Source organism: Vicia villosa, linkage group LG6 (genome assembly GCF_029867415.1).
Source record: "Vicia villosa cultivar HV-30 ecotype Madison, WI linkage group LG6, Vvil1.0, whole genome shotgun sequence".
NCBI classification, from domain to species: domain Eukaryota; kingdom Viridiplantae; phylum Streptophyta; class Magnoliopsida; order Fabales; family Fabaceae; genus Vicia; species Vicia villosa.
Window position 1 is genome coordinate 97,203,336 of NC_081185.1, and position 144,179 is coordinate 97,347,514.

Consider the following 144,179-nt stretch of genomic DNA (forward strand, 5'->3'; position numbering starts at 1 on the left):
ATAGTAAATTAAATGGAAGATATGATTTGGCTTTGATTCTAATCAATTCCAATCATCAATAAAACCTCATGATCAATATAATTTCGTGCAAAATATGATTGACTGAAAAAATATTGAAATTTGGCAAATTTGGAAAGGAAAAAATCAAGTTTTAAATCATAATTTCCAATCTTTGATCACAAAAGATTTAGCCAAGTTTTGTTAACCTAATATCCTCACATATATATTCTCAAGGATGGTAACCATTGGGAGGACAAAAATTAGGTGAAGCATAAGGGTTTCAAGGCTATAAAAAACAACAAAAACTAGGGTATAATGAAGAAACCCGATCCCTTGTGTTGCAGCCAAGAATAATCATCCCACTCAACTCTTAAAGGTCCCAAGGGTTCATCTTCATCTTCATCAAGGTCCAGAACACGTGGAGGAAGGGTATACAAGGTCACGGTTTCTATATCACTCTTTCAAATTTCAAAACCTTTCGTACATGCATTACAAATGAATCTTTTGTACTTATTTCTCTTTATGATGATGTTTAGAACTGTTTTGTATCATTACTCGTGAGCTTTGGTGTAGAATGGGGGTTCCACCATTGTTAGGGCATAACCTTGTATAGTTTCGTTTTTCCCCCTAGGTGCAGTTGCAGGTCACGAAACCATATCCATTGGATTCACAAGGATGTTATTAGGTGGAATATGGTATTCGTTTGCTTTGTTTAACATTGCTTTGCAGGTTTCAAGATCGTAAGAAAGATGAAGAAGGACCTGCGGAAAAATCCGCAGGTAAAGCTGTAACGGTTTCCAAAACAAAATGCAGGTGCATGGGAAAGAGAAGATGAATAGTGACGCTGACTAGGCTGACCACGCGTGCGAGACACTCATTGGCCGGTCCAGAATTTCCTTTTCTCTCTCTTCACGCGTACGAGTTTCAATTGGCCAGTCAATTCATTCAGTTTCTCTTCCCACGTCTGATTGGAGGACATGCATTGCAGTGGGCCCGGTTTGACTATTTCTTTGAAATTCCCTCACTAACCAATGTTTTGATATATTATATTTTTTGGTTATAGTTAATTCAAACAAAGAATGCAGACTGGATGGCAAACGTGAAACGCATGTGACCTAAAGGGTAGGGGTTCGATCCCCAGGTAACGTTCATATTTCCTTTATTTTTTGGTAACATGCTATTGTGTTTATCCCACAGATCCAGCGCTTCATCCCTACGCATGGGTACGGTGCAACCTCCAGTACCCACCGTCAGATTATTTCCTAAGCCTGATCTAACGCACAGGGACGTGCTCCACACCATGGACATGCAGTCTGTTACCACACTGGATCAGACGCAAAAAGAACGGACTTCTCTTGCTGGGCCTAATTTTTGTTCTTCACATCCTCTTTCCAGACTGCACCCCCAGGTTTATTTAAATTTATTTATTTATTTCTTTTCTTTTTATCCTTTTATTTCCTTTTAATAATTTGGCTAAAATCGTTTTTCTTTAATTAAAATCAACTATTAAAAATACAAAGAATTTATATTTAGGTATTAATTTATTATTTAGGTTTGATCAATTTAATTTTGGTTTAATTTTAATTAACTTTATTAATCTAACATCAATTTTATTAATAGTGACAATTTAGACTTAGGATTATTTTCATATATTTTTAAACTCTAAAATTTAGTTCACGATTTCTCTTCTCATCCCAAAACTCTATGAATGTCGCATGCTTGTTTTTTATTTAATTATGCCATTTATTTAATTATTTATTTTCTGTCATTTAAATTCTAGAAGGTGTATAGGTTGCTCATTCGATTTTTTATGTAATAGTAATTAGGACTTTATACTTTCTGCATTTTATTTTCCGTACACTATAACTGCTATTTTATTATCTATATATATTAACTGTGTGGTTAGTAAAATAGGGAGTGCAAGATAATTAATTGAACTTAGCTCACTAATCCAAGATTAAATATCTGAATACAACCACGTGATTGCTACACACACCCACCTCTAAGGTAACACCCTCTTATGCTGCCTTCTCGATAAAATAGTCAAGTCCCTTCGAGCGTAGGGACTCCTTAGCCTGTTACCTTCGATAAAATCATCATAGTCCCTCGATATAAAGATCATAGTCCCTTCGAGTTGCCTACGATAAATATGATCTCGCCCCTTGACGTTGCCTCGATAAATGATGATCGTCCCTTCGAATGCTAAGGAGTCTTTACATGTTGCCTAAGTGACTATTATATCCTTCCCTTAGACTACCTGCCCTCTTTATGGTAGGGATAGTCTTATGGCGAACGATATTCTCGATGACCCTTCGATGACCCGTACATCCAATTGAAAGACTTCCTGCCCTCTCATGGTATGGATAGACCCTTTCAAACGAAAGACTTAAAGAACAAGAAAGACAAACTTAGGGTAGGTAGTTCTTAATTGCTTGCTCACAATCAATTCAAAAATCAAATGCTTTTCACACCTCCTATTCCAAAAACTTTCAAACAAGGCTACGCTTATTTACAAGCTAAAGTCCTCAACGAAATCTTTTTACTATTCACACACGACATTTTTCAAATAATTCAAACAATCAAAGTGAGCTAAGCAATTAAGCGCCCATAGATAACCATGGATGCAAAGGGTGCCTTACACCTTCCCTTTGTATAACCTACCCCCGAACTCAAAGTCTTTCAAAGGTATTTCCTGTTCTTTTTGCCTTTCCAATTGGATAAAATAAAAGTCGGTGGCGACTCTTGCTATTCGCACATTTCAAATAAAAGTCAGTTCACCGTATTACAGTTTCACAATCAAGTCTATGAGAGCATTGAACTCTAGTTCTATGAAGGGAGGAAGTTCTTTCAAGTGGCAGAAGAAGGAACTGAATTCAACAGCTAGATGTTAAAACACAATGCTTTGACATTTGGTTCAACATCGGAATCTTAGTTGGTGAAGTGGCACATCAACTTAAGATAAGAAGATCTACAGAGTTGAAGATTGGATACTTCAAAAAGATCGCTCTCAATACAGTTCTTTGAAATTGTTGGGTAGAGAAGATGTTACATGTTCTTGTCTTAGAAAATCTAAGCTTGTTTCTATATAACATGTAGCTTGAAGTTCAAGTTTCACTTGAAGGGTCAGAATATCTTTGAGAGAAGTATGATAAACGTGGAGAAGTCAAAAAGCGGCATTTGACTGTTTCATATGAGGATTCATGAAGGAGGTAATCAAACAGTGGCATTTGGTTTATCTCAGAAGTGGATTCGAAGAATCAAGATTATCAACATGTGGCAGCTGATTATTCTTGAGGATTGTCTTAGACATATTACTTTTGGGCAGAAGAGTAATAAGTTGAAGACAAAAAGGAGATGTTTTATATTCATCTCTTGGAGTTTGTGGTAGAAGTTCTGAGCTATCTATGGAATATTGTATCTTGTAATGGGATGAGGATGTAGGTCTCCAAATGTGTGTGACTGATCTAGCTGGTGGTGCAGTGGTATTTGAAGATTATCAGATGGTGTTTTTTTTTTGGGTGTGCATGACAGGGGGAGATGTCAGTTGCTTTGGCAACATTTATGGCCAAACAGGGGGAGAAGTGATTGTCACCCCATATTATGTTTTTGTTGCTGTTTTTCAGAACAAGTTTTCTCTGGTATATGCATGTTATGTGATAGTGTAGTTTGTGGATCTTGTGGAACTGGTATATGATGTTGTGATGTGTATTAGCAATTCTGCATATCTGGTAGTTTGCTATAGTTGTTGTCTACTGCTATTCTCGGATATGGTGACAAGAATGTTTTAGCCAAAAATTTGCCAAAGGGGGAGATTATAGATGTTTTTAAGTTGGCTGCATTTTATGGTAAAAAATTGTGTATCTTATGGATGTCATGCTAGATGTCATGACATCAGTATTTGACAGCAGTTGTTGTTATATTTAACTGTCACACGCCTGCTGAGCTAGAATATAAAGATTCAGTAAGTACTCAACAGATGCAGAATATTCTATGGAATATTATGCAATCCTAAGTGGCGCAAGTTTAAAGGTCAGGAGAATCAAGTCAGAATATTGAAGATTATGCAGTTTATAATTATGGAGACAAATTAGGAAACTTATGATTGAAGACCTTATTTTTAGCAGAAAGTTTTATGTGATTTGTAACAGCAAATAATGTTGTGATTGTAAGCCCAAGTCCAGTTGGGAATAGGTTATAAATAGGAATTTTTGTAACCTAGTTTATCAAGCTAGCCGAGTATTGACAAGATGTAGTTTTTAGAGTTAGCCGTGTAAGTGAACCACCCGAGTTGTGGGATGGTCACTGATTTGTGCCTCGAAGCCTGTAGGCAAGAGGTTTGTTTTACTCACTCAGAAGCTGTAAAGCAATGAGTGGAGTTGTGTGCTTGGAGGAAGCTTTGAAGCAACTCTAAGATATGTTTATTTGTGTGCTTTAAATGTTGGTAATTAGGCCGTCGATATAGTGGTTGAGTTGTTGACGGCTAGACATCATTGCTATGATTGGGAGTGGAATGGAGATATTCCATATCTAGGGAGAACCTAGGTAGAGGGGTCATTGGGTAGTGATTAAGTGAGGAGTTGTAAACTGGGAGTTTAGCTATGAATTGATATTGCTAATAGTGGACTTCATCCCTGGCTTGGTATGCCCCAGAGTAGGTTGATTGAACCGAACTGGGTGAACAATTCTGTTGTGTTATTTATTTTCTGCACTGTTTTATTTTTCCTACCTTGTCTGTTTTATAATGTAAGATCAGATGTCACGACATCCATATATGACATATGAGTTCTGTCTTACCGGAATTTCAATTAACTTACAACCTCTAAGACACACTAATCTTAGACTTCTTAAGAATTCTGACCAACTACAGTTTGAAAGAAAGTTTGTTTACAATATATGCTTTTACACAAGCTGGAGTAAACAGTAAAATCAGATTATAGACTAAAGAGAATGAAAAGCTTATGAACACTCTTTCAAGAATGTATGAAGATCGTGTGAATTAGCAGCCTTTCTCTTTGAGTCTTCAAGCTATTTATAGCCAAATAAAATAATATATCCGTTGGAGAGTGTTTCTAGAATTTACGAAAAGTTGGCAGCTTGAAATAACGTGGGAGACAAGATAGTACAACGTGTCTGTCCTTTCATCGTAGTAGAGTGAAATATTCGCTTGTACTGTGTACCATGTACCACGTAACGTTATCTTCGATTCTTCTTGAACTTCATAGGCTTCTGATGAGCATGAGTTAGAAGAAAGAAAATAAGCTTGGGTTCTTCAGAACTTCAAGTTTTTAGAGTGTTTAGAACTGCGTCTTCAGAATCTTCAGCACTTAGTCTTCAGTACCCTTTATCTTCATAAACATAAGTCTTCAGCATCTGGACTATTCCTTAGAACCTTTGTCTTCATATCTTCAGAAATTGGTTTCTTTAGATAGCGTATCAGAGTGACAACTTTAGAGCCTTCTGAAGTGAGTTGTTATTGTTCAGCAGAACTTGTGTAGCGCAGAAGCGGAACTTGGTATCTTCAGATGGTTTGACAGCGCTTTTATCAAATTCAGAACCTCTTTGCTAAATACTTAAAATAATAAATTTTAGAGTACCAAAATTGTTCATACAAACATACTCATTATTATCATCAAAACTCAGATATTATTGCAGAACCAATTCTTATTCTAACCATAGAATTGTGCTAGATTTGTTCTCTTGATATACAAAGGAAATCTGTACTCTTTGAAACATGCCTATATGGTGTTACGTGGTTTGTGCCAGTAGGTTTTAGATTTTATGCCTTTACTAAGACTAGTAAGAAAGACTCTTGATCCATAGTCCATTGTTAAGATTAACTAATTTTACTTGCTTATAGTTGTTTATCCATTTCTTAACTACAAGTGATACTGCATAATAGTTTAGATTTTTTTCCCCTACAATTTTAATATCATGTTCTCTATAAATATCCAAAGACTATGTTCCTTAATTAGTAGTCTTTTATATATAACATCATTAAGTTAATATGATTATACTTGTGTGCGATGTCTAAAAGCTATAAAAAATGAAAATAAGTTGGAATTTGTTATTAAATTTATAGTTAAAAAATAAATGTCATTTTCTTTGCTCCCTTAACATTTATCTTACCAATTTTATCTTCGCCTTAAGAACTATACAAATGGGGGCAAGTATAAGATGTGATATGACATTCCAGGTGTTCTAACTTCTAAAAGTAAAATGTTTTACTATGCATGAACTAGTCAGAGACCCGTGCTTCTGCACGGGTGATTTTTTTTCTGGTGTAGTATTTTTGTAATGATATGAATAATATAAATAAAAAGAATTATAAGCAATATGCATAATTAAAAGGAATTGTTTTACTTGAATAAAGTTAGAGTTTTATTGATTGCTTTGTTATATACCCAATTCTTTGAAAACCGAATATCCATAGGAATCGTTTTGAAATTTGAAAATAAATACTTTAGTTTTCAAATAAAAGTTATTATTGTTTAAAATAAAATAGACATTGTATTGAAAGTGGCCCTTAAGATTAAACATTATTATCGTATTCATGTGCTAATTTTGTGTGTAATAAATGACCATATAAAAAAGAACATGTGAGTTGGAGAAAAAAATAAAATTTTAACAAATGCAAATGTAAAATTTTAAATATAAATGAAAAATATGAAATAATTTACTTAATTGTAAATTTAACAATAATTATATAGAAAACAATGATCCACAGAAAAATGTTTAAGATAGGTTAAGAACACAATAGCAAAATTGGGTCAGGTAATTTAATAATTGACGGTCCAACAACAATTAAAAGAAAATGTTATAGATCACTATGGTTTAGTTATAAATGAAAAATGATCATATAAATTCAATTATATTAAATAATCATATAAAAAAAATACTATAAGATGGAGATAATAAAAATGAAATATTAACATTTAAAAATAAAAATTATCACTCAATTAATAGTAATTGTTGATTAAAATAAAATAGCTACTATGTTGATAATGACCCGTGAAATAAAAAAATAATTTGATGCGATATAAAATATATTTAAAAACAAATGTAAAATAAACAATAATCATGGAAATTTAATTGTATTAAATAATGATAAAAAATCATGAGATGGAGAAAAAAATAAAAATAAAGATATTATTTCTCAAATAAAGACAATGATTGATTAAAATAAAATAGACATTATGTTGATAGTGACCCGTGAGATAATAAATAAATAAATAAATAGACAAAAAAATTAAAATGAAAGTAAGAAAGTGTGAAAAAATGTGAGAGAAATTTGAAATTTTAATTAAGATAGAGAAAATGTGTAATGATCGATTAAAAAAATTAAATATTGAGTTGATAGTGGCCCGTGAAATAATTTATTATTTTTGGGAATAATAATTAAATAATCGATTATTAATATTTTTTGCGATAATAGATAAATGTAGAAAAATTAAAATGAAAGTATGGAAAAATGAAATGTGAAAGAAATTTGAAATTTTTAGTAAGATTAAAATTTAAAAATAGATTATTAATATTTTTTGTGATAATAAATAAATTAAGAAAAATTAAAATGAAAGTAAGAAAGTGTGGCAAAATGAAATGTAAAAGAAATTTAAATATGACTTCCATCATCCATGGCTTACATGTGATGTCATCATTCATGCAATAAAGTTGTAGGGAGAATGTTATTTAATTCGGATCAATGAAAAACTAACACTTGGGGCATTCATTCAATAAAGTTGAAAGAGTGAATACTTAATTTGTTAGTTACAAAAATGACCTTTTATTAGTGCAAATAAATTTTGGTGAAAGGGTAATTTAGGCAATTTGATCAATTTATTATTAATGAATAGATAGTAGATTTGAAAATAAATATATGTATCAATTGAGTTTATTTGAAATTAGAAAATTTCTTTACCCACCTCCCTATGGATGGTCACCTCCTGCGAAAAACCAAAACTACCCCTGCTTCGGAAGTTCATTTCCGAAAGCGTGTTTTTTTAAAAAAATTGACTTACTTCGGAAGTTCATTTCCGAAACAATTATTTCGGAAGTTCACTTTCGAAATACTGCGATTTCTGCAGATTTATCAAAACACTCCCCCTCCCCCAATCATTTACCCTAAATCAAAATAAAAAGTGGCAGAGGCGAAAATTTCTGCAGATTTATCAAAACACTCCCCCTCCCCCAATGCATGTTATTTAGGGTTTTAATTGCATAAATGATATATGGCTAGGTTGTTAGTAGTATTTAGGTTGTTTAGAAGCATTTTGATTTGGTTTGAAGGTTGATTTAGGGGTCTGCCATGGAAGTTGCAGGAAATTGCATCGCAGGGGTGTTTCGGAAGTTCATTTCCGAAAACACCTTCATCCCAGTTTTCGGAAATGAACTTCCGAAATATATCAGAAGTTCAAATTTTTTTGTTTTTTATTTTGCGCATATTAATCGATTTCAATTGTTTACAGGAACATGTCTTCTAGAGACGGCGCTAAGGGAAGAAAGGATTCTTCAAAGAAAGAGGTGAAGGAGGTGAAGGAGAAGAAGAAGGTTTCGACCCGCTCTACTTCTCGTTCCCAGGGGGCCCGGGGCCCGGATGCTCAAGCTCAGTCTTCAGGCGTGAGAGTCGTGATCAACGCTGATGGTTCTGAGACTGAGTGGGATGAGGATTGGTATAATTATCTTCATTCGGAGGAGTTCGCTCGTCGGGAAGAATAACGTGTTTTTTTTTTGTTTGATGTGTATTTTGTAACGCTCGTCGGGCAGAATAACATGTTTTTGTTTTGTTTGACGTGTCTTGTTTTGTTCTGATTTCGGATTGTATCGAATAATGTTTTTGTATTGGATTTATCATCTTAGTTTTTGGAAGTGGTAACCGGGGCTGGAACATATGACGGAGGAGGTGTACCTCCGGTTATTCTTCCTCCGGACATCCACCTCCTCCGTCATATGTTCCGGCCCGGGTTACCACTTCCAAAAACTAAGATGATAATATTATCGTTGTAATCTTCACCCGATTAAATAAAGCGAATTGAAACTTTAATTTTCGTTGGAAGTCTTTTTTTCTCCCCACCACTCTCTCATCCCCACCTACCCGTGTTCAACAATATGTAACTTAAATTTTATGTAATATTATCGTTGTAATCTTCACCCGATTAAATAAAGCGAATTGTTGTTGTTTTTCATTTTATTCTGTCCAGACATATTTTCGGAAGTTCATTTCCGAATTCCCCAGGGGGGTGCGTTCGGAGATGAACTTCCGAAACACCACATTTTCTGAAAAAGTCACTTTATTTCGGAGATGAATCTCCGAAATCAATATTTTATATTAAAAAAAACACGTTTTCGGAAGTTCATTTCCGAAAACACCTTTTTCAAGAAAAAAATTACAGTTTCGAAATTGAACTTCCGAAACAAGGGGTATTGTGGTAAATTCACCGGAGGTGGCCAAGAAGGTTGGGAGGTGAGTGAAGAAATTCTCTGAAATTAACATAATAGAAATAAACAAATTTATTCATAGAACTATATATAAACTTTTTAACATGATTATCATGACAAATATAAGAAGCTAAAAAATACTTTAAATCTAGCCTTTTTTTTCCTTCAACTGCATTGCTAATTTGAATTCAAAAGTTGAGGTTCATCCTAAGTTTATACCATCCTTTCTTAAAAGAACCTACAAACATCCATCCACTTTTCACCAAAAATCTTTTACATTTAAGCCTCCTTATACTATGTACCTCCCTTTGATTATCTTTTGTCTTTGAATCAACAAAAAGAATTTTCGACATAGATTTAAATTCCTTTGTGTAATATTGTATGAAATTAAGTATGAGGGACAAATAATAAAATGTGTGGCAATAAACTTCACTTTGTTCTTTAATTTCATTTGTCTTGTGGCCCATTGAGATAGTTCATTTTAAGGTTGTAATTTTTAACTACATAATTCTAGGTAACAAGACCTTGACGACTGTTCATTGGTTGAAAATTGAGATGTTTGTTTTAAAACCGTGGAGGAATTTTGAAAATTTAATTATGGAAGATTTTGTGTTTTGTTTGTTGTAGTAGTAAACTAAAATGTATATTTAGTGAGTTTGTGGGATTTTGATTATTGACCAGTTTGTCTATTTTTTGATGAGGTGATTTTGATTAGTGTGCTATATATATCTGATGAGTGTATGCAACGTGTTACTTCCGAAATAATTCTAGCATGATTTTTAAATGTATATTGATTGGTATTTGAAAGTTACTCATCTTATTATTATAGACACATTTTTTAATCTAGGTTGTTGAGAAATTTTTTAATATAGATTGTTGAGAAATCTACATGTCACCCTTCAGATTAAATATGGCACCCCTTAAATTAAATATGGCATCTCTTAAATTTATGAAAAGATTAAAATGTCCAACCAAATATTATTATCATATTTTTACAAATTCACGTGGTCCACTGAATTTTTCTAATTTTTAAAGCATACCGGATATTTCGTTCCTATACCGGAAATTTTGCGAAATCAAGTGAGTTTTACAGTATTTTTTTTTAAAATTTTGGTATATTCTAGCGTAAATTTCAAATTTTCTGGTAGAATATATCGAAAATTTCTAAATATCTGGTATATTCATTTATTAATATTCATACCGGATTTTTAAAATTTCCGGTACCCATAATAATAGAAAATTTCTTTGCCAACCTCCCTACCTTCTAGTCCACCTCTGGTGAAAACCCCATACTACCCCTGACTTCGGAAATGCATTTCCGAAAATGCAAGAAAAAGGTGTTTTCGGAGATGCATCTCCGAAAACGCCTTTTTTCTTGAAAAAATTGTCTTATTTCGGAAGTACATTTCCGAAAACAGTATTTCAGAAGTTCATTTCCGAAATGCTGCGCGTTATGCAGATTTATCAAAACACTCCCCCTCCCCCATTCATTTACCCTAACTCAAATAAAAAACAAGCAAAGGCGAAAATTTGTGCAAACACACTTCCAAGGCTGCATCAAGGCTCCAATCACATTGCTATACAACATTCAAAAGCCCACAAATCACTCAATTTGTAAGTTTTAAATTTGTTAGATTCATTATTCAAATGCATGTTATTTAGGGTTTCAATTGCATAAATGATATATGGGCTGGTTGTTAGTAGTATTTAGGTTGTTTAGAAGCTTTTTGAATTGGTTTTATGTTTGATTTTGGGGTCTGTCATGGAAGTTGCAGAAAACACCTCCATCCCAGTTTTCGAAAATGAACTTCCGAATTGTATCAGAAGTTCAAATTTTTTAGTTTTTTATGTTGTCTCGCATATTAATCGATTTCAATTGTTTACAGGAACATGTCAGACAACCAACCAGCACGCATCAGACAGGGTAGGGAGACCCAGACTGCGTCGGCTAGAGAGGGTAGGGAGTGTCCGTTTTAATTTGCAAGTACTTTATTTTTAACGCCTTTGTTTATTGTTTCTGTTTCTTTGAAGTTTGTGTGCATGCGTTCTGACTTCTTTGACGGCGTGTCGCTGGTTTCCAACGTCTTTGTTCTTTAATGACTTGTCTGTTTCCCAAGCGTTTTTGTCCCCTTTCTTCTTTTATAAAAGGAGGTCTCATGGACCTTTCTTACTTCATTTTTACGCAGGAATGGGTGGCGCTAAGGGAAGAAAGGATTCTTCAACCTCGTGCTCTCGCAGAGTGAAGGAGGTGAAGGAGAAGAAGAAGGTTTTGACTGGTTCTGCTTCTCGTCCCCTGGGGGTCCATGGCTCGGACGTGCAGGCTCAGTCTTCAGGCGTGAGAGTCATGATCAACGTTGATGGTTCTGAGACTGAGTGGGATGAGGATTGGTATAATTATCTTCATTCGGAGGAGTTCGCTCGTCGGGCAGAATAACGTGTTTTTGTTTTGTTTGATGTGTATTTTGTAACACTCGTCGGGCAGAATAACGTGTTTTTGTTTTGTTTGACGTGTTTTGTTTTGTTTTGTTTTGATTTCGGATTGTATCTTTCGCACAGTGTTTTTGGATTGGATTTATCATCTTAGTATTTTCAGTTTATCTGTTACTTATTTTTATTTGGCGTTTACGTTTAATTAAAATGCGAGACAGTTTAAGAAAAAACATAAAAAAAAACACAGTTTCTGCATAATTCGAAAGTTCATTTCCGAATTCACCCCCATGAGGTGTTTTCAGAAGTTCATCTACGAAGACACCCCCATGAGGTGTTTTCGGAGATGCACTTCCGAATTGTGGAAAATTTTTTTAAAAAAAAGCGCTTCGGAAGTTCATTTCCGAAGCAGGGGTATTTTGGGATTTTCGCTGGGGGTGACCCCCATAGGGAGGGGGCTAAAGAAATTTTCTAATAATACCAAAAATTTCGAAATTTCCGGTATTTCTATTTTTTTTTAAATTGTTAATTTCTTGATATTTTTAAATTTTCGTAGTGAGGACTGGAGGCAAGGATGGTTCTATTGCGAGACGGGCCACAGATAGAGTCGGTGCTCTTGCTAGAGTTGCTGATGAGGCACCCGCCTAAGAGTTACGAGCTAGACGCCTTCCTCCAACCAGTTCTAATCGGAAATGGATGGCGGAGCAGCAGGCGGTGAGGGGGTTCCGCGCACCTCGCCACCGTAGTGATAGAGCATTCACTGTTGTGGAGGAGCAGGTGGTTCAGGGTGGGGTTGCTGAGATTGAGGATGCGGTGCCTGAGGTTGGGGAGCATGTGGTAGTGGTTCGGGAGCCGCTGACAAAGGTAAAGGAGTCGGTAGCTGTGGTTCGGGAGCCGGTGATTGAGGTAGAGGAGTCGGTAGCTGTGGTTCGGGAGCCGGTGACTGAGGTAGAGGATCCGATAGCTGAGGTTGAGGTTAAGGTGGCTGGTGACTAGATAGGTCAGGAGCGGGTGGTGGAGGAGGCTAACACCACCACCGGTGCGTCTACGGAGCCATCAGTACACACTGATGGAGCTTTCCCCGGAGGACCTTCTTATAGCAGAGCGAGGTATGTAACATTGCTTAAATGCTTAATTTTTTTACGCAATTTGACTTATAATAATTTATTTTAACTGTAATTTTTTGTCAAGAGCGACCAGTGTTGAAGGTCGCTTCTCACAGGTCGAAATACACAGATACTTTAATCAAATACTGAGGAAGAGGCATTTTGTTGAGATGTGTTACCCAATAATCCTAAGACCCCTATTTATACAAATGGTGGTGCATTCCAAACCACACATATGTGTCAGTGCAACCAAGACCCTCCAAAAGTGTCAACCGTTAAAAAAAATCTAATATTGAAACATACCAATGAACTTTCCAGTACTCCCTAAAAATTTGAAATATACTGTATACTGGAAATTTTATTATAACTGAAATTTTCGGTATGTTTCACCGAAAATTTTAGTATAACTGAAAAAATCCGATATCTTATACCTGAAATTTTGCAAGTTTTACCGGAAATTTCATCTAAAAATTACTTGTATCTTAAATTGGAATAAAAGAAAATGGGGATGCCATATATAAAAATATCCGTAAAAACATAATATCATTGAAAATTAAAAGTAACACAAATATTTTTTTTTTTTTTGAAATCAAGAAATATATTGATGCTCCAAAGAGTCAAAGATACAGCCTTACAAACCAAAAAAGAGAAAATTACAGACCGATTGAAACCTAACTTAAGTAAAACAATGGGTTATTGTTAAACTCAAAGAAGTTATAATTGGAATGAGTAATTTTCCCGATGTAAGACCACCGCCAGACGAGCGCTTTGCAGCTCCAAACGACATCCCGAGAATTCCATGATCCGTTGTTAAAGACCATGTCATTCCTTCGCAACCAAAGGCTCCAAACGACATCCCGAGAATTCCATGATCCGTTGTAACACAAATATTATTAAATGTATAGTGATTAAACATGATATGAAAACCAAGAGAAATAGTTCATTTTGTTTCATATACATAATTGTTACTTTGAACTTCATATACAAACTCAACTAGGAAACATATCAATCTACTCAGATAAATATCTCAATCTGCTGCTACATCTCAAAATTAGTTTACATTTAATTCAAGGGGTCTTTCTGATGTTGTGCTCTTTCTTCGCCTTCCACTCTCTTCTTTCTCCACCGAGTAAATTTTAATGACCAGAGGGGTAAGCAAAAAGTATAGTATACACTGAGCTACTCAACAGCTATAGAATGGTCCAATGCCCAATCTCGGGTGTTCTGTGATAGGTCTTGGGATTTTGTCAAGAGATAATTGCATCACCATGACAGGTAATATCAGAACTCATAGAAGGAACAAGACAACGTGGAAAACTTAAAATGTCCTATCCTGATTCCCTGTTCTCAGGAGACTTTGGCCAACTAGCCTGTCCCTTGAACAAAATTCCCAACAAGACAAGATCACCGCCATCTTCGCAGGTATAAGTATGTCAGTGCTCACTTATTGGCTTTCCGAGCAAGAAATCGTTCTCTGGCAGCTTGGATTCTACTTTCATTATCATCTGCAGCAGCAGAAACTTCAACATTCTTCTTGGGCAAATCTGGAATCCCAGATTCTTCCTCAACACGATCCATACCACCACCACTACAGACAAAGGAATTAGAGTCAGCATTGATCCCAACCCCCTTCCACCACCAAAAAAGAAGAGAAAAAATATGACATGCAGCATTTTATATATATATATATATATATATATATATATATATATATATATATATATATATATATATATATATATATATATATATATATATATATATATATATATATATATATATATATATATATACTGAAGGAACATGAACTGTTTGAACGCAAGACTTTGTCTGCCATATGTTTCATAATAAGTTTCTAATGCCAAGAGAGTTTACCTTAATTTGTACACATTTAATGTATTAAGCTTGTTAATGATGGGTATAACCCATTTCATCTCAACAGAACACAAATTTCTCATGAACGGCCGTGGTGTGGCAATTAGCTCATGGTACACAACATAGTCAGGAAACTTCCCCAGATCATCAGAACTCAATGCAGATGACGGATGCACCTAGTACAGAAGATTCAGGTAATTAGGTGCCAGGAAAAAAAGCATTTAGTTGTAATGGTTCCACACAATAAGTGACTTTAAAACTTCAATTACCTGGACTATTTGGCCTCGGAAACCCAGAGTTCGATAACCATTATGATGCATCTTTCTTTCGGCCAGTTGATTTGCATAGCCTACACATAAAGCCTTCCTCAAATTTCGATAATCCCGACGGAACTCTTCCCCTTTCCTATTTGCCTTTATATCCAATGGTTCTGTTGCAATGTTAAGAAAATATGTGAGTGGGAGAGGAACCACCCTGTATAATAACTAGATGGAGGACTCAATAATTTGAATGGAAAAAATAAGAAAAGAAATGGTAAAAGAGAAAGCAATTTTTCTCAGTCTAATTCTAAATTTTATTCCCTTTTTTGGATATTGTTAGCTCTAACTTTGTCAAACGATACACTCTTGCAACTTCCTGATAAAGCACAATGACTTGTACTGTTACAAGTTAAAACTGAATACTACTGTGGAGATTATTTGATCATGAGAGCATTAAACCATAATTCAAATACACAAAATAATGAAGTTGTTCTCATGGTGGCAAGGCTTTATTGTCAAATCATACAACTAATTCTTACAAATTACTTTTTGATGCATATTATCACACATCGAGCTCAATCTGCTAAAGGTAACAATTTCTTGTCAACTTGTCTAAACCACAACATATCCAACACAAGAACGATTCATGGTTAATTTCATACCTTGTGTTGATTTCATGGCTCACTTTAATTCTAAACTTTGATTTTAAAAAAATAGAGAATTTCAATCGTTTACTCTTACTTCTATTTTATTAAACTGAAGAAAAAAGGATTAATAAGCATATGAATGTGCAAAAAATAAGATGCTGGTTCTTTTTTCTACTAGCATTGCCACTGCATCTGAAAGCACATTCTTAATTTCGTAATGAAAATACTTCAAGAAAGATGTAAATACAAACCCTTAGCAATTTTCTGCAGTATCTGTGATAACTGCTTACGAACATCTCTGGCAAATGTCATTCCCCGCACCTACAATCAGTTGATTTCAGAATAATTACATATTATGCATTGAATGTATACAAAGTATATGTGTGTGTCCTTGCGTGCTCATATCACTTCGTATTTTAGTACGGTGTGAAGAATAGAAATCTTAGATAACTAAATAAAAATGCAAGTACGCAGTACCATCCAAGAATAAAAAAAGGAATATGCCTTTCCCAATGAACCGAGTGATGTTTCCTTTAAAGGATATAATATCTGAATTGAGTGTGAAAATAAGTATTCCACAAGGATATCACTAGCCTTCTAACCTAGGTTGTCAATATAAGGTAACGGCAGGCCCCAAAACTAGAATAGCAGAATAGGTAATAGCACATTGCAGAATGTAGCTCGCTAACTACAAAAGGTGCACCCCTGATGGCTCAGATCCTGGCAGCAAGCCGAGATGGCAGCAATGGTGGTTTAAATGGTCATCGCAGGGAGAGGTAGCTGGTTGCAGAACTTCAGACGTTGAAGGTGGGAGGAAAGTGTGTACAGGATTGTTTGAAGTCCAAAAAAACAGAGGGAACAGATCAAATTTAAGGGCGAAAACTAGCTATTTTAAGGTGAAATGACAATCCAAAAAGTATACATAGAATTTTACAAAAGTTTTAATGTAGTCGCAACTGCATCCACTATTTGGCTTCTATTTGTGGAGATATAGCCATTACTCCAAACCACAATGCAATGAGGTTTTGCGTAGTGCCTACCTAGGGCCCTCAACAACACTATACCTCAACGCCAACCGCTACAGAGTACTGACTACATAGCTATAATGTCCCTTAAGGGTCTATTGTCTCTCAATATGAATTCTATGGCCACACCTCCAATATGTGATGCCAAGGATGGAGAATAGTGTCCACCAGCCACTTCACACCCCTATGCCACAACAGCGTCACATTTGACAACATACCTTACAAAAAATTTTAACAAGCTTCAATGCAAGAGTTAAGTCACAAATTTATACATTTGATGATTGAAATACCAGAATACATTAAAATACCTACCTGCAAGCCATGGTCTTTGCACCAACCAATGTCATAATCAGTTTGATACCAACGCTCATATATCTGCAGTAATTGAATATGGTCACCCAAGCCAAAGCCATCAGGAAGGTTAGATAATGGACGTTTCCTCTTTTTCTCAGTCTTGCTGCATATATAAAAGGGGTGTAACCACTCAGTGTTGTCAATCTATAGATCTACAAACCTCAAGGAAAAAAAAAAAAGATACATGGCAATTGGATATTCTGGGATATTTTATTTCGTTTGGTTGAGAAGTAGTAGCTATATTCAAAAGAATAGAAATCGTAATAAATTTTATTAGAATGGAGTCAAAAAATAAAAATTGGGTGCTTATTTATAGGGAATGCTAACCCGGCTCACTTTAGAGTGGAAGTTAGCATGTACACTTATAATTGGACCAAGTAACCTGTCCCTTTCCTTTCAAGAGTACACAAGACTTGAGGGTATTCAATCAAGTCATCTCAAAAAAATTCAATTAATATGTTTTATTGCTTTCTTGATTCTTCTATGATAATAGAACCCATTTGGCCATTTCTTTTTCCGGAAAATAGGTTCTTTCCCTATAATATTGCAAGGGAAAACCAATTTGATTTTGACTTAGGCGTTACTACCAATAAATGTAAAATTATTCAGCATGCTTAACCTAATGTTATTATGTGTGACTATATGAGCATAAAAGATATTGTAACCACTTGATTTTTGATAAACAAAAAACTTGTTCAGTCTAATTTGTGACGTAAACAACTGTTTTGGTCCTTGAATCTGTAAGGTGTTGTCACTACTCATTATATTCCCCTAATGTATCAAAAAATGCAATCCACTATAGTCCCTCGAATCTAGTTTTCATTCAATTTAGTTCTCGAATGTGTTTTTCATTAGTCAATTTAATACATAAAATTACTAACAAAAGAAGCACTAGGGATGTATTTGCAATTTTAATTCATTTAGGGATTACAGTGACAGCACACACACATTCAAGGGCTAAAATGGCTATTTGCTCGTCTAGTTTGAAAATGCAAAGAACACTCAGAAGACCAACCTCTGCCCTGGTAGCAATGCAGTTTCAGTGGATAACATGGCAGCAACAGTCAAAGCCTCGGTTATGCAGCCATAATTGTTTGCTTCCATTAAAGTTCTTGACAGGGACGGTTCTAATGGAAGCTCTGCATAGAATCGAGAAGAAACTCAGGGAACCAAGAAAAGTACGCATCCTTAAATTCCAATTAGGAAAATGAATGGAAAAGAAAAGAACGAGTTTTATGTTCAAACCGAGAATGACATCCATTGTCAAGCGTGGCAGAAACACACTTCCATGAACATAGTAATAATCAGGAAAAAAGTATATCCAGTAAAGGCTCTTATCAAAACTGGTGGAAAGACAGGCATCACTGTGCCTGTATGTCCATTGTTTTAAATTATGTTTTCTTTTATATGGTATATATATTTGAATTTAATTTATATACATTGCCAGTGTAAAAAAAGTTTTATGCATCCAATGATTGTTGTCACGTCATTTAATGAACATGACAAATCATGTGTTTTTAACTCGTTAAATAATATGGTAACATATCATTAGATTAATGTGTAAAATCGATTTACACCGCCCGTGTATTGTGTATGACTGAAACTCTAAATTTTTCTATGTTTTATTGTATAAATTTGTTTTAGTTTAGTCAATCCTATATGAATTATTATCTAAATTTTTCAATTTCAATATTTATGTTATTTGTTTTTAAATTTATAATTTGGAAAGGAATAGAGTTGTTAAGGAAAAGTTTATACATGAACGAGTCAGCTCAATTTGTAAACATCAGTAATCATTTAAGTACCCAAATTTACACCTTGAATTCTCAACCAAAACTAGAAATTCCAATGAGCTAATTGAAGGTTTGTGTCTAAGTTGTGAACTTGTGACAAACTATGACAAATGTCAATGTGACTTGTGAGGAAACCACAATGACCAAAATAGTCAACATATATCCATAATCCGGCCAAAATTGGTAGTTACTTTTGGGATTCCCTCTAATCATATGTATAGATTTAGATTTAAATTTCAATTTGGAAAAGGTTGTGTTGTTAAGGAAAAATGTGTACATAAAAAAGGCTAACCAAAACTGGTAGTTACTAATAGTTATTATTGAAATTTCCGTTATAGTTTATATGATATGATGGTATAGATCATGAAAACAATAATATTGCACTATTTATGATTTCACCACCCCAATATTTAAAACTCAACACTAAAATATAACGAAACAGTACCAGCCATTTTTCGTCCAATACTTGTAATTGCACCATTTTCATCAATAGCATCAATCAGATATAATTGCTTCAAGGCATCTTGTAAAGACTCAGCTGCAGAAAACATGGTTACAATGTCAGGAATGAAGAACGTTAAAAAGCACAAGAATAAATCACATAAATCAATATAAGCAAAGTACTAGCTCGCACCCTACCCCAAAAAATAAAGAAATAATGAATGAAAAGATAGAGGGGAAAAAGAGCCAAAATTGAAACTTCTAAAATAACATAAAATTAACTTCACAGGATTAACAAGAATCAAGTTTTGTCACTTCAAAGGTGCAATTTACATTTAAGCTATAAAAAAGATCTTACATGAAGGAGAATCAAGAAAGTCAAATTTGAGGATGTCAATATCAGGAAGGTCCAATGACTTCAAGTAAAGAACACTGCCGGCAAGAGAAGATCTCTGAATTTCAGGAACTGTAACATCCAAAAACTCATCTTGGTAGAGTTGCGAAGGATAAAGGCGGTAGCATTTCCCTGGTCGTGTTCGTCCAGCTCTGCCAGCCCGCTGATTAGCTTGCACTCTGCAATGTCAGGATACACTCATTTTAAAGCTTGTGAATTGATTATTCCAAAAACATTAAAACTATTGAGATAGTTGTTAATGCAACAAGAATCCTTTTAACCAATACTTATTATTCTTTTGTTTAAAGTAAGAAAAAATTACTCCAGATCCATTCAGTTAGTAGTATGACCACTATTGACTGAAATAGAACTTCATATATGATTTGTTTGTGTTAAAGAAAAGGGGAAAAAAGTATTGCATCAGTGAATCTAAGTTTCATACCACAATAAGATATTACATTATTCATTGCTTACTTGCTAATTTGAACAACCTCAAGAGAATACATCCTACTAGATGGATTGTACTGTCTTTGCTTTACATACCCAGAGTCAATAACATACCTACATTCATAAAATTTAAAAAAAAAAAATACATATCAGAAAGTGTTAGTAGACAAATCGATATGCTTTATCTTAAAGTACAAAATCATTGTCAAGATAGATCAAAACAAAGCAAAAAAACAAACACTCCAAATTACAAAGAGAAAATTCAAATGGCAAGAAGGATGTGTTTGTTATTGCACCTCAAAATGTGAGATGATAAATCATGTCTTACTGTTTCCATTTTAATCATTACAAAAAAAGGCATCATACATTGAAAATTTGTTACACATCTCAAATCATATGCAGTCTAAAAGAAAAGCAATCACACATCCTATTGCATGTGGTTTTTCAAATCAAGCCAAACCGAAATATCATAGATTACTGGCTACAGTATATACAGAACACCTGTATTCTTGTTTTGCCAACAATATTTTCGCCATCTAATGGGTGTAACCCTAACCAATATTCACATCACTGATTCAGTCATGTAAATTGTCCACACATGTTCAATAAATGAAGTTTGGGGATTCAAGTTTTACGAAACATTTTTGATCTCATTTCTGGCTAAAGAGCCTGAGACAAAATTAAACAAGCTACATAAATAAGAAGCATTTGATATTTAGATTTGCTAAAATGAGTAATATCAGCAACAACAAAACCCATAATGTATAATAATTTGTGTTCATGAGATGATACATAAATAGTATCTATATATTAAGTTTAAATTGAAATTAGTAATATTTAACTGAATATCAGTATCCTTACACTACACCGTCAACAGTCAAAGAAGTTTCAGCAATATTTGTAGCAACAATAATTCGTCTGCAATTTGGAGGTGGAGGATTAAATACACGCACCTGTAAGATTATATAGAACGTGCATATCAGTTTCAAATGCACATAAAAAAATCATGCCTCAATTTTTCTTTAATGATATAATACATCAAAAATCAACAATTTTTTATTTTGCGCGTTTCCTAGATGCATTATATGTTTTCAAGAGTTCATTGCAAGCTAACGAGATTTGACATATGATTATGAAGCAAACAAAGCAAGTATAAGGAAGATCCTAAAGTCCCACATTGGTTGGAGACAGAGCATTAAAATAGTATATATAGAGGGACACTCATCTTACCAACCGGTTTTGTAAGGATGAGTTAGGTCAAACTCTAATAGCAAGTAACAAGTCGAAAAGGGAAAGAACTAGGATAGGATCCCAACTCCTTGTCAATCAAGGAAGTTCAAAGACAAATTACCTATTTATCCTAAGAAAATTTTCTCCTAATGACGGGTCAAGATCTTCTGAACATCTTACTCTCTCCATTTTTCCATTACCGATGTTATGGTCATATAAATACAGTTATGTAACATTTAATGTGTCCACTTATTTAATATAAACTTCAAATCTCTTTAAAACTATAGTAATCGAAAGAGAAATGGAGAAGATCCCAACTCGCTGATGACATGAGAAGGTATTTCACACCTTTGTCATTTTCCCCCAAATGTGTAAGAGCACAGGATCTTTATTGGTTTCCAAGAACCCTCTACAGACTACATGCGATAGCTAGTCGAGTTCACTATGGACAAAAGTAAAAATGAAAAGTAAGAATTATGTGTGGTATTGAAAAATACAGGACACGGCACAACTATAATACTACATATAAAACTAATGTAAAATAAATACAAAAATACAAATTTCAAAAAATTGAAATTCTGAAAATTAGAATGAGTCATTTTAAAAATACTAAAACATGAAACGTTATCTAGTTATTGTGACATACCCGTTCATACTTGGTATTTGCATAACTATTTGAAAATAGAAGTAAAATATATATATAGTACAATTACAAGTGTCCATCATGGATATGACACAATACGAATACTAATTCAAAGTAGCTACTCTGTGCTTCCTTATTTCACTGATAAAAAATATTTGGGCTTCCTTGATTGTATTTGGAGGAATAAGCAAATATTTCAATTATGAAATTGTACAAAAACAAAAAAACTACTTGCCTGCAATTCAGGTGGCAAAGAGCCATGTAGAGGAAAGATTACGGCATCCATGCAGGAACCTTCGTCGAGAGCTCGAACTTCATCTTCCAGCTTCGTTACCAACTTTTCTATGTCATCCTAGATATGGCTCAACAAAATTTATTCAATCAGTACACCATAATCGTAACAACAAAGGATCAAGATTTACAATATGGAGTAGAAATTATCATAGTGTACATGTCTTAAACCAAAAATGATCACCTGTCCAGTCATGAATATTAAAATATCCCCTTCCGGTTGGCGTACATGTATATCTGCAAAATTGATGCCTAGTGAAAAACTTGAAGAACAAACTACATTTATAAATACAGTGGAACAGCAAAGGAGGAAGAGCAAGTGAATATAAGTGTTTGCATCGTTGTGGACAGAAGAATTTCACAGTTCAGATTGAAAATGCATCCCTCTTATATCAGCCTATTTACTTATAAGTAGCAAATTAAACCATAGCCAATTGCTTTTCAATTTCTTACACCAGTTTTCAAGAGACATTTGAATATATGTCAAATAGACACGTAAAGCATTATATTATATTAATATGTACTAGAAATTAGAAAAGGCAAATATTTGTGAAAAATTTTGTTTGTCTACCAATAAATTTTCTTTACACAAGCAGACATAATAAAATACACTATTTATTAAAACTAATTATGCTAGCATGAAGATAGGATTCAAATTTTATGTCATACCAAGAGCCGTTTTGAGAGCAGTATTGAGATAGCTCACAGGACGCTCCTTACTATACAGAACCTCAACAGGATGCATCTTCCCAGGAATATTCAACACGGGGCAATCTCCAAAGAACTTAGACACCTTGTCACCATCAAGAGTGGCCGACGTGATCAACACTTTGAGATTAGACGAACGAAGCTTCACCAAACGCTTCATGAGCCCCATCAATATATCTCTAAGCACACAATTACAAATTGTATGAAACAACATTGCACAAATGTATGAATATGAAAATTTACAGAGAAAAATAGGAGGCGCATTACGTATTCAAACTCCGTTCATGAGCTTCATCCAATATGATAACAGAATAATCATTTAGTTCTGGATCAGCTAGACTTTCTCGGAGAAGAACACCGTCAGTTAGATACCTAATTGAATTGAACCGAATTGAATCAATGAACAATGATAAGAAAGCAATAGAGAATGAGATAGAGTAAAAACGAAGTAATTACTCCGTCGTCAGTTAGGTACCTAATTGAATTGAACCGAATTGAATCAATGAACACTGATAAGAAAGCAATAGATAATGAAATAGAGTAAAGAGTAAGTAATTACTTGATGCGCGTGTTGCGAGAAGTTCTATCTTCGAATCGAATGGCGTAACCTACTTCCTCTCCGAGCTGAACACCAAGCTCTTGAGCAACTCGTCTGTGGAAGTTGAGTTAGATATATATCGTCGTTGTTGAGAAGACGTTAGGGTTTGAAGGAAAGATGAAATTGAAGGGAATACCTGGCTACTGAGACTGCTGCGACACGGCGAGGCTGAGTGACGGCGATTTTGGAGTAACCGCGGCGGTGAAGCATCTGAGAGAGTTGAGTGCTCTTGCCGGAACCGGTCTCGCCGATGATGACGATGATGGAGTTGTTTTCAACGGTTTCGATTATCTTTTCTTCGTATTGGACAATGGGAAGGGTCGCCATCCTCGATGGAAGTCGCGGAGGAAACAAGTTTCAAAATGTTAGTACTCGACTCGTTCGTCTTTGGAATCGGCGGGGAGTGAAATAAGTTTGAGAGGCGTATTGAATCGAAATTTCAAATTGTTTATAGTTACGCCTTAAAACTTCAAGTTTTCATCCCAAAATTTCATTAAGACTGTGTTTGGTAAGCCATGTTTTCGAGCTTATAGCTTATATCTTATGTCTTATAAGCTCATATGATAATTTAGACCTGTTTGGTAACGGTCTTTTCACCACGAGCTTATAGCTTATTTTACTAGCTTATAGCTTATTTTCCAGACGCTATTTCAAATAGCGTTTTAGCTTATGTCTTATAGCTTATCATTTTTTCTTCCTTTTTTATCCTTATTATTTTAATTAAAATCCATTTTTAACCCTTATGATTTATTTTAATTTAAAATAAAATAAATATATATTAAATATCTTTTATGTCATTTTACATTTATAAGTTAATTGAACCGCTAATTTTACCAAACACTTCAATTAGCTTATAAGCTATCAGTCTCAATCATCCGCTATAAGCTATAAGTCATCAGTCATCAGCCATCAGTCATAAGCTATCAGCTAGCTTATCAGTCAACCGCTATTTTTACCAAACAGACCCTAATACTAGTGTAGTGTGTATACCCGTGCCTGGGATAAAAAATTCTATGCTAAAACAATATTTTATAATTATTTATAATTTACAAATGAAGCTATGTAACATTATAAATTGTTTTTTTCTCTCTCACGATGATCAATGACGCCGTATGTGAGAATCAAGCTTTCCTGTCTTTTTAAAACAAAGATCAATAGCAAAATCATCCCGCAATCATCATGGCTAACAACAACAATCAACAAGGTAGTGATCCTTACAACATCGCTGCTTTGCTTCAGGACACCACGACTGACAGGCAGTCCCACCCTGTCGCGACACACAACCTCAGTCCACACGTGACGGGCAAACCACTGGGCGATCTCAGCCCACTCGTGAGGGGCAAACTACTGGACGGGTTCAACCCACTCGCGACGGGCAAACCACCGTGAATGGACGATCTCAACTCATGAATGATGAAGCTGACTCCAGAGACAGACGTCCCGCTTCTTCCTCCACTCACGCCTCTCCTCGTAATGACAATCAGTAGGAGCACCATTAAAATATGAATAAAGTAGTAAATAATTTTATTTTTAGTTGATCTCTTTTATTTTAAATTTTTGTTGAATAATTATTAATGTATTTATTTTTTATATAATCATAATTGTTGTGTATTAGTTATAATTTTAGTAATTATTAATATGAAATTTATTAAAAAATAATTAAATTTTTATGAGTTTTATTTTTTAATTTATAATTGAAATTAGAATAGAAATATAAACCCTATAATATTATTATTATTCATAACTTATAAATTATGTCAATTTTATAATATCTGAATTAATTAATATCCTAAATTTTTCAATTTTTTGGGATTTTTTCGGATATGCATATCCGAAAAAACCTCTGACCACTTTGGAGGTTTTTTCGGATATGCATATCCGAATTAACAAAAACTCTAATTTTTTGGGTGTTTTCGGATATGCATCTCCAAATTAACCAAAACCCCAATTTTTTTAATCTCCGAAAGGGTATTATGGGGTTTCCAACAGGGGTTTTCACCAGAAGGGGGTGGATAAAAAAATTGTCAAAAACTATTCTTATGAGAGCTGTCAATTAAGCCCAATTTTCCAAAGCCCTGTTTTTTTGGCCTCATTAAAGCCCCACTTTATTAAGCACCTAATTAATGAGAAATTTTTTAGACCCCATAATTTTAGGCCCCTTAATTAATATGTTATTTTTGGGCCCTACTGAGGGAGCCTTATTTTGTTTCAAAAATTTCATTTCTTGTTCCAATAAGGATTAGTATTCTTGTAATTTGTAAGGTTACATGGTCATTATGCATAAACTGTAACAAATCTATGTTTTACAAACTAATCATCATCCCTAAACAAAGTTCCTCCATATTTATGATAGAACCCCTAAGTCTATTAATATTGATCCCAATATGGTAGAACCCCCAAACATTATGTTGAGTCCAATTTGAAATTTTGTTTAAATTTCGTTTCTCTTTGTTGTATTTTTAAGTGAATTTGATGTGATATACGTGTGTTGCTGGATTTGAGTGACTAAAGATTGATATTGTTTGATTAAGGATTAGCTAATATGGAGAATGAAGTATATTAGTAGTATATTTCTCAGTCCTTGGTCCATCTTTGAGAACTATTACTCCCTCCGTCTCATATTAAGTGTCTTATTTGAGTTTTGCGCGGTTCTTAAGAAAATGATTAGATGTGTTGATTTTAATGATAAAATTAATATATTTTACTAAAGTACCCCTATTATTATAGGTAGTGGAGTTGTTGAAAAACGTGAAAATTAATACATAGGGGTATAATAGTGGAAAAAATAATAAATATTGTATTGATATTCTAAAGAGGCATTTATTTTGAGACATAGAAAAAATGTAAATGAGACACTTATTATAAGACGGAAGGAGTATATGCTAATAAGTTATGATAATAGTAGGAGTTAGTTGATCAAATGTACTATTATATGCTAATAAGCTATGACAATAGTAGGAGTTAGTTGATCAAATGTAAGTTGCATGTATCTTGTTTCTAATATAATTAAATTAAAGGCAAAATACCCTTTTTGGTTCCTTAATTATACGTTCTGGTTCACTTTGGTCCCTTAATTTTTTTTCGTGTCAAATACAATTAAAACAATATCTATTGATTCTTACACTAAGCCATGTAAATTGACACCTCTGATTCTTACACTAGTTTCAACACCTACACCATATTATTATACACAATATTTACTGATTTTATTATTTTAATAATTTAATTTTTTATTTCTGCGTACAAAAAAATTCCTTATTTCCTTATTGACATATACGGTGTAGCAATGAAAATATTGTAAAAATAGCACACCTCTTAAGATTTAAGCTCACAATTTTTATTATATTTTGTAATAAATTATAGAGAATTTCTTTGTACACCTATATAGGTTAATAATGTTGTTGTTGTTCTCAATATTGAGCTAACCGCGTTATGCACACTCTGCTTTATGTTATAGTTTTGATATTAAAGACTTGGTGGATGTTACTTTTTTTAACTCTGGTTTATTTAAATTAGTGCCATGATGAATTGGCCAGCTCGTTTCAACATCAAATAATTGTGGACTTTCTTGAATTTGACATGTTTCTACAAAAAATTTGTCCAAAGATATTCTAGTATAGCACCACCGCTCTCTCAACTACTCAAGAAAGATGCATTTGAATGGAGTACTGAAGCAAATGCAGCTTTTGAGGCTTGAAGCGTGCAATGTCGGAAGCTCTTATAACGACATTACCTAATTTCCAAGAGCGATTTATCTTGGAGACTGATGCTTCCAGTGCAGAAATGGGCATTGTACTGATTCAAAATGCACATCTCACCTCTTATTATAGCAATCAATTTTGCCCTAGAATGTTGAGAGCATCCATAGATTGCAAGAGTTGGGTGCCATTACGTTGGATGTTAAGAAATGTAGAACTTATCTATTAGGAAGAAGATTAAAGATTCACACAAATCAAAAAAGTTTGGGGAACTTCTGATAAAAGGTTATACAAACTCCGGAGCATCAGTTTTATTTGGAGATTTTTTAGGGTATTCCTACAAGATTGTGTACAAGTCGGGTGCTCAAAACAAAGTTGCAGACACTCTTTCTCGTGTTCATTGTACACTGCAAAAAACGTGCATGAATTACGGGAGTTATTATTCTAATTTTCTTGGTTTTTGACCTCCGCAAATTATTTTCCGAGAGTTATAAACACTGTCGCTTATACGATTCTCACAATTTATCTACGGGAGTTTTGAGCGACTGCTAGTATTGAGCAAAATAAATTGGGGCGGTTAGTTTATGGAGGTTAATAACCCCCGCAAAATGTTAAAAACATGATTAAAATAATAATCATTTTAATTAAACTTTTATATAAAAAGAACATAATAGTGATATTAATAAAATATATTCACACATAAGAAATATGAGATAGTAAATAATATAGGATTACATTCATATCAAAATACTCCACTAATAACAAAACTAACCAACTATACTAAATTATGAAAAATAAAAACTAGTTTCCATCTTCAACTATCCCATGTTAGCTTTTAATTTTCACCTACATGAAATAAAATAAAAAATAATAATAACATAATTCACAGTATAACTCAAATTCGTGATACATTTAAACTTCAAAAGATAATGGTATACTAAAAGTTTATAGACTAATAATAAAAACATAACCATTTAACAAAATATGTAATGTCATACACACTAACATTAGTAACATGCTTAAATAAAACAGATGTTTGTTTACCATTAGAGAATTGGTTAAACTTTCAACTACATATACACATCAATAAGAATCAAAGTACACTAAGAAAAGACATTGAATGAGGTTTCATAGCTTTCTGCTAAGCTCAAAGAGAAACATGTCAAAGAAATGACGACATCATGCTATCACATTGGTAATAAGAACTAAAAGAGAAATTTAAATAATTTGATGAAGAACTTAGACAATTTTGACAGAGCTGAGAATCCAAGAGACTATTTATTTCTAGGATTAAGTATGTTTTTGTCCCTATAAATATTTTAAATTTCATTTTTAGTCCATATTAAAAAAATTACATATTTTAGTCTCTATAACAATTTTATGCTTGCATTTTTAGTTCTTACTATTTTTTAAAATTTTGAAAACTGTTTAATTATCCTTAAAGTTTTAAATTTTTTAATAATATTTTTCATACGTGTTTAGAATACTATAAACTATTTCTTTACTAAATTATAAGTTTTTTTAAAATGAGAAGAATTAAATATAAATTTTTTAAATTTCAAAAAATAATGATAAAAGTAATGCAAATCTCGACTTAGAAATCAAATTTGAGTTCTTTTTTTTTTCGAGAAACTTTTTATAACGTTCTAAGCATATCTGTAAAATAATCATTTAAAAATAACATCGATTTAACAGTAGGGACTAAAACTACGTGCATAATAATTTTGTGGGGAGCAAAATATGTCATTTTTTTAATAAGGACCAAAAACAAAATTTGGTAATTTTATAGGGAACAAAAACTTATTTAACCTTTATTTCTATAGACAATTAAAATCATTCCTAAACACATTTCAATCACTATCCACAAAATGCACGATCAAAATCATGTAACTTAAGTTTTGAGTCGAAGTCCAAGTATCAGTGGTCAAACAAACTCTTCCACAATTTGACAAGAATTTTTTCAATTTCTCCTTTTCTTCAAGGTAGAGCGCCCAAATATCACGCCTCAATGTAGACCGTGATGGGATAGAAAACTGAGGTTGCAAGGTGATCAATAGCTTTCTAAACATTTCATTCTCCACAAAACAAAATGGAAGCTCAGCACAAACAAATGTTTTCACAAGTAGCGCTCGACATTCCTCTTGATCAAATTTAGAATAGCTTGGCCAACAAACTACTTACCCTTCTGAAGTGGTTTTTCTCCTTTTGTTTGGTTGAGTTTTATCATTATCATAAACAGTACATCTACCTAGATGAGTCTGCATACCACTTGTTCCATTACTATACTTAATTAAGACTCCACAATATTGACATTTAACTTTTTTCTCATCACCTTCCACTATGGTGAAGTGGTTCCATATATTAGACTGCAATTGGCGCTTTTTTCATTGGGATGTGGTGGCAACGTAGTTTCTTCATGAGGGCCAACCGAGGTTGTAAGAATTGTATTCTCTATATTCTCCGCCATCTAATAAAAAAATCAATAGAATAATTAGAAATTAAATCTAATAATTTGTGCAACAAAAAGGGGTGTCTAAGTATTCATTTGGCATCTCTATAAAATATTTAGAAGCCTATATTTTAAACCAAAACCAATGAACAATGTTGTTTTAAAAGACAACAAGATCCTACAAACAGACCCAAGAACACTCAATGCTAAAACAAAGGCAATATCCTTTTTGGTCCCTTAACTATACCCCAAGGTCATTCTGCTCCCTTATCTCTAAAAAGTGTCAAAGTGATCCTTTAATTGTTCAAAAAAGACCATGTTTGTCCTTTCTGTCATCCCCGTTAGTCAAAGTCAATGAAATGGTGTATGTGGCATACATGTGGCAGACACGTGTTTATTTAAGTTTCCATATGGGTAATTTTAATTGCCATGTGGGTTATTTTGTCTGAGGAATATAATAAAAAAGAGAATTGAAATAGAAACATCATTGTCATTGTTGGTTCTTGGAGGAAACCCTAGCGCGGTTGCCATTGACGAATCTCCAAGTTGAAGTTTCTGCAAACGAGGACGGAGACGACATTCAAGGTGAAAGCGAAGACGACCTTCATCAGAGGTAAGTTTCTGCATCTGTATTAGTAACGTAGTTAGCTCTAAAATTTCTATTTTGTTTTGAATTCCATCTTTCTAAAATCTATGTTCTCCGCGTCCATTTAAGACATAGTCTGAAATGGATGAATATCTAAACATTACAATCCACCATAGTGGTGAATTTGCTAGTGAGGCCTGAGTGTGTACGAAGGAGGTCAGATTGCTAAATTGAGAGTATATGCTAATAAGTGGGGTTATTTTGAGTTTTTAGGTAGTATTAAGGAACTACGTTATGCAGATATAGACTAGATATATTATAAGGATCCAACTGCTGGGATGAATATGTTGGTAGATGACAAAGGAGCCTTAGAGATTTCTGATTTATATAAGGTCCATCTTAGTGTTGAAGTCTTTATTAAACACACATTGTCCCAGCTCGTTTATGTTGATGAGACTAAAGTTGTGTTTGATGAGATTCCACTTAATGAGATAATAGATAAGGCAGAAGTAGAGATTGAGGAGATGATGAAGGAATTTGATGCGAGGACCAGTGATGTAAGAGAAGATGATGCGAGGACCAATAATAATGGACCATTAGAGACTGATGATAATGGAGTAGGAACTGATGTTAATTGACCTGTGGGTGGTGAGGTTGATGATGATGTAAGACTGACTGATGATGATAGTTTTGATGATAACAACTTCGAGTATGATTGTGCAATGGAGATAGTATTTGATGATGACTCTGATGAGTATGGTACTGAATTGGAATCGGAAGAGGGTAACTTACTGGACTATGAAATTGAAGATGATGAACAAGTTAAAATAAAAAGGTAAACAAAAGTGTGATGAAAACAAGGAAGATAGTAAAGGAAGTGATAATGATAGTGAGGATCTTGGAAGTGACTGTTATAGTGATGATGGTAGTAGAGCTAGGAGAAAGAAGTATCCAATTTTCAAGCTTTTAAAGGATATTATGTCTAATTACAAATGGGAAGTGGGAACCTATTTTAGTACAAAAGAAGATTTCAAGGAGGCAATTATCACTTATGCAATCCATTTTGGCAGAGATTTAAGGTTCACTGAGAATGACAAGATAAAGGTTAGGGTTAGGTGTAAGGATGGATGTGAATGGGAGTCTTATTGTGCTAAGTTGCCTACTGGGGATTCATGGCAACTAAGAAAAGTAGTAGACACTCATAGTTGCAGTAAAGTATAATGTGAAGTTGTTCAAGACAAAATGGCTGAGCAAGAGGTCACAAAATTCACTTAAAACCAACCCTAGAATGAAGCTTAAGGACATTAAGGAAAAGGTTCAGAAGAAGTGGAATGTTGGGGTCAACAAAACCAAGGCTATAAGGGCTAGGTTTGCAGCCAAAGACATGGTTGATGGGTCATTTCTAGGGGATTATGCAAGGGTGTATGACTATGCACTTGAGTTACTAAGATCTAACCTAGGGTCAACTGTTAAAGTGGGTGTTCTGTAACACCCTTCTAAACCCTGCGGAATTATTAAATACATTCAAAGTAAAACCTGTACAAGGGTATTACAACTCCAAAAGAAATAAAAAGTCAAAATAAATTTAAACACGTTTAAGTTTTATAAGTCACTGTACAAAAAATGATATTTGAATAGATATTTTGTAATTTCATGTGCTTGGGTGAGTAGAAGATTTCATCTCATTTCACGTTTAACCATATTTGTGAAAAGCTATAGTTAAAGTTTGAGGATTTTTGTAAGAAGCTATAGTTTAAGTATCACAAAGACTTATACCTATATAACAAAATATACCAATTAAAACTGATAGCATACATTTTTTTCAAAAAAAGAAAAAAACGGATGACATACATGTAATACTTTTTATCAAGCAACTAGTAGGAAACCCGTGCGATCACTTGTTAAAGTTCTTTTTATATAAATCAACCATATATATTTAACCAAAATGCAAACAAATTTTAGTCCATGTTAATCCCAAAAACATAATAGTTAACAATGAAAGAGCTAATAATACATCAAATTTTTTAGCTCTTTAAGTAAAAACAATAAACATATGGATTCATATTACACGTATCAATGACTAAATTATTAAATATGACATCATATTTTCAGTTAGGTAACATTAATATATTTATAACTTATAATCATTTATCAAAATTTAATTCATGTGTTTGGAATATCAAACATAATTCATGTGTTTGGAATATCAAACATAATTCATGTGTTTGGAATATCAAACATAATTCATGTGTTTGGAATATCAAACATAATATAACTTATTTTGCAGTTCATAAATATTCACGTAATTTCAATCAATAATATTTCATAGAAACATTCACATCTACCCGTCAATTAATTTTATAACTTCAAATATATAAAATAGTAACAAAACAAATAGTTAAAAGATAGACATTAAAACGATTCGTCAATCACTGGTATCTCATAGATACGTTCACATCTACCAGTCAATTCAGATGAGTTAAGAAACCCAGTTGAATCCAAATGAGTTAATTCCAAAAATTTATTAAACCTATTTGAGATATTAGCCCATTTTCCCAAACGTAAAATGTATGTTAAATACTTAAGAGTTTCTACATTTAATGTATATTATTATAATATAAAAAATATAATTTTATAAGTTAAAAAAATATAATATTAATTAAGAAATTAAACATAGTTAGAGAATAAAATTTATTAAACCTATTTGAGATATTAGCTCATTTTTTTCAAACCTAAAATGTATGACATCTCCCATCAAATATTAAAAGTTTCTACATTTAATGTATACTTAAAATATTTAAAAATTAAATAAATAATAAAAATATGAATATATTAAGAGAGTAATTAGATCTTGAATATGTACAATTATAAAAAAAATAGAAATTTAAAACCTATGTATGGTAAATAATATATATTTATTCTCATATATTTAAAATAGTCACATTAAGTAGTCTCCATTGGATAGTGTAATAAATATAAAATCTCAAATTTAAAATGCTTTGTAACTTATTCCCGTTTATAAAAACAATCATACTTTATTCAATTTATAAAATTTACTGTATTAATAAATTTTTATCTTTTATCATTATTTTTTATGATTACCATTTATCATTAAATTTTCATGACTACCCATTAACATATTTTTAACATGATTATAATTATGAAGTTAATTTGAAAAAATTCTGAGAAGTTTTAGTTATTTCATAAGTTTACAAAAATTACAAAATCTCAATTAATTTTGTTTTGTTTTATTAATCTTTCTATAAAAGTCTAAATAATTTCAAAATAAATTTTATTTCAAATAAGGATCTAAATAATTACAAAATAATTTTTATTCTTATATTTTTATAATGAAAAACTAAATATTTAACTTTGGAATAAAAAAAGATATAAGTTGTAGTAAAAAGTTATAAATTTTATCTCTATTGATTTAGATTTGTTTTTATTAACCTTTTTCTAATAATCTAAATGATTACAAAATATATTTTATTTCAAGTTAGAACTTTTAATTTTAATAAACAAATTAAATAAAAAAACAAATTAGAAGTATAAACAAATTACTTGTATTATAAATAAATTTTAAATTAATATTTATGAGAAATTATTTAATTTTCAATTCAATAATAATAATTTTATTCAATATTATAATTATCATTTAATTGAATTTAAGATTTAAAAAAGTATACCTTTTGAATGAAAAGGTAAAAAGATTGAGTTTCCGTATCTGCATTAAGAAATTTTTCATCTTCCCGTGTGACCTTTCAAATTAATTACATTGAACAACGAAAAATTGATTTTACGTTGAAAAGTTAAAAACATGAGTTTTAATAGCTATGATAATTAAATAGTCATTTACCCGTGTATGTCTGTGTCATTAGTCTTTAACTTCATGAATTATTGACATATTTTAAACATAATATAAATATATATATATATATATATATATATATATATATATATATATATATATATATATATATATATATATATATATATATAAATCCACTTATACTACTTTAGCATGATAAAAAACACGTAAATGAAATTTATTTCATTTTTAACTCCTAAGAATTATTTTGATGATATACATTAATAATAATAATAATAATAAATAAATATTATTTAATTTTATAATAATGGTGATTGATTTTGTAATCAATTTAAAAGGTGTAATTTTTTGTATTAAATACATAAAATATATTCCTATTTATTTGAAAATCTAATATAGTTATGCCATTACTAATTAAAAATTGACTTTTAACTATTTCATTCCTATAATTATAACACTATTCAATAAAATAAAAAATCTAATAATTATGTTTTCCACGGCATTATCAATTTTCAGGTACTTTAGTTTTTATATATTATAATAGATAATAGATTGTATAACAGTACCCGTCAGGATACTTTTTAAATAAATTCATAAAATCACTTTTAATTATGATTCTTTTTAATTATTATTTTTATATCAATAAGTTCATATTTGTCATATCATCTTCCATTTTTATTGTAGTTTAAAAGTTTTCGTAATTATAGTTAATATATTAGATATATTTTAAAAAGTGTATCACAAATAAATAAAATATATAGATATAATTATTGTATATTATTTTTTTACATTTTATTTAATAAGATGAAATTTACTATTGATGCACGGTAAAGTTTATATGTATAATCAAATTGGATAATAATTAATGAGAAAGAAATAATTTACTTTAAGTATGTCTTTCCATTTAAAAAATAATAAGTTATGATTTGATATATTTTAATGTTTAAAACAAATACATACAAAAATAAAATCGTGTGTAGGTTACCATTGAAAGCTAATTTATTTTTTTAATAAATAAATTAGCTCAATAATTAATAATAATAACTAATAATAATTACTAATTTAAAAGAAATAGATTAAATTTTGAACATTATTATTTTATGTTCTAATTTGTTGGAATTTTGAAGAGCAAGTTTGACTGTTGGTTTTAATCGTTAATATTATGTAATTAATAATTATGGTATAAATATATTTGGTATAATGTTAAGTTAAAATGAAGAAAAAAAAAACGTAATGATGATAATATTCAAGTAATTAAATATATTATGCACAATGAAGGATTATTAGGAAACAATTATTGTATCTTCCAATACCAACTAATTAAAAGAAAGAGATACATGTTTAAAGACCATATATTTGAAAAAGACCATATATTTGAAAAAGACAAACAAATTAAGTTGGAAGTTAAACTTTATTAAAAGAATTATGAAAAATAAAAAGGGTAATTATTAATGATCGATTCAAGCATATGTGTGCACCTCTCACATAGAAGGCTTCCTTACAGTTTGCCGCAACAAAAGCTCTTCCTACCGGATGATCAAGAATGGTGGAGCCTGAGTCGCCAGTACATGCATAGCCATAAAATGCAGACATCCGTAATATACAAACATCCAACTTCAAGTTTCCACTTGAATTTCAGACCCAAAAAAGGAGGAACATGAATAAAAATATATTGTACCATAAGTAGATAAATAGACATACAATCTGCACAAACATATAAATTTCACACCCAATGTGCATACATGGGATTGTTTGAAGCACTGAAAACAATCACATATGCTTACACCTAACTGCAAATCTTCCATAAATCCTTCGAATCATGAATGTCTTTGACAACTTCAATAGGTCGAGCCATAGTTTGATTTATAAGCTGTAACACAAACACGAATATAACAGAATCAGCAAATTAAAGAACAGAAAATGGATGAGTCGCAAAATAAGAAATGGTGTTCAAATTAAAGAATATGATACGCAGATAATCCGCAAATGGATGATACAGTGGAAGCAAAAAAATGAATGCCACAACATAAAGATAGAACAAAATAGAGAAAAAAAATGGAGATTGCAGCTCTAACTTTTCGGCTACCACTTGATGTTCGGAGGATAATAGATTGAGAATATGAATGGTGTTCCTTTGCCATTTTATTATCAGTTTCAGTTTCATGGAGATCAATCAGATGAAGCATACTATTTTTTATCAGGTATTTTCTCTAATTTATGCAAAGAGGTAAATATAATTCAGTAATATTCTAAACCAATTAGAAAGAAATATTCGGTCAAAAAAAATATAATAATTTTTTTTTTCAAAATTGTATCCCATAAAACCTTCAAAAACTCAAAAACATATATTAGTAATTGAAACCCGTTTTCTTCGGGAAGAAACTAAGAACATTTGTAACCATGAAGCCCATAGATTTGACCTGCATAAAAACCCATAAAACCCGTCATCTAAAAATCAAATTTTTACAATTCAAAACAACTAACAAAAACATTTGCATACCATTGTTAGTGTTAAAGGTGGTTCGATGTCAAAGGTGTACACAAACAGATGCTTCTTGTTGAATCTTTAAGGTGGGAGAAGCCATTGAAGATAAGAGGAAGAAGGTGAGTTGGAACGATTTTCTTAAACCACTGGTGGGAAAGTCTGATGATATACGCACAGATAAATTGAATATATAGGGGAAATAATTTTGGGGATAGTAGGGTTAATTGAAAGATGGTGGTATTTAATGGAGAATTGGAACATTTGGAAGAAATTCAAAAGTATCGTTTTGTATTCCTGAAGCAATTGAATGTTGGATACAAAAGCAGTGAATATACAGAATATGTTGTTTTCAAGGATATTTGAGAAGCGACGTTTCCTATTTTAAGGATAGAAGCTTAGTATTGCAATTGAAAGGTTTAGGGTTCAATTAAATGAAAATTAATAAATAAATTGAATAAGGAAAATAAAATAAAAAGTAACAAATTGCAATAAAATAAATCAAAAATATACAAATGTATTTTACCAATTAAAATGTGACACATCAGACAACATTTAATGTCAAATGAATATGGTTGATTTATTCATCAAAATGACCGATTTAGCCATGAAATTTGAACGGTTTTAGTTATTTACTCAGAGGGCTTAAAGTGTAATTATCAGGTACTTTACTTTTTATATATTATAATAGATAATAGATGAACCATTCTTTAATTGATATTCAATATCATACGAATTATACATTTGATATCTTTTGACACTAAACAATGGACAACAGAGAAATATGATTATATAAATATGATCAAATAAAGGGTAGACGTTGTTCTCACATTATTTTCAATTTTGAAAGATAAACAGCTACAAAAACCACAATGTTATGAAACCATGGAAAATAAACTAAAATGAAATAAGTAAAAATACAATTGAGTATAAGTTTGACTTAAATGGTAAGTGTACTTGAATGATGAACAACAACATCATATTGAAAGAAACAACTAACAACATTAAACATGGTATATGATTTATGATAATAACATACACGATTCTATAAAAAAACATAATTTATCGTTGTTAAATAAGCATGCAGCAAGACGATAACAGATGGAAAGAGGTGGATTCAAGCAGCTTCGAAGCATAGGTTACTGTCGTTAAACGAAATCCATGCACCTCCGTTAAACTTGCAACCAACACCTCTGGACGACTGTGACACCCTCCCTATATATACAGTAATTTTAACAATAAAAGCAAATATAATGTTTAATAATGACTATTAAGTTGCCCTGTAGAATTTAATTTAAATAATAATATAAAAATGAGAAGCTGAAAAAAGAAAGAATATAAGAGAGTAGAGATTATAGAAGAAGAGGGAAGATGTATGTGGAAAAGAAGGTGCGACAATGTTATCAGAGATTTGAGAAGATTGGGACTGAAATTATATGTGTAAGGATGAGAAAATTGTTCGTAATCATAAGGCTAATGTATAATAGGTTTAAGTTTGGGTTAAATGTGAGTTAAGGAAAATTTAGGTTGTAACATAATGCGGTTTGATTCGGTTTAGTTCGGTTTATAAAATACAAATCGCAAACCGAACCGAATCGTGCGGCTTTATTAAAAAATGACCCAAACTAATCCGAACCAAATGCGGTTTTTTGCGGTTTCGGTTTGGTTTGGTTTGGTTTGCGTTTTTCTATTGGGTTGGTTTGGTTTTGAACACCCCTAGTCATGTTGATATAATTTTATATAGCAGCTTACATGTTTGGTGATAAATGAATGAGGGAAAGGAATAAGTTGTTTGTTTTTATCATTCTAAACATTTTTTGATTTTAAACATTATTTCAATCAATGTGTGTTAAGTAGCAAGATCGTAAACTCTACCTAAGAAGCAAAATTATGTGTGTTAAGTAGCTTTGCAAGAGTAAAGTCACCTGCAAGATCTTCAAAAAGTTGTGTTCATCTTAATCTTTCTTTCTACAAATAAAACCGCAAAATCGGAAATGTATAACTGAGATTTTTTTCTGTAACAATAGAGATAAGATATAAGCATAAAAAGTAGAAAATAATCCAATGCGATAGCATAACTTTTTTACATATCAAGATCGATCTCAGTAGAATTAGTTTCCTGAACTCAATCTGAATACCATCAAACTCTATCTTGAATCTATCTTTGGAGCTTGCATAAATCATCTTGACTGCAATACACAATAAAACACCAGGATTGATAGACAGTGAAAAAGAAGATACATAGTAGACTGATGATTGCAATGAAAAAAAAGAAACGCAAGCCCAAATTGCCTTGTTTTGGGACTCATTCAACTCATATGACAACCTTTGATATGTTTCATCATCCCTAATAACATTAATCATCGGAGAAAAATAATCACAATCTTCCTCAACCTACACGAATCCATACATTCATTAGTTGTACAATTTTATTTATTACTGATATGTATAATTTCAAACACAAAATCAAATCCTTAATATAAAAACAACTTTCTTACCACATCAGTAACACATAAAATCTTCTTGATCAGCTTTGAATCTCCATTCATATGCAGAGCATTCCATGTTCCTCTATTAGGGGTTTTATTAGTCAGGAACATAATAAACAAAGACTTTTTCCCCATTTCATCAACGTCAAGGTCTTTAGAAGCAATCTTTTATGCAACATGATTATTAACTACCTTCAATTCTTCCTTCAGTGAAGCAATCTCATTTTCCAAGCCTTTTGCACTCGATTTCGCTTCATCAAGTAGTCTCTCAAATCCAACCACATGCAAAATGCTCTGTTTATGCAACATTTTGACTTTCAACAAAACCTCCCTTAAAAAATAATCTTCTTTTAGCATTTTGAACTGCAAGCAAATGCAACTCGTTACTTAAATACTACCTAGATCCCCAATAGAACATAAGTTTTGCATATAGAATATGATTTTGATTATAGAAATTCAGTTAGATCTAAGGCTTCATAATCACATATTTGAGAAATATTGGTACCTTCAATTTATGTCTTCCTTTGTTTCTTTCTTGTAAGATCTGGACTATTTTCCGGCGAGGTTTGGTGAAGCATTTGAGGCGCGCACATCGTGTGTTTTCGACGAATTAAAGGGTGCTTCACGGTGTCATAGAGCAGAGCTTTTAGGACCATCGACAACGGCGAATGAAGATAGATAGCATAGAAGGTCAAGATTTCAGAGAGAGTTTTTGACTGAGATGAAGGTGAGCTTGTTCAAAGGTTGAGACATAGTGAGAGAGTGAGGTTGAAAGAATATTAGATTTTTATTGAAAAGAAGCAGAATATAATCAAAAGAAGTAAAGCTGAGAAATAGAGTGTAGCATAGATGGTTCCCAATGTGACCTTTCACTACTCAATGCATTGAGGGGAGTGAAAGGTTCATTGAGCCAAGAAAAAGCAAGTAATGTCACGTGATTTTTCAGTTGTGTCTAGAATTATGTTTCTCACACAATATTAAAGTGTAATAGTTATTTAAATTTTAAAAAATTAAACATTTAATATAAAATGCCCGTAATAAATGAAAATGATATTTAAAAAAAGAGTGAAGACCCATTTTGGTCCCTCACAAATGTTACACGAGTCAAATTAGTCCCTCACAAAAAAATTGACCCAACTTAATCCCTAACAAAATTTAACCGGATCATATTAGTCCTTCTTATAATATTTTTCTTAAATCGGTTTTTTCCTACTTCTAAATCGGTTCTTTTCATACTTTTAAACCGTGACTGGACCGACACGTTGGATTTTATTTTTATTTTTTAAATACAAAATTAATTTTTATATTTAATTTCATTTTTAAACTGTTATCAATGAATAATATCAAAAAAGCCAAAATTGTTTCTTATAAAGTAATTTTTAAACAAGTAATTTCCATGATTTCTACTAATATTATCAAATTCTATACATAAATTTTTATCTATGAGGTCTCAAATCCAAGTCCCTTCAGATTAAATGATTTTCACTTTACAACTAGACAAATCAATTTCTATCGTTAATAAATTGACTATCATTTACAACTAGAAAAATCAATTTCTATTGTTAGTAAAGTGACTATTATTTACAACAAGACAAATCAATTTCTATTTTTAATAAAGTGACTATCATTTACAACTACACAAATCAATTTCTATTGTTAGTAAAGTGACTATCATTTACAACTAGACAAATCAATTTCTATTGTTAATAAAGTGATTATCATTTACAACTAGACAAATCAATTTCTATGGTTAGTAAATGACTATCAATAACAACTAGACAAATCAATTTCTATTGTTAGTAAAATGACTATCATTTACAAATAGACAAATCAATTTCTATTGTATTAAATTAACTGTCATTTAATCTGAAGGGACTTAGGTTCGAGACCATATTGATACAAATTTTGTATTTTGTATTTTAAATTTAGAATTGTTTAAGATTAACCACATAGGCCTGAGTTCAACTACTTATAAGAAATTTTTTTGGCTTTTCTATATTATTAATTTATACTTGTTTAAAAATGAAATTAAAAATAAAAATCAATTTAATATTTAAAAAATGAAAAATGAATAAAATTCAACGTGGCAGTCCAGTCACAGTTTAAAACTAAGAAAAAACCGGTTTGAAAAAAATATTAACAGAAGGACTAATATGATCCGGTTAAATTTTATAAAGGATTAAATTGGGTCTATTTTATTGTGAGGGACTAATTTGACTCGTGTGATATTTGTGAGGGACCAAAATGGGTCTTCACTCTTAAAAAAATAAAAATAAAATAAAATATTGAGTTATAAATGCCCGTAAGAAATGCCAAATAAATAATAGTGAGCTATTTTGCAAAAAGACAACTTTATCCATGGAATAAGATCAGATTTAGTTGTTGGAATGTAATTTTCAGACATTCTCAGTGACACATAATAAAAAAAAATTACTAAAAAATAATTTAAAGATAATTATAGTAATGTTTCTATTAGTAGTATATGTTAAAATACAGGTCCGGCCCCAACCAGGTGCAGGCAGTGCTACTGCACTGGGCCTCACAATCCTGGTGGCCCAATGTTTAATATTACTATTAAACAAATATATAAAAAAATAAAACATTAAAAGAAATGAAAAGCAAAAGTACAAGTCTCTCACCTCTTGGCTCTTTCTATGATCCTCTCTTTCTCTATCAGTATTATAACAACACAACACTTCAGCAAGCAACGATAAAAAAAATAAAGAAAATCAAACTCTGTCAACAAGAGAACAACACCGCCATCGCCGTTCATTGAAACGCCGCTGTAACAAAACTCCAAACCGTAGTGAAACACCGCACTGAAACCACCGTCTTATGAAGTTATGAGGTACATTTTTTATTTTTGTTCTTTTCTTTAATTTTTTCAAATTCTCTTCTTATGGTATTGATTTATTGTAAAACTAAATGATAAAATAAAATGAATATATGGACTATAGTCATAGAATTTTGGTTGTTTTGTATTTTGTTTCATAGAGTTTTAGTCTTTTAGACAAACCTAATTACCAAAATATGGGGTTGTTTTGTAATTTATTTCATAGAGTTTTAGAAAAACCTAATTAGTAATTACCTAAATATGGATTTGTTTTATATTGAGAAGAAGAGAGATTATTTCTTAATTGATTTTGTGTTGGTGTTGTTACTGTTATACTATGTTGGCTGAGACTTTGAGTGTTGTGATGTAAAATGTAAAGTATGTTTTAATTGAAAGTTGAATATTCTTAATTTATTTTGGCTGAGACTTGAGTGCAATGAAAGAATTTTGGTATGTTTTTTGGTATGTTTTATTTAAAACAAATTTATACTTTTTATTTTTATTTAAGTTTTGTTCTAATTTTCTTAATTTAATTTATTTTAGGAACTTAATTTCACAACGGGACTGTCAATAGACGATTGCCGGTAAATACTATGGTCTACGGAATTGATCTTCAGCTGACACATTAAACATAGTGAGAAATTTCAGGTTTTTTTACTATGCCTCCTAAGATGCCTCCTAAGAATAGAAAGTATGAATGTGGAAATGATAAGCGTAGGAAAAAGAAAATATTGAAGAGTTAGTTAAATCTCAAGCGGGAGCTCTTGATAAATTTTTAACTAAAGAACCACAAGTTTCAAATGAAAATGTTGATAATATTGAAGTTGAAATTCTTGATAGTGTGACCATTGAAAATGATAATCTTGATGGTGTGGCCATTGAAAATGATAATCTTGATAGTGTGCCTATTGAAAATGATAATCTTGATAATATTCCTATTGAAAATGATAGTCTTGATAATATGCTTATTGTCGAGGAAGTTAATAATGATGATGATGATAATCTTGAGGAAGTTAATAATGATGATGATAATATTGATTATGATATATTTGATCCAAGAAATTGGGATCGTCTTCAACCTCAACTAATTGATTTATTAGTTGTGAAAGGTCCTAAAAGAGATAATTCTATTTCAAAGGGTCCTAAAGATAGTTTGAATAGACGTTTTACGGCTAATTTGTATACTAGAGCTTTAGCAAATGGAGAGATGTGTGATAGAGATTGGCTTGTTTATTCGAAAGAGCTTGATAGATTATTTTGTTTTTGTTGTAAGGTTTTTAAAAATGGTATTGGTAAGGGACAATTAGCAAATGAGGGTTATAGTGATTGGGTACATGTTGGTGCAAGAATTAAAGAGCATGAGTTAGGCATGGAACATGTTAAAAATATGACTACTTGGTATGAGTATCGTCAAAGGCTGCAAACATTTCAAACTATTGATAAAACGACTCAAAGATTAATTGAGAAAGAAAAGGTTCATTGGAAAAATGTTTTAAAAAGAGTTATTTCAATAGTGAAATTTCTAGCTAAACATAATTTGGCCTTTCGTGGTTCTCAAGAGAAATTGTACGAAGATAGCAATGGAAACTTTTTGGGTTTGATTGAAATGTTAGCTGAATTTGACCCAATCATCCAAGAACATGTTCGACATGTTACAACTCAAAAAGTTCACGTTCATTATCTTGGGCATAAAATACAAAATGAGTTGATTGCATTGCTTGGTTCTGCAATTAAACTTGAAATCATTAGAAAAATCAAACAAGCAAAAAGTATTTCTCTGTGATACTTGATTGTACTCCTGATGTTAGTCACCAAGAGCAGATGTCTTTGATAATAAGATATGTGAATATTTCTTCAGCTTCTGTTAGCATTGAGGAATCCTTTTTAGGATTTTTGAATGTGAATGATACAACTAGTCAAGGGCTCTTTGATGTTTGAAAGATAATGTAAAAGGATTGACTCCAAAATCATTGTCTTCCACTCGTTGGGAGAGTCGTGTAGAAAGTGTCAAAGCTATAAGAACTCAAATGTTAGATTTTAGAGAAGTTTACTTGAAGTGTCTGAAAATGATCTTGATCCTTAAATACGAAATGAAGCTAAATCATTAGCAACAAATGAGCTTGGTGATTTTGAGTTTTTGATAGCTATAATAATTTGGTTTGAAATATTATCTGCAATAAATTATGTTAGCAAGATTTTACAGGAAAAAGATATGCTTATTGATGTTGCTATGAAAAAAATAAAGGAGTTGATTTCATATTTTGAGAATTATAGAGAAACCGGTTTTCATAAGGCATTGGTTAATGCTAAGGAAATTGCGGTTGAATTGAATATCACTCCTACATTTCCTCAAAGGCGTATAATTAAAAGAAAAAGACAATTTGATGAGAATTTGAATGCCCCAATAGTTGAGCTATCTGAAGAGGAATCTTTCAGGATTAATTATTTTCTTTACCTTGTTGATCAAGCTGTTGTTTCTCTTAATAAGAGATTTGAGCAATACCAAGAGTATGAAAGTATTTTTGGTTTCTTGTTTACTTCTCACAAGTTACAATCATTGGATGATGCAACTTTGAAGTCTTGTTGTAGTAACTTTGAACGGGTATTGAAACACAATGAACAATCTGATATTGATGGAAATGAATTTTTTGCAGAGTTAAAGTTACTTAGAGAAATGTTGCCTGAAGAAATCATAACACCTATTAATATATTATTATTTTCGAAAGGCTTGGATTGTTTTACTAATACAGTTATTGCATATAGAATTTTATTGACTATTCCTGAAAGAAGTTTTTCAAAATTGAAGTTGTTAAAGACTTACTTGCGGTCTACCATGTCACAAGAAAGATTTAATGGATTGACAACAATAGCAGTTGAAAATGATATTTTGGAAACTATAAAATATGAAGACTTGATCGATGAATTTGCTTCGAAAAGTGTTCGCAGGATGGCTCTTTTTAAGTAGCTACATACGTTCAGTGGTAAGAAATGATGTTTATAATTTAGATAATATTTTGAGCATTTTGGTACTTCCTTGATTAACGTATAATTTTTTTTTTCGCATCATTTTTAATATTTATTATTTTTTTTTTAATATTTAGGCCCATTTTTTGAAGTAGAACAGGGCCTCTGGCTTGATTGGACCGGCCCTATTAAAATAGTAGCAAGGCTTCTAAAAGTTTGACACTAAAAAAACTTGCCAAAATACTCATCTTTATTATATTTTATGATTGATAGTTATTTTAGGAGCTTAATTATGGGCTTAAAATTAAATTTTCACTCTATTTCATAACATTCATCACATTTAACAATTTTAAAATTGATAAACAAATAAAAAAAAAAACAATAGATTTTCTTATTCAATCCAATCAAATAGAGAATAATTTTACTATCATGAATACAAAATAAAAAACAAACGCAAGAGTGGTTCACTAACATTCCTAACTATATAATACGTTTAAGGAGTAAGAATATAAATAGCAAAGTTAATAAAATTGGAGAAATACCTAACAAGAGAATAGGAATAAGTATACTTGATAATATTTATTTTACATGAAAAGAAAAAACCGATCAATTAAAGAGAACCATCTAATTCATATTCTGGATGTCTAAAACACCAATCAAAGATTCTGCCATTTGTTTCAGGATTTGGAGGGGCAATGTATTTGTTGGATTTTGTATCCCAATTATAAACGGTGCAAGTTTTGGTGCAGCCATGACTACAAACTTGATACACAGAGTTGCTCTCATAACCCCATCTATTCGGGTTGCTCAATGCCTTACAGCTTTTCAAACAAACATAAAATAATGCAATGTCTCCCAAGGTTTCGAGTTCGACATAAGTCATGGTTGAGAAGTCTATCTTGTAAACTTTTTTATCTGGCGGAGGACCATCTTCAGAATCAGAATTTAATCGAACTAGTAAAAGTTGTTCATCACATGTAGCCAAGTTAAAGGATGATCTCTCTAACTCTAATTCAAATGGTAATTCGAATTCGGGGGTATTCACCATATTTAGATATTCAATATTTGCAGAATTGGAATTCAAACAGAGTACCCCTATCCTGGCCTCCAAAGTAAGAACATATATTATATTGTTCAAAGCCACAAAGTCAACAAAAAGGTTGATAAAACCATCATCGACATCATAAGGGACCTTGTTAGGGTCCTCATTAGGGTAGAAGCTAATGGAAGAAGTAACCCAACCATTATGTCGAGATTGATAGACATAGAAACTGTTGGAGTAATCGAAGAAAAATACCAAAACAAATTCCTCCTCAGAGGATTTGTCAAAAGCAAGTAATGCACGGTAATTATGTTGAGGGCAGAATTTAGACTTAAACGTGGAAGGACAGCTTACCTTCTTCTTTATTTGTGTAAACGGATTGATCAGCAGAATGGAAGAACTGTCAGCTATAATAACAAAATATCCACTAGAACAGGTAACATAGATAGGGAAGGAGCCATCATAAGAGTAACTCAACATTTTCAGCATCATCTTGTTCAAGGGATAAACTTTTTGATTGGGTAGGCTAGTAAAGGAATATGGTAACTTAACAGGACACTTAAAAAACTCAAGAAGCAGTGGTTCTTGGGATGTCAAGAAACTTGATTTGTCTATTGATTTATGAAAAAGTCTCCAATTGGTGCAGACACGAGAAAATTGAAAGAGGTCGTCAAAATCGAGTTTTTGGGAAATAACAGAAAGTAGATCCCAGTGAAGTTGATCCCAACAAGAAAGTGTGAGACGAAACCGAGGTGGAAGTAAGGTGTTCAACTGGCTGATTAAATAAGCATGCCCTCTAAGCAGCACCTTCAGTCTTGCCAAACAAGACCTTTTATCAATCTTCCTTCTCCTGTAATCTTCAAGAACTTGAATAAAATCTTTATAATCATCATCTTTTAAAACAACTTTTACTGCTTGAAAAAATTCGGATGCATCTTTACACTCTATTCTATGTTCGCTTCTCACAAATTTGTTGAATTCCAAAAGCAAATATTTATGGCCTTCAAACAAGCTCTTCAATTTTGCTTTGAAAACACTAAAATGAATTTTTCTATATTTCATATCTACCCAGAGTTTGCGAAATTGATCATACTTTTCGCTGTCATCGTGAAAGCCAACTTCTACTTCCTTTAAAAATTCTCTGAATGCCTGAAGAACAAGGATTCAATTCAGTTTAATTCACTCCAAATCAAAACAAAAGTAAATATAAAAATATTTATACTTAACTCATTCCAAATAAAAGCAAGCCTAAATATATATTATTCGGCACATACCATGGTTCAGACAGAGGGAGGCTGAAAATCGCTTACTAGGAGATTATTGTGGTAAAACTTATTTATATATAGGTTAGAGAAGAACGGATATGGACTCAACTTTTTTATTGGGCTTTTTAGTTTTTTGGAATTAGGATTTAGGCTCATGATTTTTATCTATAAGAAAATTATTCATTGAGAAAAAGTAACTTTTATTTAATTTTTTTGTCGCCACATCAAAATTATGACTTTTGGTCTTTGTATCATAAAATTTTTAATTTTATTATTAAAATAATATACTCTTATATTTTATTAAATTTATCAAATATTTCTCCATTCTCTATTTTTTATCTCTTTTGTCACTTTCTCACTTCTTTCTTAAAAGAAAAAAATTATTATTAGCATATATGGACTATCTGTCAATGGTATACTTTTTATACTATTATCATTAATCTAAGATAAAATAATATTATTAGATGCATACATCCCACAAAAGAAGTCTATATGAACAGTTCCTGCAAAATAATAGTAAATACATTTAAGATTTTTAAGTTTTAATTTAGAAATAGATATATGTTAAAAGAGTTTTATTATCGATACATGGAGTTTATAATTGAAAAGACGTGAATAATTTAAAATATCACATTTAATTAATATGATTTTTTCGATTAATATACTATAATAGGGGGGATAACCTAAATAGTAGATAAATATATTTGATTACAATAAATTAAATTTAAATTCATATTTAATGTGGGATGTGATTAATTTTAAAATTTATTTATGTGTGTGATCTATTTTTTTCTAAAAATTAATAAATAAATAAATAAATTTATAGTAAAAAAATTTGATTACTTTGAAAACTAAATTAGTTAAATATTAATACATATTAATATTTAACTAATTTAGTTTTCAAAGTAATCAAATATTTTAACTAATTTAGGTATCATTTACAAAAATATTTGAGTTAATATTAAATTTTTCGTATATAAAAATATTTAGATCAGTAATAGATTTTTTGAATATATTTTTCCCGTATATCATTTTAGACTAAAAAATATTTCGAACATAAATACCATTTTTCGTATATATCAATAATAGAATAGGCCAAAAAATCTATTATTGATCTAAATATTTTTATATAAGAAAAATTGATATTGATCAAAATATTTTTGTAAATGACACCTAAACAAAAATAATATTTGTATATGAAAAAAAAATCTATTATTTACGAAAAATGGTATTGATGATTGATCAGTGCATTTTGATGCACATTCTTCCATGTTTGTACTCAAGCATTTCTTCGGTTTGTTTTATTTATTTTTATGTTTTAATATGTTTTTATATTTTATTTTATTTTTGCACTTAATTGTTTTTCGTATTAATTTTTCAGCATTAGCAGTCTGCACAGAAACGATCATATCTGGAGTCCCAGGAGTCCGATTGAGGCGTTCTAATAATCCACGGAAAGCTAAGAGAAAGAGCTACAATTCTTATGTTGGAGTCGAAGTCAGAATAGGACTGTAGCAGGGCCAGAAAATTTGTTGAAGTTGCATCACTAGCTTTAGTTAAATTTCGGGTCAATTGGTTTTGGGCCTGGGTCGTATGTTTGACCCAGTTGGATTGTAAAACGGGTTGTACTCTTTCCCCTTTGGTTAGGCAGCCGCGGTTACTGTTCATACGGTCACTATTCACGAAATTTTCCAAGCTTTTGACGATCCCATGGCGAACTAATCCCTATTGAGTTAATCTGCTGTAATTCGGATTCCAAGACTTGAGGTTAATATTATTTTGCAATATAATTTCTATTCATATCAATCCTATTTTGTGTCATTCGTTTGCTTAATCCGAATTATCATAGAATAGCATTGTTAATTCGATTGATTTATGCTTCCTGAATTTATATGCGTTATATCGTCTACTTAATTCGTTATTCCGCTAATTGTTGAACCGTTTGCTTAATCCGGTGAAAGAGGAACATAATTCTTATAATTCCATTCTTGCTTGTTGAATGTTTTTGTGCTTCGAATGTGAATAAAATCCGCAGAATTATATTTATCGATGATAGTAGGAATCGAAACAGCTGATTAGCTTAACTTCATAATCACTTATTTTCAAAATAGCTTATTTCAGAATCACTTATTTTAAGCACTTTTTCTGTAATTCGACCACCAAACCAACCCCCCCCAATTTCGATTTCAGTTAGTAATAATTAAGAGTCCTTGAGAGACGATATTCAAGTTACCTTACTGTCGTACTACAGTTTTGCAGTTAACTCGTTTTTGACCCGCGCGACAGCGGATCAATGATCCAAGTATTTTTATTCCAAAATGGTATACGGGAAAATAATCTATTATTGATCTAAATATTTTTATATACGAAATTTACTATTGATCCAAATATTTTTGTAAATGATACCTAAACAAAAATGAGGTATGTATACGGAAAAAATATATATTATTGATCTAAATATTTTTATATACAAGAAATGGTATTTATGATCAAATATTTTTTATCCAAAAATAGTATACGAGAAAAAATATATTATTGATCTAAATATTTTTTTATACAAAAATTTAATATTGATCCAAATATTTTTGTAAATGATACCTAAATAAAAATAATAGTTGTATTATTATTTACGAAAAATGTTATTTATGATCCAAATATTTTTTATTCAAAAATGGTATTCGAGAAAATATCTACTATTGATGTAAATATTTTTATATACGAAATTTACTATTGGTCCAAATATTTTTGTAAATGATACCTAAACAAAAAAGCTAAATTACAGTTTTGGTCCCTCTGTTTTGAGTTTTTCACGATTTTGGTCTCCCTATTTTCTTTTTAAACAGTTTTGATCCCCCATCCCAATTTTGATGCAACTGTTCATGCACTGTTCATGGACAAAATTGGGATGGGGACCAAAAAACCTAGAACAGGGGGACCAAAACTGTAATTTAGCTAAACAAAAATGAAGTCTGTATACGGGAAAAAATATATTATTGACCTCAATATTTTTATATACGTGAAATAGTATTTATGATCAAATATTTTTGATCCAAAAATAGTATACGGGAAAAAATATATTATTGATCTAAATATTTTAATATACTAAAATTTAATAGTGATCCAAATATATTTGTAAATGATACCTAAACAAAAATAATATTTGTATACGATTTTTTTATTATTATTTACGAATAATGGTATTTATGATCCAAATATTTTTTATTAAAAAATGGTATACGGGGAAAAATTATTATTCATCTAAATATTTTTATATACGAAATTTATTATTGATCTAAATATTTTTATATACGAAATTTATTATTGATCCAAATATTTATGTAAATGATACCGAAACAAAAATGAAGTCTGTATAAGGAAAAAAAATCTATTATTGATCTAAATATTTTTATATACAAGAAATGATATTTATGATTAAATATTTTCAATTAAAAAATGGTATACGGAAACAGATTTATTATTTATCTAAATATTTTTATATACGAAATAATCAATTCTTTATCTCTTTTTTTTTCCTTTTTAACATTTTTATTTAAAATAAATGATATATCCAAATTCGCATAACCGAACAGAACCTGTGCGTATGCACGAGTTTGTTACTAGTTATATTTTGTAATACATTATAGAGAATTTCTTTGTACACCTATATAGGGTAAAAAATACCCTCTAAAAACTTCAAAATACCATTCGAAAATGCATCTCCGAAGGCACCCATATCCTAATTGTAAAGATTTCAGATATGCATCTCCCAAATCTTCCATAATCAGATTTTCAATGATTTCGGATATGCATATCTGAATTCACCATGAAGTTATTTCAGAGATGCATATCCGAAATATGGTCTGATCTGAGAGAGTCATTTTTTTCCCAAAACAACAACATAGTAGAAATAAAATTAAAACCTCCTACTATAATATGGACTGGTACTCAGACTCGACCCCGTCCCCGAGTCACTGCTTGCTGTGAAGCTCTCTCACGCCGAGTTGAGGCTGTCTGTGTCTCTCTACCCTCTCTAAGTCGAGCGACCGATGCCTAGTTGCCTGCCATTTTCTTGGAGAAAATGAAACCAGTAAGACTTTGAAAATAAAATAAAAAATAGTTCACACCATATTTCGGAAGTGCATCTTTATGAAGGGTGGATATACCTCCTAGGATTATTAATGTGTTTGTTGACTTGTGCAAGACGTTTCAATGGAGCTTTCGATCGTTTATTTTTATTGAAAAGCATTTGCATTCTGCTTCATTTATGGATTCGATTTCGCCTCCGACGCGATTGATCTTGTCTCTTATTCTGTGAGATGTATATTTGCACTGTTGTGTGTTTTGTCTGACTTGTATTTTCATACAGGAAGATTGTGTGGTTGTGTCTGATACACACTACTTGTGATTTATTTTCACATTGAGGATACTTTGACACATATGTCGTACGTTGAATTTGTGACTTGCTTTGTTGATGATGAAGTTTGCACGAAGTTTTCCGGGTTTCTCTGCTTTGCTTACTTATTACGGATTGTTATTCGTTTGATAATTTCTCATCCCTTTAACTATTCTGCATTTTACCGCTTTCCTTGCCATGAGAAGTACGGCTAGAGATGCATATCTGTGAGCTCCGTCACCAGAGGCTGGAGAATAGCTCAAATGTTCTTGGTGGATGTTTGTTGCATGTGATTTTTGTTGCATGTTCTTATTGTCTTGATCTGTAGGTGTGCTTGTGTACTTACTTTGTGATAAAGTCCTCAAAGGAGGCCATGTTTTTGTATGTTTATATTTGTGTTTTGTGGCAGGTTGCACCGTGCCATAAGACCTCAAGAAGGTAACACCGTTAAGTCCTCATGGTAGGCAAGCGGAGAGTGTTCGTAATCGACCCCCGCAACCTTCAGTAGAGTCGTTCTTATTCTAACTTTTTGCAAATAGATGCTCTGAACATGTGTCCAAGATCTAATTTGAGTCTAAGACCTGAATAAGGTTAATGGAAGGGTCTTGCAATCGGACCCCCATGTTTTGTATAGCCCGCATTGCCCGATGTTGACGATTGGTGTACGCATGCACAATTTCTTTCCCCCGATATTTTTTTCCCGATAACATGATATTGCGGTTAAGAAACTTTTATTTTCCACAGTGTGATGGCTTGGTTGCTGAGAGTGATTCGCTCCTCTTGTCTATGGCATGATCTCCCTATTGTTGTTTGGTCTGATTCTTGGTTGCTTGTCTATGGCAGGACCCCCCTTTTTTAATACTTGGCCTATGCCCCGTGGGTGCTTATTTTTTAGCGATGCTCGATTGTTTGCTTTTTCTTTTCCCTTTTCTCCAGGTCACTACTTTGGTAGTTATTTGCTTTACGAGCAGCGCTCGATTGTGTGATTTTGTTAAACTCATAAGTTTTGATTGGTTAATCTGTTTTAGGTGATATAAAAAATGGATAAAAATATTTTTTAGTTCCTATCACATGTTGGGATTTTTGTGAATATTTTTATTTATTTTTTCCACTTGTTTTGGTATTTTTTTTAAAGGCTTTTCCTTGCATGTGTTCACATTGTGTCGTGTTTTGATGCATTTTTCAAATTGTTTTAGTTGAAGGCTTTAGGGATTGAATTTTGATCTCATTTCTTGTATGCACTCAGTAGAGTCATGTATGATGTTGTGTATAAAATTTCAAGCTCAAATGTTGATATTTGGTTGGTCATTGGTGTGAGTCTTTGAGACTTCATTGCTTGTGTGTTTGTAAACATACTTGATGGTTCATGACTAGTTTTAGGCAATGCACTTGTGCAATATTTTTGGGTCATTTATGGATGTAATGAGAGTTCTTTAGGGAACTTATGCGACCTATAATTTGGTTTTTAAATCATTCTTTCTTGCCTCATTTGAATTGTTCTTTTAGCATGACAAAAGTTGGTTTTTTTAGTTGACACTTGTGACACAAACTTATTGCCTTCACTTGTAAAGTTGTGAGGTCTTTTTGGTATGATACCTTGGATGTATGAACACCTCTTATAGGTCATTCCTTTCTGTATTTGATTGATTGCTTTCATGATAAGCATGCTCCTAATTGCACTTATTTCTTCACACTTGTTTAACCTAGTTCACATGTATTTGTATGATGATTGTCTTGGTTTGAACTTGTTGATTAACATGAGTTGTCATGAGATTTAGGATCCATAATATGTGTGTTTTGGCTTCCTATACTTGATATCCTTTTGGAGGTTCATCCTTTCAAAACTTCATATCTTTTCAAGTGAGTTTAGTTAGGGAACTATTGTGTTGCATGTTCATTGTTTGTACATAGAACTTTGTGTTGGTTTCTCTAAATGCTTGAACCTTCTTTGTGAAACATAAGGGGATGTAAATAAATGCTTTTTTCTACTTACCCGTGACTTGGTTCCATGTTTTTTATGCCATATGCTTTGTCTAAATGTCACATGTTTGTCATTTGATTAAGTCTTGATGCATGTACCACTTTGACAACAACTTATGAATCTTTTTGTATGATGCCATGATACTTTTCTATTTGGGCTGAGACATTAATTCACATGATTTGATACTTCTATAGGAACATTCTCATTCATCAATATTATTTTGATACATCTTTCATGCATTGGTTGTTTGATAACATGTTAGTGATGACTAATTACTTCTTCTCCCACCTTTTATGGATGATCTTCTTTGGGTTTTATTGAGGTTTAGTCTCTATTAGAAGTAGACTTGGTTAGGGACTTGATTAAGTCAGCTACCATGGGTTTCATTTGTTTGTTCTCTCTTAGGATTGAATAGTTTCTTGAGACTTATTTAAGTCGTCAAGTGGGTTTCATTGTTGTGTATGTCTTACTTGTTTGAGTTTGACCTCATGTCTTGATTACTTGTTTAAGTATTCAAGTGAGGTGATTGTCTTTCTATTTTCTTGTCTCTTGCTATATATTTTCCATGTTCCCTTAGGGTGGTGACTCCATCTTGGTTAAGATGAGTCACATAGAACAACTTAGGTTGAAATCTATGAATGCTAACAATAGGTAGAGATTCCCTTATTCCTTGACCTTAGGACCATCATTTTATGATAATATTAGGATAGAGATTCCCCTTAGTTTGTATGTTCCCCTTGTGCATATAATAACACTAAATATCTAATCCTTAATAAAACACCTAATAAAGGTTGAAACTAATAAAAAGGGAAGAGAAGCCCAAGTCTCGCTTGTTTAAGGGGCTCACTTGAGTGTATTTTTCAAATTAAAACACAAACCACACTTTCGTTTTCTTTTGCCTTATGGCGCTTAAGAGCATTTTATTTCTTTCCTATCTCCCCTGCATAAGTCTCCAAAGGTCGAGCTGCTTATAGGATGTGAATGTAATTGCTCACCTAAAAACACACAACAAACAATAAAAAACATAGAAAGTAGTCAGCAGAATTACGACGCTCTGACTTCTCCATTGCATTATGGAGGTATGTAGGCATAGAGCTCACGCTCTAGCAATAAAAATAATTACTAAAACACTCTAAGTTAATCATGCATTGCATTCCCCCCATTAGAAAGTAAGCACTAGTTAACACACCCTTTAGATAAAAACAAACAAAGAAGGATCTCGTCGAGTACGACGAACATGATAGGTGTTAATCCCTTCCTCTCGTGTAACCGACTCCCGTACCCTGTTTTCTGGTCTTAAGACCTTTCTCTTGTTCTTGTTAGGTTTTCTGATATTCCTTTCCCTTTGCGAGATAAATATATTAGCGGCGACTTTGGTTATTTTCTCGCGGTAGCGACAACCACAAGTCTGGTTGTAAAAATTTTAGAAGGCTTGACAAAGCCTAACTCGGCCCAGCCTAGTCACACCCCTATTTGCAATGAATGAGAAGACATTAGTAACTCATTGTATATAATTTAAATTCATAAGATTCCAAACGATTATAAAAACTCGTCCAAGATCGAAGGAACCATATCCTTAACTTTTGGAGTCGCAAGATTTTGATCAAAATTCTCGCTCTGATACCAATTGTTGGGTGAGAATATTGACACAAAAGGGGTCTAGAAGGGGGGGTGGACAAACCCTTTCCTTTTAAGACAATTTCAAAAATCATTATAGGTCCCAAATACAAAGTTAGAGATTTTAAGATGCACATAAGCAAAACACAAAAACAAGAGAGCTTGGAAGCATCTAATGAGTCTACCAAGTGAAATGATACATGAGGTTATTAAGTACTTAATTGCTTTTAGTACAATTCAATCATAAGCCAACCAAATATTATTTAAATAAAGCTATTTTAAAACTCATTACTTGATGTTTTATCAAAACATAATTGGATTCATGAATCATCAATAAGATTGATGCACCACAAACCTAATCTTATACAATAAATCACTATAAGAAAAGTCTAACACATGTGGCATATAATCAATTCAATAATGCACAAATGATATACCAACATTAATGAATACTATAAAAGTAAATGAGATAAGGGAAAAAGAAAAGATACACATAGATATATAGTGGTTCGACGTTCATCCTCGCTTTGCCTAATCCACTCTTCAATGGTGTTAATAATCACTGGAAAATAATCATGATCTTCCATAATTACGATAAGTATGATACAAGCATTTTGATTAAAAAGAATTATAAAAAGAGAATTCCCTCTATTGATGCAGACACTCAAACTGCTCACAAAAATAAAATCACTAAAGATCTTGATCCAATAACCTTGCTATCCATAATAATTCTTCCCTTAGTATTCGTGCATGGAGATCCCCGTGATCCCACCAATTTCTTGTCTGAGTGATTTCCATACCCAAGTGTAGACTGGGCAACTCCCAACTTTGTCTGCAAGCAATCGTTCTCCAATGCCACCAAAGGTTGACAGCTTCCAACTCTGCCTTACGGGTCGTTGATGCTTTATCTCTCCAAAGTCCTCAATGGAGTATATTGAAACTCTCTCTTGATCGATAAACAATAAGTACCAAACTGCATTCAAGAAATGATATAAGAACCTCTAACAAACAACAAACTTCACACAAAAAATATTAGATACCCTAGTGTACCACTAGTCTCCTTCAACACTCAATCTTTAGAGATGAAGGTCCTCAACAATGGAAACACACTAAGGATGAAAATGATGAATAATTCCATACTATCTCACACACCCACTGTACACCACAAGATATTAGTCAAGTGATCTAGTGTTGGTGAATTAATAACACACACAAAGGTTCTCTCAAATCTAGGTAAATGAGTCTTGGTTCTTGATTTTTATCATGAGATTGATTAATCATGAACAACACAACATGATTAATCAAATCACTCTCTCTAAATTAGTCAAACCAACAAATTGCACAAGAATAAGATGTAATAAAATGGAGAATGGATCTGACATGAATTCATAATCAAGAAATTATTCTATAGTAGGAGAGAAAGATTCAAGGTGATGTGTATAGACACACTAAAGAGAGATAACAAAAGTAACTTCTTTGTAACTATGGGTATTTCTCTCCCATAGGTTTCAATTCATTTTTTTGCTTTTACCAAAGAAATAATTATTTAAACTAAGGATGGAAAAATGTATCTTGTGAAGCTTTGATATGAATCATGAAGAAACTTTGATTCAAATTAATTTTAGTGAACCCAAGCTTTGATTCGAATCAAGAGGAAATGTTGATTCAAATTAATTTGAGCAGAGCCCAAATATGGCTTCATGAAGACATTTGATTTGAATCAATTGTTGCACTTAATTCATATCAAATGAGGTTGTGATTCGAATCATGTTTATTTTATTATTCGAATCAAATTGACCAAAGGTAATCCCCGTTATTTTCAAGGCTTCTAATTTGAATAATGTTTTACACTTGATTTGAATCAAATTACTTAACATCCAATTTTAATAACTTGTGATTCAAACTACGCTTGATTAAACAACAAAGTAGCAATTTACTAGGCTAAAAAAGAACTAGTATCAAGGATCTAAATATATTATTTGATTGAGCAAGGAGGGTTCTTAGTGATACAATTAACATAATATCCTAAGCGATTACAAAGAAAATGAAATACGAATGTAGTACAAGCACACGAATTTTAAATGAGAAGAAAATTACAAATACACAAATGTATTAAAACAACTATATCCAAATTGACAAAAACATCAAAATAAATAAGTGATACCATATGATACTTGTTGTACCCCAATTTTTTACCCTGAGATCCCACCTCCTTTTGAAAAGAGTGTGATAATAATCATCATTATCATCATTCATAATCAATCATGCGTCGTTTGCTAACCAAAATATACAAAAATGTTGTGCTTGCTTGTTGTTTGTTTCACAAGATAGGTGACTGATCAAGAAACTCAATCAATTAGGGTTTTGAGGCTCACAAAGGAGCTCAAGTATTTTCATATTCTCAAGGGATTCCCCTCAATAATATCCAATTCCAAATATGGCTCAATTCAAGATCAACCACTTTCAAGTTCATTTGGTCCACAATTAGGGTTTTTGACCTAATTCATCTGGGGAGTTGACTCTTGGTCAAAGCATGGCTCCATGACTCAAATAATGATTCAAGAATCTCCAATGTCTCATTATAATCCACTCACATCATTCATTTGATTGGAAGAGCCTGATTCAGTTGATACTTCTAAGAATGCAATTCATCTGGAAAAAGTCAATAGTTCAAGATCACCTTTAACTTTTGAGGAATCTGGTCAACTATGGACTTTTGAAGATCAAAATCATGAGTATATGTTTATTGAAGTCATTTTATCAAGAAAAATTAATAAAATCAATCAAGAATTAAAAAGTCAACAATTAGGGTTGACTTTTTGATGAAGAAATACATGTTTTTTACTCAACTTTGAAAGGCCATAACTTTCTCATCCCTTGGCCAAATTTTGTTCTCCAAAGCTCATTTTGAATACAAAGTCAAGATCTAAAACTTTGTCATTGAGAATAAATTCCCAAAAGATGAATGGTTTTTAAATTATAAAGCTTGAAAGTTAGCTACATTTTCAGACACTTAGAATATTTTCAAGAAGACAAAATTTTTCTCAAAAGGTAAGTGACTTTAAAGTCATTTCTCATCAAGATTTCTTGAGAATTTGAAGAAACACAAAATATGAAAGTTTTAGAGGATGTTTAGGGATTTCCAAAAAATACTAGAACTCCTCCATAGAATTTGTGAGCTAGGAGATTCAAATAGGAGAAGATGTTTAGGTCATGAACATGAAGAACCAAGATGCCAATTCACTCCAATCTGCATTGAGCTTGATTAAGAGGTATCTTAACTTGTTTAACACACTCTAATCAGAATATTACACTTGATTTTGAGCTATGGACCAGGTGATTCAAGTCTTAACTAATGCATAATGCCATTTGTGGCCAAAGTCATGACTTCCATTCTTGAAAAGTGACTTTAATCACAAACACAAGTACCCTTGAGCCTCTACATTGTTGCTTCTGATCCAAAAAAAATTCAAGCTCAACAAGTAAGCTCCTAAGGTACAGAGAAGCCCCCCAATGTTTTGATTAAAGGCATTTCAAATCTTGGAACCATGGATTTACAAGGTTCCTTCACCAAGAAGCCAAGCAACCTATGAATTTGGTACAGCCAAATGGTCTTATTTTTCCCCCACAAATAAATTTTTTTGCCTATAAATAGGAGACCTTGCCTCTTGCATCAAACACACCTCAATTCTCAAAGTCACTCTTCCATCCAAAAACTCCAAATTTATCACTTGCATAAACTTGTGAAAATTGAGTTCTAAACTTGTTTTGTGTCAAACAAGTATCCAAACACTCTCCATACACCTCATACAAATTGTCCCAACCCTCACATTGCATTTGTAACCACAAAAACACCACCTTCCATTTTCACTTTGAAGTTTTGCACATTGATTCGAATTGAGCTACACAGGTCACCTGGAGTCAATTTAAGCATTCAAACACCTTCCATACACTTCATAGAAGCTATCCAATTACTTGTTTTACAACTGTAACACCTCCATCATCATCCACCATTTTCACTTGAGTCATTTGCAAGTTGATTCGGGTAGGAACATCCAAGAGGTTTCCAAACTAATTGAGCATTCATTTAGCATCCACAAGGTCACGGAAGTTATTGGAATAATCGAAACACTTCTGGAAGTCCCCTATTATAAGTTTCGATTTCCAGCTTCAAGAGGTAAGTTCTTAAACTTTGAATTTTTAATCTGTGTACCTATTTCAATATATCTCGATACCAGTTTGTTCAGCATCATGTGAGGATCAAAATCCATCTATTACTTTTCATTTATCATGCATATTAGCCATTTAATTCCAGTTTGAAGTTTTAAGGTTCTTAGTGTTTTTAGGAAAATTCGTGAGTCACGGTTAAAATAAACTCATGAGTGATACATGGTTGGATTCCGTCTTGAAAAACACACAACTTTCATATTTACATTTTCAAAAATGTTTGTCCCGTCCCCCTTTTTTTACCAATTTTATAAGGGTCGTTAAGCCAGCATGCCATCCCTAGCATTTTTAATATCTATTTTTTTATTATTATTGGCCTAATGATAATACAAAACGTTATCATATTCAAACCACTAACTTGTAACAATGAAAACAATATTAAAAATATATTAATCATAAATATTTAATTATATTTCTATATAAAAACATTCTTTTAAAAAATTATCCATTTTTTACTTCTTTTAATTCTCTTCAAAATATTCTCCCATTCAAACTCCCAAACCTAGTGTTGTGGAAACTGGTCAAGATTAAGGGTGGCAAACGGACATGTCCGTCCCGTATAAACCCGCCCTGCAAAAACCTGCAAAAAATGGGATGGAGCGAGCATAATGGAGGATATGGGCCTAAAATTTAGGTCCACCCCATAAAAAAGTTAGGGCGGGACGGAGAAAATCCGCAGGCACTGCATCTTTTAAACTTAAAAACACAAAAATTTATGTAACCGACCATGTCCGTAAAAACTCGCAAAGAAAATAGGGCGGGACGAAGCGGACACATTAGAGAGTGAGGGCCTAAATCATTGGCCCACCCCGCACTAAAATGCGGGCAAAACAGACATGCCCAACGGACCAGACCCGTTTTGCCACCCCTAGTCAAGGCATTATCCTTTTTGTTCCTAGTGGCATTGATGGCATGTATTTAACCAATAGTTTAATGTTAACTATATAAATTCTATAATTTTTAAAATAGTATATGGTGAGATATGTATGAGAGAAGTATGCATGAAATTTATTTACACAGTTATGAAGAAACCATGTAAGGGAATTGTATATGTGAATATGTCTGCAATACATTTTGTACAATTGTTCTTATTTAAAGCTTCCTAAAAAATATACTTTGCTCAACCTTAACTTAGAAATCATCAAAAACTTAAGTGGACGAGAAGATACATGAACAAAAGAGGAAAAAAACAGAAAAGTTAAATGAGTATAAGCCTTAATAATAACCCTGTATGCAGGGTGACAAACAAAAACTATGGCACGCATCTTCAATGTAAGTAACTAACAAAAGCCACAAATTTGTTAAGTTCCTTCTAACTGGTGTGACTGTCCCTTCAACATCTTTTTATCAATGGCTTGTTGCTAGAGCAGTAACCAACAGACCAAGAACCAAAAACGGTTGCGCACTAGCCTGTCAACATCGGAAGGTTACGGTTACGGTTACTCAAAAATAATGTCGTGTAACATTGCGATGCTGATATATATATATATAAAGCTTATAGATTTGACGAAGAAATTTTAGAGGTTATTGTATATATATACCTGATATTTAACATCATATTTCACAGGGTCCTTGAGGAAATACTTGAACTGCAAGGCACAAGACGATAACTCGATAAATAAAAACAGTTCTGCGTATTCTTAGCTATGTTGCATGATTTGCAAACAATTTTGTAACGTTGTGAGTGTAATTGTGTAATTTACCTGAAATACGACTTGTGGAACTATTAAGGCAAGCAGAGCCAATGCGTAATACGGCTTACCAGCCCCAAGTAGATATCCTGCAACCATATTTCAGTAGCAAGTAGCAACAGTTAGTTATAAACTTTTGAAAAGATATTATATGAAGATTGACTTTGAATTTATTTGAGAGATAAAAACGTACCAGCGATAGATAACTGTGTAATGTCGATAGCGCCAACGCATATCCACTTTGCAGTTTCCTCACCAAAAGCGACAGGAAGAGACTAATCAAACAAGATTGTCAATAAAAAAGTTAGTAGAAAGAAACTACTTGGATGAATGAAAATGTTCGGATTAGAATTACTAAAAAACAAAGAATTGTGATGTAGTTGACCTGAAGTCCTAGAGCTCTATCTCCTTCAACACTTTTGAAATCATTAACGATGGCAATTCCCAACTGCAATGTGTTACGGAAAGTCAAGAACAATATTGATTGATGAACAAAATGAGGTAATGATTGAAATATTATCATATCCGGCAAAATGTGATGAAGAATATATGACATACGCCAGCTATGCTGTAAAGGAGTGTGAGAACAATAATGTCTGGGGAAAGAGTCCCAAACAAAGCTTGACCAGCCCACCTAATTGAAAATGAAATCAATGAATCAACAAAAACCAAATGTTCATAACAAGGCGTTGTTGTCAATGGGAGATGGCGTCCAAGGCAGAGAGCCAAAATCCCGCCATATCACATGCTTTGAGGCGCTGTTAGTGTATTATGGCAGAAAAAACCCGCAATAACAGCGGATATTTACCATTGCGGCTAACCCAAAAACCGCCACTGATATCTGAGATAACACTAGAACAAGGATAATAACAGTTTAGACATATAGCAAATAGTTATCGAAGTAGAAGATACCACACCATGGCAAACTAATGTAACTTGCTCCAAGGGCAAAGTTCCCGATCCATCCATTTTGTTTTAACTAGAAAACATGCGTAACATAGTCAAGGACCATCAAAGGCAAAAGAAGCAAAAATATATAAAACTGAAAAACGAGGAAAATTTATAAATTAACTACCTTTAAAGGAGGTGCAGAATATATATACGACAGCAGGGATCCACCCAACGCCAGGTAAAAAAGTATAGGGTAATCATGCCCTGCCTGTAAAGGAGAAGAATTTAGCAACCGAGTTTCTGATCATTTGCATTAAGAAGAGATGGATCACGTAATTTTTAAATGCAGTACCGACCCATATATCCAATATACCCGCCGAAGTAAGACCTCCTAGTAGCAGCACCCATATTTGAGTGATTACCTGCAGATTTTTTAGCAAAAAGATGAGGAAATAACCATGTAACAAAAGGAAAAGACATATAAGTTTCTGATTAACAACATACCTCGTTCTCAGATATTGCACCAGAAGGAATCGGTCTATAAGGTTCATTTATTGCATCGATTTCTCGGTCATACCAATCATTCAGAGTCTGTGAAATTTTAGAGACCAACAATTCAATGACACACGTCAGTGTTGTACTCTCATCTAATGGAAGTTCGGTAAAAATTTATATCAGCGACAAAAAGATTACCTGTGTATATCCTGTAAGGAATGGACCAGACATCATCATGCATAAAATTGATTTAGCAACATCCCCAAACTCCCAATGGAAATTTCCTACCAAAGCGAATAGTTTATTCAAAAAACATTGTAACAAATAACATTAATGTGAATATATACCATGAACACGAAGCAATGAATAGAAAACTTTGAAAATGAATGTTCCTAAGCAATTGTCGTAGTTAATCGCAGGACTAAACATTTTATGACATGCGTGTCACATTTTAATGTTATGCAGAAATTTAGTACCAGAAGCAGCAGCCCCACAAACTACACCCCAAACTAATGGAGGCCAAGTTACCGGCTTTGTCAGTTGAAGACGAATCTTCCATATATTCTGCACAACACATTACACAGATGAATTATCAAATACAAATATTTTTCAAAAGCTGAAATTTAGCATTATAGTACTACTTTACTATGCAAATAAAGCGATAAACTTGAAGATTTGAAAAGGGCTTGCAGTTGTAACATAAAGCCAAAGTTTTACATTCTGAGTTACCGTGTTGGGTTATAGAAACAACTTATACAGAAGCAGTTTTGCTGTAATCACTTAATTAAGCTACTGTCCAAACAGGGCCAAAGTCTGATTATGAGCATTTCAAACATCCATCCACAATGAAAATCCAAAATAAGTATTGAAATCCAAATTAAAGAATGAAAAAAATTGCAATAAGAATGAGATTAACTCACTGATTCTTGAGAAGCTCCTTTAATACCAAGAAGCTGATTGAAGCTTGATCCATTTTTAGCCGGCGCCGTACCGGGTGCCTCAGATTTAACTTCTCAAACACCAAAAAAAAAAAAAAAAAAACTAAATACAAAACACAAAACATAATGAAAAATGAACAACAATACAAAACCACAAAACCCAACAAACAAAAACCTTCATTTGCATCAGTTTCAGCTGCTCTAACTGTTAATCTTCTCTCTGCAATGTCAACACAAACACCAAAAATTTCATTTTCAGACAAACACAGAAAGAAAGAAAAAACATGAAAAAAACATTAAAAAAACCTTAACTTTAACTATGTTGGTAGCTAAGAAACTACACAGATGCATGATTGATTAGCACATTTGAAATGATAATTGAAAAGAAAACTCAAAAGGGTGTCTTATGCACACAACAATTCACTCTATGAGTAACTAAAAAGAGTTTTTTTTGGTTTGTTTAGTCAACGTACTAGGAAATGAGACAGAAAACGGTGAAAAACTTGGTCGTGTTTGAAGTGAAGAGGTTCTTGTTGTTGTGGATGTTAATCTTCTTGGTGAAACTGAAACCATGTTAATAAGGGAAGCCATTGAAGACAAGAGCTTCGAGATGCCACAGACTGAAGAAGCTAAGTGTTATCGATGTTGTTGGTTGGAGTGATAAAGTTTTTAATATAAAATAAATATTTTTCATCTATGGGTTGAACCGGGTTCAATTAGACCCGCTTTTTGCCGGATTTTATATTTACCAAGATTAGATTAACCATAATTGAACTTTGAGTTTATATATTTAGAAATTAGTTATTTAGGATATGTTTATGTCAATTTAAGTTATTTAAGTGATTAAAGTAGTAAGCTTATAGTAAAATGTGTATATTTAATGTATTGGAAATTGAAATATTAACTTTTATGAAGAATATTTTCCTTATTTAGTATGTTTAAAGAGTGCCCTGAGAACACTGGTTAGCAAAATCCTTTTTAATTTATACTTTATAGCATAAAAACCTGTATGATAAATAATTTGTTTGATAATGATATTTTTATTACGAATTTACAGTTGTAGTTATTAATTTATAATTTATTTTTTAAACACTATTTTAAATAATATTTTAATGTATATTTATAATTTATATTTTTTTATTATTTTAACTAAAATTCATGTTTCTCATTTATAATTTATACATTTTATTATTAATTAAGAAATATTTTTATATGATATTTTATATTTATCAATTAGTTCGAATGTAATTTATTGAACACTTTATTTAACTCATTAGCTATCAGTAATAAATTATAAACCGTCTGTCATCAATCATCAATCTTAAATTATACTATAAATTATCTTATTAGTCAATCACAATTTTTATCAACCAAAATCTAAACTTGAAGAAGTGCTTCTTTTTAGTAAGTAGTCTAGTAGTTTAAATTTTATCTTTTAAAAATGAATAATTAAAATGTCACATATTCAAACTCGGTTTTGCATATCATGTTTACCTACTGGACAATTGTGTGTGCTTTTAGTAAAAGCATATTTTATATTTTGAAACAATTACACTCACCTCCATGAGATTTATTAAAAAGACACTGACACTCTTTAATCTTAGGTTAGTTGTGTTGTAATTAATGAATAAAATAAATGTCTATGAGTGTGTTTTAAAATGACAAGAAAAATGTACAAGTGTAAAGGAGGATAAATGCATAGGAAATAATCTTATATAGAAAGTGTTACTCACATTGAAAGCCTTTATAAAAAGTTAAATTTATTAACTCAACAAAAGAGTTAAAGAGGATAAAATGTTACATTAACAAGTGTCGTGGTCTCAAGCATTATGTCACTGGTCTCCTCCATATACCTCCTTATCGGGTGGGGATATCGGCTCTGTCTCTGGGACCGGGTTTGATCCGCGATCAAGATCCTCTTTATTTCTTGCTTTCTTCATTTCTTCTATTACTAAATTTTTTAAAATAAATGTAAGTTTGTAAAAAAAATGTAATAATGCGACATTAAATGAGCTCATTCATCTTTTATACACATAAAATTCTTCAAAACTATAGTAATGAGAGGAAATTGGAGAGGAAATTGAGAGGATTCTAACCCATCTGAGAGCGTGGGTCTAGAGGCGGCTTGTAGGCAACACTTAAGCACATAGGAACAACAGAGTTATACAGTAGCGCCTTCAACCGGCATGTGGCAGCAAGCTGTCACACATGGCGGTGGTCGTTACTCTTATTTTTTTATAGTCGTTGTTTAAGTTTAAATTTTAAATTCGAAAATAGACAACACTCTATTAAGTGTTGCAGGTGTTGTCGTGGGTGTGCAAGATTTAATAAAAGTGATGTTGTATGTATCTGTTTTGTCAAAGGTCACAAGGTTGTTAAACAACATCACTTTTACTTATAAATTGAGCATTTCAGATTTAAAAAAAAAAAACATTTTAGAAAAAACTATCATCTTCATACAAAATTCCATATCTCATATTCCTTACATTCGAATTTTCATCGATTTTATCAAACTAGAGTACTGACTAAATTATTTCGAGTATTAATATATATATGTAGATTTTAAGATATTCTGAGACTGTATTATTAGAAAAATAATTTCGTTTATGATTTAAGTTAGATACGTTTGATTTTCAAAATATATCTAATAAATACATATTCCTTTCGATTTTCAAAATTTATCTAATGAATACATATTCCATTTGATTTTCAAAATTTATCTAATAAATACATATTTTAAAAATTAGAGGGAGGATGAGTGTCATTTTACTATTTAACGATGTGAGTGCAACTTTTTTTAACGAAAAGTGTTGTACAAAAAATGATGTGAACCAACAAGTTTAAATTGGAAGTACTGTTTTTTATTTTCTTCCAAATATCATTCCAAAAATATATAGGTTCATCACCCAATTTAGATCTGCATCGTCCACTTTCCCAACTAATAATACTGTCTCTCCATTATAAGAAGTTTATTTTTTTTCATTTATTTTGTTTTTTTTAATATATATTTTTAATTAATAATACAACTTTATTTTGTTTTTTAAAATATATACTTTTCCACTCGACAAACAACATGGACTGCATTAATTTAATTATTCTTTTCCTGCTGTAGTTAATAATTTATCATATATTCTTTCGATGCGTAATAAACTAATTATAATGCGTCAAGCACTAATAAAAAATACATACTATGGCAGACTCACTAGTAGTTCATGGCTGCATTATTTTTTTGCTTGGTGTGAACGTGAACCTAGATAAATTCGAGATATTTTGATATACTGTTGTAAGACAAATGTGAATTTTATTTCAAATTGAAGATGGTAAACTAGGCAATATGAATTAAGTATTTAGAGTATCTTTGGATTGATTGTTCACAAATCTCAAAAATTCTTTTAGTTCACTTCAATTTAAAAATTTGATTTTTTTTTTATTTGAGTATTATTTTTAAAATCAATTCTCCTCCTTTAAAAATAATTTTTTTAGAAACTACAATTTCTAGCTTTTGAATTTAATAGAATTAATTTTATATTTTATTTGTTATTGTTTTTTTTTCTTTATCCTCTTTAATTTTTATCAATTATTTCTTTTCTTTTTTATTTATATTAGAACTTATTAATATTTTGATAAATATACATTTAAAATTATTTGATAAAACTATTCAAATAATATTAGTCGATAACAATCACTTCTATATCATTCTATCCAAAATTAAATTAATTTTGTTAAACTCAATTCTAATATTAATTTTATTAGTTGATAACAATTATGTTAATATCAAATTTACCCAACTCAATTCTCTCAAAATCAATTCTCTCGACCGTCAATTCAAACACACCCTTAAGGTTAACTCACTTTAGTTTTTTTCTTTTTAAGAAGGATACACAATAGGTTAGTGATTGAAATATTTTATTTTATTACAAATACTTTTTTTTTTTAAAAGGAGTGTTGAGAGCACACCTAAAGGATTTATTCATAGGAAAACAAGTACAAAAAAAACCAAAAAAGAGGGGGAGGGGGACATAAAACCGAAACCCTCAAAAGCTAACAAAAACGAAACTCTGGGAAACCAGAACGGTTTCGCGCGAAATCGCGACTGACAACATCTGGTAAAGAGTTCCACCATTGGTAATCGTGGATGGATAGGTCAATATTGGCTAATTTGTCTGCACAGTGATTTCCTTCGCGATAAATGTGCGAGACTGTGAATGTCATATTCGAAATCATCTTTAAACAGTTATTCCAACGGTTTCTTAGGATCCAAGGAACTATAAGAGGATTAGAGAAAGCTTGACAAACCAGTTTGGAATCGGTTTCCAACCAAAGGTTCAACCAGCCATTTGAGAAGAGATTTCAATAGCATACATTGCACATGTGATTTCAGCATGAAAGGCTTGGGAAGATCCTAAGTTACTAGCAAAACAACCGATGAAATCGGAGTTGTGATTCCAGAAGATTCCACCACAAGCCGCAGGGCCAGGGGAGCCAGTAGCTGCTCCATCACAATTACATTTCACCCAAGAGAATGGAGGAGGAGACCAAAAAAACTTCAATTATCTAGGGAGCTTTAGGAGGATGCAAAGAAACATTAAATGCCTTAAGAATTTTGAAGTCTTCAATTGAGTTCCTAGAAGTGCATTTAGAGATATTACCTGATAGAGAGACAAGGGAGTAAATGTTGTTGATTGCAGTTCTCCATTGAGGAATGATACTAACGAATCGAGCCCGATTTCTGCATTGCCAAATAATACTGACAGAAAATGTAATAGTTGCCAACAGAAGATCTTTAACCTGGGTTGACCGGGATCTTTTAAGAATGTTAAGGAGATTTGGAAATTGAGAGTTATCAATTTGTATGTGTAGAGTATTGTTGAGCCATGTCCAAATTCGAAGGACAAAAGGGCAATCACAAAATAGATGATGAATAGTTTCTGAATTAGATTTGCATAAGGAACACATGGAAGCCAAGTAAATACCTCCTCTCGATATAGTATCATCTGAAGGAATTTTGGGATGCAATATCTTCCACATAAGAAAGGTCTTTGAAGGTGGTATTGCCAAACTCCACAAATCTTTGGCCCAAGGAACTTTTGGTCCAGCAGGAGCAAGGAACTTGTAAGCATCTTTCATGTTTAACTCACCAGTCGAGGTGTGATTCCATCTTAGCAAATCTGGGCCATGATCCAAAGGAATGGAGATATTACAAATACATATTGCGACTCTTTTTAGATTTTGTTTAAGAATTTGGTAGAAACGGAATGAACATAGATTGTCTCTTACTTTTTATAGTCTGCCATATGTTTAAGAAAAATGTTCTAAAGAAAAATTAATGGTGAGAGTTGAAGTAGGACATAAGGCAGAAGAGAAATAAAAGGAGAAAATCTAAATCCAAACAAAAGATGATTTTGAATAAAATGAATTATGAAGTGGGAAAAATTGAACATTTGAGAGGCTAGGACTATAGAGAATTTTTTTTATACTACAAACTTTTTTTTTTATTTAGAAGAAATAAAATAATCTATAGGTTAGAATATAAAACTTGAATTGGTGAATCAATGAAGGTTTTTGGTGTTTGTGGAGAAGATGAAGTGAGAGAATAAGAAAATTCGAGTAAGAGAGAATTATTGAGGGTGAGAAGTTAAATGTTCATTAATTTGCATACTATATCACAAAAGGTATTTATATAAGCAAGTTACAATGATTGGAAATCAAAAGCAACAAAATAAAGCATTTAAAACTGAAAAACTTGGGCTGGTAAGGTAATCGGTTACCACTATAACAAACAAAACAAATTATTTAAATTTATGTGCATGTAACCGGTTACCACTGTTTGCGTAACCAGTTACCAACTCGATAAAGTGCTTCTTTGCTTTTCAAAAGTGCTTATCTTAGAAGTTGTAACATATTGCCTATGTTTGGTATTGGGTAAAAATTAGGTCACACTGTGCGGTAGGTGGAAGCTAGCATTTGCAGCTTCAAAAAATCACATAGTAAAGACCTCAAAACGTGAGGTGGGGGTGAGTTACCGCTTTTCCAAACACATAAGTTATCAACTTCTAGTAACCTGTTACATCACTTGAATTATTCATTTTCAACTAACACACAACCTCAATTCAAGTTCTTTAAGTTCTTCATGTTCATGCTTATCTTCGATCTCTTGAACACATCATTTGTGCATTAGCAGTCCCATTTTTGACTTCTGAAACTCTATGTCAATGAAGTATGTCATAATGCCAAGGTCACTCATCTCAAATTCTTTCATGAATTCACTCTTGAACTTAGAAATACTCAACTCATTCCTGCCAATGATCAACAAATCATCCACATATAGAAAAAGTATGATCACACCTTCACTTGTATCAAACTTTACATAAACTCTATATTCTAACACACATTTCTTGAAGCCTACATCAAGTAGGAAACCATATATTCATTTATTCTAAGCCATCGGAGTTTGCTTCAAAGCATATAGCGCTTTTCTCAACTTGTTAACCTTTCCCTTTTGATTATTCACAATAAAATCAGGCTCTAATACCAAATGTTATAACATAAAACCTGAATTGGTGAATCAATGGAGGTTTTTGGTGTTTGTAGAGAAGATGAAGTGAGAGAATAAGAGAATTAGAGTAAGAGAGAATTATTGAGGGTGAGAAGTCAAATTTTTATTAATTTGCACACTATACCACAAAGGGTATTTATACAAGTAAGTTACAATGATTGGGAATCAAAAGCAACAAAATAAAGCACTTAAAATTGAAAAACTTGGGCTGGTAGCCGATTACCACATTTCAGGTAACTGGTTACCACTGTAATAAATAAAACAAATTATTTAAATTTATCTGCATGTAATCGGTTACCACTATTTGTGTAACTGGTTTGCAACTCGATAAAATGCTTTTTTGCTTTCTAAAAGTGCTTATTTCAGAAATTGTAACCTGTTACATCACTTGAATTATTCATTAAGTAATAATATACATATACTTTACTTTTGTCACATTTTAAAATTTTCTCCAAAATTTACAACTGATTATAGTTGTATTAGTGTAAATATTAATAATAAATATTTATTAATAATTTATAATCAAAGTTCTCTTTTAAAAAAATATAGATAAAGAAAACTTTGTTTCTGTCTATTGAATACTTCACTTTCTTGGGCATTCGAGTGATAATCTTGTAATTTCACTCTGCTCCACTGCATTTGAAGTATTCACGCCCTACAAGAAAACTTTGTTTTTGTCTCCCATGTTATATTCCTAGTTCCACAATAGAACAATGGTGTCGTATGTCTATAGAAATCGTCTTCTAATTAATGCAAATCTCCACGTGAAACCATTGTCTCTTACTACAATTCGACCAACATATAATCTCCTTGATATTGGGACAATCACTCTTCTTCTTATTCGAATTATCGATCGATCTCGCAAAACCATGACAACATAAAAATCTAATCAATTAGTCTCCTAATGTAACAATGTCGACGTCACTACAAGAAACGATCCTGAAAGGGGTAAATGACTTTTCTCTATAATGTTTACGACCTAGTACAACAACAAAACTCAAACTTATTTGTTGGAAGGCTATTCTAAATCAAAGAGAATCTACGGTACGATACTCCTAGTGACCACTTTATATGCAAAGTAGCTTTTGTGCGACAACCAGATAATTCCACTAGTATAATTCCTTGTAGACATCTTTTCTCTGTTCATATGAGCTCCTAGATCACTAAATCACATTAGGTATTAAGATGATCAGACTCCTCCACATGATTCCTAGGGAAAAGGGGGCAGTCACACTCTGCCAAGGGATCATTGTCCCCATCATTTACCATCACACCACTTCCAAAGAGGGGATTGCAGCGACACGGAATTACAGGTTCCTGACCAGAGGAGGAACATGCTCTTTAGGCGTATCCTCTATTGGAAATCCATTAATATCTATGGTGAATTTCTATCAATATTGATTAAATAGATTACTACTACCACACAATGACAATGAAAAACTATGAAAGAAAGAAAGACAATGGTTTTATGCAAAGTTTTTCTCTGCCCACAAACTGTGGAAAACTTCTTATTCACTTGTAACTCCAAATTTTGTGCATACAACTTGATTACTAAAATAGGGGTTACTCCCTCTATTTATAGATTTAGGTTAGCTCGCTCTCTAAGCCAAAAGCCCAAAACTCTAAAAGCCCAAAATACCTATTTTGAAACTAAACTAAATCTAATCAAATCTGTGTGTAACTAAATCAAATCTAACTAAATTGAAATCTAGTTCGACACACACATTATTCGACACTATGAATTACAATTTAGCACACCATCTAATTCATTATGTATAAGCTATCTACATTCATCATAGCTTTTAGTCTTCTCAATATTTCGACCAACACTCTGTCCTTTATGATATCTGCAATCTGATTCTCAATTGTGCAGTGTTCCAAGTTCATCTTCTCATATGCTACCTGCTCTCGAAGATAATGGAACCTCATTTCGTTGAGCTTGCTTCGACCATGTGCTATTGGGATCTTCGCCAGGTTAATAGTTGACATGCTGTTGATCTTCTTATTCCAAGCTTTTGGAGTTTGCTTTAGTCCATACAGGGCTTTATGCAGCATGTACACCTTTCTCTCTTCTCCATGTTTCACAAACCCAACTGGTTATGCGACATAGGCTTCTTCGTCTAAGGATCCATTCAGGAATGCACATTTAACATCCATATGACACATGTGCCAATTGTTCATGTTCGCCAGACGAAAAACCAACCTGATTGTTACGATCCTGGCAACAGGTGCAAATACTTCATCGATGTCGATTCCTTCCTTCTAAAGAAATCCTTTCGCTACAAGCTTGCCTTGTGTCGAGTCACTTCCCCTTTAGGATTACACTTCACCTTGTATACCCACTTCACATCAATTGCCTTCTTGCCTTGAGGCAATTTGATAAGTGACCAAGTGTTGTTGTCTTCGATGGACTTCATTTCCTCATTCATAACTTTCACCCACTTCGAATCCTTCAATGGCTAAGCTGCATTAACATGTTCGACATCTGCGTAGAAAGCGTAATGTACGAGCTCACCTTCGTTATCAACCACATCATCTGATGTAATCACACATTATTGCAACCTTGCATACATGTCTCTTATTCTCCGGGGTCTTCTTAGGCCTGCATCACCTCTGACTTCTTCTTGTCGAACTTCTTCTCTTTCAACATCAGTGGCTGGTTCTTCACAAAATATTCTCACTGAATCCTTCTTGACATTCTCAATCTAATCCCATTCCTTAAGCTCATCTATAATCACGTCCCTGCTGATCACTACTTGCTTATTCACTGGGTCGAACAACTTGTAACCTCCAGTCGAATGATATCCTATTAGGATCGTCTGACTCAACTTGTCATCAAATTTTCTTCTCAATTGATCTGGCACATGTCTATGTGCTATAGATCCAAATAACTTTAGATGACTCAAGCTAGGATTTACACCAGACCAACATTCTTCTGGAGTAATTCCTTCTAACTTCTTCGTCAGACATCTGTTCAGAATATATGTTGCAGCCGACACAGCTTCACCCCAAAAATATTTAGGTAAATTCTTGCCTTTCAACATACTTCTCACCATATTCATTATGGTTCAATTCTTCCTTTCTGAAGTTCCATTCTGCTGTGGAATTTAGGGTGGAACCACCTCATGCACAATCCCTTCTTTCTCATATAACATGTCGAAGTCTTTCGACACATATTCTCCACCACCAGTTCTCAAAACTTTGAGTTTCGCCCACTTTGTCTTTCGACCATAGATTTAAACTTGGCAAATATCTCGATCACTTCACTTTTCTTCTTGACCAAGTAAGTCCATAATTTTCTACTGAAATCATCTATGAATGTAACAAAGTATTTGTTACCTCCATTATCCATCTGTACTGTACTACATACATTAGAGTATATGATTTCAAGGATTTCCTTCTACTTGCTTCCTGCATCATTGCTGAAGCTGTTCTTGTGCTGCTTTGCATGCACACATTCCTCATACACTTCTCTTGGAATATCGATCTCTGATAACCTTGAAATTATATTTCTTCTTTTCAAATCTCTGATGTCATTGAAGTTGAGATGACCTAGTCGATAGTGCCATGTCTATTCATCTCTGCTAGCTGCAATTGCAAGGTACTCGTGCTCCATCATATTGAGTTCAATCTTAAAGGTTCTATTATGAGACATATGAGCCTTCAAGATTAACCTCACACTTGCGTCAAAAACTCTCATCACCTTGTCTTTGATCGACGCCTTGTAGTCCTTTACGACCAACTATCCAATGCTGAGCAAGTTTCTCTTCATGTCTGGTAAGTACAACGCATTGGAAATTACTGACCTTTTTTCATCTTTCCTCATAATCATAACATCACCAATACCTCCAGCTGCTAGAGTATTGTCATTTGTAAATTTCACCATGTCCTTCATTGAGGGTTTTATGTTGGCAAACTAATCTTTCCTTCCAGACATGTGTGATGAGCATCTTGTATCCAAGTACCATTGGTCCTTGAATTTATACTCATCTTTTGTTGTGACCATCAACAACATCTCTTCTTCTTCTTCTTCTTCTTCCTCTTCTTCTTCTTCTTCTTCTTCTTCTTATTCTTCTTGTTTTGCAAACTTTGCATCACTTTCTTGATTATTTTTCTTTTCTGGACAAACTGTAGAATAATGACTATACTTATGATAATTGAAACACTAAATGTGACTCTTGTCAGGCTTTCGACCACCACGTCTTCTTCTACATGCAACACCATCTCTTTTGTTGCTTTGGTATGAGGATTTTCTCTAATTCGACCAACTTCCTTCTTGCTGACTTCGACCAATCGAGTTGTTATAGCCACCTCTACTTTTATTTCCATTCCAACTACCTTTGACCTTTTTTTGTTTGTTGACTAAGCCTGCAGAGCCACATCGCTCTTCGACTTGCTTGCAGCTCTTTCAGTCATTCTTTGTTCATGAGATTCAAGTGTCCCTTAAAGCTCTTCTTTTGTCAATTTCGACAAATCTTTCGATTCTTCAATGGCTACCACAATGTGGTCGAACTTAGGAGATAACGACCTCAAGATCTTTGTGATAACCGATCTTGATGTCAACATTTCTCCACATACCTTAATTTGATTCACCAGTTTCATGACTCTAGCGAAGAAACCAATTATGCTTTCACTATCTTCCATCTGAAACAATTCATATGCTCTCTCGTGAGTTTGTAACTGCAGCTATTTCACCTTTTCTGCACCTGTAAAAGACTTTTCAAGAATCTCCCAAGCTTCTTTTGCAGCTAACCTTTTCAAAATTATCTGGACTCAGACATTGATGAATTATAAAGAGAGCTTATAATTCTTCTTCTTCAATTCTTTATGTGCAGTATTTTGTTCTTCCTTCGCGTCTTCTACAAGTTGTTCTATCCATTCTTTCACAAGATCCGAAAGATCTTGACAACAAAACACAACCTTCATTTGCTTGCACTAATTCTCATAGTTATCTCCTTTCAGAATTGGAAGAGTTACTGGAAAATGTCCATTCGGATGATTCATTGTCATCGCCATTCTCTTGTCTTGAATCAATTAACCGGGGTCCTAAATACCAGATGTTAGAAATCCACCAATATCTATGATGAATTTCTATCAATCTTGATGAACAAGATTGTTACTACCACACAATGACAATGAAAAAATATGAAAGAAAGACAATGATTTTCTGCAGAGCTTCTCTTTGCCCACAAACTGTGGAAAACTTCTTATTCACTTGCAACTGTAAATTATGTGAATACAACTTGATTACTAAAATAGGGGTTACTCCCACTATTTATAGATTTAGGTTAGCTTGTTCTATAAGCCAAAAGCCCAAAATAATAAAAGCCAAAAACAATAAAATCCCAAAATACCTATTTTGGAACTAAATCGAACTCAATCAAATATGTGTGTAATTAAATCAAATCTAACTAAATCAAAATCTAGTTCAACACAGACATTATTCCACACTATAAATTACAATTTAACATTCTCGGCAGTAAAATCCCAAAAACTCTCGAGAAATCTCAAAAGTTGGATAGCCAAAATAGCATGGGAGGTCCAAATGATCACGTTCAACATATGTACATCAGACTTGGCTTCTTACACTCGTGTGGAGTTATAAAGTGCAAACTATTCGAGTTGAATCACAAATGATCTTTCAAGATGTGGTTTAAGACCCTACCTAACGACTACATACATCACTTCATAGAAGAGTCAGATTTTATTCATTTCTAGTTAATTTCTCTAGCACATATACCTAAAAAAAATTCACTTCATTATATACTTCTTACAAAAATGTCTGAATTGATTGCAAATATATTTTTACATACCCATTCACATTTCTGAAATGGTTTATTTTAGTTCATGAACCATGAAGAATCTTGTATGAATAACTTGTTAAGCTTTGTTTGGTAAAAACAGCAGTCGGCTGATATGATAGCTTATAGTTTATAATTGATGGTTGATGACTTATAGTTGATAAGCTAATTGAAGTGTTTGATAAAATTAACGGTTCAATTAATTGATAAATTAAAATGACCTAAAAAAACATTTAATATATAATTATTTTAAAACTTTTTATTGATAAACTATAAGCTCAAAAATTATCTTCCTAAAGATAGCCTAATTGAAACTTTTGAAACTAGATCGCCGACCCGTGCTTCGCACGGGTACATTAGAAATAAAATTAATATTTTTTATAATAGTTGATATTTAATTTTTTATTTGCATATAAAATTTTCTTGTAGACCATTTATATTATGTTTGCAATTATACTTTTTTTTTTTAATGTGAAAGACAATAAATTAGAAAAAAATTACTATTATAATTTAAAATGTATAAATTTAAAGAAATGAATATTATTAACAAAAGAATATTTTTAATAATTAATAAATAGTTGTTTTGATAATTTACTTATAGAATAAATAAGTTTAAAATATTATGATATAATTGTATTAAATATTATATTTTGTAAAAAAATTAAAAATTATTTAAAATGTGAGTTCATATAATTTTAGAGTGTAAATATGATAAATATTTTGAAGATAATTAACTTTTTGTCAATTATAAATTTTTCAATACATTTAAACGATATATTAAATTTGGCTATTTTCACAAATAAAAACTTGAAATATATATTTACTTGTTAATGTAACTTTTTATATTTTTTTATTAATTTATTTAATAAATAAATAAAAATATTATACTATTTATAAGTAGTAAAATGCTTATTGATTTAAACTGTATAAAATTTACGAACCTATATAATTAATATAATTTTGATGTTTAGTGCGTAGTTAAGTGATTTAACTCTATAATTTTTCTTACCAAAAAAAAAAAACTCTATAATTTTAAAAATACTGAATTTGTATCTTTTTTAAATCATTAAAAGAGACATTTTAGCAACTTTTTAAAATATATAAACGTTAAAATAATTTTAAGTAGTTTTTATTATATTCAAATAAGTTTTAAGAAACATATAATTTTTAATTATATATAATTTCTAATAATAACCCATTTATATTATAATATTTGTCAGTACTCACGTATCAAATAATACATATAATTTTTTAAGTTAAGAATAAAGTTATTCCACTATATATTCATCATTTTATATACTTATAATTTTTTTAATATTTTATTCCATTGATTTAGATATATTTTTTTTGAGAATTTTTTTTCAATTTCATTTTTTATATATTCTCAGCTAATATTAATTTTTGACTGTTCAAATATTTTAATAATATTTGATGTTATAAAATTTAATGATTGTGTAAAAAACACCCATTAATAATAATAAAATAATAATAATAATAATATTAATAATAATTATAATAAAATATAATAATAACTGAAAGTTACAAACATTAATATAGTATTGAAGAGTCAATAAATTTCATTTATAAATTAAATTGAATGACATCAATTGGTTAACTATTTGCTTATCATATAAATCTAAAGTTTAATGTTTAAGTCATAACATCTATTTAAAAGGGAAAATAACAAAATTAAATATAATTTTAAAAAATAATTTATAGTGATATAAGTAATAGTAAAAATATTAGAATTGTAATATATTACTTTATTAGTATAAAAAAATATATATACATTCATATTCAAATTTTAGAGATAAAGTTTTATTATATGCCTAACTATTTTTTATTTTTATATTAAAGGGTCGTACAAATTAAACAATGTTTTAAGATAATTTATAATCTATTTGAGTTTTTTTGTAAATAGTGAAATATAATACATTTACTTTTAAAAATTCATTTACACGAATAAAATCAATACTGCAATAACAATTCTATATATAATAAGAACAATAAAAGTTATAAATGTGTATTTTAACAATTGATAATTTAATAAATAAGATATCCACGTACTTCCGATCAATAGTTAGATTTTTTCAATTTTAAATTCTATCTTATAATTAATTGTGGCCCTAATATGATATAATTACAATGAGGAACGAAAAGAAACACAGAAAAATAAAATTCTTTAAATTTCATACCTTTTCTATTATTTTAATTCATTATAGCAAAGAGAATTTAAACAGAAATAATTTAGTAGCCAAATCAACTGTTAGACTTTGTCAATGCCAAATTACATCTTATAATCAAATGTTATTCAAGCTTAGAAATAAAAAATGAAATAGTAATGGTTCAAATCACATATATGATATAATAAGAATGAAGAATAGAAAGTGAGAAAAAAGAACGAAAAATCTTCAAAATTATTAAAAAAAAAAAATAAATACTTTTCTTATTCTTCCTTTAACTATAGCCAGAAAAAGTAAACTCCTCTAACTATATCAAGAAGAAATAAATTTAACATATAAAATAAAAAAACTTAGAATGAAGATCTTATATATGATTTTTTTTATTAAATGAATAAATATATTAAAAATCTTGAAAATAGAATGATGAAAATAAGTATATAAAAAGATTGTTATTATCAATATATTAATATAAATTAACTTTATAATTTATAAATAATATTTTTTAATATTTATTTAAATATATATAATATTGTTTCTTATAATTAAAATAGTCTCAAAATACATTTCATTTTTTTAAATTTAGTATGCAAATATAATGGCTAGAGATATACTTACATAAGATGTCATTTTTCACAGATTTATTCAGCACTAAAGATGCAATAGAAACAACAAAACGAATCTCCATTATCTTTTCTCCTCGGTCACATAAAATTAGTTATATTCATACTAACTAACAAAAGAAAATAAAGAAAGAAAGTTAGAAAAACTTATAAACAAATATTATATAGATTATGGAATCAAATATCAAAAATTGCTGCTAGAAAGTGATTACAATTAAAATCAAAATTTCTATCAAACATAGTACATATGCACAACAATAATCATGATTGGATGGATCTTTCTTGAAAGAGAAAATTTGTAGTTTAAAAGAGAAAATGAAAAAAAAAAATGAGTCTGAAGATCATTTTCTAAGGTATTTATAATGAATCTATAGAATTTAAATAGGAGGTGAGTAGAAAGTTTTTTTTACAACACCTTTAATGTATTTAGATGGATAAAATAACTGAAAAATTAATGAATAGAAGGTTATAGAATATAAAAAAATGATAATAAATTTATAATAATTCAAATCATACATTATAACGATTAGAATTAAAGTTAAAATTTAAGATTATGGAATATTAAAAAATGGTTATAAATTTATAATAATTCAAACCAACATACAATTAATGAGTTGATATTTTTGTTTATTTTCTTACAAAAACGGAAAAAAGTCATTATTAGTTCATTGTTATTGTGTTTAATGTGTTTTATTAGTGTCATTAATACTACTACTAATAATAAGAGAATAAATAATTAATAAATTGAAAATAGTAATTAAAATAATTATTTTTTATATGCAAAATTATTAGTTAGTAGGATGATTATCAAAAAATAATAATTTAATAATTAAAAGAGATAGTGGAATAAAGAAATTAGTTAGTGAAATAATTATCAAAGAAATAATAATAATTTAATAATTAAGAGATAATTTAATAATTGATATAGTGGGTTTCAGGAACCATATTTTGTTTATAATTTAATTATTAATTATGAGAATAAAAATAGTTTCTATTATTTATGCTTATAAACTTTAAACTATCATATCAAATAATTTTTATTTTTATAATATTTTATCTACTTTTCTCTATCACATAATTTTTATTTTCGTAAAAATATTTTTATTTTATATTATTAAATTATTAAAATGAAATGCTTATGAACATTAGACTATTCTATTACTTTATCTTTAGTTCCATTTTTAAATTATTATTTTTATAAAATTTTATCTACTTCAATTCTTTAACATATATTTTTTAATTTGGAATTTTTTTTAGTAATTATCAACATGATTTGGGAGACTTTAAATGTTAGATATAAAAATCATTTTGACATATATAAAATATAAAATAATATAGTAATTATAATGTTTATAAAAAAAAATTAATGTCACTTTTTATTAAAAATTAATTGTAAAGAATTAATGTTTAAAAAAGGAAGAGATATATTTTTTAGTTTAGGAGATTTTTTAAATAATTATTAAATTTATATAATTTGGAATGCTTTGAGAGAATGACACATCATCTTGAGTGTTTTGAGAGGGTGACACATCATTTTGAAGTTAGGGTTTTGTCCAAAGTTGTCATCATGACAACCTTACATTTATATTAAGTAGATAGGAAGAATCTCAATTCTTTCCACATGACCGAAAAGTCTTCCGTAGTGGTATGAAGTGAAAGTACTTAATATACTGATATCTCGAAGAAGGAAAGTGAAGGCCAGGGTGTGCGGGCTCCATTCTATAGAAAAATTTCAGGTTCTTCCCCAGATTAATTTAATTCTTCGTTCCAAAAGACGCGTCGTGCATTTATTTTCCACTAACATCGTCGCCTTCCATCTCCGGCTTTCCATTTCAGTATATGAATTCGTCTTCACACTCAATTGATTCATCATCCATCCTATAGAATCCAACTTGAGATTCTCACGAACTCTCACTCAATTTTCAGGTCAGAACTTGATAGCTAGGTTAGCGTCATCTTCCCCTTTCTAGTTTAATTGATCGGATGATTTTCATGTCACAGATATGCCAGTCTCTTGGAAACACTTTAGCTCGCAAGTAAAGAGGGCACTGACTTGTAGTCAATCATCAACGCTGAACCAGAGAGACGCACATGATGAAATCCAAAGCTATGTATACGACGTGTTTATCAGTTTCAGAGGTCCCGACTCTCGCAACACCTTTGTTGACCATCTCTATGCTAGTCTCACTAGAAAAGGTATTTTCGTTTTCAAGGATGACAAACAACTTCAAAAAGGTGAATCCATTTCGCCTCAACTTCTACACGCAATTCAACATTCACGGATTTCTATTATTGTCTTCTCTAAAGATTATGCTTCTTCAACTTGGTGTTTGGATGAAATGCTTGCTATTGCTCATTGCCGTACTGAAATGAAACAAATTGTTTTTCCTGTTTTCTATGATGTTGATCCATATCATGTGAGAAAACAGAATGGTGTTTACGAGAGTGATTTTATTTTACATTCCGACCAATTCAAACATGATCCGGACAAGGTTGATGCGTGGAAGAGAGATATGACCATTCTGGCTTCGTTAGCTGGTTGGGATGTTAGAGATAAGTAAGTATACCAAGCTTTTATTCTTAACAAATTTTATATATGATGTTCAAATTCTAAATATTACTTTAAATAATCAACTTTACTCTAGTGATAATTTGATGATTTTGTTGTTTCATTTCTTTTGCAGGCCAGAATTTAAAGAAATTGAAAATATTGTTCAGGCTGTAATAGAAAAGTTGGGTCGGAAATTCTCTGCAGGGATTGCTGATGGACTTATTGGAATACAACCTCGAGTAAAAATATTAGAAAATCTTTTAAAACTAAGCTCAAATGGTGACGATTTTCGAGTTTTAGGAATATGGGGGATGGATGGCATAGGAAAGACAACTCTTGCGAGTGTCTTGTATGACACAATCTCACATCACTATCAATTTGGTGCTTGTTGTTTTATCGAGAATGTTAGCAGAGTTTATAGAGATGGCGGTGCTATTGCTGTTCAAAAACAAATTCTTCGTCAAACTCTGGAAGAAAAAAATATGGAAACATACACTTCTTCCGACATATCTGGAATCATACTAAACAGGCTATACAACATGAAGCTCCTTATAGTTCTTGACGATGTTGATCAATTTGAGCAATTGCAAGAATTGCACATAAATCCCAAACTACTTCGTCCAGGAAGTAGAATAATCATAACCACTAGAGATGTGCATATTCTTGAATTGTATGGAGCAGATAGAATTCACGAGGTTGAATTGATGAATGATAATGATGCTCGTGAACTTCTATGTAGAAAAGCCTTTAGTAGTGATAATTCTAGTAGTGATTATGCAGAACTTATTGGTATGGTACTTAAGTATGCTCAAGGTCTTCCATTAGCAATTAGAGTAATGGGTTCTTTCTTGTATAATAGAAATACTTCCCAATGGAGAGCTACCTTGGAAGGATTGGAGAATAATCCAGATAGTGGAATCATGAAAGTGCTTCAGTCAAGTTTTGAGGGGCTCGAGCAAAGAGAGAGAGAAATATTTTTGCACATTGCTTGCTTCTTTGATGGGGAGAGGGAGGATTATGTGAGGAGAATTCTAGATGCTTGTGGATTGCAGCCTGATATTGGACTTTCACTTATTGCTGAAAAATCGTTCATAACCATTAGAAACCAAGAAATTCATATGCATAAAATGTTGCAAGAGTTGGGGAAGAAAAGTGTTCGGGAACAGCATCCTGATGAGCCAAGATTATGGAGCAGATTGTGGCTTCCCAATGATTTGTATGATGCGATGATTACAAAACGGGTAATATATCCTTCTATAGACTCTATGTTTTCCATTTCCTTTATTTTAGCCTTTTATGGTAAAGTACAAAACAAATTCAGAAAAACAACTCGTTAACTTAGAGACCTTATATTTCCGCTCATGACTATTCTCTTGGGGTATAATTCATTTAAATCGTTTATTTTTTAATTCTATTTTATAATACATTTATTCTTAATTTTTCAGGGACCAGTAAAAGCTAAAGCCATAATTCTAAATCAGAAGAAGGATGTCTGTGAATTCAATCCGTTGACGGATAAAGATTTAGCAAAATTGAAAAACTTGAAAGTGCTCATATTATATCATTCAAAGTTTTCAGGAAGCCGCAAATTGAAGGATAGAAAAACACTTAGAAAGGGGGGGATTGAATAAGTGTGACTTTAAATCTTGGACGATAAAAATAAATTGCACAATTATTTTTATCCTGGTTCGCTCTTAACGAAGCTACTCCAGTCCACCCCCGCAGAGATGATTTACCTCAACTGAGGATTTAATCCACTAATCGCACGGATTACAATGGTTTTCCACTTAGTCCGCAACTAAGTCTTCCAGAGTCTTCTGATCACACACTGATCACTCCAGGAACAACTGCTTAGATACCCTCTAAGACTTTTCTAGAGTCTACTGATCAACACGATCACTCTAGGCTTAGTTCACTCCTAAGACTTCTCTAGAGTATTCTGATCAACACGATCACTCTAGTTACAAACTGCTCAGCCAACTGCTAAGACTTCCTAGAGTATACTGATCACACTGATCACTCTAGTTCCTTACAACTTAATGTAATCTATTCAAGAGTTTACAAATGCTTCTTAAAAGCGATAATCACAACTGTGATATTTCTCTTAACGTTTAAGCTTAATCTCACTAAAATATTACAACAGCAATGTAGTGAGTTGATGAAGATTATGAGCTTTGATTGAACAGCGTTTCAGCAGGTTTATTTTCGTTCAGAGTTGTTAAGAATTGGTAACCTTGCTTCTCATCAGAACTTCATATTTATAGGCGTTGAGAAGATGACCGTTGAATGCATTTAATGCTTTGCGTGTTCCGTACAGCATTGCACTTAATGTTATACGCTTTTGTCAACTACCTCGAGCCTTGTTCACGCTGTGTCTACTGACGTAGCTTCTAGTAGCTTTTAACGTTCCTTTTGTCAGTCAGCGTAGTCTGCCACCTGTACTTCCTTCTGATCTGATGTTTGTGAATACTGCGTTTGAATATCATCAGAGTCAAAACAGCTTGGTGCATAGCATCTTCTGATCTTGAAGTGCTTCTGAGCGTGATACCATCTTCTGATCTTCAGTGCTTCTGATCTCATGTTCTTCTGATGCTTCCATAGACCCATGTTCTGATTCTGCTTCGACCATCTTCTGATGTCTTGCCAGACCATGTTCTGATGTTGCATGCTGAACCATTTGAGATACAACTTCTGAGCGCTGAATCATGCGTACTCTTTATATATATTTCCTGAAAGGGAAATTGCAATGGATTAGAGTACCATATTATCTTAAGCAAAATTCATATTATTGTTATCATCAAAACTAAGATAATTGATAAGAACAAATCTTGTTCTAACAATCTCCCCCTTTTTGATGATGACAAAAACATATATAAATGATATGAATTTGCGATCAGAAAGAGTAGACGGCAAAAGACAAATTACACAGCTATAGCATAAGCATATGAATATGTCTCCCCCTGAGATAAATAATCTCCCCCTGAAATAAATACTCGAAGAACTTTGATAAAAGACTTCCCTGATTATTTCGGTAGAGACGATCATATAAGCTTCTGCCTTCAGAGAATTCATAGCTTCTGACTTCTGCTTCCATTGGACAGCTTCAGAACTTGAATTTCTTTAGATCCTTAGAACACTCACAGCTTCTGATTTCTGCTTCCATTCAGGACAGCTTCAGAACTTGACTTTCTTTGATCTTCAGAACATTCACAGCTTCTGACTTCTGCTTCCATTCAGGACAGCTTCAGAATTTGAATTTTCTGGATCTTTTAGAACATTCACATCTTCTGATTTCTGCTTCCCTCGGATAGCTTCAGAACTTTGAATGTCTACCAACATCACTTCATGCTAGATTTGTATCAGAACATTGTTGAATGTACCAGAGCATCATCAGAGCATCTCTACATCCTGAAATGTTACAGAACAAAAACTAAACGACAAAAGTCAGCATGAATGAGTTAGAACATAAAATGTATGTTTGAACACATTATATGTATCAGAGCCATATAGGCTGAAATAATGTATCAGAGCAAATAATGTATCAGAGCCATAACATTATATGTATCATAGCAAATAGAATTTTGTCAGAACAGGATAGACAATGATATTCAAATTCTATTATCAGTGCTTCTGATTCATTCTTCTTTCTTGCTTCTGATCTCTGAAGCTTGACAGCACTCAGCTTGCTTCAGTTTCCAAGAGCTTATTCCTTTTACAGAATAACGCTTCTTATGGTTTTGCTTCTTGTGTTTGCTTCTGAAGATTCACTTCACTTCTCTGTACCTGCAAAACACTCAAACCATGTAGAACTTGCAGTTCTTGTTAGTGAATGTGTGGGAGCCTTTACCCAGCAACTGATAGATTAATCAAATCATTTATCATTTATCTTCTCCCCCTTTTTGTCATAACATCAAAAAGAATATTTTAAAAAAAAAATCAGATGCATAAAACGACAAATAAAACATTTACTGAAATGTAAAACACAAAGAAACTTTTCATTGATAAACAACAAGGTTTACAAGACAGGAATGCAGGAAAACAGATGCAACAACAAAGACCAAATCCTAAGATCCTAGCCTACGCAAAATCCGCGCCAGAACATCATGAATCCCGTCAGTGCTTGTAGCTTGCCTTGTCATGAAGGAACGAAACTCAGCATTGGCTGCTTCTTGCGCGTCCAAACGAGAAGCCAGCATAGCTTGATTCTGATGAAGAGTTTCCAAGGTCTCCATCAGAGCTGAGGTTTCACCAGAAGAAGAAGCACCAGTATTTCTGCCCAGAGGGACAGCAATCTCAGCAGGGTGAGCTTCTGGAAGATCTTCAGCTTGTGCATCTCCCATTTCCTCATCTGAGTCTGACTCAGAAGGAGCCTTGGCATATTCTGGTTCAGGCAGCTCAGAAGTTCCATCTTCCAATGCTTGAAGAATAGCTGCTAGGTTTGTTGGAGGAGTAGGACTAGCAACTTCAGCACGATAAACCACTACTGGAAAGACCATGAGAGGTGCTTTTTCAGAAGGGTTCATTCTGAACCAGTTGAACAGCCACTGAAAGTCTCCAGTCAGCACAGGAAACCAGAGCATAGAAGACCGGGGTTTCCACACCACGATATCTCTGCAGAGATTTTCTTCTTCCAACTCATCTGCAGGTATCTTCTCTTCAAGAACGCCTCTGTTCCTGATGAGACAGTGGTGGCTGCTCTCACCAACTTCCAACCGGAGACCACGAACACCAGGGGCTTCAGACATAATCCTTCTCTGAGTGTCTGTAGCCTTATCCAGAAAATCCTGACGAAAGGTATTCCAGAGGTTGTTTGAAGCATACTCATCCAGATGATTAAGGTGAGCAGCACCTAGAATCTCCAACCAGCCATTTACATCAGCATGTAAAAGCTCCAGATATGTTTGAGTGGTAGGGGTTGGAGGGATGACAGTGAACCTTGAGTCGGGAAGAGCAACACTATAGGGATTAGGTGATCTGGTGGGAAAAGGGTATGAGAGGGATGAAGAAATATCTGATGGAGGGGTTAAAGGAGAAGAGATATCAGATGGTGAAGAAGGTGGTTCCGAGAGGATGAATGAGGAGGAAGAGGTGGTGGAGGTCTTTGAAGAGGGAGGTGATTGACGGGAACCGTCAAAGGGTTGATAAACTTTGAGAGGGTCATAGGAGATCCTAACTCTTTTAGGTTTGGTTTCTGGTTCAGCAGATGCCTTTCTCTTTTGTTTCCTATCATTGTCTTGATTCCCAGAGCTTGACGATGGATTCATGATGAACTTTCAGATATTGGAAACTGCTAGGGTTTATGATATGAAAAAAAAAAAAAGAGATGAAAAAGAAACCGAATGCAGAGAGAGAGAAATATGAGAGGGAAAAGAAACGTTTGAAGAGTATAAATAAAAAAAAAAAAAACTGAAAGATAGTAAATGATGAAAAGCATTTAATGTTACGTGACATGAGGAGAGATAATAATGACAAAAGACGTGATTTGCACAGTTACCTAAGTAGACGTCCCCTCAACTGCACACACGCTTGTCCAGGAATAGTGAACACGTGTTTACCATCTGGATAGCCAGTTACAGCTGTTTTGCTTTTAGAGAGATTCTGAATCATCTTAGACAGTAAGAATTTCTCATCTTCTCATTCTGAGCTTGTTTCTGAAGACCCAATTTATGCCGATTATATTGAATCCATCTGGTCTAGGAACAAGATCCCAAACATCATTCCTTGTAAACTGATTCAGTTCTTCTTGCTTAGCAATTATCCAGTCTGGATCTTCTAGAGCATGATCAACAGAAGTTGGCTCGATCAAAGATACAAGACCTAATTGACAATCTGCATTGTTCTTAAGGAATGCTCTTGTTCTGATTGGATCATCCTTCTTTCCAAGAATGACATCTTCTGAATGACCAGAGATAAGTCTGGATGATCTTCTGACAGATGGTTCTTCAGAAATACTTAGATCCTCCAGAGAAGCTGATACTTGATCTTCTGGTTCTTTGCTTCTGAGGAGCTCTGCTTCTGATGCGTTGCTTCTTGGCTCAACAACTTCTGATATATCAATATCACAATCTGCAAAATTATCAAACTGCTTTGGTTTTTCAGAACCAAGCTTATCATCAAACCTGATATTGATTGATTCTTCTACAACCAATGTTTCAGTATTGTATACTCTGTAGCCTTTTGAGCGTTCAGAATATCCAAGAAGGAAACACTTTTGAGCTTTGGAATCAAACTTACCAAGATGATCTTTAGTGTTCAGAATAAAGCATACACATCCAAAAGGATGGAAATATGAAATGTTGGGCTTTCTATTCTTCCACAATTCATAAGGAGTCTTATTTAGAATAGGTCTGATAGAGATTCTATTCTGAATATAGCATGCAGTGTTTATTGCTTCTGCCCAGAAATGCTTAGCCATATTGGTTTCATTGATCATGGTTCTGGCCATTTCTTGCAGAGTCCTATTCTTTCGTTCTACAACCCCATTTTGCTGTGGAGTTCTAGGACAAGAGAAATCATGGGCAATACCATTCTCTTTGAAGAATTCTTCAAAGGATCCGTTCTCAAATTCACCACCATGATCACTTCTGACCTTTATGATTTTACACTCTTTTTCAGATTGAATCTGAATGCAGAAATCAAAGAACACTGAATGAGTCTCATCCTTGTGTTTTAAGAATTTTACCCAAGTCCAGCGGCTATAATCATCTACGATGACTAATCCATATTTCTTTCCTCTGACAGATGCTGTTTTGACTGGTCCAAACAGATCAATGTGCAAGAGTTCTAATGGCCTTGAGGTAGAAACAACATTCTTAGACTTGAATGCAGGTTTGGAGAACTTGCCCTTCTGACATGCTTCACAAAGAGCATCTGATTTGAATTTCAGATTAGGGAGTCCTCTGACCAGATTCAGTTTGTTAATCTGAGAAATCTTTCTCAAACTAGCATGACCTAATCTTCTGTGCCAGACCCACTGCTCTTCAGAAACAGACATAAGACAGGTCACCTTCTGACTCATAAGATCTTGCAGATCTGTCTTATAAATGTTGTTCTTCCTCTTGCCTGTAAATAGGATTGAGCCATCCTTCTGATTTACAGCCTTGCAAGACTTTTGATTAAAGATTATACCATAACCATTGTCACTCAATTGACTGATAGATAAGAGGTTATGAGTTAATCCTTCAACAAGAAGTACATTAGAAATGGAAGGAGAGTTACCAGACTTTATAGTTCCAGAGCCAATTATCTTGCCCTTATGATCTCCTCCAAACTTGACTTCTCCTCCAGACTTAAGCACCAGGTCTTGGAACATAGACCTTCTTCCTGTCATGTGTCGTGAGCATCCAGAGTCCAGGTACCATGACATGTTGTGCTTTGTCCTTCTTGCAGCCAAGGATATCTGCAATAGGAATAATCTTATCCTTAGGTACCCACATTTTCTTGGGTCCTTTCTTGTTAGATTTTCTCAAGTTCTGATTGAACTTGGGTTTGACATTATAAGCAATAGAAGGAACAGCATGATAATTCTTAATGTGAGTTTCATGATATTTCCTAGGTTGTGTCACATGCTTTTTGGTGTGTGTTATGTGAAAACTTTGAGCATGTGAAGTGTGCCTAATATCATGAGAGTGGCCATACTTGAACTGATCATACAATGGCTTGTATGTAATTTTCATTTCATCAAAAGGTTCAAGTTTGTATGGGGTTTCACCCTCAAAACCAATGCCAACTCTTTTGTTTCCAGACACAGCATATATCATAGAAGCTAGCTGACTTCTGCCAATACTTCTAGATAGGAACTTCCTGAAACTTAAATCATATTCTTTCAGAATATGGTTTAGACTAGGAGTGGATTTTTCTGAATCAGAAGGAGATCCAACATTATTGGATAATTTTAAAAGTTTTTCTTTTAATTCAGAATTTTCCAACTCAAGCTTCTTTGTTTCAAATTCAAATTGCTTTTTCATCTTTTTGTATTTGAGACTAATTTGAGACTTGAGTTCCAGAAGTTCAGTTAGACCGGAAACTAACTCATCTCTAGTAAGTTCAGAAAATACCTCTTCAGAATCTGATTCTGATGTAGATTCTGATCCGTCATCTTCTGTCGCCATCAGCGCACAGTTGGCCTGCTCATCTTCTGAATCATCTTCTGACTCATCCCAGGTTGCCATAAGACCTTTCTTCTTATGAAACTTTTTCTTGGGACTTTCCTTCTGAAGATTTGGACATTCATTCTTGTAGTGTCCAGGCTCATTGCATTCATAGCACATGACCTTCTTCTTGTCAAATCTTCTTTCATCAGAAGATTCTCCACGTTCAAATTTCCTTGAACTTCTGAAGCCTCTGAACTTCCTTTGCTTGGTCTTCCAGAGTTGATTTAGCCTTCTGGAGATCATGGACAGTTCATCTTCTTCTTCAGATTCTGATTCTTCAGGATCTTCTTCTTTTGCCTGAAAAGCGTTAGTGCATTTCTTGATATTAGATTTTAATGCAATAGACTTACCTTTCTTTTGAGGCTCATTTGCATCTAGCTCAATTTCATGACTTCTCAAGGCACTGATCAGCTCTTCCAGAGAAACTTCATTCAGATTCTTTGCAATCTTGAATGCAGTAACCATAGGACCCCATCTTCTGGGTAAGCTTCTGATGATCTTCTTCACATGATCAGCCTTGGTGTATCCTTTGTCAAGAACTCTCAATCCAGCAGTCAGAGTTTGAAATCTCGAAAACATCTTTTCAATGTCTTCATCATCCTCCATCTTGAAGGCTTCATACTTCTGGATTAAGGCAAGAGCTTTTGTCTCCTTGACTTGAGCATTTCCTTCATGAGTCATTTTCAAGGACTCATATATGTCATAAGCCGTTTCCCTGTTAGATATCTTCTCATACTCAGCATGAGAGATAGCATTCAGCAAAACAGTTCTACATTTATGATGATTCCTGAAAAGCTTCTTTTGATCATCATTCATTTCTTGCCTTGACAGCTTCACGCCACTGGCATTTACTGGATGTTTGTAACCATCCATTAGAAGATCCCATAGATCACCATCTAGACCCAGAAAATAACTTTCCAGTTTATCTTTCCAGTATTCAAAGTTTTCACCATCAAATACCGGCGGTCTAGTATAACCATTGTTTCCGTTGTATTGCTCAGCAGAGCCAGATGTAGATGCAGGTGTAGATGTAGACTTTCCACTTTCATCAACCATCTTTTAAATGAAGCGTTTTTCTCTTCCTGAATCTTTTCTAAACACGGTTAAGTGCTTGCACCTTAGAACCAGCGCTCTGATGCCAATTGAAGGATAGAAAAACACTTAGAAAGGGGGGGATTGAATAAGTGTGACTTTAAATCTTGGACGATAAAAATAAATTGCACAATTATTTTTATCCTGGTTCGCTGTTAACGAAGCTACTCCAGTCCACCCCCGCAGAGATGATTTACCTCAACTGAGGATTTAATCCACTAATCGCACGGATTACAATGGTTTTCCACTTAGTCCGCAACTAAGTCTTCCAGAGTCTTCTGATCACACACTGATCACTCCAGGAACAACTGCTTAGATACCCTCTAAGACTTTTCTAGAGTCTACTGATCAACGCGATCACTCTAGGCTTAGTTCACTCCTAAGACTTCTCTAGAGTATTCTGATCAACACGATCACTCTAGTTACAAACTGCTCAGCCAACTGCTAAGACTTCCTAGAGTATACTGATCACACTGATCACTCTAGTTCCTTACAACTTAATGTAATCTATTCAAGAGTTTACAAATGCTTCTTAAAAGCGATAATCACAACTGTGATATTTCTCTTAACGTTTAAGCTTAATCTCACTAAAATATTACAACAGCAATGTAGTGAGTTGATGAAGATTCTGAGCTTTGATTGAACAGCGTTTCAGCAGGTTTATTTTCGTTCAGAGTTGTTAAGAATTGGTAACCTTGCTTCTCATCAGAACTTCATATTTATAGGCGTTGAGAAGATGACCGTTGAATGCATTTAATGCTTTGCGTGCTCCGTACAGCATTGCACTTAATGTTATACGCTTTTGTCAACTACCTCGAGCCTTGTTCACGCTGTGTCTACTGACGTAGCCTTTAGTAGCTTTTAACGTTCCTTTTGTCAGTCAGCGTAGTCTGCCACCTGTACTTCCTTCTGATCTGATGTTTGTGAATACTGCGTTTGAATATCATCAGAGTCAAAACAGCTTGGTGCATAGCATCTTCTGATCTTGAAGTGCTTCTGAGCGTGATACCATCTTCTGATCTTCAGTGCTTCTGATCTCATGTTCTTCTGATGCTTCCATAGACCCATGTTCTGATTCTGCTTCGACCATCTTCTGATGTCTTGCCAGACCATGTTCTGATGTTGCATGCTGAACCATTTGAGATACAACTTCTGAGCGCTGAATCATGCGTACTCTTTATATATATTTCCTGAAAGGAAAATTGCAATGGATTAGAGTACCATATTATCTTAAGCAAAATTCATATTATTGTTATCATCAAAACTAAGATAATTGATAAGAACAAATCTTGTTCTAACACAAATTTCTTTCTGATTCCCTATGTTATCTTTCTTGGAATGGTTATCCTTTCGCGTCTTTGCCATCAAATTTTCATCCATATAACCTGGTAGAATTAAATATGCCTGATGGCAAAATTGAACAATTATGGACAGGCATCCAGGTATTTCTCTAATTATCACAGTTTTCATCTATTCTCTCTCCGAAAAAGCAAAAAGCAATTGAAAAAACCATAGTCAATATATTTTTTCGAGAAATACATGAACTTTTTATAAAAAAAACCAAGGTTATGCTTTTTCAAAATTATTTTTTCATGTGTTCAACCAAGGTTATACTCTTCTCAATGAAAAGTTACGCTAACACACTCTTCTCAATACACACTTTTTAATTGTCTGATATTCAAATTAATCTCACTAAATTTATTTGGGTAACACATGATTTAGTGTGATCCTTTTGAGTTTCAATCTATTAGACATTGTATTTTGAAAGAATGTATTAGAGAGTGTATTGATACTAGCACTCCTCTTAGGTGAATAGAACAATGACTCTTGTAGAAAGTGACACCTTTGGAGGAGAGTTTTCCTTCCCATTTTTTCTCATTTTCTCAATTAAAATGTTTTTTTTATTGAATACAATTTATGGGTTCCTAACAAGTCCTTGATTTAAACTTCATTCCTTTAGTGGTATCAAAAAATTAATGCAAGTAGGTTTATAAGTGGATTTTAAAATCATATAGTGGAGTGAATTAATGAAATTCTAGTTTTAATGCAACAATACTAACATTTAGTGGTTGATTCTTACTTCACAGCGTCTCCCCTATTTAAAAAGGATGGATTTGAGCAACTCCAAAAACCTTAAGATGACTCCATGCTTTGAAATGATACAAAATCTTGAGCGACTAGATCTTACAGGATGCATAAACTTGTTGCATGTGCATCCATCAATTGGACTTCTTACAAAACTTGTATTCTTGAGTTTGCAGAAATGTAGTAGTTTAGTCAGCCTTGATTTTGGAAATGCATCAAGATTAAGGTCTTTACGAGTTATGCGTCTTTCTGATTGCACCAAACTTAAAAATACTCCGGAGTTCAATGGATTAGTAAGTCTTCAGTATCTTGAAATGGATCAATGTTCAAGTTTGTCCATGTTTCATAAATCAGTTAAGGATCTTGCAAATCTAAAATTCTTAAGTTTGAGAAACTGCACAAATCTTATTGAAATACCTCATACTTTTTATAAGATGACATCTCTTATAACTTTAGATCTTTGCGGATGCTCTAAATTTACGATATTTCCCCTAGGAGGGATTTACACTTCTATCATGCAACCTTTGATTTATTTAGACTTAAGCTTTTGCGGTATTACTACAATACCTGATGATATTGGAGGATTAAGGTGTTTGGAAAGACTAAATCTTCAAGGAAATAACTTTAATAAACTTCCTTCCTTGAGGTCTCTTCGCCGTCTATCATATTTAAACTTGTCTCATTGCCATAAGCTTCAAAGTTTTCCTGAGCTCCCAATAGAAAGTGGTGAATCAGATTCAATGGGAAGATATTTTCAAACATCTGGATCGTGTAACCATAGATCGGGATTATATATTTTTGACTCTCCCCTTAGCAATACTGGGCTTTTTTCCCACCAGGAATATGTTCAGGAATATCTTTATTGGCTCTTCACTACATGGGTACGAAGACTACTTCGGGTGCGTAATACTTTGCCTATACGTCCCCTAGCTTTTTTTCCCTATTTCTATTGTATGTACGTGTTTTCTCTGCTGATATATCATGAGACCCTTCAATCCTATACATTTATACTTCTTGCAATGCTTAAACACTTTCTTAAATATCTAATTTGGACAATTACCTGTCTCATATCTGTATCTATTTTTAGCGGGTATCCATTAGATATGGGTCAAATTGTCATCCTTATAAACACATCATTTTCACTTGATATATGTCCCTATATGAATATAAGGGATGGCAATTGGACCCATCCCCAACGGGTACCCTCAAAATTTATTCACAACGGGTAGGATAAAGACCCACAAAATGGATATGGTCTCGGGCACAGGCAATTGCCCAAATAAGTGGGTATGGGCGCGGGTACGGTTACCTTAGTACCTAACCTGCCCCATACCCGCACAATATATATTTATGTATTTTTTATTTTTATAATTATGTACACAAGTTAATTTTCAATTTTATTAAATACATCACTATTAAATTTGTATGCATTTTTATATAAATGTTTGTTTATTTCTTAATTCAACAATAACATCAATGAATTTTTTTTAGTGTTATTAAAAATTTAAAATTACATGATAAATTATTGTTGAACAATTATTTATTATTAGAAATGTAGGTAAACGAATATGGGTACCGGTACGGATATAAATGTTTGTGCCCACACGGTATGGACTCGGGTACGGGGATTTTGTTAAACTGCGGGTATAGAAAAAGATACTACAGTACTCTGCCCATAACTTACCCATTGTAATGCCTAATAAATATATACTATTTTTTTTTCTTGGAAAGTATTTTCTAATTTAGTCCTGAAAATAAATTTTTATTTTTAATCTTTGTTATTTTGTGGTAGTCCTATCATATTTGTTTTTTATGTTGAGGATAACTTTTAGTAACTAAATATTTTTATGATAATACATAATTTTGAGCCACAATTTAAGATTTTATTTGAATGAATGTGTGAATCAGTCCCAAAATTTATAAGTATTGTTTAAAATAGTCTCCCAAATTTTTGAATTGAAAAATACGTCACTAAAATTGTAAAATTTAATTTTAAGTAGTCCTTTTGTTAATTTTATCCTTAAGTTTTTTATATGTTTTAATAATTTGTCTAAAATTTATTTTTATCATGTATTGCTGTTTCATTGTTGATGATATTGGTAGCAGGAACCTCTTCATTTTCGGTGTGGCTTTGACATTGTTCTTCCTTGGGGTGGTGGTGGTGTTCCTGCAGATCTTTCCTTTCCAGAGTTTTTTGGTCGTCCGTTTGCAGGGGATTCTATAGGAAGGATAAATAACACTGGTATGCATGATGACTGGCTTGGGTTTCTCTTTTATGTAAAATTTGAGTTAAAAAGTGACCATGCATCATCTAGTTCCTCACTCTCTTCGCCGCCATTGCCATGTCCTTTTTATCTTTCCTTTGAGAACGAACACACGGAAGAACGATTTGATATGTCATTCAATTTGGATGAGACTTGTGGCAACCATTATATTTTGATAATCTATATATCTCGGGAGCACTGCCATTTTGTAAAAACAGGAGCGCAAATCAAATTTAAAGCCCGCAAAGGTTTGATTTTGATGGAATGCGGTTTGCGAGTCATGACCAAGGGAGACATAGAGGACTCAAGAATGGATATGGTAGCACCTCTACCTTTATCAATTGTCAAAGTAGAACAAAGCTGGGTTGAGCCTAAAATCCAACTTCCTTACAATTGGTTAGTTTCTGACAAAGATGAAGCCGAGAAGAATGCAGCCAAAGAGAAAGAAACCGATCTCTTTAATCTTGGCCTTTTTACCGAAAGACCATACTGAAAAAACACCATATTCTCCCACCAGCCCCGAGGTAATTATCTTCTTAAACATGATATGCCACAATATTAACTATTAACTGAAACTTGTTTACTTTTGTTTTTTACTATAATGTCTGCAACTTCAGCAAACCATGTTTGTCTAAGAAATTCTTTCCAGGGGATGCATTTCATACGCATGCATGGTTTTTTATTTTTTCCCTGGCAGCTATGACCACTGGTTTAATCTATATAAGGATTGAAGTTTGTGGAACAATACTTCACAGAAAAAAGAAACTGGGTGTTGTGTGTCGGGAACTTTTGAAGCTTTTAATGTAAAAATGAATAGATTTCTGAGTGCTTGCTTCTCTTTCAATACTTTTTTGTGATGTGCTTTGGCTTTTGGGTACATTTATTTATTATTGAATATGTCCTTTATAGCCCAATTTGCAGTTAGAAATGGAAAGTTAGTTGTCCAAATTTTATTTGTCTCTCTCTCTATGCTGGGCTGCAGAAACTCGGTATTATTATTATTATTATTATTGTTGTTGCTCATATACTTATGGTTGGAGTTGTTTTTCTTGTTATTGAGATCCACACCCCTATAAGGTGCTCCAAGTATTAATCAATAATAGGATTGACAAGATTTTTGGGGCTCCCTGTATGAGAAGGAGCAGAAATTCTGGTATCATCTGAGGTAGGGTCAAACCTTTGAACCTCTATACTAATTTGGGTTTTTAGGGATGTCAACTTGCCTCCATTAGCAGGGATCCCCGTGGGGATTCCCCATTTGGGGCCCCAAAGATGGGGATTTTTTTCCCCGCGGGGACGGGGATGGGGAACAAAGTCTCCCCGAAGGCACTTCGGGGACGGGGGTGGCGTAAATATCCCCCGCCCCGTGGAGTCCCTGCCCCGCCTAAAGTAACATAATGTCCTTAAATTTTATATAATTTTAAATTATTATGGAAGTTTATTTGTCATTTCATATAATTATTCTTATACACAAACTTAAAATATATATATGTATTGTTAGTAGAAGAGTGAGATATAAATGATTATTTCAATTTTTTTAGTTTGAAATTTTGATGGTCATGACACTCAATATTATAGATTAAATATTGTTAAAACAATATATTTATCATAAAGACTAATTTCTAAATTTCTTGTGGTTAGTTCTTTAAGCTTTTACTATTAATTTGATTTAAAATAAAAAATAAAAAATCATGTTTATGAATCTCTGCATGAACCATGGGGATCCGTGGGAATCCGCGGGGATGGGATGGGGGACAAAATCCCCCCGTAGCGGGGACCCGAAGTGGGGATGGGGAATAGATTCGAGGGTGGGGATTGTAATGGGAATGTATCCCCCGCCCCCGCCCCGCCCCATTGACATCCCTATGGGTTTTATTTCTAATATATCTTCTGGATTGATCTGATTGTTTCTATCAATTTGGGCATTTGGGCTAGAGGCTTCTCTCTGACTCAACTTGCCCGGGTCGAGAATCACCCCCAGTCTCAGGGACATTATTGTCATGGTTATGTATTTGGGTCTCAGGAAGTTTGCATTGGGTTATCCAAGTGCAATAGTCCACTAGTCTTGTTGGCCAATTTTTGTTGGGGTTGCTCTTTCCACTCTCATGGGTGTTCCTCCACCACTATGAAAAGTCACGACTACCTCTAGCGTCTGGAGATGAATTTTCAGAAGCATCTTTTTTAGCCATTTCTCAGACCTAATTGAAAAGGCACCTTTATTATGCCAAAATTTAATTCAGATATGCATCTGCGTGTGCGTGAAAAGTGCATCCGAAGATGCACCTTTTTATCTCTCAAATAGCAGTAATTGTTGATTAAAATAAAATAGATATTATTCTGATTAAGGATGGAAATGGCAGAGTATAGGTAGGGTACTATAGTACCCATTCTCATACCCAGAGTTAAAAGAAATTCTGTACCCGGCCTCATACCCGTTTGGGTAACAACTTTAGCACCTGTTCTCGTTCCCTATGAGAATTTAAGTATTCATATTCGTACTCATTATCTGCATTTTTAATAAAAATAAATATATCAACTATTAAATAACATCATTTTAAATTTCTAATAAGATTTAAAAGTTTTCAAAAAATTTTATTGTTGAATTATGAAATAAAAGAACACTTATATTAAATATGTAATGATTTAAGATTGATGTATTTTTAAAAATTGATAAGGTATAAAATATATTTAGATATTCATGTAAATTTGAAATTGTCGCTCCCGGGATTTTCATTCAAGTACAAATGCGAAAGTGACGCGGAAATAGAGTCGTCATCTGTTTATATTTATCCCAAGAGAGGGAAAGGAAACACAAAGTAAACTCGAGGGAAGGAAAAATAGGGTAATCGCGAACCAGAGAAACGGGTAAGGGAGTCGGTTACACGAGTGGAATGTGTTAGCACCCCTCACGTCCATCAGACTCGATGAGATCATGCTTGTTGTCTAAGCTATGAGTGTGTAAAAGAAACTATGTCTAAAGCTAAGAGCTAAAATGCATGCAAAATGTAGGGAAAAGAGAAATTTGTGCTTGCCTGGAAATTTAAGGACACAAACCATCATTAAGCGCACCAACAAGCATAAGAGAGCATGCGAACTGCGACATATTTTCATTTTCGGGCAGCAACACAGCGTGAGTTAACACCACCGAAATCGGAATTAAAACCATGAATTAGTGTTCAAAAGCAATTACCAACTCAAGTTATGTTGCCACAAAAATGCAAACATGTTGTAAATCAAAAATTCACAATCAAAAGCGGTGGTTTCGAGCAAGCATCCAAGTGTCGGCATAAACGAATATCACATGGAAATAGATATCGACACATGAATTACAATCCGGATTTTTCATACATATTAGCATCAAGAATTCACAATTAAAATCCGGATTCAAAACTATTCAAACTTCGACAATTCATGAATATCAAGCTTCGCATCAACACATGAAATTATCAATACTTTTACCAAAATTCAAGATCCACGTGATAAACAATTATATCAACCAAATTCGAATCCAAATATCATTAACACTTGATATCATGACAAGATTCAACAACAACAATTCTTAACAATTCAAATTATGCTCAAAAACTCATTCAAGCATTTTATCAAACATTTAGCCTACAAGAAAAATGTTCAAGAATTCACATCACAAATATCAACAATTCACATAATCAAGTAAGAGATGTTACCTATTGAATGAAGAGGAAGTTTGATTAGAAGATGAATCCAAAGAGAGATTTAAGCTTGGAGTGAAAAACGGAGGGGAGAGAAGTCGCGCGAGATCGAGAGAGAGGAAGGATCTTGTGATTCTTTGAATTTTCTTGAAGAAAGTTGTTGGAGATAGTTGAAGTTGTGATGAACATGATGAAAATTGAAGAACAATTGAGAGAATTTGGATATTTGTGATTTTGATCTTTGAGAGAGTGAGAGAATTTGGATGAATTCAAGTTATGATAATTTTGGATGAAATAGAATATATAAGCAAATGCAAAAATCTGAATTTTGGACTTATTTTCGGGCGCGACACGCAATCGAACCACAAGCTCATGCTTTTCGGTGCGAAATCTTGTCTCGACTTTGCCAACTAAGTTGTAGATCTCTGAGGCAGGGACGTCGTGTCAAAAGATGAACGAGATACGATGAAAAACGACCGAGATATGAATTTTCCGGTGAAACAACAATTAAATTTGAATTTCCTTTTTCGGTTCAGCATGCAGTTTCCACCGTGTTTTGCAAATTTGAAATTTTCGATGAGGAATTTGCTCTTGACTCAAACAGATGAACTGAAGAGGACGTCAAGACGGAATTTTAGCAAAAAGAACGGGTCAAAAATGATTTTCCACTTAAAAGTTATGCATTTTTTAATCTTGCAGCACAGTGTCCAAAACTCCGTTTCGACAATTAATTCTCAACGCTTTTGCAATATTCTGGAATTTCTGGTGCAGAATAGGCCTTCGGTACCAACATACGAAATGTCGGGGACATCGAGCTGGAATTTGTGTTAAAATTTCATCCGGAGACGATAAACGGCGCAAAAGTTATGAATTTGTGATCATTTGATAAACAACGGTTCAACACACGTTTTCACTGTATCACTTCTGGTTAATTGCAAATTCTGAGATCTTCCTCAAAGAATTAATTCTCGACCCGAACACATGAAATGTAATAGACCTCAAGCCGTTTCTTTTGGCATATGGATCTCTTCAAACTGACTTAGCGGACAGAAGTTATGAATTTTCGAACATCCGAAAGACAGTTGAACGGTAAATCCAAATTCAGGCAATTTGCACTTTTGGACATCTTCCTCAAAGAGTTAGCTTGTGACTTGAACACGAAAGATGTAGAGAATGTAAAAATGGTCTAAGCATCGCAAAACCGAGCTAAAACGACCTTCCAGTCAGAAGTTACAAATTTTGCACTTGCACCGTAAAAGCAGACTTTTGCTCTGAATTGTCTTGAAACAAATGAAAACTCTTTTTTATTTATTTATGAACGATGAAATAAACGTCTACCATAATCTATACTACAAAGAAGAGGACAAATTTTGGAATGCAACATAAATGAGTTATTTAAATGTAAAATGGACAATTGTTGAATAAACTCAATTTTATTAAACAACCATACATAAAAAAGAACCCGTGAGATGAAAAAGGAAAAAAAAATAAAAATTTTGATATTAAAAAATAATAGTTTTGTCTCTTAAATAAAGACAATAGTTGATTACAAATAAAATAGGTATTGTATTGATAATGACTTTTTAGTTGTTTTAACAATTTTTAAAATAATTTGTTAATTTTATAATTATGAATTATTTTGAATAACTATGAATAATTTTTTAATAATCATAAAAGAATTATGTTTTCTACTTAGATTAAATTGTGTTTTAAATATTTGTGTATTTCTCTTCATTTGATTAAAAAATGGTTGATTTTTTTATTTATACAAAAAATAAAAAGGAAAAGAGAAGATGGAGAGAAAAAAAATTTAAAATGAAAATGAAAAAAAAAGTGGGGCAATTTAAAATTTGAATAAAAAGAAGGAAAAAATGTGAGAAAGTTGAAAGGTGATTGATGTAACATCCCAAATCTACCTAATGGTTTAATAATAGAATCATAGTGCAAAATTCCAAAATAACATGAGGTGTCACATTACGACTTGAAAACAATCACATAAAAGCTCATTATACCGATACATAACACATATCAATAGGGAGAATTCATAGCAATTAATAGTCTCAAAACCAACTCAACTTTGGTGAACAATGCAGCAGAATTCACAAAGTCATAAACTTCAAAAGTTAGCATATTGGTCTAACTTGAAAAACAACAAGTCATAATTCATACTTTAAACATAACAAAAGGAAACAAGTGTCAATCCCCCCGAGTGCTACGTATCAGATCATAGGACATCGACTCGAACTACTAACGGTAACATTTACTCATCTTGATTACCTGCACGTTACCAACAAAGGGTAACATTCAAACAGAAAGGGTGAGATATCAAATAGTATAAAGGAACGTATGATAATACTTATATCGAAAATGAGATCATATACAATTCACCACTTCTCAACACAATGCAACTTTACCACAACAACAATGTTATCAATCAATCATAACAACATATTCAAATTCACAACTACGTCATCAACACATAATAACATTCACTTCATCATCACAAAGACTCAAAATGCAACTCAATATGCGACTTGATCATATGCATATGCATGTGGTACCATTTGGAGTAAAACTCCCATCGTCTTAGAAATTTGCCACTTGGGCCATCGTCACTTCCATTTTCAGGCTATCGCCGTGGTTGCCATTTTCAGGCCATCGTCGTTGCCATTTTCAGGCTAATATAAACTATGCAATGGATGCGACTCAATGATGCAACATTCACACAACATTCACAACACGTCACAACATCGGCTAAACAACATTGACTCAATGCCAAGAATCAATGGCAACAACAACATCATTACTATTATAGTAATTCATCACTTCTCAATCACGTCTTTATGTCATATCAATATACAACAATATTCACTTCACCATACATCAGGATATCAGAAATTACGACTCAAGAAAAAGTTCTCAAGAATCATTCAAGTCAATTTCATTAGATAAGAATCAATTTCAGCTTTACGGAGGTTCAAACGGTGCATAAAAAGGAGTTACGGACCAAAAGATACAACATATAGAAGTTTCATAAAGTTTTGATAGCAAAGTTGGCTTAGCGGGCCACAAGCGCGCTGACTGAAACTAAAAACAGAAGCGAACCGTTTTCGCTTGCTCGCTTAGCGGGCCAATCCCGTTTAGCAGACTCGCGATTTTCAAAATTTGTTCCCAAACTTCGCTTAGCAGACAAGATCTCGCTTAGTGGGCTAGCGATTATGCAGAAAAATAACAGCAAACTCAGTTATGCGAAAAGGCTATTTCTCCACTCAAAATCACTTCCATACATCAATTAGCAACACATATAACCAGTATTTAACGTCAATTATCAACAATCTATATTCAAAACATGTTTAGAGCACAAATTCATGAAATCTAGCATGAATCCTAACATCCCTAAATCATAAAATTGAAAGAAAAGAGTTTGCACACAAATCACAATATCAATCACTCATGTAAACCTCCAACAATTTCATCACATACTCAGTAAATCATTAATCAATTTCAAACATTCTTCAAGATTGCAATTCTCACACAAACATGGATTTCAAAGCATATAATCAAATTCGCACCATAATCTACCATCATACAAACCCTTATCATAAAAGAATCTCACCCTTACCTTGGTTTAGATTGAAGACAACTCTAGCTTCAATGGGGTTTTGCCCTAGCTTTTTTCCTCTTCTCTTCTCTCTTTCTCTTCTTTCACCAAATGACTCTTCTAATTTTCTATTTTCCAAATTCTCTTGTTTTGTTAATCTTACTAACTTTCTTACTATTACTAATAGGCTTTAATTAACACCTCCCACTTACCAACTCTAATTCTAAGTTAGGCCCAACAACGTTAATCTCACTAAATCATGTTATTTCTACTAATTCCCAATAAAATAGCATAAAATCAATTAATCACCTAATTATCAAACAAATCACACGACACACAATAAAATAAATAATTAAAATAAAAATGGGCATTACAATTGAAGCTATCCACATGGCACAATGTTATAAGATAGGAATGGAAAATGTAAACATACATGATTATTTAAATTTCATTTATTTAATTTGGAGTGAAAGAACAATCTAGTGAGCTAATGCGATTGATTTTTAAGGGGGTGATAGTTGATGTTATGTATGGTTTTGACTTAATTAATTAATTAATGTATGACTTTTAACTTTCATTTCACTCTAATACTATTTGAGTTTACTTGCCTAAGAAAATTATAATCTTGAAATAATGGTGTTGTTGTAATATCAAACATTTCAGATATGTATCTTCGAATACTTTAAATAATGTCGGCAAATACATCTCCAAATTAAATTTTTCTCAAAATAGAATGAATATTAGAATATTGTATTAACTGAAATTATTAGGAATCATTAGTGACTTAAAAGATGTGGGAGCTAAAATTTCATTTGTGTAATATCACATATGCAATAAATGAGTACCACACGTGAGAGGAAAATCTGGGAAAAATGCTTGATTATGTCTCACTACTCCTTTAAACGACTATATCAACTATGCCACTTGCATCCTCATCCAGATAAGCTCGACTAATACCTCGAATAAGAAAGATTTGAAGTCCAACAATAGCAACATCAGAGTCATGTAGCTTAGAACAACCATAATTATAAAGTTATAAGTCATTACAGTCTTCCTAACAGAGCGGGTCTAGTAGCCATGTTTTTTCCACCGTTATTTGTGCATCCGAAGATATCTTTCATACATCCAAAGATATATATTCTATTCAATCCACAAACTTAGAAATAAGAGTATTGAAATGAAGTTTAGGAAGTGCCTTTGTAAGAGGGACATCTAGGTGATCTTGAGATTTTATATGTATAAGTTTGATAAAACTGGTTTCAACATGCTCTCTTGAGAAGGTTTGAATAAGCCATGTATTATTAACCTCAAGAGCTGTCAATTCCTCAGTCTTTCTCCATTCAGCGAATTTTATAGCTTGATGTTAAAAGGATGATTCATATATGACTGTCACGTTACAAATGAAGTATTTTGTATGATGTGGATATGAATCACCCAGAGAGGTACAAATTCTTGTTCTTCCAAGGATTCTTTTAAGTAAATAACACAAGTAAAATACACACATAGATATGAATCACCCAGAGAGGTACGAATTCTTGTTCTTCTAAGGATTCTCCTAAGTAAATAACACAAGTAAAATACACACATAACACATACACCATTGTTCACATAGATAGATTCTTCATGAGCATATACACCATTATCAATGTTGTCATTCATCTTCACCACATTATCTTCTTCATGAGTACTCTTCATTATGTGGGAACAAGGAAGGTCTTTAGTTTTCAAATTCAAGTATCCATTGAGAAAGACACTTTTCTCATCCATCAGTCCAATGAAATCAACACTTTCATTAACTTGGGCAGTCATATCATCCGTATTTAATCTACTCTCCTTGCCATTCGTAGTACAATGGATCTCATTCATACTTTCACCTAGAGTCTTCACCTCTTTTGATGTGTGATCATGGTTGTTAACAACACCATTAACTATAACACTATCAAACTCAGCATTTTCATGTACATGATCTTCACTCTCTTTATGCACTTAAGGCTTTATCATCATGGCATACCAGATGTCCGCCGTATCCTTATCATTTTCAGGATGTCTCAAGATTGTTTCCTGGGTATCTTCATCGTGATTATATCTCATAGGCCCAAACGTGATTTAAGCATTATTCATGTCCCCAATCTTGCAGCTAGACTTCATTCCAACGTATCTAGCTTTATTAAACAATCTTGAATCTTAACCACTCTCCTTTTTTGGCTTCTTATTCTGAAGCAAAGTATGTTATTCAAAGTTAGGAGGACCTCCAGACTGACCATTAGTCTCCTTATATTGATACTGTTTTTCTTAATTCTAAAATCATTCATAAGAGATGATTTAGACTTCTGAGACAGATGTTGTAACATATGTTCTGACATCTTAGTTTGACTCTCCACATTGGCTTTATCAATCCCGAGGTCTTCCATGCCCCTGAATCAGAATCATCCCATGTTGCCATGAGACCCTTCTTAGCTTTGAACACTTTCTTAGGTTTCTTGTCTTTCCTAAGATTTGTACATTCATTCTTGTAAAGTCCAGGTTCATTGCACTCGTAGCATGTGACTTCTTTTCCAGAAGCTTTATTTTGACCATAAGATGATTTAGTTCAGTCCTTTGATCTTCTTGGTCCTATGAACTTGCTCTTTCTATGTTTCCATAGTTGATTTAATCTTTTGGATATTAGAGAGAGTTCATCTTTGCCTGGGTCTTCTTCAGAATCTTCAGAATCTTCTTCTGCTTGAAAAGCTTTTGTCTTTTCAGACTTAGACTTTAGAGCTACGAATTTTCCTCTCCTATGAGGTTCGTCTTTTTGAAGCTCAATCTCATGACTTCTTAAAGAACAAATCAATTCCTCAAGACTGGTGTTGTTCTGATCCTTTGACAGTTTCAAAGTAGTTACCATTGATCTCCATTTCTTAGGCAGACTTTTGATAATCTTCTTAACATGATCTGATGTAGAATATCCTTTGTCTAGAACCTTAAGTCCTGTAACAAGAATATGGAATCTTGAAAACATCGTTTCTACATATTCATCTTCTTCCATCTTGAAGGCTTCATATTTTTGGATTAGGGCCAGAGCTTTTGTCTCCTTAACTTGAGTGTTGCCTTCATGAGTCATTTTAAGATAATCAAATATGGATTTAGCAATCTCTTTATCATTGATTTCTCATACTCAACATGAGAAATAGTAGATAACAAAATAGATCTAGCTTTGAAACGATTCTTGTAATCTTTCTTTTGGCCATCTGTCATTACACTTCTTGCAATCTTGACACCACTTGCATCTACTGGATATTTGTAGCCATAAACTACCAGATCCCAAAGATCAAAGTCAAATGCCATGAAATACGTTTCAATTCTATCCTTCCAATAGTCAAACTTTTCTCCTTCAAACATATGAGGTTTAGCTGTACACTGATCTTTATCCCTATTATCAACAGTGACATTGTTGGTAGGATTAACTGGAGGGTAGCCATTGTTTTTTACACTCTGGAACGGTACTGAACACTGTTAGGTGTTTGATAAAGATTCAAACTCTTTATCACCACTTAGAACCAGAGCTATGATGCCAACTAAAGGTGTGAAAAACACTAGAAAGGGGGATTTGAATAAGTTTTTCTTTTTTAACCAAACAAAGCTTTTATCGAAAACAACTCCCCTATTTAAAACAACAAATACTTCACTCTTGTTAATAACAATATATTAAAAGAAGGAAAGAACAAGGTATGTTTATACTAGTTCACTTTAAAATTATCAAGCTAATCTAGTCCACCCGCCAAGTTGATTTCGCCTCTCTCAAATGAGGTCTTAATCCACTATAATCAAACTAATTACAATTGCATGGGCTAGCTGCCGATGACTAACACAATACAATCTTTAAAACGCACAAGTCCTAAACTTCTCAAGAAATTCTGACCAACTGGTATCTTGAGGACAAACTCTAAGACACACTATTCCTAGACTTCTCAAGAAATTCTGACCAACCAGTCTCTTAAGGAACAATCAAACAACAGTTTGAATAAGAGTTTGTTTACAAATAAATGCTTCTACACAAGCTGAATGTAAACGATATTTTTTAGATTCTAGACTTTTAAAGAGAATGAAGCTATGAACAATCTTTCAAGAATGTATATGATCGTGAATTAGCAGCTTCCTCTTTGAGTATTCAAGCATTTATATAGCCAATATAATAATATATCCGTTGGAGTGCAAATCTGGAAACTCCAGAAGTTTGGCGGCTTGAACGTAGTGAGGGAGAAGGTCGTACAACGCGCCCTTCCTTTTCATGGTAGTGGAGTGAAACATTCATTTTGTACCACGTACTATGTACTATGTATCGTTATCTTCTATTTTTCTTGAACTTCAGAGACTGACAACATGAGTTGGAAGAACGATAATAATCCTTGGGTCTTCAGAACTTCAAGTTTCTAGAGTCTTCATAATACGTCTTCAGAGTCTTCAGCACTTGTTCTTCAATACTCTTTATCTTTAGAAACATAAATCTTCAGAGCTTCAAGTCTCCAGAGTCTTCAGAACCGCGTCTTCAGATTCTTCATCACTTGGTCTTTAGATTGGTTTCTTCAGAATTTGTATCAGAGTCACAACTTCAGAATCTTCTGAAGTGGTCTGCTACTGTTCATCAGAACTTGTGTAGCGCAGAAGCGGAACTTGGTATCTTCTAATGTGTTGGCCACGCCTTTCATCGGATTCAGAACCTGTTTGTTAAAAGCTCAAAGCAACAAACATTAGAGTATCAAAATTGTTCATATAAACATACTCATTTTTATCATCAAAACTCAGAGATATATTGCATAACCAAATCTTGTTCTAACATCCATCATATTTGATTTTACTTGGAGGCAAAGTAAATTTATTTAGTGTTTCATAGAAATCTATCATTTTCTTTTTACTGAGACATAAGTCTCACATGTTGTAGCTGAGTTCCTAATATTAGAAATTTCAAACATAAGCGTTTTATTACTCTTTTCCGTAAATTCATGATAGTCCTTAAGGTCTAAGTTACATTTTTTAATCTTATCATTTTATTCTATTAACTTAGCACTTAACTTAGCTAACTGCTTGTAAGATAGTTTTGTTACCTCATGGTCATCTTCCTAGTGAGATACTTTCAAGCAGGATTTATTTTCTTCATTTAAAGAAGATTCTTCAACAAATCTTCCTGAGATTGATTCTTTTTCATTTACAGAGGTTTTGTTCTCTCTTTTTCTCTTAGAGATTTCATTTGATAATGATTCTTATTTATATCCTCCCACAGATGAAGTTTCTTCATTTGATGTTGAATCCTCCGAAGAGTGTTCAACTACTGAGTATGTTATTTCAAAGGAAATCACATGAGTTGTTTTGTAGGAGTTTGATGAAGTTGCTGAGGATTCTTCCAAATTTGAACCTATGACTTCATCATTAATTAATTTAACTAGTTCCTTCAACTTTTCTATGATTTCACCCTTCTTTGATTTTTTTTTTTGAAAATTCATAAACACTCACATCTCTTGAATAAAGGTTTGGATCAGATTTCTGATTCCAATTATTAACTCTTAAATATTTGTAGGTAACAAACGTTCCAATACAATTTCTTACATTTCTAAATTTGGAGAAACATTTATGAAAGAAGCATCTTCATTTGTTATCCTTTGATACTCAGAAAAACTCCATACATCATTTCAAGAGTATTCAATATTTCCTTGGCAAATTTACAATTATAAACATAAAGGAGTTTACTATCATCTAAAGAAATTACTAGAAAATTCGTACTTTTGAAGTCAATTTCAAATTTTCTCTTTTCCTCTATGCTCGAAAGGAAATCAGATTTATCTACTATTTTTCCATTTATGTGTTGAATAGAGATAAATTGACTATTGATTATTATTTCCCACAATGTTAAATCTATACTTTGAATAAAAAATTTAAACCTAGATTTCCATAATTCAAATCTATCATCATTAAATGATGGAGGTGTGTTAAAGAAATATCTATTATTAAAAAAGTGTTAGAAGTGATCTTCCTCCTGAGACGATTAGTCTTTAAACATAAGTTAGGCTCTAATACCACTTGTTGGATATATAACTCCACACACGAGAGAGGGTGAACTATGGGGTTTGAAAAATGAAAGTTTACAATATTATTGTTTTCATTTTCAGAGTTTAAAAACATTTTCGATAAAAATGTTTGACTGATAATAGGGGAAAAATAAATATGCAGAAAATACATAGATAAGGAAAATAGATGACACCGGAAATTATAGAGGTTCATTCTAAATTAAGTGACATAATACTTTCCCCAATACTTGACCTTGAGAGTATCCAATAATTCTTATAAGCTTTTAGTAGGTTGAGCTTACAGACCCTTTTATACAAGGAAAATGAAGTTTCAGGTTAACTTTCAACCAAACAACGAAAATCAGAGAGGAGCGGTTAGTCTTTCTTCCAAACACGAACTTGAAGTTGTTACTCCCCAAGTTAAATTGATATTTTGTATGGACTTATCTCGAACCAAAAGTGGAGTTTTGAACTGGCTATCCTCTAAACCAAAATAGGGTTTTACACGGGCTGACCACGAATCGAATTGAGATTTTACATCAGGCTAATCTCAAACCAAAATAGGATTATACAAAGGGTGACCGTAAACCAAATTAATATTTTACACTAAGTTAATCTCAAACTAAAAATGAGCTTTTACTCAGGCTGAACTCACAAACCAAACCAAAGACTTAATACTAAATCCCCAAACCAAGCTTTTAATGGGTTTAACTTTGAACCCTAACAAACACACCCTTAAGGGGATATATCCAACCAAGAGAAAAAAAGACCTATTAGTGAATTTACAATATTACCCCTTTTCTATAACAAAAAAGCTCACTTAAACACAAAGACTTACTCGAAGCGTTACAACTAAATTAAAGTTAGAGAAAATAGAAAAATATTTTTAGAGAAAGTGTGAGGACTGAGACCGAGAGATCATGTTTCTGTATATGAAAATGTGAATGAAGAGACATCTTTTTATAGGCTAGAGGTTGGGAAAAAAAAAGAAAATATCCATGGACTAATTTAATGTCGCAATCAATTAGTTATTTGTCCCAATCGATTGGATGACCCAATACAATCGAGTATAAATGCCCAAATTGGAAGGTTTTCAAAAATAGTTGTTGCCCTTCATTAAGATTCTGCCACAAGAGATTAAGGACATTGTTTTCACTAACCCATTTGATTGGGTATATGTGCCAATCGATTGAACAATTAAAAAAATTCAAAATATTCTGACAATTCCTGATTCATCTTGCATGTCTCTAAATTTTTTTTGGTTGTTTTATTTGAGAAATAGAGGATTTAAACATGTTTTAGTGTGTGCGAGTGTGTGTGTGTGTATATGTATTATTTAACCATACTACTTTACAAGAATGCCTTTGTGTTTTTACAACACATTGATTACTCAAACGCGACTGGGCGAGCTTTCACGCTTTCTCTCTTTCATACTTTGAAGCTTTAAGACTTTGTCGAATAAACCAATCATATAATCACTTGCTTGAATCTTCTTGGATATGAGGCTTAAGATATCTTCAAGTTTAATTCCATCTTCGGAGGATAGAGATTGTCAAATTACCCTAGTTCATCTGCTTGATACAAAGGAAAAGCTTTGAACAAAATTTGTCTTGTGTTGTGGATACCGCTTGCATCTTCACAAGTTTTCATCAGTGAAACCAACACTAAGTTGTCATCAAGTTGTAATCATCAAAAGCACATCATAAAAATAAAAATATGATAACCTTTAGCATTGATCACTTATTGATTGGCCTGCAAAACATGGTTCCCTAGAATATTGTTTAGAGTAACATCTATATGGGAGCTCTTAGTGTTGAGATTAATTGTTGGAGGGTTGAAAGTCGCTTCAGGTTCCTGGGTAGCTTTAGTGTTCTCATGAGGATCATATTCACCACCAACTTGGTCAAAAATGGAAGTGGAAATATGATTAATTTCCTTCTTTAAAGTCTTGCACGTAAACTCCTTATGCTTGACGAGAGGACTAACAACTTTGGACTTACCATCAACATTCTCTCCAATCAATATGACCTTCATACAAACACCATTAGCATTCCTAAAATAAACATCCTTTTTGGGGAATTTTTTCTTTGAAATATTCTTATCCTAGTCATACGTGTTCGGCCCTTGTCCGCCATGTTGTTGTAGAGACTCATAGAGTTCGCATAGAAAGATGGAATGTTAGAGTAAGATTTGAGTCATGGAAGTGAAAGATAAAAATAAAAAATGGGATTTTTTTAATATTTATAAATCGAGCTTTTTTTGTGTTGGTATGAAGGATATAAGTGACAGTATTTTTGATACAAGTGGGCTGATAAGAAATCCATTGGACCCACCTATTTTTCAGCCATACGTGTACTAATTGCAATAAATTAATAATACAAAGACCTAAGGTTGATCAAAGATTTTCAAATTAAACAGCGTCAAGAGCTTTTGTGAATATGTCAGTCAATCACTCAATTGTTTGTCTATTCGAACATGCTCAAGAGTGGTTTTCTTTTTTTCAACTAGTTCTGTGATGTAATGATAATGAATATGTATATATTTGGTTCTGTTGTGTTGGACATTGTATGGTATACGATCTTCTTTGAACATTTTTTCCTTCCATAATAGTTGAGTGAAACTACTTCCAACAACAATATACTCTACTTCTGGAGTTGAAATGGACACACAGTTTGGAATTTTTACTGAATAAAAAGGTTAAATTGTGCCCTAGAAAGAAAATTTACCAGATGATATTTTTCTATCTTCAGCATTGTCTGCCTGGTCAACATCACAATATCCAATCAGAGATAAGTTGTATAAAAGAGTGCAAAATTCTATAATTAAATGTGCCACTTATGTATTAAATCATCCTCTTGACCTAATTAGGATGACAAATCTTAGGACTGATTTGATAGCAAGAAGAAGCACCAATTAAAAAGTGATGTTATGACAAATGACAGTGACATAAAAGAGATTACCAATCATACTCTTATAAAGTCGTTGATCAATAATTACTCATTGTTCATCCTTTGATAACTTGATATGACTGACAGCAGGAGTGCATTTATATTGATCATTCTCCATTCAAATTTTCTTCACAAAGTTCTTAGTATATTTGCTTTGGAAAAAATATCATCTTTCATTCAATTTACTTGGAACCTTAAAAAATAGGGAAGCTCACCAACCATACTCAACATACAATCTCTTGAGCATAAATTTTACTCCGTTCATTTATTAACTTAGGGTCTTTAACAAAACAATCATCAGTGAAGAATACTCGTGTAAACAAAAACATTTCTTTAAATAAATTATTAAAACTTTATAAATACGTTTAAAAATACAAAAAAAACACACACATGCACATGCATGCGTGCGTGCACGCACATACATATATAAGGGTGGCAGAATGGGTCGGACCTTCCCGTTTGACCTATTTTTTTTGGTGGACCGATGTTTTTGGCTCGCTACCTTAAAAAAAAGGATGAGGGGGGCAGGTTTTGCCCGCGAGATTTTTCTAAAAAATTGTGTACATAGAATGAAAATTGGGTAATGAATCGAGGAGCTCAATCCACTATTTTTTTTATTTATTCATAAAAAAATTGAATGTTTCAAGATTATATAAATATAATCTTATTTCATCCTTCCGTAACTAGATTTCTTTCCATTTATTTCATCAGCCTCCTTTCCATTTATTTCATCAGCCTCGGTGTAAAAAAAGACTAGAAGTTGATAAAGTAATCATTCATGACTTATTAAGGAATAAATTTCTAAATTCCAAATTGATTACTTATTTGTGGTTTTTCTTCTTTTGTATGTTAGACTTTGGGCTCATTGTCTTGCATTATACATCATTATACTTGTAGCTTGAACTATCCTTTAAAATGTAAGGAGGTTTCTCTGCCTGTTTTAGCATAATGACCAACACCTTTTGTTTTCTTTTCCAATCTTAAGTATGACTAACCAGATGATTTTTTTTTTTTAGAATATAAGAGCATTACTATGTTGAAGCTACTTCATGTTATTGGATCTCCTCCAATTCCAAGCCATACTATTCTTGTCTGATCAATTCCCTAGTCTGCAGACGAATTATACTGTGACACAACACATCGCACAAATTCTTCCCATATTACCATGCATCAATATATTTGTCTCACCAAATGATTTAAAAATCTGACAAAATCTAGAAGTTAAAGGTGCGCTTCTTACCTTTTTTTTGGGTTTCTTTTTCTTCTATTTTTGATTCATCATCATATTGTTTTTTATTTTTGTCAAAGTAACAAGGTTTTAAATAAAAAGAGAAAGGAAATATTAAGAACTTAAAATATGACATTGATGTAATAACAGCCAGACAGTTAAAATAGAAATAACATGGATCATAAGATCCTACAAAGTTCAAAAAAATAGTTGTATGTATATATGTGTATTAACTATATAAAATCTATTTCATTTTTGTACAATCTGTAAAAAGAAAATAAAAATTGGCGTGTCGATCCGACAACCAGCCAACTCGTTAGTAAATATGTGAACTTGACTTTTAAGTTTGGACGCCGAAGTAGGTCCACCCTGTCCCGCGTTGTATTTGGACATACTTAAACGGGACGGACCGGGTTACCCACTTTTCCATCCTTAAATTAAGACGCTCACACACTCATATGCATGCATACACGCGCACATATACACTTTAAATATTTAAAATATATGTTTGATAGTGTAGCATTAGCTTTCGTTAGACCGAATTAGGATCCGTTTATTTTGACTTTTTTAAAAAATGGTTTTTATAGTGGAACACAATTTTGTGTGAAAAAAGTTTTCAAAGAAACTTTTCATAACAGCTTAAAATAAAATTTTTGTTTGAATAATTATTCTTAAAATATTATTTTAAATATTTTATCATTTTACTGAAATTATTTTTGGATATCAAAATTTCAAAAAATCATCTAATTTTGAAGCTACTTTAAATAATTTTTGAGATATAACTTTTTTAAAAATTGCGATTTCGATTATATTTTGATCTTCAAATATACATTTATGTTATAGTATGTCAAAATTAGCCTTTCATTTTAGAAAAAACAAATATAAAATTTATAATATTTTTAAAAAAAGAATTTTATAAAATCTATTTTTAAAATATAAAAAAAATCCATTTTTAAACTTAATCAAATAGACCCTAAATGTTAGGACTAAATGTTGTGACAAAATTTTAAAAATAAAATTTATATTATTTATAGAGACAAAAATATTGCTAAAATATATATTAATAATTAAAAAAAATCTATTTATATTGCAATTTATGGAGACAAAAATATAGGAACCAAAATCTTATTTTACCGTTATATAATAAGTAAAAAAATCTATTTATATTGCAATTTTTTCTACTTTATAAAATCTAATATCATTTTAAAATTTTATATTTATATATTTTAATATAATTTATTTTAATTTTGTATGTGTTGCAACTACTGTTACATCATATGAAATGAGTGTATCATATATTGGTGTGATTATTAGTGATTTATCCATGAATGTTTTATGAGGAGGAGATTCTCACGCTCGTACTTCTTCATCTTTTTGGTGGCAGGATATTTTAAAGCCACGATGATGCTTTGGAGTTGATTTGAAAGATGGAGGTTCCTTTTAAGATTATAAGTTTCAGTTGGAGACTTTTTGTGAATAGGCTCCCCACTAAGGATCAATTGGCGTATAGAGGTATTAAAATAACTTCTTCTGATTTAAAGTGTCTTTTTTGTGATATGCATTTGGAAAATAAAGACCATACTTTCTTCAATTGCAATGTGATTAAATTCATTTGGAAAGAAATTGCTAAGTGGGTGGATTTTTCGGGTTGACACATGGAGGAATGTATCCCGTTTTTTATGGAATGGCATTCGATGGGCCGTGTTAAAAGAATTAAAGAAGGCAAATTGGGAGTGTTTTGGTTAGCCACTGAAAAATTTTGGTATGACAGACTCAAGATGTCATTCACGATGTCAAGACATATGATTTGTTATTAACGTAGCAGAGGCAGAACAGAAAGATCCCCTAATTTTTAATTACCCCTAAGAAGGAGTCAATGAGAACTGAGGTCATATATGTTCAGTCAACATGACCAGATTGTAAACTTTATTGGTTCTGTAAAGGAACAGTTATCAAACCTGAACCTGATGTTATACACGATGTTACAACATCCACGACTGAAAAAACAATACAATGCAGAAGATAAATAACACAGTTAATTATTAACCCAGCTCAGTTTAACTACCTACTCTGGGGGCTACCAAACCAGGAAGAAGATTTCACTATCAGTAGTACTATTTTATGTAAACAACCTCTGGTTTACATATAAATAACCTCTGGTTTACCTAGTCACTACCCAATGCAACCTTTATCTCAGACATTCATCCAAGATAAGAGAACCTTTGCTCACTCCCTAGTGATACCTAACTGTTACAACCCTGCAACAGCTATTTACACAATTAACAATGAACAATAACTTGATCTTGCTTCACAGCTTCAATCAAGAACACAATACTCAACTCTTACCTACAGGTTTCGAGTGAGAACAATCACTTCTCTTACCTACAGGTTTCGAGAAGGACATGGAAGCCATCCCACAACCTGGGTGGTCTACCTATAGAAACTCTAATGACTACATCTTTTCTTAATCCGGTTTTCTATATAAAACTAGGTTACAAAGGTTTATATTTATAACCTATTCCCAATTGGACTTGGGCTTACAAATCGCAGCACTCTTCGCTCTAACAAATCTGCAGAAATCTTCTGCTACAATCAAGGTCTTTTAATCATGAGTTTCCTAATTTATCTCCTAAATTAGAAACTGCTGAATCTTCAATCTTCTGATCCGATTCTTCAATATTCTGACTTGATTCTTTTGACCTTTAAATTTGCGCCACATAGGATTACATAATATTCACTGAATATTCTGTATTTGTTGAGAATCAAACTGAATCTTCATTCCAGTTCTGCAGACGCGATGTCATGGTTGAAGTCATGACATTCCATATAACATCTTGCTTGTACCTGTTTTGTTCTTTTATATTTTCAAGATTATACATTGTATTATGTTTTGCTGCTATTATGTTTTAGTCAAACATAGATGTCAATCAGCCAATAAAAGCACCAACAATCTCCCCCTTTGGCATATTTTGGCTAAAACTAAACATTCAAAAAAATGCAGCAAAACATAAATACTTCAACTTTCAAGACAACAAGGAAGAACAGAATTTTAACAGAATTTTACATTCTCAGAATTAGGTTCTTCTGTTCTTCAGGTCTTGAACCACATCATAACATCTTCAGTCTGCACTGTTTTTACATTACAAAGTCCTTTGTTTCTTTTGACAGTAGCAAAAAGCAGATGATACTTCTCTCCCCCTTTTTAGTCATAATATGACAAAGATTGGACCGATGTCATAATATGCAGTGGAACATCTTCATGCAACACCGATGTACACGAGGAAGACGATGGGAGAAGGCCTTTGTCTTGGAGGACCAATGGTGGCATAAGAGAACCCTTACTCAGTCTTGAACTAGAAACCAAATCCTAGCTTAGAGCCTGAGAGAGGACTTGAGTGAAAACTGTCCACCAGTCCTAGTAACTTAGAACACAAATCACAATTGTGTTCATAATTCAGATCACAAATCATAACGAAAATGGTTCCTATACTGAAGGTTGTATATGATGGAACATATTTGTTGTTATTGCAGAAAAACCCATGGTAGAGACAACCAACATCCCCAACCAGTGTTTTTCTTTTTCTGAAGAGGTTTTGGTAAAGCAACCCATCACAATACCAAACCCAGACACGACTCATAAGAACACACACGAACGACATCTTGAGAGAGTTTGATTTCTATAATCTATGGAGACGCCATTATATAGTCATTTGAGATTATTGGAAATAACGATGGTCTTTGGTCTTGTTCAACGGTCAAACGGTTAATTAGGAAACAGTTCCAAAAGCAATTACTCTTTCCAAATCAGTTTTTGATTGTTTTTTTGATAGGAGTTATCTTAGAATACCAGTGCATGCATAGTCATTGATTGTACTTTACACCGACCACTGATGTGTAGATAAACTTTAAGTCATATTTCCTTGTTTAACTTAGAAGATTCAATGTCTTTAAACATGTCATGACATCCTGTCAAACATTGTCACTTTTCTTCCTTTTAAGCACATAGCTCAAGATTCTTCAAAAGATTAAGACAAAGCATCCTATGGACCAAGTAACGGACTCCCCACTTACTCTTCTAACTCACTAGTCATAGACATAGACTTTTGTTGTTCTGAACACCTTGAGATTGTTAGACATACAGCTACCTCATTAGTGTAGAGAAAGAATTATGGATTCCAGTTGCACATGGTTAGATTCAACCATTCACAGATAACTGACATTAATGTCACATTTTCTTCATGATGTTAAAGTATTTTTGACCAAGATACTTTTCTTGACATAAGAAGTCACTCCCCCTATCTGAGATAGTCTGAGCCTCTTCAAGGAATAAACTTGAAATGATGAATGGAAAATATAAGACGCATCTTCATATCTTCAAGAGCCTCACTCTCTGTTCAACTATCCTGCTGAACACACTCACTATAGCAAAGATGCTTCTTTACATTAAATACTCACACCAGAAATAAGATGTTATTACATTGTGTTTGGCATTTGTACTACCAGTATATTCAACAAGGTTCATATCTCTTTCTGCAACAGGCCCTTGTCTACTAACTTATCTCCTCCAGAAATGATCAACTGATGACCTCTTGACACTAGAAGAACACACAGAGAGGTTGCCACAATCTCAACATAAAGAACTGCCACTTCTTGTACTTTGTTAAGCATAAACTTACCATGTTTGGATCAGATCATGGTCTGCTTAAGAAAATTTGAAATCCTTCTTGATATGATGTTTCTCAATCTCACGCATTAATTAACATGCTCCTTGAACCGGAAGGATCCTCCTTTATCCTCAGCAGTGTTGATCAGATCATAGAACTTGTGTCTTCATAGTCATATTCACGAAGTGAAGTCTTCATTATGAAAGTAATTATGTATTGCCAGAACATATTACTAACATCCAGATCAGAACCTGCCCATTCTAATCCACATTATGTATGAACTGCCACTTTTAAACAATAATGTTGCTTTTTCAAACTTCGCATGCATATTCCTAGACATTCTTCCAGGATAATAGTACATTGTGATGTTGACATCACCCAAGACATAAGTTCGTCTGACACCTAAACTCAAACAAACTCTGACTATCCATAGAGATAACACGTCTCTATAGAATGACTTGGAACACAAGGAACAATTTGTGTTCACGACACGAAAAAAGACTCTTATTCTTTACAAAACAATTGTAAAGCGTGACCTTAGACTTAACAATGTCTGAACTCTACCCTTAAATTCTATGATTGTCACAATTTGACAACCATAACCTAGACTCTTGACTTTTCTCATATTCAAAAAAAGAACATGAGAGGCTCAAACAAGACTCAAACAAAACGAGAAAGACTCTAAAAACCTGAGCAATTTAAACAACATACCTGGACTTTAACTAAAGTCTCGATCAAGAGATGTTATTTGAAGAGGAACTGCACCAGGTGGACTTGAGCGTAGGTTGGATCATGCACTAGGTCAGAACAAGTGATACACACCATCAATACATGTCTTCAGATGATAATGTAAGGAATATTCCTCGCTGGTCTTTAAGAATAAACATGACTTGAGTTATGTTCTGACATCTTGTGAGACATTGTTTTTCTGGCTTAAAGATTAGTCTTTGAAGGACTTTCCATTTGATTAGAAGCAGAATAACATTGTCTTTGCTATTCTTCGTACATTCTTACCCCCCTGAGATATACTAATTTAGGACATCTTTTATGTTCGTCCTTGAAGCTCTCTTCATTTGGAATTTGCCACAGTTTCCAAGTTTAGAAACCTCAGTTTACTTGCTACACAAGATTCAGATTTCCACACTCTGCAACTTGAAGTATAAGAAACTATGATTGTATAACCATAAATCAATCTTCAGCATACACGTCTGAGTCTTTTCATACAGACATTGTAAATATCCAGCTCCCATCAAGATATTTAATAGAGTCAGTATGCTTCACCAGATACTCTTGCCATACTTCCTTAGTATGTGAAGATAATAGTGAACACGGATCTTTGGTTCACACTAGTTCTTGAATACATAACTAGAAGGACTTCTCATCTAATAGGTACTAAGTCTCCCGTCAAAGTACTTATTAGTTACTCAGTAAGATTTACTACTCACACTAGTTCATCCTGACTGGTTTCTTCTTCTTAGTCTTGGATCCAGGTTCTACACCCAATAAGTACTAAGTCTCCCGTCAAAGTACTTACCAGTTATTCAGTTAGAATTTGTCACTCACACTAGGTCATTCTGACTGATTACCTCTTCACATTTATACTTTCTTCTCTTAGCAAACATAATACAAAGAAACTGAAGATCTTGAGATGATGTTGTGACATCTGATATGACATCATCCTTCATGGTTCTTGGTTAACATCTTTAATGTCAAATTCATAACACTCAGGGTGGAAACAGAATAAGGCAATTATCAGCAATATCCACACATATCAAGGAATATAGTAGCCAGCATCTCAATAAGCTTTTCTTCATACTTTCATTCTGATTTTGAGATGATGGATGCCATAGTCTGTACCTATAGAGGAGATTCCCTCATTTAGGTTTCTGGAACAGACTTAGTTATAGCATAACACTTGTAACACCCCAATTCTACCCAAAGCATTTAGGCAAGAAAATATTAGAGTATTAAAATTTCATACAACACAATTAGGATGTTACACCAAGTAACCAAGAAACACCTAGAAAACAAACGGCCATCAACGATGCCAAAAGCATACAACACCTGCCTATAAAACGATACATAACACACGGAAGATATGAACATAAAAATGTACGTATAGTTCTCACTCTCAAAGAGGAGTTTTCCAAAATAAAGTGTTTACAATACACATCAGCACATCATCACATATACATGTTCAAAAGAGTCATATAAAAATAAATAACAACAGACTCCCGAATCCCCGGTGTTATGTATCAGAGCAACCGACAAGACCAACTGGAGAACTACCTCTTCCAAAGACTCCCGAAGCGGCTAATCTGCAGGATGCCACTCAAGCATCAAATCAACAGAAGGGTGAGTATATAGTTCATTACGAATAAGTATAATATATGTAGCGACTAAAACACAATTAATCAAAATACAACACACGGATCAACATAATATCTCAAGAATAAAAGTCACGGCAATCCACTCATTCAACCACAATCGATATATAAGTAATGCGACACATGAATGATAACATAAATTATAAAGACAGACAATGATGAATGAGACTCGACTATGCATATGCATGTGGTACCAAATCCGGAGTAAACTCCTCCTTGTCATTATGACAAATACACCTGGCCGAGCATTATGCTGGGACTTTATTCCACTCAGGAAGCCCGCAAGTTGTCGTCATCGAGCATGTAGCTCCCACTGATGACCTCTTGCCACTCAGGCTAATATACCGTTACCGAGCATTAAGCTCCTACTGGTAACCAATGCCCGCAGGCCATCTGTTAACAGCATTCCGCTATTAACGTACTGAAATGTTATGATGCGCAAATATATGACTCTATTACATGACAACAACATCATCAACAATATAACACGATCATACACTCACGTTACATCGTTTATATTCTATCCAAAAGGATACATCACCAATTAATAACATCGTTATCAATTACATCACACCATAATTACCACACAGGCATTAATAAGCACACAACACACATTCACCGTCAAAACATACTTGCCACATCGGCATAGATGAATGTATAACACACTTATACACATCAAATTAATATTGGCCATCGGCCCACAACTTCATCAATACCTCAATAACAGGTTGTAATAACAACAATTCAACAATGATTATACATCATTCTCATAACAACAATTACTTGCCATAAGGCCACATATCAGGTTAACAACAAACAACCAAACATCGTTACATATCAATAATGAACATTCATTAATACATAACACATACGAACATGATCTCATGTTATCGACAATTAATCACATACCTCGTATCAATACGATAACATTCACAAAACATATCATCATGATTTATCATGCACTAGTTCACAAAACCATTTATGAAAATCAACCAACCACTACTACATCCTACATCATCATATAGAGCATGGAAATAGCTTCCAAACATTTCAAACAACACACCCAAGTTAAAAGATACGACTTTTCAAAGTTTGGAAAACATAAACATACTTCATATGTTAACCCTACTTAGTTCTACCACTAAATCCTAATAAAAATAATAGGATACTAAATCCTATGAATCATTTTATTAAATCTTAGTGTAGATTATTGCCTTAGCTTTCCAACGCTTCGAACCGCGACAAAATCGGAGTTACGGATCAAAAGTTATGATCGTTACAAAATCTGTCAAAAATGGAAAAAGCTGTAGGTCGACGCATGGAAAACATAGGTCGACGCATTGAACTCCTGCCACCCTCGGGTATGCGCACGCTGACCCAATAGGTCGACGCATTCAGCAGAAAACGCAGATTTTTTCCTTTTTAGGCTGCATAGGTCGACGCAAACCCCTGTGTAGGTCGACCTAAGCTTCGTAGAAACCCTAAAATCACCATTTCCACCAACCAAACTCTTATAAACATTACTCTAACACCTATACATCATTATAACATCAATATAACACACACATGCCATATAAACAACATAACATTCAACTTTCATGGTTGATTCATTAATCTCTCTCAAACCTAACATTTTCTTACAAAACAAGAAAAAATGGAAGATATGGAAAGGATGAAGAAGATGAACAAGAACAACTATATAAACCATACAAATGCATAATAAACGACATACTCCCCCTTACCTTGGATTTGTTCTTGGATCAATGTTTGTTTTGATCTCCACAAAAATCCATTTTCCTCTTCTTCTGCTCTCTTCCTTTCTTTCTCTCTTCTTTCTTTCCTTTATGTTTTTCTTTCTTCTTTTCTTTTCTTATATTCTTTTCTATATCCCCCCTACTTCTCCAAAATATCTACTTTACGGTCTAAACTCAATTGCTCAGAAAAACCCCAAAACGCAGAATATTACCTTAATAATATTTCTACTACCAAAAATATGAAAACCTTCAATTAAATATTAGTCCGCCATCCCGAACTAATACCGACTGAAACGACTCCAAAAACGGTAAGATTCCAATAAACGTCACAAACGTCCAAATTAAGCATATACTTATATTTCCGGGCGTTACAACACTGAATTAGTCAGATTCTTCTGAGCCATCTGACTTCCTTGATTCCAAACAACATTACCCTTTCTAGATAACAACTAGGGCAGTAAACATTCTTGACCATATTTCACTGTGGTTAAGACACAGTATTCAGCTCCAACAATTGCTCTATGGTTATGAATGAAAATACACATATTTGGTTCCATTGATCAGAGGAACATACCAGATGTAAGCTCATCTTAATTTAAACATAAAGGATCAGAAAGGAATACCTTCATGAGTTTTCTATGGTACTGAGCTTTTTACTTCTAACAAAATTGGAGTAGAAGCACATGTTAATCGTGTCCTGATCAACTTGTAGTCAGATGTCTCCTCTTCCAGACCAGGAGTAGGTTCCAAACCAATGTTCTCACACTACATTAGTTTAGCACCAAAACATCTGTTCTTCAGCTGGTAGCTGCATACCAGTTCTTAATGTCCTAACATCCGGTAGGACATATGTTCCTCCTTCTAGGAACACTCCAGTCTTGAAATTTTTCAAGGTTCACACTTGCAGATGATTATGAATATCATTGATCAGTTGATATTCAACAGCTCTAATAAACCATGCCATTATGAGTGGACTCGAGAGATTTCTCAAGTATCTTTGACACTTTAATTATAGCTGTAAAGTTCTACCATACATTCTATTGAATATAAATAACCCTAGAATCTTTCTAATACAATTGGGGTTGCACAGAGGCTATGCAGCGAAAAATAGCCATACTTCAACAAAATTCAAACAATGCTTACTCCAAATATTAGTTGTAAGCATGACAACTAAGGATTGATTGCAACTCAACCCTACACAATGATTGCTTCTGCACCAAGCAACGGACTAGACCTAACCAATATCCTGACCTGATAAACTCACATAGATCCAGAGGTTACCTTATCAATATCTTCACTCTCGCATGAAGGTTTTGATGCGGTTCTTCTCTGTCCATAGATACCGGTTGAATTAGTTTTGAAATTCAAATTCTTCACTCCCGCATGAAGTCTTTGGATTTAGCACTCCTATGTTCCAGCATCACAACTCTAGGTCAGGTTGGTCGAATCCTCCACATATAGGTCCATCTTCCACTTCAAGGGACCATACAATATGAACATTCCTTGTTCAAACAATCTTCTACCTTCACCACAACCAAAATGAATCCCTCATGGATCTCATCCATAAATAGACAGGATGCCTGCTCTGATACCAATTGAAAATTTCTGGTATGACAGACTCAGGATGTCATTCACGATGTTAAGACATCTGATCTGTTATTAACGTAGCAGAGGCAGAACAGAAAGATCCCCCAATTTTTAATTACCCCTAAGAAGGAGTCAATGAGAACTGGGATCATATATGTTCAGTCAACATAACCAGATTGTAAACTTTATTGGTTCTGTAAAGGAACAGTTATCAAACCTGAACCTGATGTTATACATGTTAGAACAAGATTTGTTCTGATCAATATTCTTAGTTTTGATGATAACAAGGATATGAATTTTGTGTGAGATAATGTGGTACTCTAATACATTGCAATTTCCCTCTCAGGAAATATATAAAGAGTATGCACAAATCAGCGCTCAGAAGCTTTGTCTCAGAAGGTTCAGCATGCAACATCAGAACATGGTCTGGCAAGACATCAGAAGATGGTCAAGGCAGAATCAGAACATGGGTCTATGGAAGCATCAGAAGAACTTGAGATCAGAAGCAGGTGCACTGAAGTTCTCATGGTATCACGCTCAGAAGCACTTCAAGGTCAGAAGACAAGAAGATGTTATGCACCAAGCTGTTTGACTCTGATGATTTTCAAATATTATATTCAAACATCAGATCAGAAGAAAGTACAGGTGGCAGGCTACGCTGACTGACAAAAGGAACGTTGGAAGCTATTAAAGGCAACGTCAGTAGACACAGCGTGAACAAGGCTCGAGGTAGTTGACAAAAGCGTGAAACATTAAATGCAAAGCTGTACGGAACACGCAAAGCATTAAATGCGCTCAACGGTCATCTTCTCAAACGCCTATAAATATGAAGTTCTGATGAGAAGCAAGGTCGACGATTTGCTAACAATTAACTTGCTGAAACGCTGCTCAAATTCAAAGCTCAGAAACTTCATCTTCATCAAAGCTCACTACATTGCTGTTGTAATATATTAGTGAGATTAAGCTTAAACGTTAAGAGAAATATCACTGTTGTGATTATAGCTTTTAAGAAGCATTGTAAAACTCTTATTTGATTACATTAATTTGTAAGTAACTAGAGTGATCAAGTGTTGATCAGGATACTCTAGGAAGTCTTAGCTTGTGTCTAAGCAGTTGTAATTAGAGTGATCACGTGGTGGTCAGGATACTCTAAGAAAGTCTTAGCTTGTGTCTAAGCAGTTGTTCCTGGAGTGATCAGGTTGTGATCAGGATACTCTAGAAGACTTAGTCGCGGACTAAGTGGAAAACCATTGTAATCTGTTGCGATTAGTGGATTAAATCCTCAGGTGAGGTAAATCACTCCGCGGGGGTGGACTGGAGTAGTTTAGTTAACAACGAACCAGGATAAAAATAACTGTGCAATTTATTTTTATCGTTCAAGTTTTTAAGACTACACTTATTCAACCCCCCCCCCCCCTTTCTAAGTGTTTTTCTATCCTTCAATTGGCATCAGAGCGCCGGTTCTAAGGTGCAAGCACTTAACCGTGTTTAGAAAAGATTCAGGAAGAGAAAAACGCTTCAGTAAAAGATGGCTGGTGAAATTCCAACAAATTCAGCTACATCTACATCTGGCTCTGCTGAGCAATACAATGGTAACAATGGTTATACTAGACCACCAATATTCGATGGTGAAAACTTTGAATATTGGAAAGATAAACTGGAAAGTTACTTTCTTGGTCTGGATGCTGATCTATGGGATCTTCTGCTGGATGGTTACAAACATCCTGTTAAAGCTACTGGTGTAAGGCTCACGAGAAGCGAAATGAATGATGATCAAAAGAAAGATTTCAAGAATCATCACAAATGCAGGACTGTTTTGCTGAATGCTATCTCTCATGCTGAGTATGAGAAGATATCTAACAGGGAAACGGCCCATGACATATATGAGTCCTTGAAGATGACTCATGAAGGAAATGCTCAAGTCAAGGAGACCAAAGCTCTTGCTCTAATCCAGAAATATGAAGCCTTCAAGATGGAGGATGATGAAGACATTGAGAAGATGTTTTCAAGATTTCAAACTCTGACTGCTGGATTGAGAGTTCTTGACAAAGGCTACACCAAGGCTGATCATGTAAAGAAGATCATCAGAAGTTTGCCCAGAAGATGGGGCCCAATGGTGACTGCATTCAAGATTGCGAAGAATCTGAATGAAGTTTCTTTGGAAGAGCTGATCAGTGCCTTGAGAAGCCATGAAATTGAGCTGGACGCAAACGAGCCTCAGAAGAAAGGTAAGTCTATTGCATTAAAATCTAATATTAAAAAATGCACTAACGCTTTTCAGGCTAGAGAAGAAGATCCTGAAGAATCAGAATCTGAAGAAGAAGATGAACTGTCCATGATCTCCAGAAGGGTGAACCAACTCTGAAAGAGCAAGCAAAGGAAGTTCAGAGGCTTTAGAAGTTCAAAGAAATTTGAACGAGGAGAATCTTCTGGTGACAGAAGATCTGACAAGAAGAAGGCTGTCTGCTATGAGTGCAATGAGCCTGGACATTACAAGAATGAGTGTCCGAAACTTCAGAAGGAGAATCCCAAGAAGAAGTTTCATAAGAAGAAAGGTCTTATGGCAACATGGGATGATTCTGAATCAGAATCAGGATCAGACTCTGAAGGAGAGCAGGCAAGCTTTGCGCTGATGGCGACAGAAGATGATGGATCAGAATCTACATCAGAATCAGATTCTGAAGAGGTATTTTCTGAACTATCTAGAGAAGAGTTAGTTTCCAGTCTAACAGAGCTTCTTGAATTAAAAGCTCATCTTAGTATCAAATACAAAAAGCTGAAAAAGCAATTTGAATTTGAAACTAAGAAGCTTGAGTTGGAAAATTCTGAATTAAAAGAAAAAGTTTTAAAATTATCCAATAATGTTGGATCTCCTTCTGATTCAGAAAAATCCACTCCCAGTCTGAATCATATTCTGAAAGAATATGATTTAAGTTTCAGGAAGTTCTTATCTAGAAGTATTGGCAGAAGTCAGCTAGCTTCTATGATATATGCTGTGTCTGGGAACAAGAGAGTTGGCATTGGTTATGAGGGTGAAATCCCATACAAGCTTGAATCTGTGGATGATATGAAAATATCATACAAGCCTCTGTATAACCAATTTAAATTTGGCCACTCCCATGATATTAAGCACACATCACATGCACAAAGTTTTCACATAACACACACCAAGAAGCATGTGACACAACCTAAGAAATATCATGGAACTCAGAATAAGAAATATCATGCTGTTCCTCCTGTTAAATATTTTGCTAAACCCAAGTTCAATCAGAACTTGAGGAGAACTAACAAGAAAGGACCCAAGAAATTGTGGGTACCTAAGGAAAAGATTATTCCTATTGCAGATATCCTTGGCGGAAAAGAGGACAAAAAGCAAAATGTCATGGTACCTGGATGTCGCTACCGCGAAAATTAACAGAGTCGCCACTAACATATTTATCCTGAAAAGGAAGGGAATGCCAGCAAACCACAAAACAAAACAACGGTCTCACGACCAGAGAAGAGGGTAAGGGAGTCGGTTACGCGAGGGGAAGGTATTAGCACCCCTCGCGCCCATCGTACTCGATGGTATCCACGCTTGTGTCTAAAACTATGGGTGTGTAACAAATCTATGCTAATCTGGACTAAAATGAATGCAGAATGTAGGGAAAAGAAAGGATTGTGCTCGCACGGGCCCTACCCCGCTGCCTACCTATCTGTTTTGCAGAATCAGAGCTACCGTAGCTCGGCTAACTAATTTCTGTTTGTTTTATGTTTTTTAGGTGAACGAGTTACATTCACACTCCGCTGCTCGACCTTTGGAGACTTATGCTTGGGAATGGAGCGGAAATAACGAGCTCTTAAGAAAAGAAAATCAAAGAGTGTGGTTTGTGTTTTAAAGAATGCATGAGGGAGACCTAAGCTAAGGGGGAAAGCTTGCTACCTAATGTTATCATACAAAGGGTACAAGTCTAAGCTAAGCTATCAACCTACGAGGGAAAAGGGCAAAAGCAAACAAATAGCACACAAACGAGCATCCACTCGTAAAGCAAACAAAACCAACGGTACTGACCGAATGGTAGAAAAACGGTCCCGCCATAGCCAAGGGGAGCAGCTCAACCCAAGTCAACCAAGCATTAGACCTCGTGAAAATGATCGGGCCATAGACAAGAGGGCGGACCCCTCTCAGCAACCAAGCCGTCACGGATCGGAAAGGAAAACGGTGCGTGCGTACACCGAGCATCAACGTCAAGCGACGCGAGCTATAGGAAAGACGGGGGTCCGATTGCATGAACCCTTTTCCTGACATACTCGATAACAAGATCTTTTGCACGTTCGGAAGCGAGCAACGCGAGGCGTGCGCATACCAAACAGACTCGATGAGACTAGGCGGGGGTTGATTACGAACCCTTGACCGCATGCCTTCCATGAGGACTTAACGGAGTGCCATATAGGACTTATTACACCGTGACTCCCTGCCGCAAAGCACAAATATAAACACACCAACAAAAACAGAGCCTCTTTCGAGGGCTTGGCCAGATGCATGTCTAGGTCCTACTTCTCATGTTAAAGGATGATGCGAGAAAGCGATAAAGTACAGAAAGAAGTAAAATGAAACGGAATCAATACCAAACGGATGATGATCCGTAAACTAAAGCGAAGCAAAGCGAAGGAAATAAGGATCCCGCGAGCGAGCTAGCAAAAGCAAAGGCAAATAGTCAGCACACCGATTAGCCATGAAAGCACGCAAAGGTCGACATGCGCGTCGAGCATAATCACAATACACCTGCAAGAGGAACAAGCAAACCAAACAAGCAGATATAAAGTAATAGAGACGTGTCTCCAGGATGAGAACACGAGGCAAGCGAATGAAATCGTGTCCCGCAAGTAAAGCGGAACACTCATAGAATAAACATCGATCGGTGACTATCCAAAAGCCTTGCACACTAGCACACAAGTTAGAGATAACAAACATCGCAATCGAAATTGCGTTATTGAATTATAACTAAACCAGAAATGGATAACGGAATAGAGGATGAAAATGTAGCGAAAGCAAACAAGAAGAAACATGATATAATATTCAAGAACAAATCAAATATGTATACCGAAACTACGAAAGTCAAAACAAGTATTTACATGCACAACGATACACCGAAACGGCGAAACCGGGTAAAAATGATAAAAAACTAAACTTGTCGGAATTAAACCAAAATTTTATGGTAAGCTAGAAACGTGCCAAAGAACTCAAATATGCGGTCGGAATTTATTAAATCGGCTCGGAAGCACGATTTCCGAAACGGGACAGTAGCGAAAACGATAAAAAAAAGTCGTCCGAAACTGAAAATAAACCTCACCAACAGCTCCGAAAATATTATTCCACTCAAGAAACATTATTCACATTCGCGAAAAGTCCACACGGTTCAAGAGTTATGACATTTTGAAGTAAAGCCGCACACCGCGCGCGTTATGGAAAAATTCGGAAAGAAAGCAAATAGCATGGTATAGCAGCAAGTTCCAGCACTTAGAGGCATTTATTAACACACAAGAAAGCTCTACTATCACTTGGAAACAAACAACAAACAAAACCTCAAAGCCTAGGCACAATTGCAACAAAACTCAAGTTCATGAATTGTGGAAAGTGAAGTGTAGTGTGGGATATCAAGTAAATTGGCTGCACTATAATAGTGTTAAAACAGTCTCAAAATACCTATAAAACATGTTCAATCTCATTGCCAAAACTCATGGTGATTCACATCAAAGAGCATACATTTGCAAGTGGAATTTAGTGCATAAACTCAAATAATCAAGTGGTAATTGGAGTGTCAAATTGGCTGCACTATAATGGTATAAAAACCAGTCCCGAAATGCTCAAGAAACACACATAAACTCAATGCAAAGTCTCACATAAATTGGCAAAAGATGACATACATTTACAATTGAAAATTGAACATGAAAGCATTGTTTTAAGTGGTAGAAACAACTCAAATACAACCAAAATCAACTCATTTTTTATGAAACATTTTCTATATGGTAAAGCTCAAGAGTCAAAACAAATATTGAATTATCATGAACCATGAAACAAGTGTCAACCAAACTATTTTCTACCACATTTTTAACAATCAACAAAACCAAGCACTATGAACAAGAAAAAAATCACCCAACATCTCTTTTATGCAACATTTCAACAACTTGAGTTATTATCTCTTAAGCATCAAATATTACCAACATTATAAACAAACTCAAGTGTTCAAAAAGTCACATAAACATAACATGAATTAATTTCCAACATTGCACTCTTTTTAATCATACTATTTCCAACCATGTTTCATGTCAATCATCAACATTTTAGCACCGAAAAATTCCAACACCAACACACTTGCATTACCATAGTTCTCACTCACATTAGAATGTCAAAAACATCAATAAAACCACATAAACTTCCAGCACTATTCACATCATTGAAATGACATTAAAAAGCTCATAAAATCAACACTAAACCATAAGCAAATATCAACAACTAATAACCACAACAATGCCTTTCAATCTTTCATCAATTATAGTAAAAAAATCAACTCTCACACTCATTTTAACAAACATGTTATGTGCCAATTTTGAATTCATGAGCAAACTCAACATATCATCAACATACACCATCACTATTCTCATATTTGAATCAATTAAGCAAGATTAACATGAATCATTCAAACAACAAGCGATTATTATCATCAATTATCAAAAATATCCATCGACAATCAAACATCATCATCAATTAATCAAGAACAAAGCATGAATCTAGATTTGAACTCTCATAATGATCAACAATTAAGCACTTAATTCAAGATCCGAAAGCTTACCGGATGAAGATCTAAACCGACGCGCGAACACGAACACGACACGAACGCAAACGCGAAGCAAAGACGAAAAGTGAATCCCAAGGGGAGGGAGAGGCGCGCGCGAAGTGTATAGGAGAGAGGAGGAGAAACTTCGATCCGATCTTCACTTTTCAATCCATGTTGTTTTTTATTCTTGAAGAAGATTGATGAATATTGATGAAAGTTTTGTGTAATTTGTGGTTTTGATTTGAGAGAAATGAGAGAGAATTGAGAGAAAGTGTTTTTGATTATTTTGGGTGAATTGAAGTTATGAGAGTTTTTTCTTTCATTTGTGAAGAGCAAAATGTTTATATATTGTCAACGCGAAACGTCCAAATTGCCCTCGGTGCGTCTTATTTTGGCTCGTTTTTAAGGAAACTCGGTTCGGCTCTAAATTTCGGAACTAAACCGATGCCATTATGAAGATGACCAAATTTGTGACCCGTCGCCGCGAGAATCACCTCAATCCGATAAGCGATGAAGAAAACACGCCCGTTTGAATGACGAGAAACGTCAATTCATCTGGTGCGACTGCGCAGAATTTTGTGAGTACCGCTCAAAAAACTCGATAAAACTCTATCTTCGGCTCAAAATCTGAACAAGCATATGTGACGAAGAAACGAAGCTACCGAAATTTCTGAGAAAATGCCGCCGGAATGGACTTCATACGATAAAAATCGAAGAAGTTATGAATTTTCAAACTAGGTGCGACATACTCGAAAACACACTTTTCACTGAAAAATCAAGGCGTTCTTCAAAATGCTGGGAATTTTTGGTGCATAATTGGTCTTCGGTCCGAACATATAAAATCTTGGTAATGATAGTACGGAGCTCCAGTTAAATTTTCAAGCGAATCCGACGAGCGGATTGTGAGATATGAATTTTTTATTGTCCGAAAACCCTACATTCAGCACCGTTTTTCACTGCGAAACCTCAAGTAATTTGCAAATTTGACGACCTTCTTCAAAGAATTAGCTTCCGAGCCGAACACGAAAGTTGTAGACATCGTCGAAACAGTCAAGATACCGCGGGAACTAAGCTCATATCACCTTCCAAATATGACTTGCGAATTTTTTCTCGTATTTCCACTGTTTAAACCATTTTTCACGCCTTTCTTCTTAAACCCATGAAAACTCTTTATTATTTTTCTTCAATTTTGAAATGACGAAATAAACGTCATTATTAACTTATAGCTCAAATAAAGAGGGCAAATTTTGGGGTGCAACAGCTGCCCCTATTCAAACTTCTTGAACCTGACGAGCGAGAAACGAAAGTTTCGAATCGTTGAGGTGGAAGGAGATTGAATACCAGAATGAACTCGAAAATTTGCGCTCTTGATCAATAGAAGATTCCATCTTGTAACAAGAAAGAAATGTACCACCCCGCAAGCGAGGAGAAAAAACTTCAATTGATCTGGATAATAAATATGCTCCAACTTGTGAAAAAGGAGGAACGGGCACCCACAGGAAGGGGAAAACACTTCAAATGACCTGGGCATCAAGAGAAGGAACATCTCGACTGATCTGAGTATCAGACGTAGCAAATGTCTCCGAACTTGCATCGGGATAGATGTCTTAGGTCGATCTGGGAATCGAAGGAGATACATCGGTTGATCTGAATATCAACGGGTAATAAGTATCTCTGATCTGGGAATCTGGGCAGACATCTCTTCTGATGCAATTAAATCATCAGGTAGATATTCCTACTAATCTGGGAATTAGTGGCCAGCTCCTTCGTAAGACCACGGGGATCCGGAGGCGGTTCCTTCAACTGAACTAGTAATCAGGATAGGAACAATATCTCTTCCGAACTGTGTACGCCGGGGAAAGAATGCCTTTAAACTGATCTGGACATGATGCCAGAAAATAAGTAGGACAATCTTCATCTGAAAGACAAAGTCGATCAGGCAAACATCTCCATCTGATTTGATGATATCAGTGGCTTGCTCCTTAGTAAGATCACGGGAGATCCGGAGGCGGTTCCTTCAACTAATCTGAAACTGGATATTAGGATAGGAACAGATGTTTCTTCCGAACTGTGTACGCCGGGTAAAGAAAACGTCCTCAACTGATAGTAAGGTATCAGGACTGGGCAAACGAGTTTCTTCTTCTGAACGAACTAAATCGTCAGGGAGTAGATATTTCCAACTGATCTGATGTATCAGAGGGCTTGCTCCTTCGGAAGATCTTGGGAGATCCGGAGGCGGTTCCTTCAACTGAAAGTCTGATTTATCAGGAATGGGAACAAATATCTTCCACCGATCTGGGGGCATCGGGAATAGGAATGTCTTTGAACTGATCTGAGCTGTGCCAGAAAATAAGTAGAACAATCCTCTTCTGAATGACAAAGTCAACCAGGCAGACATCTCCATCTGATCTAGATATCAGTGGCTGGCTCCTTAGGAAGATCTTGGGGATATCCGGAGACGGTCCCTTCAACTGATATGAATATCAAGAATAAGGACAGATATCTCATCCAAACTGTGTGCGCCGGGAACGAAATGTCTTCAACGGATGAAATGACATTCCTCTTCTGATCTCAACATCAGGATAACGCCCATAATGATTAGGCGAATATTGCTCTCTAGGAGGCATTTGTATCTTGATAACTTTCCTGCAGGAAGAAACAGATATGATATGATTTATGCATGATGCATGTATGAATGTGTATGGAATAACGTTTCCGATAAGGAAGACGCTACACGCTTAAAGAATGCAATGCAAATGATGCATGGTTCGAACGCTGCTTGGGGAAACAGCGGAAGAGCACTGAATTGCTGAAGTAGTCCTGGAGAGATTATAGAACTCTGCGGGGAGGACAAGATGAGTGACTAGAAGTCACAAACTACGAGCTGACAGAGATGGATCAGAAATCTGTTGGAGACGATCAAATCTAGATGTGAGCTCTAACTGGGAAATAAATCCTGCTTGGGGATATGAACATCCTGATTAACTGCTTAGGGAATACCCTGGCAACTTCACTGGAGAAGCAAATTCTCGACACACTGGGGATGTGAAGATAAGGGCAAGTCATGAAGACAACTCTGATGAGGAGTAACAAACTTGCTTGCGTAGAACGCATTCCGCTGGGGAAATCCTTGAAGGACACAGATTCTGCTGAGGAAAGAATCAGTGGGGAAGATGAATACTTCTTCAAAGCGAGCTGCTGAGGATATGAGAGATCCGCTGGGGATAAGGAACTTGACATAAGAACCTCTTGTTAAGACAACTCCACTGGGGAATAAGATAACTCTCTTGGGGACAACAGGTCAATCTGTTGGGGAGAGAAACGCTCTACTGGGGAGAATGAGGGACTCGGGCAAGGAACCTCATTAAGAGCTTGTTGGGGAATCAAATACCATTCTATCATGATTCAACTGGGGATAAGACATTCCACCGGGAATAAGACTTCTGAAGCACGGAGATTGCATTGATATGTGCTTTGCTGGGGAGATGAGAATCTTGGAACAAAGAAAACCTCATCTAGACGCACTTAGTTGGGGAATGAGAGTCTCTCACTTGGCTAGACCCGCCAATAAGCTAATGTGATGCACTCGAAAGGATGCACCTACGAGATAAACAGATGGAAAGGCCCCAAGATATAGCATAACATCTTTACGGGGTTTCCTCACATGACAGAGAATAGTAATGCTCACCCACAATGGGCAAATGCAAGAGCAAACAGATTGTCAGACATCTTGGCTTTGAAACTTTCCAAACAAGCAATGGATTCAATGAGTTGACAAGCAAGCAGTGATTAGAACACCAAACAAGCATCGGCCAGAGTATCCAACAGACACTGATTTTCTGAGAGAGTTCCATCAGGAAGTGGGCTTAAGGGGTCAAGCAAGTATCGACTTCAAAGAGACCAAACAAGCATTGGCTTTCAAAGAATTCTGCAGATTCTCATTGATTGTGAGGATGCCAACAAGTATTGGACTTTCAATCTCAGATCAATGTTAAGGATGACGATCCTGACTTTCAACAGCCTTCGAGTTCATAAGTTGTTTAGCTAACACCTGAACTTTCAATTGAACACCTCCTGATGAGGAAAGAATGCCAATGCATAGTGTCTTGCCCCAGCCTGTAGGGACTTTAAAGAAATTCGTCTCGTAAGGACTTCTTGATATTCATGCAATCATAGCCAACTTGCCCCAGTATCATGAATGTTAGAACCATGCCTTGATTGATCAGTGTTGGAGGTAACTTCAACTGTACTTGGGTGAATGCCCCTGATTGCTTAGCACTTTGAGAGATTCTTCGAATCTTGACCTGATTGCCTCAGATTGATTGAAAACTTACTCGATAGAGTAATCAAATGCTTTTGTGCCCCTGAGGGGATCAGACTTTGAAATATTCTTGCTTCAACTCAACGGAGTTCTGAAGACAACTTGTCCTTCGGGAGGATAAAACGTTTTCATCTGAAGTTCATGATGGAAACTTTCTTGATGTTAAGCACTTGTTCATATGCAAAGAATGTTTATTATGAGAAATATAATTCTAATGCAAAGAGTATGTTTGTCTCGAAGTTTAAAGAAACTTTATGAAAGGATGTCGTAACATCGATTTTTTTGAAAGAAAGATGGTGTGATACCAACTCAAGCGCTTAGCGGATCTCCTAGGAGTCAGCTTACCGTATTCTTGTGTATAGTCTGCTTTCGAATTAACCCATGCTTCAGTTAGGACTTTCAAGGGTTGTAACGTGGCCAGGTTCACGGTTTTTAGAAAAAAGGATTTTTAAGCTCAAATTATTTAGTGCCCACCCACGTCATGATGTTCTCCAGTCCTAAGTTCAGTTAACTTGACACAAGCATTCATCTTCCAAGAGGAACTTGAGATGGTTGAGGAGTCAATGAGGTCTTCTGGACACGACAATCACTTTACCTTTCGTTTTTTAGGTGTCTGATCACACGACCTTGTTCTTTGCTAAGGATCTTATTTTGTAATCCTTGTTTTGCTTTTGCTTTCTTTTGTTTCCCTAATTTTTGCCTGGACAAATTCTTTTGAATTTTTATTTGGATGTCCAGCGGGATGCCCTAATTTTTGCCTAAGTCACATATTTTCAAGTTGTTGACTTAGCGGGCTCTTTTTTCTTCATTCTATTTTTCTTTTTTTCATTCTTTTTTTTGAACAAGTCGTGTGATCCTGAATCTCAGATTTGTGTGAAGTGCTCGTGACTGCATGAGTCATTGATTGATGAAGAATTACCATTGTGGTATCGTCATATTTTGACCTCCTGATGTGAGGGATAAACCACAACGGCTTTGATGTTGGTCTCGACCTCCTGCTGCGAGGGATAATATTGATGTCTCAACCTCCTGAGATGAGGAATAACCGTTGTGGATTTGACTTTCCTCAACCTGTTGAAAGATAGCCATTGTTGTATCCTTAAGTGCACACTCCTGATGAATTTTGAATGCTCAACCAGGTTAACTGAACACTACCCGGCCCCTGGGTTAAAAATAAGGGTTTTTTTAATAGAAAAGAAACTCCTACTTCGAAGGCTCAGAGGGGTTAACGAAGGTTTCACTCCCTTATATCTCCAGTGTTTGAGAATTTGAAACAATGCCTGTACATCATCAACAGGGTTCTACTCAAAAGCATACCATTTGAGGTTATTGGTATTATGTTCATCATCCTCCCTACGGAGTTAACATGCTTTATTAACAAGAGTTGAGTATCACAACAAGCATATAAAAACATATAAGAGCAAAAGCGAATGGATTTTTCTTTTTTAAGACAAACATATCCAATGCATTATGATTATAGTTCAAAAATAAACAAGTTTTACATACAAACAGTATTGAACAAAACAAGAAAGCTTAAACATGAACATGCATGATGAATTAGGAATTGCCAACATTGAGGAGATCCTCTCCGTATGGACTTATTGCTTCAGAAGATCCGCTGAGTCAAAGGAGAACTTCAATTATGGCCTTCAGGTGCAAATGTGATAACCTTGGAATCAATCAGGTCTTGTACCTTGTCTCAGAATGACTGACAGCCTTCAATCAGATAACCAAGTGCCCCCAGAGTGGAAAGTACACCAAGCACTACTTTAGAACACTTTAGATCACTTCCTGGAAGAAGATTTCGGCAAAGTTATATAGAAGTTGCAAGTGTCCAACTTTTAAGGATTTGAGCCATGCAAGTTGTGCACAAACTCAAGATACAAGGCGTCTTGCTTATCCCTCGGTCGGGAGCCCCAAATATCGCGACTGGAGTTTGTAGAATGCTTTAGGGATTTGAGCTGCCAGTGACGCGAACTCAAGAACACGGAGTCTTGCTTATCCCTCGGTCGGGAGCCCTAAACAAAGTGATTGGAATTTGTGAATGCTTTAGGGATTTGAGCCGCCAGCGATGCGAACTCAAGAACACGGAGTCTTGCTTATCCCTCGGTCGGGAGCCCTAAATATAGCTGCTGAAACATAAATCACCATCATGAATGGAGGAAACTTGTATTGCTATCGGCGAACAACAATAGCCTCAGACGCTTGGCTTTCAAAAGACTTGTAGATCCTAACATCACGACCAGGTGCCCCAGAATAGAATTCACACCTAGTGTCATTTTCATCAAGCATAGACTCTGTAGTCATCCACACAGTACGGAGCTTAACCAGTTGCAAATAAAGCAATCATGGAAGCAAATAAGCATAAGATAAGTCTTCAAAAATAACCCCAAACTGAGCTTTCATCTTGGTCATCCCACAAAGTTATTCCAAGAATGATCTTTGAACACACAATAAGAACAAATCAAGTCTCTGAGTCTGATGAGAGTACCAAGTCTGAATAAGAGATCCTCGATCCTGAACACCTGTTATGCATGAAATGTATGATATGCATGATATGAATGCAATGCCATGTTCATTCGATTTCCAAGGAATCCTCATGTTTTGATTTTTTGAAAGCGAGAAATGGAAAAGCTCGATACGAGGCTTAAAGATATGATTCCTTGGAAATGGAAGGAACACATATGCTAGTTATTTTTTGTACATCATTTTTTTGGAAAGTAAACATGCAATGATGCAAGGTGGTGGTAACCACAATACTGGATATATCTGGCATGCCGAGAAATCACACGGCACAAGTTCAAAGGTTCGGCCCCAAAACGGTATACCACACGGAACATAGAATGTCAATCCACGGAACCAAAACCCATGGGACATAGATTACCATTCAAACAAGAACCATAGTACCCCACAAACAGGAACCAATAGTACACTCGAACGAGAACAGCGGTAACCCACGAACGAGAACAGCGGTAACCCACGAACAAGATCCGAAGTCACCATCAATGTACCTGTTAAGCAATGATTGATTCCCGCCCCACTCACGGGTAAATCTAGGCCGAGGTAGGTCGAAAAGCCAACAGAGGATCGAATGTAGGCGCTATCATACGATATTGCCTCATTCCACCAAGCTCTGCCCGTGGATACGTGATCAGATCAATCAGGCATACGCCTTCTGTCCGTCACGGCCACTCTAGTCCTAGTTCCTATGGTATCACTCATAGCCTGGGTATTGGGCCTTTTACCTCTTGAAACACCCACCCACAGATAGAAATCCAGACAGTCCAGAATATGATGCAGAAAAGTAAAAGCGCACATAGAATGCAATGCAAACATGTAAATATGCAAAGCAGTAAAAACACCCAAAGATAAACACACAAGCGCTAGGATCGACTTGCTAGGTCCGGACCAGCAACAGGTCGAGACGTCCCCAGCAGAGTCGCCAGCTGTCGCTACCGCGAAAATTAACAGAGTCGCCACTAACATATTTATCCTGAAAAGGAAGGGAATGCCAGCAAACCACAAAACAAAACAACGGTCTCACGACCAGAGAAGAGGGTAAGGGAGTCGGTTACGCGAGGGGAAGGTATTAGCACCCCTCGCGCCCATCGTACTCGATGGTATCCACGCTTGTGTCTAAAACTATGGGTGTGTAACAAATCTATGCTAATCTGGACTAAAATGAATGCAGAATGTAGGGAAAAGAAAGGATTGTGCTCGCACGGGCCCTACCCCGCTGCCTACGTATCTGTTTTGCAGAATCAGAGCTACCGTAGCTCGGCTAACTAATTTCTGTTTGTTTTATGTTTTTTAGTTGAACGAGTTACATTCACACTCCGCTGCTCGACCTTTGGAGACTTATGCTTGGGAATGGAGCGGAAATAACGAGCTCTTAAGAAAAGAAAATCAAAGAGTGTGGTTTGTGTTTTAAAGAATGCATGAGGGAGACCTAAGCTAAGGGGGAAAGCTTGCTACCTAATGTTATCATACAAAGGGTACAAGTCTAAGCTAAGCTATCAACCTACGAGGGAAAAGGGCAAAAGCAAACAAATAGCACACAAACGAGCATCCACTCGTAAAGCAAACAAAACCAACGGTACTGACCGAATGGTAGAAAAACGGTCCCGCCATAGCCAAGGGGAGCAGCTCAACCCAAGTCAACCAAGCATTAGACCTCGTGAAAATGATCGGGCCATAGACAAGAGGGCGGACCCCTCTCAGCAACCAAGCCGTCACGGATCGGAAAGGAAAACGGTGCGTGCGTACACCGAGCATCAACGTCAAGCGACGCGAGCTATAGGAAAGACGGGGGTCCGATTGCATGAACCCTTTTCCTGACATACTCGATAACAAGATCTTTTGCACGTTCGGAAGCGAGCAACGCGAGGCGTGCGCATACCAAACAGACTCGATGAGACTAGGCGGGGGTTGATTACGAACCCTTGACCGCATGCCTTCCATGAGGACTTAACGGAGTGCCATATAGGACTTATTACACCGTGACTCCCTGCCGCAAAGCACAAATATAAACACACCAACAAAAACAGAGCCTCTTTCGAGGGCTTGGCCAGATGCATGTCTAGGTCCTACTTCTCATGTTAAAGGATGATGCGAGAAAGCGATAAAGTACAGAAAGAAGTAAAATGAAACGGAATCAATACCAAACGGATGATGATCCGTAAGCTAAAGCGAAGCAAAGCGAAGGAAATAAGGATCCCGCGAGCGAGCTAGCAAAAGCAAAGGCAAATAGTCAGCACACCGATTAGCCATGAAAGCACGCAAAGGTCGACATGCGCGTCGAGCATAATCACAATACACCTGCAAGAGGAACAAGCAAACCAAACAAGCAGATATAAAGTAATAGAGACGTGTCTCCAGGATGAGAACACGAGGCAAGCGAATGAAATCGTGTCCCGCAAGTAAAGCGGAACACTCATAGAATAAACATCGATCGGTGACTATCCAAAAGCCTTGCACACTAGCACACAAGTTAGAGATAACAAACATCGCAATCGAAATTGCGTTATTGAATTATAACTAAACCAGAAATGGATAACGGAATAGAGGATGAAAATGTAGCGAAAGCAAACAAGAAGAAACATGATATAATATTCAAGAACAAATCAAATATGTATACCGAAACTACGAAAGTCAAAACAAGTATTTACATGCACAACGATACACCGAAACGGCGAAACCGGGTAAAAATGATAAAAAACTAAACTTGTCGGAATTAAACCAAAATTTTATGGTAAGCTAGAAACGTGCCAAAGAACTCAAATATGCGGTCGGAATTTATTAAATCGGCTCGGAAGCACGATTTCCGAAACGGGACAGTAGCGAAAACGATAAAAAAAAGTCGTCCGAAACTGAAAATAAACCTCACCAACAGCTCCGAAAATATTATTCCACTCAAGAAACATTATTCACATTCGCGAAAAGTCCACACGGTTCAAGAGTTATGACATTTTGAAGTAAAGCCGACACACCGCGCGCGTTATGGAAAAATTCGGAAAGAAAGCAAATAGCATGGTATAGCAGCAAGTTCCAGCACTTAGAGGCATTTATTAACACACAAGAAAGCTCTACTATCACTTGGAAACAAACAACAAACAAAACCTCAAAGCCTAGGCACAATTGCAACAAAACTCAAGTTCATGAATTGTGGAAAGTGAAGTGTAGTGTGGGATATCAAGTAAATTGGCTGCACTATAATAGTGTTAAAACAGTCTCAAAATACCTATAAAACATGTTCAATCTCATTGCCAAAACTCATGGTGATTCACATCAAAGAGCATACATTTGCAAGTGGAATTTAGTGCATAAACTCAAATAATCAAGTGGTAATTGGAGTGTCAAATTGGCTGCACTATAATGGTATAAAAACCAGTCCCGAAATGCTCAAGAAACACACATAAACTCAATGCAAAGTCTCACATAAATTGGCAAAAGATGACATACATTTACAATTGAAAATTGAACATGAAAGCATTGTTTTAAGTGGTAGAAACAACTCAAATACAACCAAAATCAACTCATTTTTTATGAAACATTTTCTATATGGTAAAGCTCAAGAGTCAAAACAAATATTGAATTATCATGAACCATGAAACAAGTGTCAACCAAACTATTTTCTACCACATTTTTAACAATCAACAAAACCAAGCACTATGAACAAGAAAAAAATCACCCAACATCTCTTTTATGCAACATTTCAACAACTTGAGTTATTATCTCTTAAGCATCAAATATTACCAACATTATAAACAAACTCAAGTGTTCAAAAAGTCACATAAACATAACATGAATTAATTTCCAACATTGCACTCTTTTTAATCATACTATTTCCAACCATGTTTCATGTCAATCATCAACATTTTAGCACCGAAAAATTCCAACACCAACACACTTGCATTACCATAGTTCTCACTCACATTAGAATGTCAAAAACATCAATAAAACCACATAAACTTCCAGCACTATTCACATCATTGAAATGACATTAAAAAGCTCATAAAATCAACACTAAACCATAAGCAAATATCAACAACTAATAACCACAACAATGCCTTTCAATCTTTCATCAATTATAGTAAAAAAATCAACTCTCACACTCATTTTAACAAACATGTTATGTGCCAATTTTGAATTCATGAGCAAACTCAACATATCATCAACATACACCATCACTATTCTCATATTTGAATCAATTAAGCAAGATTAACATGAATCATTCAAACAACAAGCGATTATTATCATCAATTATCAAAAATATCCATCGACAATCAAACATCATCATCAATTAATCAAGAACAAAGCATGAATCTAGATTTGAACTCTCATAATGATCAACAATTAAGCACTTAATTCAAGATCCGAAAGCTTACCGGATGAAGATCTAAACCGACGCGCGAACACGAACACGACACGAACGCAAACGCGAAGCAAAGACGAAAAGTGAATCCCAAGGGGAGGGAGAGGCGCGCGCGAAGTGTATAGGAGAGAGGAGGAGAAACTTCGATCCGATCTTCACTTTTCAATCCATGTTGTTTTTTATTCTTGAAGAAGATTGATGAATATTGATGAAAGTTTTGTGTAATTTGTGGTTTTGATTTGAGAGAAATGAGAGAGAATTGAGAGAAAGTGTTTTTGATTATTTTGGGTGAATTGAAGTTATGAGAGTTTTTTCTTTCATTTGTGAAGAGCAAAATGTTTATATATTGTCAACGCGAAACGTCCAAATTGCCCTCGGTGCGTCTTATTTTGGCTCGTTTTTAAGGAAACTCGGTTCGGCTCTAAATTTCGGAACTAAACCGATGCCATTATGAAGATGACCAAATTTGTGACCCGTCGCCGCGAGAATCACCTCAATCCGATAAGCGATGAAGAAAACACGCCCGTTTGAATGACGAGAAACGTCAATTCATCTGGTGCGACTGCGCAGAATTTTGTGAGTACCGCTCAAAAAACTCGATAAAACTCTATCTTCGGCTCAAAATCTGAACAAGCATATGTGACGAAGAAACGAAGCTACCGAAATTTCTGAGAAAATGCCGCCGGAATGGACTTCATACGATAAAAATCGAAGAAGTTATGAATTTTCAAACTAGGTGCGACATACTCGAAAACACACTTTTCACTGAAAAATCAAGGCGTTCTTCAAAATGCTGGGAATTTTTGGTGCATAATTGGTCTTCGGTCCGAACATATAAAATCTTGGTAATGATAGTACGGAGCTCCAGTTAAATTTTCAAGCGAATCCGACGAGCGGATTGTGAGATATGAATTTTTTATTGTCCGAAAACCCTACATTCAGCACCGTTTTTCACTGCGAAACCTCAAGTAATTTGCAAATTTGACGACCTTCTTCAAAGAATTAGCTTCCGAGCCGAACACGAAAGTTGTAGACATCGTCGAAACAGTCAAGATACCGCGGGAACTAAGCTCATATCACCTTCCAAATATGACTTGCGAATTTTTTCTCGTATTTCCACTGTTTAAACCATTTTTCACGCCTTTCTTCTTAAACCCATGAAAACTCTTTATTATTTTTCTTCAATTTTGAAATGACGAAATAAACGTCATTATTAACTTATAGCTCAAATAAAGAGGGCAAATTTTGGGGTGCAACACTGGACTCTGGGTGCTCGCGACACATGACGGGAAGAAGGTCTACATTCCAAGACCTGGTGCTTAAACCAGGTGGAGAAGTCAAGTTTGGAGGAGATCAGAAGGGCAAAATCATTGGCTCTGGAACCATAAGTCTTGGTAACTCTCCTTCAATAACTAATGTACTTCTTGTAGAAGGATTAACGCATAACTTATTGTCCATAAGTCAATTAAGCGACAATGGTTATGATATAATCTTCAATCAAAAGTCTTGCAAGGCTGTAAGTCAAAAGGATGGCTCAATCCTATTTACAGGCAAGAGGAAGAACAACATTTATAAGATTGATCTTTCTGATCTTGAGAAGCAGAAGGTGACTTGTCTTATGTCTGTTTCTGAAGAGCAATGGGTCTGGCACAGAAGATTAGGTCATGCAAGTTTGAGAAAGATTTCTCAGATTAACAAACTAAATCTGGTCAGAGGACTCCCAAATCTGAAATACAAATCAGATGCTCTTTGTGAAGCATGTCAGAAGGGCAAGTTCTCCAGACCTGCATTCAAGTCTAAGAATGTTGTTTCTACCTCAAGGCCGTTAGAACTCTTGCACATTGATCTGTTTGGCCCAGTCAAAACAGCATCTGTCAGAGGGAAGAAATATGGATTAGTCATCGTTGATGATTATAGCCGCTGTACATGGGTAAAGTTCTTGAAACACAAGGATGAGTCTCATTCAGTGTTCTTTGAATTCTGCACTCAGATTCAATCTGAGAAAGAGTGTAAAATCATAAAGGTCAGAAGTGATCATGGTGGTGAATTTGAGAACAAATTCTTTGAGGAGTTCTTCAAAGAAAATGGTATTGCCCATGATTTCTCTTGTCCTAGAACTCCACAGCAAAGTGAATCTGTTCCAGAAACCTTGTTGAGATATGGCATATATTATCCCTTAATCATGAATGATGTGTAGCTGATTGATGCAAAGGTTATTGTTTTAGGCCTGAGGTTTATTGAGGATAAATTTTAGTTGGTTTCCGCTGTATGGTATCTCTGTTAACCATGGTTTATGTAAGTATAGTATCCTCAACTGGTGTATGAAGTATGTATAGGTATAACTCATGGAGTTAGTTGCCTCTAGTAGGGATGTTGTATAATGAGACTTTTATGTACAATGCATGGATAAGCGGTGTGGAGTTTCCATGATTGTTTGTTTGAGGGGGAGATTTGGTTAACCTCCCCACGTCTGATTCAGCCTTGTGTTTAGTTGGCTACTGAACGGTGTCACATGGGTTCTGGTTGTTGTGTGACACATTTGTAAGGAAAGATTCATCTCTCTCTTTCCTAAGGGCGAATCTAACTGGGAAAGGATTTAAGATCAATTGTTATTTGTGCAAAGTACAAGTATTTAATTGATTATCCTTGGAAGTTCAAGATAACTGATGTTCTTAAAGATGTTGGAACATCTCTTCTTCAAGACCATGTACAGGAAGGATAGTGCAATTGTTTTAAGATCTATCTCTTTGATGGCAGCAAAAGCATATGATCACTGAAAAAGGTTTCCTGGCAAGAAACATGTTCGGTTTTGGAGTGCACAAGAAGAAGAAGACATCATAATCTTGATGGTGGTTACTTGGATCAGTTTATTTCTGATCTAGGTAAGGAAGTGCATTGGCTAATGCACACTGTGAAGTCAAGAACAAGTGGCAGTATTCTTGACATCATGGAAATAGCTTTGCTCAAGGAAGTGGCATCCTTGGTACAGCTAGAGGATTAGTCTCTAACTAGTCCTTCTGATGACTCATGCATCAGAGTGTCTGATGTTGTTGGAAAAGAAGCAGGGATTCATAAAAGTGTGAGCTTGGATGACATAACTGCATAACTGCAGGATGGAGGTTGCGTACTCAAACTTGGTTTCACAATCAGGTCTATGAGAGCATTGAACTCTGGTTCTGTAAAGGGAGGAAGTTCTTTCAAGTGGCAGAAGAAGGAGCTGAATTCAACAGCTAGATGTTAAAACACAATGTGTTGACATTTGGTTCATCTCAGAAGTGGGTTCGAAGGATCAAGATAATCAACATATGGCAGCTGATTATTCTTGAGGATAGTCTTAGACAAATTACTTTTGGGCAGAAGAGTAATAAGTTGAAGACAAAAAGGAGGTGTTTTCTACTCACCTCTTGGAGCTTGTGGTAGAAGTTATGAGCTATCTATG

General features: G+C 33.8%; 7 protein-coding genes across 8 annotated transcripts; 4 read left to right on the forward strand and 3 right to left on the reverse strand.

Moving 5' to 3' along the window:
• Nucleotides 1-13,570: 13,570 nt before the first annotated feature.
• LOC131609370 (probable pre-mRNA-splicing factor ATP-dependent RNA helicase DEAH4) lies at nt 13,571-24,158 on the reverse strand. The gene is made up of 16 exons (XM_058881057.1): nt 23,808-24,158; nt 23,633-23,725; nt 23,341-23,445; nt 23,035-23,252; nt 22,550-22,602; nt 22,310-22,426; nt 21,063-21,154; nt 20,229-20,315; nt 19,719-19,933; nt 19,365-19,457; nt 18,142-18,265; nt 17,085-17,229; nt 15,999-16,068; nt 15,110-15,270; nt 14,841-15,016; nt 13,571-14,553 (listed from the first exon to the last, which is right to left on the reverse strand). Exons 1-16 carry the CDS (start codon nt 23,996-23,998, stop codon nt 14,406-14,408), a joined length of 2,088 nt encoding a protein of 695 aa, XP_058737040.1. The 5' UTR covers nt 23,999-24,158; the 3' UTR covers nt 13,571-14,405.
• Nucleotides 24,159-31,692: 7,534 nt separating this feature from the next.
• Nucleotides 31,693-43,952, forward strand: LOC131614186 (uncharacterized). The gene is made up of 2 exons (XM_058885808.1): nt 31,693-31,878; nt 42,756-43,952. Exons 1-2 carry the CDS (start codon nt 31,693-31,695, stop codon nt 43,818-43,820), a joined length of 1,251 nt encoding a protein of 416 aa, XP_058741791.1. The 3' UTR covers nt 43,821-43,952.
• A 213-nt stretch (nt 43,953-44,165) lies between these two features.
• Nucleotides 44,166-45,275, forward strand: LOC131614187 (uncharacterized). Its single transcript, XM_058885809.1, has 3 exons — nt 44,166-44,786; nt 44,828-45,018; nt 45,139-45,275. The coding sequence occupies exons 1-2, from the start codon at nt 44,250-44,252 to the stop codon at nt 44,888-44,890; spliced, it is 600 nt and encodes a 199-aa protein (XP_058741792.1). The 5' UTR covers nt 44,166-44,249; the 3' UTR covers nt 44,891-45,018; nt 45,139-45,275.
• Nucleotides 45,276-45,526: 251 nt separating this feature from the next.
• LOC131611925 (uncharacterized) lies at nt 45,527-47,384 on the reverse strand. Its single transcript, XM_058883753.1, has 2 exons — nt 47,318-47,384; nt 45,527-47,192 (listed from the first exon to the last, which is right to left on the reverse strand). The coding sequence occupies exons 1-2, from the start codon at nt 47,318-47,320 to the stop codon at nt 45,612-45,614; spliced, it is 1,584 nt and encodes a 527-aa protein (XP_058739736.1). The 5' UTR covers nt 47,321-47,384; the 3' UTR covers nt 45,527-45,611.
• A 13,129-nt stretch (nt 47,385-60,513) lies between these two features.
• On the reverse strand, nt 60,514-64,193 carry LOC131611926 (chlorophyll synthase, chloroplastic). Its single transcript, XM_058883755.1, has 15 exons — nt 64,015-64,193; nt 63,717-63,761; nt 63,524-63,612; nt 63,080-63,167; nt 62,802-62,887; nt 62,613-62,699; nt 62,465-62,530; nt 62,293-62,376; nt 62,135-62,196; nt 61,776-61,851; nt 61,603-61,665; nt 61,411-61,492; nt 61,230-61,306; nt 61,068-61,115; nt 60,514-60,936 (listed from the first exon to the last, which is right to left on the reverse strand). The coding sequence occupies exons 1-15, from the start codon at nt 64,130-64,132 to the stop codon at nt 60,874-60,876; spliced, it is 1,134 nt and encodes a 377-aa protein (XP_058739738.1). The 5' UTR covers nt 64,133-64,193; the 3' UTR covers nt 60,514-60,873.
• A 16,131-nt stretch (nt 64,194-80,324) lies between these two features.
• On the forward strand, nt 80,325-84,241 carry LOC131609371 (disease resistance protein RUN1-like). 2 transcript variants are annotated; one of them, XM_058881058.1, is made up of 4 exons: nt 80,325-80,627; nt 80,703-81,258; nt 81,386-82,493; nt 82,698-84,238. In XM_058881058.1, exons 2-4 carry the CDS (start codon nt 80,705-80,707, stop codon nt 82,881-82,883), a joined length of 1,848 nt encoding a protein of 615 aa, XP_058737041.1. In that variant the 5' UTR covers nt 80,325-80,627; nt 80,703-80,704; the 3' UTR covers nt 82,884-84,238. The 2 variants fall into 2 exon arrangements, with proteins under 2 accessions (XP_058737041.1, XP_058737042.1); XM_058881059.1 differs by having other exon boundaries at nt 80,325-81,258; nt 82,698-84,241.
• A 7,562-nt stretch (nt 84,242-91,803) lies between these two features.
• LOC131609373 (probable disease resistance protein At4g19530) lies at nt 91,804-95,760 on the forward strand. Its single transcript, XM_058881060.1, has 4 exons — nt 91,804-91,939; nt 92,585-93,481; nt 94,689-95,370; nt 95,496-95,760. The coding sequence occupies exons 1-3, from the start codon at nt 91,898-91,900 to the stop codon at nt 95,337-95,339; spliced, it is 1,590 nt and encodes a 529-aa protein (XP_058737043.1). The 5' UTR covers nt 91,804-91,897; the 3' UTR covers nt 95,340-95,370; nt 95,496-95,760.
• The last annotated feature ends 48,419 nt before the right edge of the window (nt 95,761-144,179 follow it).

Coding starts and splice junctions, on each gene's coding strand:
- LOC131609370 (XM_058881057.1), bottom strand. CDS start 23,998: ATGGCGACCCTTCCCATTGTCCAATACGAAGAAAAGATAATCGAAACC. Junction 23,253..23,340: donor CATGAACGGAGTTTGAATAC/GTAATGCGCCTC, acceptor TTGTGTGCTTAG/AGATATATTGATGGGGCTCA. Junction 20,316..21,062: donor TTGACTGTTGACGGTGTAGT/GTAAGGATACTG, acceptor TTATGAATGTAG/GTATGTTATTGACTCTGGGT.
- LOC131614186 (XM_058885808.1), top strand. CDS start 31,693: ATGAAGCTTAAGGACATTAAGGAAAAGGTTCAGAAGAAGTGGAATGTT. Junction 31,879..42,755: donor ACCTAGGGTCAACTGTTAAA/GTGGGTGTTCTG, acceptor TGATAAGCGTAG/GAAAAAGAAAATATTGAAGA.
- LOC131614187 (XM_058885809.1), top strand. CDS start 44,250: ATGCTTATTGATGTTGCTATGAAAAAAATAAAGGAGTTGATTTCATAT. Junction 44,787..44,827: donor TGGATTGTTTTACTAATACA/GTTATTGCATAT, acceptor TCCTGAAAGAAG/TTTTTCAAAATTGAAGTTGT.
- LOC131611926 (XM_058883755.1), bottom strand. CDS start 64,132: ATGGCTTCCCTTATTAACATGGTTTCAGTTTCACCAAGAAGATTAACA. Junction 61,666..61,775: donor TCCTTTACAGCATAGCTGGC/GTATGTCATATA, acceptor AACACATTGCAG/TTGGGAATTGCCATCGTTAA. Junction 61,307..61,410: donor TACACAGTTATCTATCGCTG/GTACGTTTTTAT, acceptor ATATGGTTGCAG/GATATCTACTTGGGGCTGGT.
- LOC131609371 (XM_058881059.1), top strand. CDS start 80,705: ATGCCAGTCTCTTGGAAACACTTTAGCTCGCAAGTAAAGAGGGCACTG. Junction 81,259..81,385: donor GGTTGGGATGTTAGAGATAA/GTAAGTATACCA, acceptor TTTCTTTTGCAG/GCCAGAATTTAAAGAAATTG. Junction 82,494..82,697: donor ATGCGATGATTACAAAACGG/GTAATATATCCT, acceptor TTAATTTTTCAG/GGACCAGTAAAAGCTAAAGC.
- LOC131609373 (XM_058881060.1), top strand. CDS start 91,898: ATGCCTGATGGCAAAATTGAACAATTATGGACAGGCATCCAG. Junction 91,940..92,584: donor AATTATGGACAGGCATCCAG/GTATTTCTCTAA, acceptor CTTACTTCACAG/CGTCTCCCCTATTTAAAAAG. Junction 93,482..94,688: donor GGGTACGAAGACTACTTCGG/GTGCGTAATACT, acceptor TATTGGTAGCAG/GAACCTCTTCATTTTCGGTG.